This window comes from Octopus sinensis, linkage group LG7 (genome assembly GCF_006345805.1).
Source record: "Octopus sinensis linkage group LG7, ASM634580v1, whole genome shotgun sequence".
Taxonomy (NCBI): Eukaryota; Metazoa; Mollusca; class Cephalopoda; order Octopoda; family Octopodidae; genus Octopus; species Octopus sinensis.
The window spans coordinates 19313307-19457485 of record NC_043003.1 but is presented as its reverse complement, the minus strand read 5'-3'; the positions used below and the strand labels follow the sequence as shown (position 1 = coordinate 19457485).

At 38.7% G+C, this 144179-nt stretch overlaps 4 protein-coding genes and 1 non-coding gene across 10 annotated transcripts in view; 2 read left to right on the top strand and 3 right to left on the bottom strand.

Moving 5' to 3' along the window:
• The window catches only part of LOC115214189, a 57104-nt gene extending 23886 nt beyond the window's left edge, over positions 1 to 33218 (top strand). Inside the window, exons 2-3 of the mRNA XM_029783289.2 lie at positions 9858 to 9951; positions 32108 to 33218. Of these exons, the coding sequence (XP_029639149.1) occupies positions 9858 to 9951; positions 32108 to 32313 (300 nt within the window). The 3' untranslated portion in view covers positions 32314 to 33218. The remainder of the gene's footprint in view (positions 1 to 9857; positions 9952 to 32107) is intronic.
• A 2397-nt stretch (positions 33219 to 35615) lies between these two features.
• On the bottom strand, positions 35616 to 35734 carry LOC115214622. The gene has a single exon (XR_003881938.1). It is a non-coding gene; the product is annotated as a 5S ribosomal RNA (ribosomal RNA).
• Positions 35735 to 45212: 9478 nt separating this feature from the next.
• Positions 45213 to 69895, bottom strand: LOC115214153 (RAD51-associated protein 1). Of its 5 annotated transcripts, none has more exons than XR_004999970.1 (9): positions 69831 to 69895; positions 67587 to 67636; positions 66473 to 66593; positions 65221 to 65510; positions 60174 to 60374; positions 58143 to 58268; positions 56438 to 56719; positions 54430 to 54609; positions 45213 to 45245 (listed from the first exon to the last, which is right to left on the bottom strand). XR_004999970.1 is itself a non-coding variant. In XM_036504591.1 (8 exons), the coding sequence occupies exons 1-8, from the start codon at positions 69878 to 69880 to the stop codon at positions 54488 to 54490; spliced, it is 1242 nt and encodes a 413-aa protein (XP_036360484.1). In that variant the 5' UTR covers positions 69881 to 69895; the 3' UTR covers positions 54292 to 54487. The 5 variants fall into 5 exon arrangements, 3 of the variants coding, with proteins under 3 accessions (XP_036360484.1, XP_029639088.1, XP_029639089.1); XR_004999971.1 differs by lacking the exon at positions 45213 to 45245 and adding an exon at positions 45474 to 45493 and having other exon boundaries at positions 54438 to 54609; XM_036504591.1 differs by lacking the exon at positions 45213 to 45245 and having other exon boundaries at positions 54292 to 54609.
• Positions 69896 to 75416: 5521 nt separating this feature from the next.
• LOC115214110 (nucleolar protein of 40 kDa) lies at positions 75417 to 98322 on the top strand. Of its 2 annotated transcripts, none has more exons than XM_036504589.1 (8): positions 75417 to 75611; positions 80754 to 80811; positions 83967 to 84067; positions 84887 to 84969; positions 86930 to 87030; positions 88580 to 88707; positions 93718 to 93812; positions 94204 to 94234. In XM_036504589.1, exons 1-8 carry the CDS (start codon positions 75501 to 75503, stop codon positions 94217 to 94219), a joined length of 693 nt encoding a protein of 230 aa, XP_036360482.1. In that variant the 5' UTR covers positions 75417 to 75500; the 3' UTR covers positions 94220 to 94234. The 2 variants fall into 2 exon arrangements, with proteins under 2 accessions (XP_036360482.1, XP_029639027.1); XM_029783167.2 differs by lacking the exon at positions 94204 to 94234 and adding an exon at positions 97911 to 98322 and having other exon boundaries at positions 75418 to 75611; positions 93718 to 93789.
• A 9650-nt stretch (positions 98323 to 107972) lies between these two features.
• On the bottom strand, positions 107973 to 114588 carry LOC118764186. The gene is made up of 2 exons (XM_036504590.1): positions 113842 to 114588; positions 107973 to 107985 (listed from the first exon to the last, which is right to left on the bottom strand). Exon 1 carries the CDS (start codon positions 114487 to 114489, stop codon positions 113851 to 113853), a length of 639 nt encoding a protein of 212 aa, XP_036360483.1. The 5' UTR covers positions 114490 to 114588; the 3' UTR covers positions 107973 to 107985; positions 113842 to 113850.
• Positions 114589 to 144179: the final 29591 nt, after the last annotated feature.

Here is a 144179-nt window from a genome sequence, read left to right as displayed (position 1 = left end):
CAGGATCAGCATCTTACATTTGTTTTCATGCTTGCATGAAATTTTTCTAGTACAGTATCTCACTACCTATTGCTGTTCCTTGTCATTTACTGAGTGAGGTTCAATATATCTGAAGATAAGCCTTCACCATTTCTTCCCATATCAACATCTGCATGTTTCTTCCACTTGAATCACTTGACCTTTCTTCACAAACTGCTATCGTTCATATGCATCACACATACCAGCACAGACAATCTTCTCTCCTACACACTATATAACTCATTCCACTTAGACTTATTTGTTATCATTCATGCACACTATCATTATGCATCAACTAAAGCATATTTTCTTTTCCTTTCCAACATTCTCCGCTGTGCTCATGTTTAATTATTGAAAATAGCCAGCAGATGTGTGTGTAGGATGTTTACCTTTTGACCGTCGGAGGTATATATATTTTTGAAGGTGGTGCTCCAGCATGGCCGCAGTCAAATGACTGAAACAAGTAAAAGAGTATAAAAGAGTAACTAAACACTTTCAAATTTCAGACACTGGTAGATTGTGTCACATAAAACATCTTTTACTCTTGGCGTTGTTGAGAAAATTCTGTATTTTGGGAGTTATTTTTTGTTATAGTTGTTGTATTTCAGTAATTTCAACCAATCAATGACGTGTATTCAGCTGAATAAAATTACTGCTGTTTTTTGTCAACAACAACTTCCGGTGGTGTATATTTCACTTGTCACTGTTATTTATGACATATTTCATCTCAGTTACGTTTGTATGAATAAATGAGTGTATCTGAAGCATGTTTACTTCATGGCACCACCATAATTGTTCATGCTTCATTTTTCATTTTTTTCCGTAACTCTAGCCCTAACCCTAAAACCAGTACAAATGCACGGACGATGTCATAAATAAGTGACAAACGAAATATACACCGCCGATAGTTGTTGTTGACAAACAACGCCAGTAATTTTATTCAGCTGAAATTGGTTGAAATTACCAAAATACCACAACTTTAACCAAAAAATAATTTCCAAATTACAGAATTTTCTCAACTACGCCAAGAGTAAAAGATGTTTTATGTGACACATTCTACAAGTATACAAGGTTTGAAAGTGTTTAGTTACAAAAAAATTATTTTTTAAAATCTGTCTGTCAAAAGGTAAAGATCCTGTGTGTATCCATATATATATATTATATATATATATATATATATATATATATATGTATATGATGGAATCTCCTGACAAAGACAATGTATGAGTGTTCCGTTTTTTGCTGACCAAATGTTTGAGTTGTACATTAGCTCTTTCTCTCTATGAAATTGACATTGCCTGAACAGGTATACAGTGTACTTGTAGAGTATCATGAGATAGTGCTTTGCTCCAGAACACAAAATACCACCTAGTCCAGGAACTGAAATTGCGATCATGAGTGCAACACCCTGACCACTCCCATGCACCCTCACAATATATTTTTATATATATTGTTGGCATTCTTTTGTCTCGGGAGACAATGGAGTTGGGCATAAACTAATCTAGTCTGGTTTTTACATTTGATGTCCTCTTCAGTTTTGCGCAGGCCTGGGCTAGATATAAGAAAATCTTGGATAGCCCAATCATCAGGATTCCTCTCTCGACCTTGCTGACGTAGTCCAAATGAGTGCAGAGCATTACGTTTGGCACCAGCTTGGTTGCAGGAGCTGCCGGAAGAGTGTCGAGTTGAACACTAAACCGCCTACGGGGGTTCCACTCCGGATTTCTTTGAAGGTTGTCTCCTTTCCGTAATCCTGGATAGGGGCTCATACTAGGTACTGTCAGCCGGAGCCAGCTGAGCCCAGGACTCGTGTCAGGCAAGCTCGTCACTCCCTGAAGTAGTGAAGTAAATCGCTACCCACTACCTATATTTTTATATAAGCCACCTGGTCACCTACCGATCGGGCTGGCATACTAGCCAAATCGACTACATCCTCGCCAGAAAAAGGGAAAGATGGCTGCTTATAAATGCCAAAACCTTCCCAGGCGAAGAATGCACCCCACAACATAGACTGGTAGTTAGTGACTTTAGGATCAGGACTAAGAGGGCGACTAGAAGACGACCAACATGGAGAAGAAGGGTCTGGAAGCTTAAAGACCCTGCGAATGGACAGAGATTTAGAGATATGTTACTTGAAGCCTTTGACGAAGTGGAAGGGGGTATAGCTACACATGGGGTAGAAGACAACTGGACGTTTCTGAGGGACAACCTGCTGAAAGCCGCTGACCAGATCTGTGGCTGGTGCAAAGTCCCCTTAAGACCAAAATAACATGGTGGTGGAACAATATTGTTGATAGGGCTATTAGACAAAAGAAACAGGCTTGGAAGGCCTGGAAGAACGGTGGTAGCAGGGAAGTGTATCAGACTGCCAGAAGGGAAGCTAGGAGACAGGTCTATCTAGCCAGAGGGGAAGCAGATAAAAGAAAATTTGCCAATGTCCTGCGCCGTGAGGATGAAAGACTTGAGGTATTTCGTGTTGCAAGACAGTGTGTGAGAGAGAATCGAGATGTGGTAGGAGAGAAATGTGTTCGCATGGAGGATGGTTCACTTGCGCTAAATGAGGATGCAAAGAGAGAAGCTTGGAGACGCCACTATGAAAGGTTGCTGAATGAGGAAAATGAATGGGATAAAGAGAGTCTGCCGAATGTTGACCCAACAGAGGGACCAGCTATCCGAGTTGATAGTTCCGTGGTAGCTAAGGCAATTAGAAGCATGAAGACAGGGAAAGCCCCAGGCCCATCAGGAATTACTGCAGAGATGCTCAAAATATCTGGTAGTGTCGGCTATAGCATAGTCACCCGTATAGTCAACCAGGTGATACACGAAGGAGTCATACCCAATGACTGGTGTAGCAGCATAATAGTCAACTGCTACAAAGGTAAAGGCGATGCCCTAGATACAAATAACTACAGGGGCATCAAGCTGTTGGATCAGGTAATGAAGGTTACGGAGAGGGTTATAGCCCAGTTAATTAGAGAGAGAGTTAGCTTAGATGATATGCAGTTTGGGTTCATGCCAGGGAAAAGTACTACTGATGCTATATTCCTGGTAAGACAGCTGCAGGAGAAATACCTAGCCAAAGGTAAGCCCTTGTACCTGGCTTTTGTTGACTTAGAGAAAGCCTTTGACAGGGTCCCCCGATCCCTTATCTGGTGGTCAATGAGGAAACTAGGGATAGATGAATGGTTAGTGAGAGCTGTGCGAGCCATGTACAGAGACGCAGCTAGTAAGGTGAGGGTTGGCAACGAGTACAGTGAAGAATTCCGGGTAGAGGTTGGGGTCCACCAAGGTTCAGTCCTCAGCCCCCTCCTATTTATCATAGTCCTCCAGGCAATAACGGAAGAATTTAAGACAGGATGCCCCTGGGAGCTCCTATATGCTGATGACCTTGCTCTAATTGCTGAGTCACTATCAGAACTGGAGGAGAAGTTTCAGGTGTGGAAACAAGGATTAGAATCGAAGGCCTTAGAATCACCTAGCCAAAACCAAAGTCCTAATAAGTAGGAAGGTGGACCAACCACAACGACTTCAGGTAGATGGCCGTGCTCGATCTGTAAAAAAGGTGTAGGTAGAAACTCTATAAGGTGCACCAAGTGTAAGCTATGGACACATAAGAGGTGCAGCAATGTCAAAGGAAGGCTAACTAAGAAAATAGTTTTTGTCTGTGGCAGATGCTCAGGAGAAATAAACACTGGAAATGTGCAGAGACCAACTTCTACCACGTTCCAGGGAGACAAACTAGAAGTAGTTGATAGCTTCCGCTACCTAGGAGACCAAGTCAGTAGCAGGGGTGGGTGTAACTGCTAGAGTAAGAATAGCCTGGGCAAGGTTTAGAGAGCTCTTACCCCTGCTGGTGACAAAAGGCCTCTCGCTAAGAGTAAAAGGCAGACTATATGATGCGTGTGTACGTACAGCCATGCTACATGGTAGTGAAACATGGGCCGTGACAGCTGAGGATATGCGTAAGCTTGCAAGAAATGAAGCCAGTATGCTCCGATGGATGTGTAATGTCAGTGTTCATAATCGTCAGAGTGTAAGTACTTTGAGAGAAAAGTTGAACCTAAGAAGTGTCAGTTGTGGTGTGCAAGAGAGACGGCTGCGCTGGTATCGTCATGTGACGAGAATGGCTGAAGATAGTTGTGTGCAAAAGTGCTACACCCTAGCAGTTGAGGGAACCTGTGGAAGAGGTAGACCCAGGAAAACCTGGGATGAGGTGGTGAAGCACGACCTTCGAACTTTAGGTCTCACCAAGGAAATGACTGAAGACCGAGTCCTATGGAAGTGTGCTGTGCATGAGAGGACCCGGCAGGACTAGTCAGGCCATATCCCGTGGCCCCTACCTGGGACGTAGTCGATCCACCTGTGCATACCTTCCTTCTTGTGACACTTGAGAAGACCTGCTGAGGCAAGTGAAAATCAATCAAAATAGATGAACATCAATGGAATTTGTATCTTTGTGGTACCAGTGCCTGTGGCACACAAGAAAACCATCCGAACGTGGCCGTAGCCAGTACCGCATCGACTGGCCTCCGTGCTGTGGGAACATGGTGGCACATAAAAACACCATCCGAAGACCCGGCAAGACTAGTCAGGTCATAACCCGTGGGCCCTACCTGGGACGTAGTCAGTCCACCTGTACATACCTTCCTTCTTGTGACACTTGTGAAGACCTGCTGAGGCAAGTGAAAATCAAATCAAATCAAAACAAATCAAAATAGATGAACATCAATGGAATTTATATCCTTGTGGTACCAGTGCCGGTGGCACACAAGAATCCATCCGAACGTGGCCGTAGTCAGTACCGCTTGTGGTACCAGTGCCGGTGGCACACAAGAATCCATCCGAACGTGGCCGTAGTCAGTACCGCATCACTGGCCATCGTGCTGTGGGCACATAACAAACACCATCCGGTCGTGGCCGTTCGCCAGCCTCATCTAGCACCTGTGTCGGTGGCACATAAAAAGTAGTCAGTACCGCTTGTGGTACCAGTGCCGGTGGCACACAAGAATCCATCCGAACATGGCCGTAGTCAGTACCGCATCACTGGCCATCGTGCTGTGGGCACATAACAAACACCATCCGGTCGTGGCCGTTCGCGAGTCTCATCTAGCACCTGTGTCGGTGGCACATAAAAACACCTTCCGAAGACCCGGCAAGACTAGTCAGGCCATAAACCATGGCCCCTACCTGGGACGTAGTCAGTCCACCTGTGCATACCTTCCTCCTTGTGATACTTGTGAAGGCCTGTTGAGGCAAGTGAAAATCAAAATCAAAATCAAATCAAATCGAAACAAATCAAAATAGATGAACATCAATGGAATTGTATCTTGTGGTACCAGTGTCGGTGGCACACAAGAGAAAACCATCGAAAGTGGCCGTAGCCAGTACCGCATCGACTGGCCTCCGTGCTGTGGGCACATGACAAACACCATCCAATCGTGGCCGTTCGCCAGCCTCATCTAGCACCTGTGTCGGTGGCACATAAAAACACCATCCGAAGACCCGGCAAGACTAGTCAGGCCATAACCCATGGCCCCTACCTGGGACGTAGTCAGTCCACCTGTGCATACCTTCCTTCTTGTGACACTTGTGAAGACCTGTTGAGGCAAGTGAAAATCAAAATCAAAACAAATCAAAATAGATGAACATCAATGGAATCTGTATCTTTGTGGTACCAGTGCCGGTGGCACACACTTTGTGGTACCAGTGCCGGTGGCACACAAGAGAACCATCCGAACGTGGCCGTAGCCAGTTCCGCATCGACCGGCCTCCGTGCTGTGGGCACGTAACAAACACCATCCGATCATGGCCGTTCGCCAGCCTCATCTGGCACCTGTGTCGGTGGCACATAAAAACACCTTCCGAAGACCCGGCAAGACTAGTCAGTCCACCTGTGCATACCTTCTTCTTGTGACACTTGTGAAGACCGGTTGAGGCAAGTGAAAATCAAATCAAATCAAAATAGACAAAATAGATGAACATCAATGGAATTTGTATCTTGTGGTACCAGTGCCTGTGGCACACAAGAAATCCATCAGTGCTGTAGTCAGTGCGGTGGGCACATGACAACACCATCCGATCATGGCCGTTCGCCAGCCTCATCTAGCACCTGTGTCGGTGGCACATAAAAAACCATCCGAAGACCCGGCAAGACTAGTCAGGCCATAACCCATGGCCCCTACCTGGGACGTAGTCAGTCCACCTGTGCATACCTTCCTTCTTGTGACACTTGTGAAGACCTGTTGAGGCAAGTGAAAATCAAAACAAATCAAAATAGATGAACATCAATGGAATTTGTATCTTTGTGGTACCAGTGCCGGTGGCACGTGGCACATAAGAAAACCATCTGAACGTGGCCGTAGCCAGTACCGCATCGACTGGCCTCCGTGCTGTGGGCACGTAACAAGCACCATCCGATCGTGGCCGTTTGCCAGCCTCATCTGGCACCTGTGTCGGTGGCACATAAAAACACCATCCGAGCGTGGCCGTCTGCCAGCCTCGTCTGGCACCTGTGTCGGTGGCACATAAAAACACCATCCGAGCGTGGCCGTCTGCCAGCCTCGTCTGGCACCTGTGTCGGTGGCACATAAAAACACCATCCGAGCGTGGCCGTCTGCCAGCCTCGTCTGGCACCTGTGTCGGTGGCACATAAAAACACCATCCGAGCGTGGCCGTCTGCCAGCCTCGTCTGGCACCTGTGTCGGTGGCACATAAAAAACACCATCCGAGCGTGGCCGTTTGCCAGCCTCGTCTGGCACTGTGTCGGTGGCACATAAAATCACCCACTACACTCTCGGAGTGGTTGGCGTTAGGAAGGGCATCCAGCTGTAGAAACACTGCCAGATCTGACTGGACTGGTGCAGCTTTCGGGCTCCCCAGACCCCAGTTGAACCGTCCAACCCATGCTAGCATGGAAAGCGGACGTTAAATGATGATGATGATGATGATATATATATATGATTTTTTTGTTTTTATTCTATACTTGCTGAATGGCTAAGCTACACAACACTTATTTTGATACTGGTTTTATGCACACATATACATATTACATAATAATGGATTTCTGTACAGTTTCCACATATCAAACTCAGCTCACAAGACATCGGTTAACCAGAGGCTGTAGTAGAACATATTTACTATATAAGGGCATTGAATCCTATATTACATGGCCATATTCTCATAGTAAAATAAAATTCTGTTTATTTATGACCAAATATCTTATTTATTTCTTTGTTCTTCGAAAAGAATAATTTTCTTATCAAATACTAAACTTTCTATTTTAGTTTCAAACACATTTCAATAGTTTTGTTTTCATTCTTTTTTGTATTCTGACACAATCTCCACTCTTTTAGAGCTTTTTTTTTCTATTTCCGGAAATGTTGTTTAGCTCCAGAATGGGTTTTGACCCTTTAGTCTTCAGATGACTCTGTTAAATGTAATAATTTTTCACTCAAATTGTTTTGAATTAATCATACATTATCTTATAGCTTTGAGGTTTCAATGATGTGATTATTTGTTTTTAGAATATCAATTTGGGTTAGGTGTGAGAGGCTAGATATTGCCCGTTTGAATGTAAAACATGTAGAATATCTGGGCCAGATATGGCCGGTTTAAACACTAAAGGGTTAAGGAAGATTTAACTGCTTTTTCTCTCACAGTATGTGACACTTAGAAGCTCTCTTATTAGGAAATGTTGATGCAGCTGGTGTCTCACATCTCTGTCTTCCCGTTGAAGTGGTCATTAGCTACACACTAATGCTACTGATGCAATAGAGTTTTATGATGTAGATCCAAATGGAAGTTTTAGATATATTTTTCTACTAGATGTTGTGGAGCACATTGGTAGATACTGAAAAAAAAAACCCCAAACCACAGTTACTAAAAAGAAATCATTGAATGCAATGTTCATATAATATAGGAAATATGTTAAAATATGTTATTGTCAATAATAAACAAAAATTATAGAATTCACTTTCATGGGTATAGGAGTGGCTGTGTGGTAAGTAGCTTGCTTATGAACCACATAGTTCCGGGTTCAGTCCCACTGCGTGGCACCTTGGGCAAGTGTCTTCTACTATAGCCTTGGGCTGACCAAAGCTTTGTGAGTGGGTTTGGTAGACGGAATCGTATATATGTGTGTGTATATGTTTGTGTGTCGGTGTTTGTTCCCCCAACATTGCTCGACAACTGATGCTGGTGTGTTTACGTCCCCGTAACTTAGCAGTTCGGCAAAAGAGACTGATAGAATAAGTACTAGGCTTACAAAGAATAAGTCCTGGGGTCGATTTGCTCGACTAAAGGCGGTGCTCCAGCATGGCCACAGTCACATGACTGAAACAAGTAAAAGAGAATAAAGAGTATAGTGTTGAGTTTGAAAAAAAAATGTACAGATAATTTTGTATTACTTCAGATATTGAGTTTTGTAATTCTTTAAATTGTTCAATAAGTTTAGGGTTACAGTAACAAAATGTGAAGACTGCCATCAACTGTGGTTGATTAATCTGCACACTCAATGAGTAAGAAGGAGATTAATGCAGCTGAAGACCAGTTACTGTATTAACACAGCATTGCTGAAGTTCATAAAACTAATGTTTTTAACTTACAACACTGACTTAAATTTTTCTCAAAGGTATAAATTGAGAAATGAACATATGTTAGACAGACTACATGATAGTGAAGCTATCAGTTGCTCCTTTATAAACATTTGAGAGCTATGGAACTTGACATTACTTATAAAAACCCGAAACTATACTTGTTAGAATATAAAATATAATCCTAACCCATCTGTCTAAATAAACTGAAATCTCACCTGACTATTGTGGAAAAACAACTGTCTGGCTTCTTTATCCACAGAAATGCATTAATAATTCAGATGGTAGGTATGTAGAATTTCAGTCCATTGATGTTTTTCATTGGTTGGTGAATGACAGAATATATGTCAGCTGTAATTTCTTTAAATATGTTTTTCTTCCATGAAATAGTATAAAAAATTACATAATCTAAAACCAATTGTTCTGTCTCACACACTCAGAATTATATTTGTTTTAAAAAAATCTACCTTAGATAAATGACACCCAAATTGAGTCTGTTTTGAGATTTTCAAATGTGACAAATCTTTCTCATGTATTGTTACTTATTCTTAATATGGCTGGAACAAGTAAAAGTAATGTATGTCTGATGATGTAGCTTTTCCTTGCAAGAAAGTTAGTTCCTGAAGCTTATTTAACATATTGTTATAGAAACACAAGCAAAGAAGAATGAAATCTTACAGAATTGAATAGTGATATAAATCTAGTCAGATTTTGAACTTTAATCACGAAATGCTTCTATACTTGTAGAGAGATTTTTCATTACATTTACATTAAAATTTTCACTCCCTATGGAGCATAGGCCATCAATGACTTCACTTCACTGTTCTCAACTCTAAGCTTTGGTATTTTGCATATTTTCTTGCATCTGTACACACTCACACACACAGAGTTTAGCTTTCCTTCTCTGTCTCTCTAAGTTACAAAGTGCATAGAAGGCACTGACTGAAATGGCTGGATGAATGACTCCAATAAGATTTAACATTTCCAGGTCTTGATGTTGACTCAACAAGGTAAAAAAATTAAAAAGACCCTGAATAAACAATAGGTTCCACCAGGTTATAAAAACACACTAGAGACACGTTTTACCGGCATTAAACTTCCCTCCCCTCCTCCAGTTATTTAAAAGGTAACAATATGTACATAAAAATGCCATCACCTAAAGCAATTTACTTGGTTATTTGTCTTGCTACCGGTGTCATTTAAACAATTAACTAATTAAATTCTTTATACAATGTGTTCTTTCCACAGGAATCACCAGAAGCAGTTGACACAAGATCAAATACAAATAGTGAAACAAACATCCAAGGAACCAACGCCAATAAAAAGACAGATGTAGAAACTGGTATGTTTTTTTTTATATTTAAAATTTTTTAATTTCAAACTAATTTTACATCTCATATTTTGCATATGTATACATTCATATGCATTCCTGTATGTTATATATTTTAATAAACAACCACATTGAAATCTCAAAGCTATGAGATAATGCATGATTAACTCAAAACAATGTGAATAAATAAGCATTACATTTGACAGAGTAATCTGAATGCTAAAGGGTGAATGCAGATACATTGTGAAAAAGCAAATATATTGCAGTATTCGTTTGGGGATAATATCTCTTATGGATACAGTGTTTAAAAGCACAAACATATACCAGGAGGAGACAAAAATTGTTTGGCAGTAGTGATGACAATTCTAGATACATTTCTGCCTTGTTGGGCTTTGTCAGTAGCACATACTCAATCTAATACTGTTTCTGTTACATATAGTGGATATAGACATGTGCTTGTGTACATCCTTGTCTTGACCATCATTTGATGGTTGTAAATGAACATCACCATCATACGAGTTATGTTGTTCATTTTCAGTATTCCATGAAAAACATGTCTAGCTATAGGGGAAGTCTTACCTCAGTTGGAAATAGGTCAGGGTTGATAATAGGAAGAGCACCTGGCCATAGAAAAATTTACCTCAACTAATTTTGTATGATACATGCAAACATGGAAATGTGGATGTTAAATGATGATTTCTGTGGTTGCATTGGCAGGGAATAGCTTTTTCAAATCTGGATTTTGCATTGTTGGATTGATATTTTCTTCGTAAGTTTGATCCCTTTGCTACAGGTAATTACATTAACTCTTGAGGGGGTGGCCTTATTTATCAGCTAAACCTTCTGAGCAAAAATGTACCGCCTGATTGGCCCTCATGCTGGAGGGATGTAAAAGCACCCACTACACTCTTGGAGTGGTTGGCATTAGGAAGAGCATCCAGCTGTAGAAACTCTGCCAGATCAGATTGGAGCCTGGTGCAGCCATCTGGTTCACCAGACCTCAGTCAAATCGTCCAACCCATGCTAGCATGGAAAGCAGACATTAAATGATGATGATGATGATGATGGTGATGTACCTTACCAAGGAAGTACAACACAATGGTTTTGGTAATGTTTGACCTGTAACTATGTGACCAATATTAACCTAGTATTTTAACTTGTAATTATTCTTGTTAGTAATTACAGTAAGCCAACAGCTGAAATTAGCTACGTTCTACGAACTTTTCTTTGATAATTGGTGAGGTGATGGACGAGCTTACTGAATTAGTGCAAAGGAATTAGTGTATTTTGTTATTGTAATTTGTTAAAATACAAGTGTTACCTGTCACATGACAGGTATCTTTAGAAGTATACTTTTATCACTGTGGATGATATCAAGAAATCCAGGATCCAGGACCCCCTTTGGTCACGACACTGACCATGGGATTGCACCTAGAAAGTTACCCTCCTAGTCACAAGTCTGGGCGAGGTGGTTTATGGAAGACCAGCAGTCGCCCATGCATACCGGCCTCCCCTCTCCACGCCACCAGTGTTATCCAAGGGAAAGGCAAAGGCCAATACAGCTTGGCACCCGTGACGTCGCAACTCATTTCTACAGCTGAGTGAACTGGAGCAATGTGAAATAAAGTGAATTGCTCAAGAACACAACACGCAGCCTGGTCCGGGATTCGAGCTCACAACCTCGCGATCGTAAGCTCGACGCTCTAACCACTGAGCCATGCGCCTTCACCATCAAGAAATATGGTATACATATAATAGTTGAAATTTCAACATTTATCACATTTCTAGTTACCTGTACAAAATTATGAAATGAGTGCTAATTTTCAAAAGAAAAGATTTATTACCTTAAAATGAAATTAAGATTAATTTCTCATTTGTATAACTCCTTCCATAAGTATTGTCATTTATCACTCTGTCCTTCCTCTGTCTTTATAATTATTTTTCACTGTGTTTGTATGTGTGTATAAGTTGCATTCATTTACTCGTTGCCTGTCACCAAACCTAGTGTGTGCAGTCATCTGGCACCTCTTATGTTAACTCTCTCTATATATCTTTTATACTCAATCTCTCTCTTTCTTTCTCTCTCTTTCTTTCTCTCTCTTACCTTCTCTCTATACAATGTAAAATGTGACAGGAAAATAATCAATCAGCCAACATTTCTATCAGCTGCTGTTTAGTAGAGATTTGAATTTGTAGACCATTCTGAGCTAATGAAAGTGATTACATAACTCCTATTCTTTCATCATTCATTAATTGAGATATGTATGTATATGTGTGGATGCACATGCATGCGTGCACATGTGTGTGTGTGTGTGTATACATATATATATAGCCTCGGCTGGCCCCCGTGCCGGTGACACGTAAAAGCACCGTCCGTTCGTGGCCATTTGCCAGCTCTGTCTGGCAACCGTGTCGGTGGCACGTAAAAGCACCATCCGTTCGCGTCCGTTGTCAGCCTCGGCTGGCCCCCGTGCCGGTGACACGTAAAAGCACCGTCCGTTCGTGGCCGTTTGCCAGCTCTGTCTGGCCCCGTGTCGGTGGCACGTAAAAGCACCATCCGTTCGTGTCCGTTGCCAGCATCGCCTGGCCCCGTGCCGGTGACACGTAAAAGCACCATCCGTTCGTGGCCATTCGCCAGCTCTGTCTGGCACCTGTGCAAGTGGCACGTAAAAAACACCCACTACACTCGCGGAGTGGTTGGCGTTAGGAAGGGCATCCAGCCGTAGAAACACTGCCAGATCTGACTGGGCCTGACGAAGCCTTCCAGCTTCACAGACCCCAGTTGACCCGTCCAACCCATGCTAGCATGGAAAGCGGACGCTAAATGATGATGATGATGATGATGATATATATATATACACACACACACACACAACACACACATATGTATATTGAGGTTGCATGGCCTAGTAGTTAAGGTGTTACACTCATGGTTTCAAAATCATGATTTCAATTCCTGAACTGGGTGGTGCTCTTAAGCAAAATACTTCATCCCATATTGTGCTACAATCACTTTGACACCCAATATATAGTACACCATCTATGTCTTTTTCCCTTCTATCATAAGTTTGTCTTTTTTTTCCCTTCTATCATAAGTTTGTCTTTTTTTTCCCTTCTATCATAAGTTTGTCTTTTTTTTTTCCTTCTATCATAAGTTTGTCTTTTTTTCTTTCTATTATACGTTTTTTTTTTTCCTGTTACCATAAATTTGGACTCCAATATATCAGGAAGTATGCATTATCTCTATTGTCTGTAAATGCTTTCCTTCAAAGGATTTGTGGTCATCACATTATTCCAGCGGGATACCCACTCCTAAAATTTAATCAGGACGAGATTTATTCACTTGGACCAGTATATGCATACATATGCTCATTGACTGGGTGTATACATAGAAATAATTATATCCGGATATATGCACACTCACTGGCACACATACAAACATGAATATATGTATATACACATATATCATCATTATCATCATTTGATATACATAACCCATGCTAGCATGTAAAACGGACGTTAAATGATGATGATATATGATCATCATTTAACATCCATTGTCCATGGGTTGGACAATTTGACCAAAGCTGGGGAGCTGCCCCCGACTCCAGTATGATTTGATATTGTTTCTACTGTTGGATGCTCTTCCTAATGCCAACCATTTTACAGTGTGTACTGAGTGTTTTTATGTGACACCACATGGGCACTGTCATTGGTGTATATGTATTTCTTCTTTTATATGCCAACATTCTGTAGACTGATGTAAAGATACATATCTACTCATGTACATACACACATGTATACATACATACATACAAACTATTGGCAATTCCTTTTGCTTTATACTATTAGGTTAAATCAATATTTTTCTTTCCCTTGAAATGCACATTTTGAGATTATAAATGATATACATACATATATATATATATATATATATATATTCAGTTAGAGGTGTTGTGTGTATATATATACACAACATGCAGCCCGGTCCAGGAATCGAACTCACAACCTCACAATCGTAAGCGCGACACTACAAGCACTGAGCCATGCGCCTTCACTATATATGTGTGTGTGTGTGTGTGTGTGTGTATATATATACACACACACACACACATATATAGTGAAGGCGCATGGCTCAGTGCTTGTAGCGTCGCGCTTACGATTGTGAGGTTGTGAGTTCGATTCCTGGACCGGGCTGCATGTTGTGTTCTTAAGCAAGACACTTTATTTCACGTTGCTCCAGTTCACTCAGCTGTAGAAATTAGCTGCGACGTCACTGGTGCCAAGCTGTATTGGCCTTTGCCTTTCCCTTAGATAATACTGGCGGCATGGAGAGGGGACTGCTGGCCTTCCACAAACAACCTTGCCCGGACTTGTGCCTCAGAAGCTAACTTTCAATCCCATGGTCATTCATGACCAAAGGCTATCTCCTCGTATATTTCATCATCATCATCATCATCATCGTTTAACGTCCGTTCTCCATGCTAGCATGGGTTGGACAGTTCGACCGGGGATCTGGGAAGCCAGAAGGCTGCACCAGGCTCCAGTCTTATCTGGCAATGTTTCTACAGCTGGATGCCCTTCCTAACGCCAACCACTCCGTGAGTGTTGTGGGTGCTTTTTACGTGTTCAAATTCATCTACAATGTTTTTAATAGTTTTGTATTTTGCATCACTGTGAAAATATATTCTTTAGATAAACCAAAAAGTTTTAGTAGCCCAAAGTGATGACGGGAGCCATCCAAACTGAACTGATACAGAGTTAGTCATGTCTGGCTGCAAACTGTGTGATTATGTAAATTTTATTGTCACAATGCTGTATGCATCCCTATAAATCCCTTTCTTCTGAACCTCAACGACTTTTAAGGTGATGTGAGTGAGTGATCTCGGTAAATGTTTTTATGAAAGATGAAACACTTCAACTCACTTATCCTGCTGTTTTAGCTAATCCATAGGCTATATTTTCCCAGCAAAACTAACCGTTTGTTAAATATAACATATATGAGGTGTGTGAGTAAATAAAAGTAACTTAGCGGTTCGGCATAAGAGACCGACAGAATAAGTACTAGGCTTACAAAGAATAAGTCCTGGGGTCGATTATCTTGACTAAAGGCGGTGCTCCAGCATGGCTGCAGTCAAATGATGAAAAAGAGTAAGAGAGTATGTAGCATAGGTGCAGACATGGTTGTGTCATTAAGAAGTTTGCTTCCCAACCACATGGTTTCAGGTTCAGTCCTACTGTATAGCACCTTGGGCAAATGACTTCTACATAGTCCTTGGTCATGTATATACATATGTGTGTGTGTGTGCTTGTCCTGATATGTGTTGGTTGTAAATTGGTTGTCACTGTCGTAGAGTCTGTATCGTTCATTTGCAATATTCTGTGAGAACATATCTGACCACGGAGAAACGTTACCTTGCTTGGGAACAAGTGAAGGTTGGCAACAGGAAGGGCATCCAGCAGTAGAAAATCTGCCTCAGTAAACTCTAACTCATGCAAACATTGAAAAGTGGATGTTATGATAACTATACACACACATGACTATGCATAATGTTTTCTTTATGCCTCATTGTTATATAAATACACCAATGTCGTAAACGCTGTTTATCTAACTGTAATCTTTTCATTCTTCTGGCCTTTTGATCTACTATTCTTTTATGTTCTAAATTGTGTGAAAACAAACATGGACCTTTTAATCTGCTCTGTAGATCTTTTATAGCCTTATTTGGGACAGTCTACTTGTGACACTAGCAAAATTATGTCATGCATCATATATTTCTAGTGCAGACAGTATTTATATGAAGTGAAAGCTAATAAATATATGTTGCTCAAGGATTCAGTGTAATATTTTTAATAAAGTTATGAAGCCATGCCCTGGAATCTAGGAAATAGTTATATTAGCAACTTAACTGTAACGTCTACCTTTTGTCTATTCTTACCATATGTATTATATACTGACAGTTGGTGCTCTTGCAGACAAAATATGATACTTCTACTTCCTGACTATCTTAACTTCAGTTCAGGTTACCTTTTTAGGGTTACATTTTACTTGGGTACTACTTCATTCCTCTCTCTCTTATATTCTCCTCACTTGTGCTACATTCTGTGTTAACTTCAGGTTATTGAAAAAGAAAATAAAAAGATAAAAAGAAGCTTAATTAAATAAGTTTTCATTTTCCATTCTTTTTCATGTTTCATCTTATAGGTTGAGAGACAGTATTTTGTATTTTGGTAAATACCAAAAAGAAAAGAAAAAGTTTTAATAAAATAAAATCAGTGTGTCTTGAAAGCAGCTATCACCTGCTCTTCCTACTAACAAACAAATTATCTGTTTCATAACCTATGTATGTGATAGTGATAATGATGCTTCTATATATTTATTTATAGTTTCATAATAGCAGATCACTTTCTGAAATAGACAACTGATTTAAAAAAAAAAAAAAAATTTAATTTATGAAGTTTTGTAAACTTATGAAGATTTAGTATTGAGTAAAAGTGTGATAGTCATCTTTTAAAAAATTTTGTTAAATATTTGGTTATTTAGAAGTAGCAGCAGCAGAAACAAAAGAATTGATGTTACAATTACATGCTGGCAGGTTTCCATGATGGCTGACTTCTTAAAAATATTTTGAAAAGTATAACAACTGACGCACAAATCTTGTAGATATATTTAGATGAATTTTTTTTTAAGTAGATCACCTTTTTGGTGGGTGGGGGTGAAAGGAGTCATTCACCCAAAACTTTTAAAACATCTTTGTAGATACATGCTCATTTGGTTCCCCTTACCACAAACAATATTTCAGTTATGTGGGTCTGATCCACATGTTATTGGTGTACATATTTTATTAAGTTTCAATTGTCTCTGATTAGTTAATTTATTAAAAACAAAAGAATGTGAAAAATGAGAGAAATGAAAAGAATGTTCAACAAACAACTTCACTTGCAAATGTGGTGGGATATTAAGATAAAGAATATGAATGAATTTATTTGAATATTATTACTGCCAAGATCTTTAACTACATCCTGCCAGGGATGATTTGCAGCAGTGAAACATGGGCTCTCAACACTACCACAATGAACACCCTCATTGTAGCCCAATGGAAAATGAAATGGATCGTGCTCGGCATCACATTGCAGGACAAGAAAACCAAGACCCAGATTCAACAGCATGCAAGAGTCAATGACATTATAAGAACCATCAAGGAGAACAAATATAGATGGACTGGCAGCATCGCGTGAATGAAGGACAGCAGATGGACAAATACCTTGAGAACAAATAGCTGTTTTGTGTCAAGTTATTGAAAATCAGTGAGATAAAGGATAAAATAGTTGCACTAATCAATCACTACACCCTGTCCTTCCTTCCCAGAACTTCAGCCTTCTGAAATTCCCTCCTTGCTCATGCCATTATTGCGAGTGCTGACTTGTCAATTTAGAGGAGCTGCAAAAGCTATAGGTACTTCTTCTCTAGACCCTATAGTGTATGGAGGTGGGGGGGCACTGTTTTCTACATCAGCATTTCCAAAACAGGCCACTACAATTTGCCATCTACACCTGTGGTCATTAGTTTTGCTTAAAGCATTCATTAGGAAGCATTTAGTTTATAATTACTTTATTGGAAAATTTTTATATGTATTATTATTACCTGGTATAGTATTGTGAAGGCGCATGGCTCAGTGGTTAGAGCATCAAGCTTACGATCGTGAGGTTGTGACCTCGAATCCCGGACCGGGCTGCATGTTGTGTTCTTGAGCAAGACACTTTATTTCATGTTGCTCCAGTTTACTCAGCTGTAGAAATGAGTTGCAACATCACTGGTGCCAAGCTGTATTGGCCTTTCCCTTGGATAACACTGGTGGCATGGAGAGGGGAAGCCGGGATGCATGGGCGACTGCTGGTCTTCCATAAACAACCTTGCCCGAACTTGTGCCTGGGAGGGTAACTTTCTAGGTGCAATCTCATGGTCAGTGTCATGACTGAAGGGGGTCTCAGATAGTATTGTGAGATCCTCTTGTCAGAACAGTATTACATGTATGTGTGTATATAATGTTATAATTCTGCATGACATAGAATGTAGAAAGAAAGGACAAAAAATATTTAGCAATCAGTGCTAAAAGTCATTATCTTTGAATCATTTTAGAAGTTGTGCATGTCCAGACAACTAACAAGGGTTTTATACTTGGATGGCTCAGATCTTTAAATCATTTGAAAGAGATTTCGGTTCCAGGACAGTGACACGGTGTTGAAAATTTGCAAAATAAAAACATCTTCAGTAATGACTCAATTATAGCATTGATGTTGTTCTTATACCTATTCTGTCATGTCATGTGACTCAAACAGATGTTAATCTGAGCCGACCTTGAGCTAAACAACTGCAGTTTATTCATTGCTTATGTCTTCTCTGTTTGATCAATACTGTTGTATTGTATCTCCCAGACTTTATATGAAACACTTTTGCAATCTTACTGAAGCCATACATCTTCAAATCGTCCTTGACCTACGATACAAAACAGAAGCAATGTAGCATACATATTGAAGACGCTAAAAAAATTGTTCCAAAATAGCAGATTAAAGTGGTATGGCACTACATCATCATCGTTTAACGTCCGTTTTCCATGCTAGCATGGGTTGGATGATTCGACCTGGGTCTGATCTGGCAGTGTTTCTACAGCTGGATGCCCTTCCTAACGCCAACCACTCAGTGAGTGTAGTGGGTGCTTTTTACGTGCCACCGGCACAGGTGCCAGAAGAGGCTGGCAACATCCACGATCGGTTGGTGCTTTTTACGTGCATTCTTATATATTTGGCTGTTTTATTTACAACCAACAGATATTGCAATAGTTGCTGGAAAGAATTGCAAGACAGATTCTTCAAGCCAACCATCAGGAAACTGAGGGTTAAACGAAGAATGAGATGATTGGATAATATTTAAAGTCTTGGTTGGTCGTGCTTGAGAATCCAGCTGAAAAGTTTAATTACAATTACTTCTGATAGGACCCTACAGAGGAGGTACTTGAGGACTCTCAACACCCCACCCCACTCTTATGACCCTCCCATGAATGGTGGATGGATGGATACTCTTTATACTCTTTTACTTGTTTCAGTCATTTGACTTCGGCCATGCTGGGGCACTGCCTTTAGTCAACCAAATCGACCCCAGGACTTATTCTTTGTAAGCCTAGTACTTATTCTATCAGTCTCATTTTGCCAAACCGCTAAGTTACAGGGACGTAAGCACACCAGCATCTGTTGTCAAGCGATGTTGGGGATGGGGGGGGACAAACAGACAGACACACACACACACACACACACACACACACACACACATATATATATATACATATACATATATACGACGGGCTTCTTTCAGTTTCCATCTACTAAATCTACTCACAAGGCTTTGGTCATCCCGAGGCTATAGTAGAAGACACTTGCCCAAGGTGCCACGCAGTGGGACTGAACCCGGAACCATGTGGTTCGTAAGCAAGCTATTTACCACACAGCCACTCCTACACCTGGAAATGTTGTATTATCTACTGGATATTCTCAGGGAGAAAACTATTCGATCTACATTGAGATATATGAAACAACCAAAACAGCTAGTAGCATAAATGTTAATTCTAACCGATGACTAAATGTCAGTTTTCAGGATCAGAACTAGTTATTTCATAAGTTTTTTTTTTTTTTGTGTTATTTCCCTTAATTCAATTTTTAGTGTGGTACATTTCCTGTCTTTTGTTCTGGAGATTAAAGACCTTTTCAATACCTTCATCTTCAGTAAGATTACTGGACACTGTTCTTAATCCTTCTTCCCTTAGAATTCCCAAACTATGAGATGTTTTCCTTTGAATCATTAAGCTGAAGTAGTTTGAATTGAGCCTGAACAACTTTAACCTCAATTGGCCAATTTAGAAAGGCTGCCAACTTTATAAGCATCCTCCTCCACCCGTCCAACAGTGCTAAGTAATAAAAATTAATTTATGGCTTTGGGTGGAATTAATGTCAAAACAGTTAAACAACAGGGAACATAATGTACAAGTTATACCAGTGAAAAAGAAATTATGATTACCTAATTTCTTCGTTCATTATTCAATTACCACGAGGAGTATGAAACTAATGTCAGAGAAAGAGGAGAGGGAAAATCAGAGATGGAGAGAAAGGAACTAGAAGGGGTGTAATTGCTTGGGCTGTGGGGAAACTAAATACCTGCGTAATTTGTTTTGTCTGCCTGCTACATAGTATGTCTTCATTGATCTTGTGTAATTAGGTCTCTAAGGTATGCTATCCTGAGATGTGATTGCACTATTTCACATAAAGTCTAATATAAGTTCTTATGATTCTAACAGCTGTGTCTACAGCAGCAGGTAGGAATTATTTTCAATGCTTCATTGAAGACTTTTTGTTTGTTTAAATCTTAAAACTAATTTGTTATAGTTTATCAATGGAATGAATTTCTTAATGACAATTATGTTGCATCACAATCCAGCTTATTTAACTTTTTTAAAAAGTTCCCTTTCATTAATGGTTTAAAAGTTCTTTTGAAATCATTATAAAAGAATGATAGCAAGTATACAGCAAATATAGTTTTAATTGTTCACAGCATTATTTAAAATAACCATTGAAACTAAAAAAAAAATTATTGAAAACCAAATTGTTATTATATGTAGAGGCATGACTGTGGTTAAGAAGCTTGCTTCTCAACCAGAGTTTTGGATTCTGTCCAACTGTGCAGCATCTTGGGCAAGTGTTTTCTACTGTAGCCCCAGGCTGACTGCAGCATTGTGAGTGAATTTGGTAGATGGAAACTGAAAGAAGCCCTTTGTGTGAGTGTGTATGCGTGTGTGTATGTAAAAAAGATGAAAGCTTGTCTTGTGCAGCCACATATCCTACCATGACTCTTTGTCGAGAAACATCCTTCAGGACATAGTTGAGGGAGGGTAAAAGAGAGGTAAAGAAAATCCTGCTCTTGATTTGATCCTGCAACATCAAGGATTGGACTGGTCGCAACACCATGACCCTGAAATGCGTGGCAGAACTAAGATCGGTGATGACGGCTGACTGCCAAACCATCTAGAGTACCGCAATGACTGGTTGCACCAGTTAAGGGTACTTGATGATGATGTGTGTTTGTGTCAATCATTGTTTAGACATGTGATGGTTGTAACAGGATTACCGTACAAATGAGGTTCATTTCATGTCTAGCCATGGGGAAATGTTACTTTGCTAACAGGTGAGGGTTGGCAACAAGAAAGGCACGTAGCTGTTGAAAATTTGCCTCAACAGATTCCACCTGACCAACACAGCCTGAAAAAATGGATGTTAAATGACTATTTCTATTAAACTACACTGCCTTTATTTCAATTAATTTAGAAAATAATGAAATAAGTTTGGCATAATTAATGTAGTGTTTGGAACTTAACTTTATATAAAACTAGCAAATGCACTCATCCATTGGATGGTTTAAGTTGCTTTGGTGGTATTTTTTTTTTTTACTTTGTTCCAGGTGCCACCTGAGCTCAGCAAGCCGCTTGCTCAGTGGTATCTCCCATGAAGTAAATTTGAAGGAATCGGTGCTCAGCATTGTTGACAGGAAGAATAGAGCCTATCCGATGATAGGGTTGGCCCTGAATTTTGAACGTTGGCATATAGGAATCTTCATGAATGGGTTTGTGACTGAAACTTGTCATCTGGAAGGCAGTTATAAGCACAAATTTTCTGCATAGATTGCTGCAAATCAGGGTGTTGACTAAGGAGTAAAGAGGAGGAAAGGCTTAGGAGTGTTTTGCAGGTCAGGCAAGCAAACCTTTTCATTTGAGCAGCATAGGGCCTAGCAAAATGGACGTATTACAGACATATCCCCTGGAACAGTCTCTCAGTGACTGGCATAATCCTCAGCAGGATTATAGTTGAGCTCCTTTGATGTCCATCGACTACTCAATGGCTTCCAATAGCCACAGGCATGAGCCTTCCATTGAACATTAGACTGAAGTCTCATCATCTGATGGTTATCGTCATCTGCCAGCCTTGTGGCAGAAGTGGATGCAGTGTTGCATTCCTGATGAATAGCACTCTCTTCTGGGACTTCTTAAGCCCTTGTCGCAGAAGTGGATGCAGCATTGTATGCCTGACAGATAACACTGTTTTGTGGGGTTTCTGTGGCCCTTGCATCAGCAGCATGTACTTGGTAGGTTTCATGCTGCTCCGGAGTAGTTGCAGCTCTAGCAACAGCAGCCGTCTACCAAATCCACTCACAAGGCTTTGGTTGGCCCGAGGCTATAGTAGAAGACACTAGCCCAAGGTGCCATACAGTGGGACTGAACCCAGAACCATGTAGTTGTGCTCTAAAAACATTTCATCTATCTTTACAGTCTGAGTTCAAATTCTGCCGAAGCTGACTTTGCCTTTTATCCTTTTGAGGTCAGTAGAATAAGTACCAGTTGAATACTGAGGTTGATGTAACCGGCTTATCCTCTTCCCTGAAATAGCTGGCCTTGTGCCAAAATTTGAAATCAATATTTAAAAACAAACACAAACTGAAAAGTATATATGTAATTAAAGTAAAGGAAAAAAAAGACCATGTGTGTGAAACTAAGAATTGAAATAAGTTGGAAAAGTTACAAAAATGGATGGATTACATTTTTGGCAGATTTTAATCTATTAGATTGCATAACCTTGAACTGTAATTTCAATATTAAAAACAGTGGGATCTTAAGAAAATTAATAGTAAGACCTTTGGTACCTTCAAAAAACATCTTGCTTTCTCTTTTCCTTTCTTTTTTTTCTTTCTCTCTTTTTCTCTCTTCCTTTTTTCTCTTTTTTTCTCTTTCTTTTTTCTCTCTTTCTTTTTTCTCTCTTTCTTTTTTCTCTCTTTTTTCTCTTTCTTTTTTCTCTCTTCCTTTTTTCTCTCTTTTTCTCTCTCTTCCTTTTTTCTCTCTTTTCTTTCTCTTTTCCTTTTTTCTTTTCTCTCTTCCTTTTTTTCTCTCTTCCTTTTTTCTCTTTTTTTTCTCTTTCTTTTTTCTCTCTTTCTTTTTTCTCTCTTCCTTTTTTCTCTTTTTTCTCTCTTCCTTTTTTCTCTCTTTTCTTTCTTCCATTTTTCTTTCTTCCTTTTTTCTCTTTTCCTTTTTTCTTTTCTCTCTTCCTTTTTTTCTCTTTTTCTTTTTTCTCCTTTTTTTTTCTCTTTTTTCTCTTTTCTCTCTTTTTTTCTCTTTTCCTTTTTTTCTCCATTTTTTCTCTTTTCCTTTTTTCTCTTTTTTCCTCTTTTCCTTTTTTCTCCATTTTTTCTCTTTTTTCCTCTTTTCTCCGTTTTTTTCTCTCTCTCCATTTTTTCTCTCTCCATTTTTTCTTTTTTTCTTTCTCTCTCTCTTCCCCTCTCCTCCTCCTCCCTCTTTCTCTTTGACAAGGGTCTGGCCTATTTATTCCTCTTATAAAATGTTTATGGATGGAGGCTATCAAATCACTAGTTTCCTCAGATCCTTCTATTCTATCTGATTTAATAACATTGTATTATAGTTCAAAACCCACAAAGACCAACTTTGCCTTTCATTCTTTCAGGCCGTACTCCTCACAATTGCTGGCCTTGTGCCAAAATTTTGAACAATTATTATTATTATTATTATTATTATTATTATTATTATTATTATTATTATTCTGCTCCTGCCGCCAGGGCTGATTTTGCCTTTTATCTTTTTGAGGGTCAGTAAAATAAGTACCAATTGAGCACTGGAGTTGATGTAATTGGCTAGATCCACCCACCCCCAAAATTTCAGGCCTTGCGCCTATAGTAGAAAGGATTATTATTAGAATAATCAGTTGAAAAAAATTGCTTTGCAGTAAATTGTTCTGACCCCTTATATTCTGAGTGCAAATGAAATAAAAGTACCTGTTGTGCACTGGGGTTAATGAAACCAACTTATCCCTCCACCTAAACCAGCTGGCCTTGTACCAATATTTTAAAGAATTATTATTACCTTTGATAAAGCAGACAGCTAATTTGAGGAAGGGAATATGACTGAAATTAAACTCAGTTTATTAATAGTATGTATTCAGTCAAATGAAAATTTAGAAAAAAAAAGGAGGGGGGGCTCATATTGCCTGCTAGAAATACCAGCTGAGTCTTCTGTACCATATCACATTCAAGTTAGGAAAGATATGGTTAATAACCTACTCTTAGTAGTGACTGAACAAAAAAAAAATTGAATTATCACAGCTGGAATGCCTATGATCCTATATCTGTTCAATAAAGGTTGACTTGGGACTGAACAATTGTTGTAGTAGTAGTAGTAGTAGTGGTAGTAGTAGTAGTTGTAATTTTTGATTGATTATGAGATGTGTTTATATGTCTTGTATTGTGGTTATTTCTAAAAGTACAATTTTGAAGGCGGCACTCTAAATTAATAAGAGATACTTTAAAGTGGCAAAGTCATGAACTTAATACATTGATACTGGAATAATAATAATTCCCGCTTCAAATTTTGGCACAAGACCAAGAAGTTCAGGGTAGGGTATTAGTTGACTGCATCGACCCCACTGTTCAAGTGATACTTATTTTATCGATCCTGAAAGACTGATTGAAATTGGGAATTGAGCCTCTGTTAGAGACTTGGCTACTGAAAGATCACCATAACTCTGTGATGGCAACAGGAAGAGCATTCAGCCATCAAAAATCTGTCTCAACAACATTCCATCTGACCCATGCAAGCATGCAAAAGTCAACATTAAATGATGATGATGATGTTTAGTCGAGAGGGAAAGGTAATACATGTGATGCTTTACAGGGCCACTGAGACCAGGAGGAAGTGAGGGATCCTTAAACCAGAGAGCTGGCTTGACTGCTTACAATGGAGTGGATTCTGTTGACTCCTACAGAGTAGATGATGGTATTAATTAAACCAGGTGCTGGTTTAAGTCTACCAGTCAATTGAGCCATGGTGAGATTTGAACTCAGAATGCAAAGAGCCTGAACAGTTCTGCTAGTCCACTACCTTTGACTGGCCCTTTATTTTTTAAACCTGGAATGATAAAAACCAAATTTGATCTTTGTAGAATTTGAACTCAAAACACAAGAATCCAGAATAGATAACACATGCTCTAACAACTCATCCAATTAGGTCCAACAGGAATTAGATCTTAATTGCCAATTAAGCTCAAACATGAATTAGGGCTTAATTGCTAATTATGCCCAAATGAGCAATTTGGGATTAATTGGCAATTAAGCCCAAATGGGAATTTGACAATACATTATCAATACAATCCAATGTGTGGGGCTTTATGTAATTGACTGTCATCAGTTACAAATGACTGCCAAATACACCGCAAATCACATTCATTGTCTTAAAAATGGGAAGCACATATTGGTCAATTGACTCCTTAGTCCACACTGTCTCAAGAAAAGATGAGTCGGTCATGGTTTTTATCAGAGGCCTGCTCAATCAAGGTTGACCTTATTGACCACCACAGACACACACAATGTATAAACATGAAAATGGTGTTATTCTCTATTTTATCAAAACATGTGTCTGATACTGAAAGCATGAATTTAATAATTACTTTACCTTGGGGGATAAATTTAAATTAGTATTGTTGCAATTTAATATCTTCAATCTAATTAAGATATATATAAAAGACGGCGAGCTGGCAGAAACGTTAGCATGCCAGGCGAAATGCATTACCGTATTTCGTCTGCCGTTACGTTCCGAGTTCAAATTCCGCCGAGGTCGACTTTGCCTTTCATCCTTCCGGGGTCGATAAATTAAGTACCAGTTACGCACTGGGGTCGATGTAATCGACTTAATCCGTTTGTCTGTCCTTGTTTGTCTCCTCTGTGTTTAGCCCCTTGTGGGTAGTAAAGAAATATATATATATATATAATTTATGGTATCTAAGAGATACCACCACGCTTGAAATAGCAGCCAAAACTTGACTCTAAGACCACATTAAAAGTTCATACAGCACTAGGAGAGAAGACAAAAGACAAAATAAACTTGCTAGTTTATTTTGTCTTTTTGTCTTCTCTCCTGGTGCTGTATGAACTTTTAATGTGGTTTTAGAGCCAAGTTTTGGCTGCTATTTCAAGCATGGTGGTATCTCTTAGATTCCCTAAATTATGATTTTAACAATAATTATTACCTTTGAAGGTTTTATTCCCCTACTAGCCACTTGATAAGTTTGATATTTAAATAACAATCTTATCCTCATTTATATATATTTATCTATATATATTTACATATATATATATATTGGGATTAATTATATATATATTGGGATTGACTGGCCTCGTGCCGGTGGCACGTAAAAAGCATCATCGGATTGTGGACGTTGCCAGCCTCACCTGGCCCCCGTGTCGGTGGCACGTAAAAAGCACCATCTGATCGTGGCCGTTTGCCAGCCTCCCCTGGCACCTGTGCCGGTGGCACATAAAAAGCACCCACTACACTCACGGAGTGGTTGGCGTTAGGAAGGGCATCCAGCCGTAGAAACATTGCCAGATCAGACTGGGCCTGGTGCAGCCTTCTGGCTTCCCAGACCCCAGTTGAACCATCCAACCCATGCTAGCATGGAAAGCGGATGCTAAACGAAGATGATGATGATGAGAATGAATAAAATTGTCAACAAGGAGTATGGTTAGACAGCTATTTAATAAACACTACACATGTTTTGATACAACATATATCCACATATATACACAGGAAATATAATGTAATACTACCAGCTATTTGTTAATTCTAAGGGTGAATGAGCTCTGTTTTGTACTCTACTATGTTCCTAAAGGAATACACCTTAAATACACATACATACACACATTATTATATTATTTTCATTAAGGTAGTGATCTGAAGGTCAATGCAATCAACTGACCCCAGTACCCCAAAATTTGAGGCCTTGTGTCTATAGTAGAAATTATTATTCTTATGACAGGGAGCTGGCAGAATCAACACTGCATCAGATAAAATAAGTATCACTTGAACAGAATCAACACTGCATCAGATAAAATAAGTATCACTTGAACAGTGGGGTCAATGCAGTCAACTTAACCCCTACCCTTAGCAGCATTTCTTCTGGTTTTGTTCTGAGCTCAAATTCCACTGAGGTTTACTTTGTCTTTCATCCTTTTGGTGGGGGGTCAATAAAATAAGTGCCTGTTAAGTACTGAGATCATTGTAATCATTTTGCTCCTACCCCTAAAATTGCTGGCCTTGTGCCAAAATTTGAAGACATTATTATCATTCTTTTAAGGCAGTGTCTGTGTTTTTCCTCCTAACATCGCTTGACAACTGATGCTGGTGTGTACCCGTAACTTAGTGGTTCGGCAAAAGAGACCGATAGAATAAGTACTAGGCTTACAAAAAATAAGTCCTGGGGTCGATTTGCTCAACTAAAGGCGGTGCTCCAGCTTGGCCACAGTCAAATGACTGAAACAAGTAGAGAAAGAGAGTTAAGATGTGTGTGCATGCATACACACCCAATAGAAAATTAGTATATTTCATGAAATGATAAAGGTCATTGATTTATTTTTTAAAGCAACAGATATATTATAATCAAATGATTATTTCAAAAATAAACATCTGTTTTCATGTACAACAATAATTCTTCCTTGACTCGTATTATTTCTGAGAAGTGAAGGATCTCATTTAATCCTTTTAGTATCCAGTTTAATCTGTCAAATGATGTATTCATGTTGTTTTGAATTAATCGTGCATTATTTTTTCATAGCTTTGAGGTTTCAATGATGTGATTGTTTATTTTTAGAATGACATTGTAGGGAAGGTGTGAGAGGCTGGATCTGACTGGTTTGAACATAAAACATATAGAACATTTGGGTTGAATAAGACTGGTTTAAATGCAAGGTAGAAATATAGTTATTTGAACAAAGACCACTGCATTACTGCTGCTTGATTTATGGGCTTTAGAAGAGATGAGTCAAAACTGATCACAGAGACAAACTCTGAATGTAGAGAGATGAAATTAAATACTCTAGTGTATTTAGTCAAATACTTGACTCCTATTCACTTACCTTTTAGCACAGCCTCTGAGAGAAATTTTGCAAGGCCTAAAGCGACTGCTTTTGGGCCTCCTCTAAGAAGGGGTGCAAACTCATCACTGTCAGAAATTTAACCACCCTCTCTTTGATTTCCAGGCCCCACACCAATACGTTATTTGAAGCTCCTTACATAGACCCTGCCTTAAATTTTGTCATTATTGATCACTTCACTCATTTGCCTACTTCCCTTTCTGCTGTATTGTAGTAATAAGCTTTTTGATACTTACATGGGTCGGATGGAATTTATTGAAACAGATTTTCTACAGCTTGATGCCCTTCTTGTTGCCAACCTTTCCCTGTTGTTGAGCAAGGAAATGTTTCCCCATGGCCAGACATGTTTTCACAGAATACCTGAAATGAACAACACTCATTTACCAACAACCATGTAATGCCAAGACAAAGAGATACAAACACCCACACATATATCTATACATATAAAGCTGAAGTTGTGTGTGTGTGGCAGGTTTGGTAGCTTTCAACTAACACTATCTCCTCTGAGACCCTGCGGCACAAGTTGACCAAAATTAAGGGTATGATAGAAGAAGGCTTACTCTTCATTCTGTAGAAGAAAAAATTCAAATCGGACCATGTTAAGACCAAAAATTATTTACATCAAAAAGGTGCTTCTTTTTTATGAAAATCCCTATTTTTTACGATTTTTTTTACTGCTATGTCGCCATTTTCAGTGTATTTCAACCAGAAATAATGTTCACTTAAAGAGAATAACAAGCTACATAATGCAAAATTTTTACTTTTCAAAAAAGATTGAAACTATGTCAAAACCTTGTTAACGTGACATCAAAGTCTGCCTTTTTAAGTGCAACTAAAAAACAAACCCAAGCAATGCCAGGCTATACTGCTAGTTCATATATCAAGACAGACAGACAGACACACACGCATACTTATGTATATGAGGGTGAGTCAGAAAGTAATGCAATTTATAATTGCATTACTTTTTGATTCACTCCAGGAGCGGACTGAGAGTATTAAGGGCCCTCAGGCATAACTATTTACCAGGCCCTCAGGCAGTGCCTGATTGACCAACAGCTCAGTCCACCTCTGATTCACTCTCATATAATATCCAACTGGTTTCTTTTCAGTTTCCACCAAATCCACTCTCAAGGTTTTGGTTGACCCTGGGGCTACAGTTGAAGATACCTATCCAAGGTACCACACAATTGAACTGGATCCACAATCCATGTTGTTGGAAAGCAAACTCCTTAATCACACAACTACATTTATATAAAATACATTAGGCAGTTTTCTTTGTGGGTGGAAGGTTGGTGAATAATAATAAATGTCACATAATTCCCATTAACACTATCAACACATAATTGCTTTCTTTTCATGTTAATTACTTCATATATGATTTGCCAATTTCATAGTTAATCCTATAATGGAATGTACGTGGTTATTTTCAACACATAGTCAAGTTTAGTTCTTTCCTTTCCCATAAAAAAACAATGCAGCCATCCCCAGAATCGCAAATATTAACTGCAACGAGTTTTCTTTTTAGATATTTCTCTATAATTTTCATGAATTTTGAAATGGGATGCCACCCTACCATGTCCCCACACCTTACCAAATTCTGTTCAGTCATTTACATATTTTTGAACTCTCTCTCTTTTTACTCTGTTTTACTTGTTTCAGTCATTTGACTGTGGCCATACTGGAGCACTGCCTTTAGTCGAGCAAATCGCCTCCAGGACTTATTCTTTGGAAGCCTAGTACTTATTCTATCGGTCTCTTTTGCCAAACTGCTAAGTTATGGGGTCGCAAACACACCAGCATCGGTTGTCAAGCGATGTTGAGGAGACAAACACAGACACACAAACATATATACATATATATGACGGGCTTCTTTCAGTTTCCGTCTACCAAATCCACTCACAAGGCTTTGGTCGTCCTGAGGGTTGATTTGATAGATGGAAACTGAAAGAAGCCTGTCATTTGTATATCTATGAGTGTGTGTGCCTTTGTGTTTGTCTTCCACTGCCACTTGACAACCAACGTTGACATGTTTATATCCCTGTAGCCTAGCAGTTCGGCAAAAAAGACTGATAGAATAAGTACCAGGCTTTAAAAAATAAGTCCTGGGTTCAATTCATTTGACAAAAAATTCTTCAAGGCAGTGCCCCAGCATGGCCACGTCTAATGACTGAAAGTAGTAAAAGATAAAAGATATAACTGCTTCCAACAATTGGCACAAGGCTTAAAATTTGAGGGAGAGGATTAGTATGGAGTATTGGTACCCAGTACACAACTAGTGCCTTATTTTATCAGTTCCTTCTGGATGAAAGGCAAAGTCAACCTGAGTGGGTTTGAACTCAGAATGTAAAGAGCCAAAATAAATACGACACAGAAATATTTGATATTCCTACAATTCTGCTGATCCACTGCCCTGAATTTCAGTTTTATAAAATTAAGTTATATAACAGGAATTCTAATTTAAGTTCAAATTAGAATTTTAAATTTTGTTTCATTCAGACTGAAATTTCAAACTGGAGAAGGAGAAAAAAAAAGAAGCTAAATTAAGGAAAAAATAAATAAAATTACCCTTAAATTGAATTTCTCATCTTTACATTATACGTATGAATGTGCTGTCTCAAATTTTCTATCGGTTGCATCTTCTTGCTCATTCAATTTTAAGACTTAATTCAATTACCAGCTTGCAGGGATGTACATGTTTTTTTTATTTTTCTTTAACAGTTATGTAACTTTTACAAAGTTAGTTACGTTTTTCTTTCTTTTTGTTGTTGCTGTATGTGGTGTTTTGCAGTTGGATGCTATAATTTAATTGTGATTACTGAACCATGAAATCACAGTGACACTAGTAGCCAGAATTGAAGATACAGCTACTAGCAGGATGTTAACTTAATAGTTGTCTAGCTCAATCATTGAACTACCAGAGAATTCTGTTTTGTCATTTTAAATTGAAAACTTTATTTTTCCTTTTTTATATCAGAATTTTCATCTTTTATTGTTTTAGTCTGTACTTTCTTAACGTCTTTTTGGTTTAAATTTCCTCTGATTAGTGGGTAGATCTAATCACTGAAAAACTTGGTCTTTGGGTCTTATTTATATATTTGAGATGAAAGGGCTATAGCTATAGGTTTCTCATGCCTTCATAAACTGGTGGTGTGGACTGGGAGGGGAGGCCAGTAAGCTTAATTTAAAGTGTTTGAAGATGATTGGTTAAAGAAGAAAACACAAGTTGAAAGAAAATTCTACTTGGATGCAGTTTAGGGTGAGGAAAATTGCCATCATGGGATTCATTGGTTGAGAAATATAAGTGGACAAATGTAATACATGCACCTTGGGCAAGTGTCTTCTACTATAGCCTCGGGCTGACCAAAGCCTTGTGAGTGGATTTGGTAGATGGAAACTGAAAGAAGCCTGTCATATATATATGTGTGTGGGTGTTTGTGTTTTCTGTGTTTGGTCCCCCCCCCCAACATGGCTTGACAACCGATGCTGGTGTGCTTACGTCCCTGTAACTTAGCGGTTCGGCAAAAGAGACTGATAGAATAAGTACTAGGCTTACAAAGAATAAGTCCTGGTGTTGATTTGCTTGACTAAAGGCGGTGCTCCAGCATGGCCGCAGTCAAATGACTGAAACAAGTAAAAGAGTATACCTCATTCACCACTTACGTCGGTGCTACTTAAAAGGAAGACAGGGTCACTACAAGAAAAGGTTAAGAACCACTGATCTAAACCATAGAACTGACTTTGCCTATGGGTCTTCCTCTAACTTCAATGTGTGTGTGTTGACGGCATTGTGATTTAAGTATTTCAATTGTCTCCACCAAACCAAGATACCCTTGCTTAACCCTTTAGCATTTAATCCTGTCACATTAAACCAAAATATTCTACCAGCTTCACACCCACTCCACAGTATCATTCTAAACATAAACTTCCACATCATCAAAATCTTGAAGCTACAAGATAGATGTATGATTAATTCAAAACAATATGAATAAATAAGCTTTACATTTGACAGAAAAATCTAAATGCTAAAGGCTTAAATACAATGTCAGTTGATTTTCTTATGTATTTATCTTAATATATTATTCTAAATATTTGGTAAATGTATGAACATTTTTATGGATTTTTTTTTTGTTTCAATCTCAGATCCAAGCAAACAACCCAGTATGATCTGGCGGGTTTCAAGTGGTTTGTATAGTACAGCAACTGGTGCAGCGACAGGAGCTGTGAGCCTTGGGGTTGGAAGCGTTAAGTGGGTGGCAGGGAAAGGATATGATGTCGGCCATGCCGTTGTAACCAAAGTGCCAATACCAGGTGTATCAAGATGGAAAACCAAAGACAAGAGTGAATAAAGGACAGCGAAATCTACAATCGATTCATCTATCATCACTACCACCACAACAACAACACTGACAACAGCAACCATCACCACCACCAGCAATAACAATCACTTAAACATGATTGGATTAACAATGAACACAATACTCTTTTTTTTTTTGCCTTGTAATTTTTTTCTTCCCCCTGACTCCCCACTTGATCTTGCCTTTTTTATCTTAATCAAACGTGGCCAACAGCATGACACACTTGATAATTTCCATTAAGGGGTTTTAAAAAGACCAAAAAATTAAAAAAATGTTTTATATACCTAATGCTAAGAAGTAGAGAGCATAGCTATGAAGCGATTCTCAAAACAATCCATCCTAGTCTATTGCTTTTCAGATGATCTGAGGCAAATTAATGTTGGAATAGTGAGAAAGAAATCCTAGCAGTCAGTATTATAGCAAGAAGATCTGGATGTGCTCAAGGTGAAGTTTCCACATTTGTACAGCTTTACTAAGTTTGTTCATAACAAAAATGTTGGGATACATATATATATTTTATTTGCCCACCATTAAAAAATGAAAAAAAAAATTTTTTTTTTAATCTCCACATCCTATCTCATTGCAGCATCTCTTCATACTTGACAATATAAAGTGGAGATAGTCTGCTGGTCAGTTTCAATAGATACAGCTTCATCATGACATATTTCCAGGAAGTAATTTTTCCGTTTATGTTCAATTATAATCAAAGTTTGATTTCTCTTCTCTTGTCCTCAAGAAATACAGGAGAAATTGTGGATCTGCCCTTACATAATTTCTCCAATAGATTTTATGTTTTTCTTTCTATTTTTTTTTGACTCCCTTACTGATAAAAAGAAAAAAATAACTGCATATCATATGAGAATTCTGGGAGTTCAATAAAGTATTTTATAAATAAATTTTTTTCTTTATTTTAATTTTTTTTTAAACTTTTTTTTTTTTTTGCATTACTTCAAACCTTTTGAAATTGGAGATTAAAACAAAAACGAAAAATGTTAACGAGGTAATTTTATAAATATTTGTACTACCTCCCAAATTCATCTTTATCATACAGGTGTCTTCTGAAAGAGATTTTCTAGGTGATAGCTTACTTTCAGCTCATATCTGGATCACAAATGCTAATGTTTTTTTTAAAAATAAATTGTTATAAAGTAAGATATACATTTTTTTAACAGAGAATTTTTTCAGAGTATTATTTTAGCAACTGAATTCACAGCTACACCTCAACTATTTTTCATGGAGGATTTTTAATAAAGTCCTATATATTATATATATATATTTTATTTATACACTTCTCCCTCCAAACTGTTAAGGTATTGATTTTATATTTTCAATTGATCTTTTATTGTTAAATCTTATTGAGAATAATGTAAATTAGTTGGTATTATTATTATTATTATTTTTTCTTTTTTAAGAATTATTTTCAATAAACTCAGCAGTATCATACATTTGGTGAACGGCAACTGTTGATATTGTAAAAAAAAAAATAATGCAAATAATTTGTGTAATTTTGTATTTCCTCATTTAGAAATATATTTTCTTACATGTTGTTTATGAATGTGGTCTCAGCACAATATTAAAATATGAATTACCTTTAAGCTCTATTCAATGTTAACATGAAGCATTTAATATTGGGTTGATTCATAATTATTGTGGCTTTTTTTTCAAATTAAATTCTACAAAACAATAACATGTAACAAGAACATCTTTAAAGGATTATTCCAGAGCATATTCACCATCTACTTCAATTACTGTTTGCCATTTGCTTGGCAGACAGTCTGACCATCATTTAAAGATGTTTTTGTTAAATATTGTTATTTTTACTCTTTTACTTGTTTCAGTCATTTGACTGTGGCCATGCTGCAGCATGGCCTTTAGTCAAGCAAATTGACCCCAGGACTTATTCTTTGTAAGCCTAGTGCTTATTCTATCGGTATCTTTTGCTGAACCACTAAGTTACGGGGACGTAAACACACCAATATCAGTTGTCAAGCGATGTTGGGGGAACATACACAGACATACAAACACACACACACACACATTCATACACACACACACACACACACACACATATACATATATACGATGTGCTTCTTTCAGTTTCCATCTACCACATCCACTCACAAGGCTTTGGTCAGCCTGAGACTATAGTAGAAGACACTTACCCAAGGTGCCACGCAGTGGGACTGAACCCGGTACCATATGGGTGGTAAGCAAGTTACTTACCACACAGCCACTCCGAAAAAAAGCTGCAATAATTATGCACCAACCCAATACAACTACATGATTTGGGCATAAATGGATAATGTATTTAAGAAATGTCAACTAATGTAAATTGAATGAAGAAAGAATATTTTCAGTTTGTATTGGAGGACAGTAATTTAGTCAAAGTTTTAAAATTTTTTTATTCTTACTCATTCTTCTAACAAAGTCTCCACCCAACTCCTTGGGTTTCATAGTCTTGCAAATTGCATGACAATCTCACTAGTGTTGGTGGCATGAAAAGTGCACCCACTATATGCTACAGTGGTTGACATTAGGAAGAGCATCTGGTTGTCAAAACCATGCTAAAGCAGATATTGGAACATGATGCAGTACTTGGGATCATTGGATTCTGTAAAACTGTCCAACCTATGGCAGCATGGAACATGGATGTTTGATGATGATGAATTTAAAGTGGGTCAAAAAAATATTTTAAGTTTGTATTGGAAAGTACCAATGGTGAAAGAATACCTTTGAAGAAAAGTAGTTGAACAGAGTTTTCTTACATCTGTTCCAAAAAGAAATCATGCTGAATTGAGAAGCAGATGATGTTCTGTTTGAAGATCTTTTTTGCCATACTAACCTAAAAGATGAGCATTGGACTAATGGTAACTGTTATATGATAAATGGACTGATAGAAATGTTTTTAAATTTTTAGAAAAAAAGAAATACTAAGATGTTCACTGTGCAACCATATGATTCTGGGTCTAACTTCACAATGTGACACTTTGGTTGAGTGTCCTGCTATATCTTCAGGTTGAACAATGCTTTGAGTGAAATTTGAAAGATGGAAACTGCAGAGACTTATTGAGTAAATGTGCATGCATGTTGTGTGTGTGTGCTGACATGGCAATATGGTTAAGAAGTTCAATTTCCTACCATTTGGTTTCAGGTTCAGTTCCACTGCATGGCACCTTGGGCAAGTATCTTCTATTGTATCCCCAGGCTGTCCAAATACTTGTGAGTGGTTTTGGTTGGAAGCATTTCACCCGGTATGCTAACGTTTCTGCCAGCTCACCACCCTAAATGTGTGATGCTTACAGCACCTAGGTTTCCCAAGCAGTCGCCCATCTAAGTACTAACTAGGCTCGACGTTGCTTAACTTCGGTGATCAGACAAGAACCGGTGCTTTCAATGTGATATGGCCGTAAGCAAAAATGTTTTGTGGCAGCCCCCGGATGCCGAAACCCAGGAATGAACCGGGGACCTTTAGATCTTCAGTCGAACGCTCTCCCAACTAAGTTATTTCAGGTGCCTGTATCAGTTGAAATGCACTACCTTTGTTTCAGCTAATTTTGAAAATAACAAAAGAACTTTGCAAAATAACTTTGTCACTATTAAACTTGGTGTCTGGTACATAAACATATTTTGATAGTTTTTAATTTCAATAATTTTTAAACACAGACACAAACATATACACACACATACATATATATATATTTATATATATATATACGACGGGCTTCTTTGACTTTCCATCTACCAAATCCACTCACGAGGTTTTGGTTGGCCCAAGGCTATAGTAGAAGACACTTGCCCAAGGTGCCACGCAGTGGGACTGAACCTGTTCACAGTTGTTTGACCTCATGGTCAGTTGAGCAAAACAGACTATTGTTCAAAATCTTGAAGAAAGACCACTTTTTCAAATTAAAATCGGTGGTGAACTAGTTGAAAAGTTTTCATCCTTCACCTATTCTGTCCTACTCTTGCTTCTTTGATGTTATCAATTGATTACCAGCAGCCTACAGAGCCTTTTGGCACCAATTTTACCATGTCTTTCACAATTACATCTTGTGAATCAAAAGTCATGATGTACGAAGCTATTGTACTCTCCTCACCATTCTATGGTTGTGAAACATGAGCAGCGTATCAACATCCAATCAAATGCATTGGCTTCGACACTTTCATCAAACAAAGCCAATATTGATTTTGAATGTCAAAGGATGACCATTGCAAAGAAACAAATACTGATCAGAACAAAAACCATAAGAATCCAAATCATTGTAAAATATCAATTCTAATAGTTGGGACATGAAAAAAGGATTTCGGACATGAATTTACTCAAACAGATCCTATACTCTGAGCTTGTAGACAATCACTGCCAAAAGTATGTACCTAAGAAATTATTCTTCTGAAACTCAAGACAACCATGTGATTGTTCAATATTCTCTTTGATGACTGGAAAATATTTTAGACCTTAAAGAACTGTATGGAAGCATACGAAGAGGCAACTGTTGCTGCAGATTAAAGACAAACATACCAGAAGGAAAGTAAGAGCCTGGCGGTGACTTCTTTGACATGGATTAGCTGCACAACTTCAGTGTAGGCCCTATGGACAAAAGTTCAACTTCAGCATCAGAAGATACAATCATGGAAAATTGAAATATAACCAACAATGATACTGGTAGAACAGAACAACCTTAAAAATAACCTCTTCAAGACAAAAAAGCAATTTAGGTTGAAGAAAATTAGTTATTGTCTCCAACTATATTTTGGAAATTTCTGTGGCAGTGTTTTGTTGGTTTTATAACCACTGTTGAGATGCATCATAGCAATTACATAAGTACGTCTATACTATCATCCAATGTAATGTGAAATATTTGTCATATTTTCATCAAAAGAAATATAATTGCATGTGCCCAGAAGATTCAGATTCAATGTTTTAGAGGAAGTATTGAATGGATTTCACATACTTTTTCTCTTTTTATTACAAGCTTGAGCTTGGCTGTGTGAAGATTTTGGGTTCAGTTCCATTGCACAGCATTGTGGAGAAGTGTCTACTACTATAGTCTTGCGATGACAAAAGCTTTGTTAGTAGATTTGGTAGACAGAAACTATAAGGTTGTCCGGAAAGTTCATGCCGATTTATAGTAGCTTACTTTTCAACTTATTTTAGAACATGGTTGAGTCCATAAAATAGGATTTGACTACACCTCTATTTAGAGCGCAGTTTAAGCTATCTTTGGAAGAAGGTTTATGTTCCTTATAACCTGTGTTAATTCTGTAACCCTTTAAAATGGAAGATAAGAAAGTTCATTTTCGGCACTTGATGCTTTGGAAACCAAACAAAAATTGCTGCGGCTCGGCTGGGATGTGTTACCCCACCCTCCATATTCACCAGATATTGCTCCTTCGGATTTCCACTTATTCAGGTCTTTGCAGAATAGTCTTAATGGTAAAAATTTCAATTCCTTGAATGACATAGAAAGATACCTTGATGAATTCTTTGCCATGAAACCACCTCAATTCTAGGAAGAGGGTATTTTCAAGTTAAAGAAAAGATGGAGACGCATTGTGCAACAAAATGGTTCATATTTGGTTGATTAAAAATGTAATGGCAAGTATTTATTGACCTATTTCTTTCCTTTAAAAATCAGCACAAACTTTCCAAACAACCCAATAAATAAGCCTGTTGTGTGTGAGAGAGTTTGTGTGTACCCTTGTCTTTGACATCAGGTGATGGTTGTAAACAAGCATCACTGTCATACAAGCAGTGTTGGCTGGTTCTAGTTTTCCATGAAAAACATATCTGACCATGAGGAAATATTACGTTGCATGGAAACAGATGAGTGTTAGCAACAGGAAGGGCATCCAGTTTTAGAAAATCTGCCTCAGCAATTTCTGCCCGACTCATTTAAACATGGAAAAGTGGCACACGAATGATTCTGCCAGCTTGCTGCCTTATATTATGGTGATGATGATGATGAAATAATTGTAATGTTTTAGCAAGTTTTCTGTGGCTTTTTAAAAACTATGTTGTGTAACAAATATTTAATTTATTTGTCTAACAGTTAAGATTCTTCAAAGAACAGATTTATACTGAATGTAAACAAAGACATTTGAGAAGCAACACGTAAGCAAAGAAAAAAAAAATTTGAATAAATTGTGTTTAGCTTTAAATTAACAGATACAGGAGACATAAAACATGCTGGGTTTATATTAGAAAATGCACTAAACTACTACATTATATCACACCACACTGTACTATATACCAGTCCTCTGCAACTAAAAACATAATATAAAAGTATAAGGGAAAAAATAATGTTCAGGCACACTTAGCATCATCTCATGGCACACCAGTATTCCACAACATGCCACTTGTGGAGCACTGCTATATACTATACTACAAAAGAATGGTGTTTTGATTTCAGAACAGCTGACAAGGCCACAGTCCAGTCAGTGAAATCAGTAAAAAGAAAATGACACCTGCGTATATACACTCTTTTTATAAGTACAAAGCTCACATCCTATCACAGATACACACACACATTGATTCACAATATAGTATAAACTTGTATATATATATATTTATATTGATTTCCAGTTGGGGTTTTGAAAGTTTAGTAAAGACACCAAAGCTACAGAAAAGAACTCTAGTGAGAAACTTTACATTGGACTTAGTAACAATTCTTTATGACTTTATCATCCCACGCAATTATTTCTCTGTCCTGCTTCTGTTATTTCAATGTAAAGTTTTCATGTATTTTATCAATCTCTCTATTATCAATTTAAACTTTTAGTGTGTGGTTTCCTTTCGAAGTATTGATTTTCATGGATTAGTAACAGCAGGTTGGGGTTGTTTCCCACGCACTTACCTCATTTATGAGCAGCAATATTAATACTGACAATAATTCTAAACAGTGTTGGAAAGGAGGACTAAACTCAAATGAAAATAAGCAAATCTTAGCATCATTGTACTTGGTAATATTGGTTTCAAATTTTGAAACAAAGCCAGTGGTTCTGGGGCAGGAGATAAAGTCATTTGCATCAGCTCCAGGATTCAACTGGTACTTGCTTTATCAACCCTGAAAGGATAAAGTCAACCTTGTTGGAATTTGAACTGAAGAACATAAAGACAGATGAAATGCCACTAAGCATTTTGCCTGGCACACTAATGATTCCATCAGCTTGCTGCCTTATTGTATTTGGTAATATTTTAAATTTTATTTATGCATCCTTTTCAAGCCTAGCCAGGTTCATGGCCCCAGTTTCCCGGTTTCTATGGCGTATGTGTTTCCCCCAGCTGGACAGGTTGCAAGTCCATCACAGCGTTCCTCAAGAAACAGGAAGAAAGAGTGAGAGAAAGTTGGAGCGAAATAGTACAACAGGGGTCGCCACCACCCCCTGGCAGAGCCTCGTGGAGCTTTAGATGTTTTTGCTCAATAAACACACACAATGCCCAGTCTGGGAATTGAAACCGCGATCCTCTGACTGCGAGTCCACTGCCCAAACCACTGGGCCATTGCACCTCTACATTTGGTAATATTAGATGAAATATTTGGCTAAATCTGTTTCTTGAGCTTTAAATTAAATGCTAACAGGAGACATGAACATACCAGAGTTATGTCTTGTCTTTTCTATTTTATTTTGTTTCAGTCATTGGACTGCGGCCATGCTGGAGCACCACCATGAAGGGTTTAGTCAAACTAATCAATTTCAGTACTTATTTTTGAAATCTAGTGTTTATTCTATCAGTCTCTATCGCCAAACTGCCAAGTTACAAAGAATGTAAACAAACCAACACCAGTTGTCAAACAGTGGAAGGGACACAATGCATATATATATATATATATATATATATATTATAGGTGCAGAAGTGGCTGTGTGGTAAGTAGCTTGCTTACCAACCACATGATTCCAGGTTCAGTCCCACTGCAAGTGTCTTCTACTATAGCCGCGGGCCGACCGAAGCCTTGTGAGAGGATTTGGTAGATGGAAACTGAAAGAAGCCCATCGATATATATATATATATATATATATATGTGTGTATGTGTATGTATATGTTTGTGTGTCTGTATTTGTCCCCCCCCCCAACATCGCTGGTGTATTTACATCCCCGTCACTTAGTGGTTTGGCAAGAGAGACTGATAGAATGAGCACTAGGCTTCCAAAGAATAAGGCCCTGGGGTCGATTTGCTCGACTAAAGGCAGTGCTCCAGCATGGCCGCAGTCAAATGACTGAAACAAATAAAAGAATATTGGGTGAGTGCATAATTAACATCCGTTTTATTATACTAAATTTATTCAAAAATAAAACCCCAAAATAAAATAAATCAGTCATTAATAATGTGCCAACCCAATATATAAATGTATATAATAGATATGATGGGCTTCCGCATAGTTTCTATCTACCAAATTCACTTACTGGGGCTAATATAGAAGGCACTCGCCCAAGGTACCATACAGTGGGACTGAACTCCAAACCATGTGGTTTCAAAGCAAGCTCCTTAACCACACAGTCATGTCTGTATTAGAAAACACACTAAACTACTACATTGCACCATACTGTGTACCACACTATATACTGTACAAAATTAGTGTTTTAATTGTATTTGTATATTTTGGAAAAGACCCTTTTAGTAGATTTTCTTTTACTTACAGTTACTGCTTACTGACATCTCCCCCCACTTTCACTACATGCATTTGTGGGCTGATTTTATATCATTCAACCTATAGTCTCTCTCCCTCTCTCTCTCAGTGTGTCTTTATATATCCAGAGCTACTTTGTCAAGTGTATTCATTGGAGTAAAATTTGAAGGAGATTTGGCTAATTTATTAATCAGACAAAAGCATTTAATCAAACAAAGACTATATATGACATTGTATTTCTAATCACTAATGTGTTCAGAGAGAGAGAGAGAGAAAAAGAGAGAGAGAGAGAGAGATTAATATATTTTGCAGGACATTGCTGGAGAGCTAACTAAGACCTCATTAATTACACCACCACCACTACCACTACAATGGACATCCTGACATGGATACACAGGGGTCAACCAATACAGCAAAATCCTTCAGTGACCGGTTTTATATGAATACAGGACATTATCCTCTTGACTTCCTAAATGATTTGTCTTATGATGGATGGTGTGATCGTGTCAGGCAAATCTAAACAAGCTTCACTTCTACTCTCTCTCTCTCTCTCTCTCTCTCTCTCTCTCTCTCTCACCCGCTCACACATACACATGGTATGTCCAAATCTCTCCAAGGTTAACTTTGCTTCTTATTACTAAGTACTGCTACCAAGCACTAATTGAAATTCACTCAGTCATTATTCTTTAGAAATGCATAACCTTGTACTGAGGTCAGAAATCAATATTAAATTTTCAAACTCAGTGCAATGTCATTTTTAAAGCAGAAACAATGCCAGGATTTAAATGGTTCTAGGTCTAATCAGAGTTTCAAGTGTCAACTTTTAAATCATTTGTTTGGTATTTTAATCCTAAACAATAGCAATCTTTACAATAATTTCAAATGGAAAGCTTAGTGACATACCAAAAAATTATAAAGTGAATAATTATTAATCCAACAACAATACATTTTCATTAAAAAAAACTTGCTTGTTTTGACCGGATCTTTTTTAATCTTCTCTATCTGTCTGAAAAATTCTTCATGTTTTTGGAAGGTTTTTTTTAACGTTTTATTGAAATGTTTCAATTTGTTTACATTATATTTTCTTATTTATTTATTGTCCACCAGGGGCTAAACATAGCGGGGACAAACAAGGACAGACAAAGGAATTAAGTCGATTATATCGACTCCAGTGTGTAACTGGTACTTTATTTATTGACCCCGAAAGGATGAAAGGCAAAGTCGACCTCGGCGGAATTTGAACTCAAAACGTAGCAGCAGATGAAATATCTATTTCTTTACTACCCACAAGGGGCTAAATACAGAGAGGACAAACAAGGACAGACAAACGGATTAAGTCGATTATATTGACCCCAGTGCGTAACTGGTATCTATTTAATCGACCCCGAAAGGATGAAAGGCAAAGTCGACCTCGGCAGAATTTGAACTCAGAACGTAGCGGCAGACGAAATACTGCTAAGCATTTCGCCCGGCGTGCTAACATTTCTATCTCCATGATCACCATATTGACATTTTGTCACACTTATTTCTAAGTTTTACAGCCAAAAATGGTGGTTGTATCACAGCACGTTTTAACCATTTAAACAGAAACCAAAGAAAATAACTGGAATTTTCATTAGCACAAGATGGCTGTGTAGTTGGAAGGTTGGCTTTGCAGCTGTGTGGTTTCAGATTCAGTCCCGTTGTATGACACTCTGGGAAAGTGTCTTCTACAATGGTCCCAGACCAACAAATGCATTGTAAGTGAATTTGATAGCTTGAAACTGTGTGGAAGCCCATAGTGTGTGTGTAACTTGGTAAAGTCCTCTAGCTCCCGTCAAACTACCCAACCTATGCCAATATGGAAAACAGATATTAAGTGATGTAGACAATGTATGTGCGTCTTTGTGTTTGTTCCAGAGCATCTGACAACCATTGTTAGTTTGTTTACATCCCTGTGTGACTTAGCAGTTTGGTAAAAGAGACCAATAGAATATGTACCAGATTTAAATACTGAGTACTGGAGTTGATTTGATTAATTAAACTCTTCAAAATGGTGCCCCAGTATGACCATAGTCGCATGACTGAAATGAGTAGTAACTTCAAGCACCAAAAATTATGTGCCCCTGTTTAGAATCGGTTTGTGATCTGTACCAGTCATGGACAAACTGTAGCCCGCCAGACTTTCTGAATAGTATGCCTATGAAAAATAACCCTGAAAGTTTTTAGTCATGTGTCTCACTTGATGAGGTGCCAAGTCTCATATGGCCTGTTTCTTGGAAAAGGTTGCTCATGCCTAATCTATACTGTACATTCTTATTTCTTTATTGCCCACAAGAGGCTAAACATAGAGGGGACAAACAAGGACAGACAAAGAGATTAAGTCGATTACATTGACCCCAGTGCGTAACTCATATTTAATTTATCGACCCCGAAAGGATGAAAGGCAAAGTTGACCTCAGAACGTAACGGCAGATGAAATACCTATTTCTTTACTACCCACAGGAGGCTAAACACAGAAAGGACAAACAAGGACAGACAAACGGATTAAGCCGATTATATCAACCCCAGCGTGTAACTGGTACTTAATTTATCGACCCTGAAAGGATGAAAGGCAAAGTCGACCTCGGCGGAATTTGAACTCAGAACATAACTGCAGACGAAATACCGCTAAGCATTTCGCCCAGCGTGCTAACGAATCTGCCAGCTCGCCGCCTTCTATACTGTACATTCTGGCATGCAGAATGTACAGTAAGGACCATGCATTTGGCCATAGTGCAGAATAGGATCCAGTGTATATTTATGTGTGTACAGGTCTTTGTATACAGCCTTCTCTTGAATAATTAAAGGCTCTAATGAAGAATCTGTCCCTGCAAGATTGGGGTTGATTAGTGATAGATGGCGCTTTGAGATAGTTTCTTTTTCATTTAGCTTGACAGATGGGACAGTGTCTATAGCTCTTGATGTTACTTCAGGACTGGTGGGAAGGGGAAAGGTGCTCTTAATGTTCGTCTTGAACTATTGCAACGTCAACATCTGAAGGAAAGACATGATGTTCTATAAAGAAAGAACTGGACATACAAGTTAGTTTGGACCTGGGGTATTGGACACAACAGAAGAAGAAATGAGTGAGCCTGAAATACTTGATTAAAAATGGCACAAGCCCTGCCAGCTCCACAGAGCAGAGGCCATTATATTAGTAGTAGAAAAGAAAGGGAGAGGAGACAAAATACTTGTGGGTTAGAAGCTGAATGACTTTATATACCAATGAATGACTTGACTTTATACCAATCAGTTTGGTGGTTCTTTCAGGATGCTGACAAATAATAAGGATAAAGATCCTTACCAATATAATTGGGCTGGTTTCCAAGTTTCTATGGCCCATATACTTCCCCATTGGACGAGACTCTGGTACATCACACAATTACTCATTTTGCCAGCTGTGTGGACTAGAGTAATGTAAAATGAAGTGTTTTGCTCAAGAATGCAATGCATCGCCCGGTCCAGGAATTGAAACCACAATCTTATAATCATGAGTCCAACACCTTAACCACTAAGCCATGTGCTTCCACAAAATACTTGTGGACCAGAAGCTGAAGCATGTCTGTGAGTGACATTATACCAATCAGTCAGGTGGCCCTTTACAGGATGATGACAAATAATAAGGGACTGGACAGAAGTAGGTGTTTCTTTCAAATGGTAATTACTACAATATAGAAGTCAGAGACAGAGTCAGATAATTAATCAATTAAAAAGAGAGAGATCAATATGCAAATTGATCAGGGAGACTCAAGTACAGCAGATAGTTTCTATTTTTGATTTTATCCCGTATCTTCAAGCAGTACGACAAGGTTTCATACCAAATATTTTCTATAATCCCATCATTATTTGTCTCTAGTCTCAACCTGTTTATAGCACAAAGACAGTTAACTTGTGACCACCATCAAAATCCTCTTGGAATTAACACAATTAGACATGTCAGTTACAAACATGATTTATCAACGAAAATAATTATCTCTTCCTATATACAGATATATATTTACACGCTCACACATGTATATACACACACACACATATATATATATATATATAGGCATAGGAGTGGCTGTGTGGTAAGCAGCTTGCTTACAAACCACATGGTCCTGGGTTCAGTCCCACTGCATGGCACCTTGGGCAAGTCTCTTCTACTATAGCCTCGGGCCGACCAAAGCCTTGTGAGTGGATTTGGTAGACAGAAACTGAAAGAAGCCCATCGTATATATGTGTGTGTGTGTGTGTATGTGTATGTGTGTGTGTGTGTGTGTGTATGTTTGTGTCTGTGTTTTTCCCCCCAACATCACTTGACAACTGATGCTGGTGTGTTTATGTCCCAGTAACTTAGCAGTTCGGCAAAAGCGAACCGATAGAATAAGTACTAGGGTGACAAAGAATAAGTCCTGGGGTTGATTTGCTCGACTAAAGGCGGTGCTCCAGCATGGCCACAGTCAAATGACGGAAACAACTAAAAGAGTAAGAGTATATATATATATCCTCATTTTGGATAAGTATGTATGTATGCATGTATGTATGAAGGAAATGAATGATGGGGGATCTTAAGTGGTTATCATCAGTCTATGAAGTTGGTAACTGTTTTTTTTTTTTTAATATTTATTACCTGCCAAAACAGAATACAGCTTTTTTTTCACCTATCCTTTTCTTGTTATTGTTTTGACTGAAAATCATCAAGAGATATTAAGCCTGTTTAAAAGGAGAGAGAAAATAGAATTTAATAAAAATCCAAACAAAACTGCTGCAAGTTTTAATATTACGATACTAATCTCAAATCAATGAAAGCTTGTTGGCTGAAGGCGCTTGTTACCATAGCTACACTTCAGGCACTACATTTTCTTTACATTGAGTCGACAGCTGTTGACAAAGCACCATACTTCAATCAACATCTGAATTCAATATTTGTAAGACAATTTGTAAAGTCTAAATCTTTACATACTATTTCGTTAGATGTTTCAGATTATACAAAAATAAAGACAAAAACTTTTTCTCTCTTTCATGTTCCTAGACAATGTTATCTTTAAATTAACCATAAGTGTTACACCTGAACTTTATTATATTGTTAAACACTACTTTATGCGATAATGAATACATACATACATAGATACATACATATATATATATATATATATATATAGATCATCATCATCATCGTTTAATGTCCGCTTTCCATGCTAGCATGGGTTGGACGATTTAACCGAGGTCTGGCGAACCAGATGGCTGCACCAGACTCCAATCTGATCTGGCAGAGTTTCTACAGCTGGATGCCCTTCCTAACGCCAACCACTCCAAGAGTGTAGTGGGTGCTTTTATGTGCCACCGGCACGAGGGCCAGTCAGGCGGTACTGGCAACAGCCATGCTCGAAATGGTGCTTTTTATGTGCCACCTGCACAGGAGCCAGTCCAGCAGTACTGGCAACAACCTCGCTTGAATGTTTTTTTCACATGCCACCAGCACAAGTGCTAGTAAGGCGATGCAGGTAACGTTCATGCTCGAATGGTGTTTTTAACGTGCCATCGGCACGGAAGCCAGCTTGTTGCTCTGACCATGATCTCACTCGTCTGGTAATCTTAGCACTCCACTAGCACGGATGCCAGTCATCGAATTTGATTTCGATTTCACTTGCCTCAACAAGTCTTATGTGTGTATAGCTAATCCCCCCCACAAAAAAAAATGAAGATAAAAACAACAATGCGAGGACGTGGTACATGCAAAGTTTTAAAAGATGCTCAGGGAAAGAAAGAAAGGGTGTTTTACATTTCGAGCAAAGCTCTTCTTCAGAAACAGAGGACGGGAAAATCCAAGAGAAAAGCAAGACGGAGGGAAAAAAATCACCAGCAACCCACATGTAAGTTAGATTTTGATCTATAAAAATATGGGCATGGCTGTCTTGTTAAGAAGGCACAAGAGTGGCTGTGTGGTAAGTAGCTTGCTTACCAACCACATGGTTCTTGGTTCAGTCCCACTACGTGGCACCTTGGGCAAGTGTCTTCAAACTATAGCCTCGCGCCGACCAAAGCCTTGTGAGTAGATTTGGTAGACGGAAACTGAAAGAAGCCTGTCGTATATATTTATATATATATGTATGTGTGTGTATATGTGTGTGTCGGTGTTTGTCCCCCCAGCATCGCTTGACAACCGATGCTGGTGTGTTTACGTCCCTGTAACTTAGCAGTTCGGCAAAAAGAGACTGATAGAATAAGTACTAGGTTTTCAAAGAATAAGTCCTGGGGTCGATTTGCTCGACTAAAGGTGGTGCTCCAGCATGGCCACAGTCAAATGACTGAAAGTAAAGAGAGTTCCCAACCACATGGTCTTGGGTTCAGTCCCACTGTGTGGCATCTTGAGCAATAGTCTTCTAATAGAGCCCTAGTTTGACCAAAGCCTCGTGAGATATAAACTGAAACAAGCTTTTGTGTGTGTATTTTGTGTAAATGGAACCTGTGAAATAGTAGTCATGACCCTTACCGATATCATGTAAATGGTACCCAAAACCATAGGCATGACTGGTGCTAATGTTACGTAAATGGTACCCATGAAATCATAGTTGTGGCTGTTACTGGTGTCGGGTAAAGGGCACCGATGCCGGTGGCATGCAAGAAGCATCCATTATACTCCCAGAGTGCTTGGCATTTAGAAGGGCATCCAGCCATAGAAACCATGCCAGACTAAACTGGAACTTGGTGCTGCTCTTGGGCTTATCAGTTCTAGTCAACTGTCTAACCATTGCTAGCATGGAAAATGGACATTAAATGATGATGATGATGATGGTAATATATGTGCGTGTGTGTGTGTGTGTTTAAATGTACCCTATTTTATACTGAGAATATGTTTTCTATTGACTTTTTATACATGTTAGGCCACTGGTACTCTCTTTTACTTGTTTCAGTCATTTGACTGCGGCCATGCTGGAGCACTGCCTTTAGTCAAGCAAATCACCCCCAGGACTTATTCTTTGTAAGCCTAGTACAAGTGTCTTCTACTATAGCCTTGGGCCAACCAAAGCCATGTGGGTGGATTTGGTAGACGGGAACTGAAAGAAGCCCGTTGTATATATGTATGTATATATATGTATGTATGTGTGTGTATATGTTTGTATGTCTGTGTTTTCCCCCAACATCACTTGACAACTGGTGCTTGTGTTTATGTCCCCCGTAACTTAGCAGTTTGGTAAAAGAGACCGATAGAATAAGTACTAGGCTTACAAAGACTAAGTCCTGGAGTCGATTTGCTTGACTAAAGGTGGTGCTCCAGCATGGCCACAGTCAAATGACTGAAACAAGTAAAAGAGTATATATATATATATATATATATATACACACACACGTCATAAAAATCATTACCTAACATCCATTTTCCATGCTGGCATGGATTAGATGGTTTACCAGAGTTCCAGTCTGATTTAGTTTGGTTTCTACAGCTGGATGCTCTTCCTAACACCAACCACTTTACAGAATATGCTGAATGCCATCCATGTGGCACCGGCACAAGTGCTCTTACATGGCACTGGCACAGGGTCCTTGCAAGTCAATCCTCTTCAGTAGGGAGAGCAGCATTATAACTTCTGCTGAGGAGGACAGGTCTTTCTGGGTACAGTGGCATTAGCACTTCTGCTATGGAGAGATGTGTATATCTGTTTGTGTGTCTTTGTCTTGGAATTTGTTGAGGCAGAATTTCGTGAATTGGATGCCTTTTCTGTTGCTTTCAAGTAAAGTTGTATTTCCCGATGGTCAGGCATATTTTCATGGAGGACTGAGAATGAAGGACATTGCTGTACAACAGTGACACTTACTCTTTCACTTGTTTCAGTCATTTGACTGTGGTCATGCTGGAGCACCGCCTTTAGTCGAGCAAATCGACCTCAGGACTTATTCTTTGTAAGCCTAGTACTTATTCTATCGGTCTCGTTTGCTGAATCGCTAAATTACGGGGACATAAACACACCAGCATCAGTTGTCAAGCGATGTTGGGGGGACAAATACAGACACACCAACACATACATATATATGATGGGCTTCTTTCAGTTTCCATCTACCAAATCCACTCACAAGGCTTTGGTCAGCCTGAAGCTATAGTAGAAGTCACTTGCCCATGGTGTCACGCAGTGGGACTGAACCTGGATCCATGTGGTTCGTAAGCAAGCTACTTACCACACAGCCACTCCTACATCAAGACAAAGAGAAACCAATTCTCTTTCTCTCTAGCACACACATACAAACATGGCTGTATGACAAGTTTGCTTTCGAACCATATGGTTCTAGGTTCAGTCCCACTGCATGGCACCTCAGGCAAGTGTCTTCTACTATAGCCTCGGGCTTTACAGCAGAAAGATAGAATAAGTACCAGGCTTTACAAAAAATAATTAGTACTGGGGTTGATAAGTTGAACTAGAATTTTTCAAAGCAGTGCTTCAGTATGGCTGCAGACTAATGACTGAAACAAGTAGAAAATGAAGATGTGTGTGTGTGTGTGTGTTTGCATACAAACATGTGACTAATGTTATTGACAAGCTGTCTGTTGTGGTCATTGACCTGAATACTCTTTTACTTGTTTCAGTCATTTGACTGTGGCCATGCTGGAGCACTGCTTTTAGTCGAGCAAATTGACCCCAGGACTTATTCTTTGTCAGCCTAGTACTTATTCTATCGGTTCTCTTTTGCCGAACTGCTATGTTACAGGGACGTAAGCACACTAGCATCAGTTGTCAAGCAATGCTGGGGGACAAACACAGACACACACAAACATATATACAACGGGCTTCTCTCAGTTTCCATCTACCAAATCCACTCACAAGGCTTTGGTCAGCCTGAGGCTATAGTAGAAGACACTTGCCCAAGGTGCCACGCAGTGGGACTGAGCCCAGAACCATGTGGTTTGTAAGAAAGCTATTTACCACACAGCCACTCCTAACAAAACAATCATCCCTACCTTAAACTGACCAATATACTTTCTCCATCATTGTTTTATAATTCTAACTACTTTGTTCCAATTCTTATTCACTGTCCATTTCTAAGCTTCCTATCCCAAATTCCCAAATTCTCTCTTTCCTTTCAGCATATGTACGACAACTAATCATTCTCTACTGTCTTTGCTTTCATTGACCAAAGACAGAAAAACTTTCTCTCACCCAAAAGAACTAATTTACCTGAAATTTTGGAATCCCTTCTCTCAACAGCTTACTTACTTAAAAACTCAACACTTTACCTTATAATTGATTATCTCAAATGTCTCCATGCTTTTTATTATTATTATGAGTGGTAAGTAGCTTGCTTACCAACCACATGGTTCCGGGTTCAGTCCCACTACGTCGCACCGTGGGCAAGTGTCTTCTACTATAGCCCCAGCTAGCACGGAAATCGGACGTTAAACGATGATGATGATGCTTTTGTTACTGTATTTCTGTGGAAACACATTACCTTTGTTTCAGTAAATTTTGAAAATAATAAAGAATTCATAAAAATAACTTTGTCATTATTATTAAGTTGATGTTTGGAATATAAATTAACACGAAATTTTGATGGGAAGTTTTAATTCAGATCACTTTGCAGCAGGGAATTTGCGTCACTGAATCCAGAGGGCCAGTATCAAAAGGGTTGAAGATGGAGAGATAAACAAGCTCTGGTGAGCTGTAAATACAGGGGAATTAGTAGTTTCAAAAGGAAGCTCTTCAGGGACCTAATTTCAAAGTGAGACTAAATACAGTTGGATGTAACTCAACATGTTAATTTATTTCTAATATTTTTTTCTGCTTGAAATTTGTGGGGAAGAAGCTAGTCAATGACACAAAGCCTTGTGAGTGGATTTGGTAGACGGAAACTGAAAGAAGTCCATCATATATATGTATGTGTGTGTCTGTGTTTGTCCCCCCAACATTGCTTGACAACCGATTGGTGGTGCGTTTACGTTCTTGTAATTTAGCAGTTCCTTTGGCCAAACCGCTAGGTTACAGGGATGTAAACACACGAACATTGGTTGTCAAGTGTTGGTGGGTGGAACAAACACAGACACACATATACATGATTGTCTTCCTTCAGTTTCCATCTACCAAATCTACTCACAAGGCTTTGGTCGGCCCGAGGCTATAGTAGAAGACACTTGCCCAAACAGGACTGAACCTTGAGCCATGTGGTTGGTAAGCAAGCTGCTTACCACACAGCCATGCCTGCGCCTAACGATAAACGTTGCCCTTTTCAAGCCTAGCCAGGCTCATGGGCCTGGTTTCCCAGTTTCTGTGGCGTATGTGTTCCCCCCAGCTGGAAGGGATGCCAGTCCATTGCAACATTACTCAAGAAACAGGAAGAGAGAGTGAGAGAAAGTTGTGGCGAAAGAGTACAACAGAAGTCGCCACCCCCACACCCCCACCTTCTCCGGAGCCTTGTGGAGCTTTTAGGTGTTTTCACTCAATAAACACACACAACACCTGGTCTGGGAATCGAAACCACGAGTCCACTGCCCTAACCAGTGGGCCATTGCGCCTCCACATGCCTGTGCCTAACTGAACAAAAATAACATACAAGTAAATTGTATTTTATGCTTTTGTTACTGTATTTCTGTGAAAACACATTACCTTTGTTTCAGTGAATTTTGAAAATAATAAAGAATTCATAAAAATAACTTTTTCATTATTATTAAGTTGATGTTTGGAATATAAATTAATACGAAATTTTGAAGGGAAGTTTTAATTCAGATCACTTTGCAGCAGGGAATTTGCATCACTGAATCCAGGGGGCCAGTATCAAAAGGGTTGAAGATGGAGAGATAAACAAGCTCTGGTGAGCTGTAAATACAGGAGAATTAGTAGTTTCAAAAGGAAGCTCTTCAGTGAGACTAAATACAGTTGGATATCTGAACGTGGCCGATGACTGGCACGTAAAAAGCACCCACTACACTCACAGTGTTTGGCGTTAGGAAGGGCATCCAGCTGTAGAAACACTGTCAGATCAGACTGGAGCCTGGTGCAGCCTCCTGGCTCCCCAGACCCTGGTCGAACCGTCCAACCCGTGCTAGCACGGAAAACGGACGTTAAACGATGATGATGATGTAACTCAACAAATTAATTTATTTCTAATATTTTTTTCTGCTACAGGCACAAGGCTTGAAATTTGTGGGGAAGAAGCTAATCAATGACATAGCCCCCAGTGCTCAACTGGTATTTATTTTATCAGTCCCAAAAGGATAAGCAGCAAAGTCAGCTTCAGCAGAATTTGAACTCAGAATGTTACAGCTAAAACACATACTGCTAAGCAGTTTTCTGGTGTGCTAATGATTTTTATTTCTTTATTGGCCACAAGGGGCTAAACATAGAGGGGACAAACAAGAACAGACAAAGGGATTAAGTCAATTACATCGATGCCAGTGTGTAACTGGTACTTAATTTATCGACCCCGAAAGGATGAAAGGCAAAGTTGACCTCAGCAGAATTTGAACTCAGAACATAGTGGCAGATGAAATACCGCAAAGCATTTCACCTGGCATGCTAACGTTTCTGCCAGCTCGCCACCTTTGGTGTGCTAATGATTCTGCTAGTTCACTTCCATTTTCTAATCAAATATTGATAGTCCAGTAATCATTATTGTCAGGTCATCAACCTTGTGCCATCAAGTAAATATGTTGAACAGTCACACATTTGCATTTAAATAAGAAGCTTTACAGCTACTCTACCTTGGCATCATGGAAAGAAGTGAACTAGCTCTGATGAGCTGATGACCATACACGATTACAAACAACTGACAGATTTTAGATGGTTTTTTTTTTACAGAACATCTGCTACTTGTCAATGCAAAACAGGAATTGAGGTTAGAAAACAACAGTGGGGTAATCTCAAACAACAGAAAGCTAGACTACATGTTTTATGTGTATAAACATATGACTAATTTTATTGACAAGCTATGTATTATGGCCACTGACCTCATCAACAACATTAAACTGACCAATAAACCTTCTTTTTCATTCAAAACTTCTTTGGTCTCTAAAGTAACTAAGTAAATGGTTCAGTGATTGGAGCATCAGGCTAACAATCATGAGGTAGTGAGTTCAATCCCCAGACTGGGTTCTGTGTTGTGTTCTTGAACAAAATACTTTATTTCATGTTGTTTCAGTTAAATGCTAACAATGATGATGATAATGATGATGACATGATTCCACATCAAGAATCTTGCAAAACCAAATACAAAAACAAAATAAGGTTGTAGAAAAGATTGTTTGCCAACATAACATGGCAGTCCTGGTTTAGGACTAATGTTACTGTAATTTAGCCCCAGGAGACAGCGTCTCTAGTTGGCTATACAACACGATCTTTGTCTTTACATATGGACACAGATCATGTTGTATGGCCAGTTGGAGACGATGCCTCCTGGGGCTAAATTACAGTAACATTAGTCCTAAATCAGGACTGCCATGTTATGTTGGCAAACAATCTTTATGACAAAGTACTGTTGCTGAATATCTCACGTTGTGAGATTTAAAAATAGTAATTTTCTAAAATAAGGTTGATTACTTCATATCAAGTCAGTGAGATGATAGAAGTCTTATAAGACCAACAATTTTTAGGTGAGTGGGTTAGGCAATACCATTAACCCCAATATGTGACTGGTATCTACCATATTTTAATGTGTATAAGGAACCCTTTTCTGTCAAAAATTAGGTTAAAAAAATATGGGAGTTTCTTAGATATGCACAGTATTATAATCCCTTACAAAACCTTTTGTCCAAATTTTAAGCCCCCAAACCTAGGGGGTTCCGTATACACGTTAAAATACAGTATTTTATCGACCCTGAAAGGATGAAAGGTAAAAATTGACTCTGATGGGATTTGAACACAGAACATAGAGCCTCAGCATATATCACAGGGCATTGTGTCCAAAGCTCCAGCAATTTTGCCAATCAATAAGTTTTTGATGTTTTACAGCCATTTTTATATGAGTGGGTAGTGGGAAGTGAAGGAGATGGCTTTCATTGAAGCAATTGTTTCCTGCGGCCATTCAACAGTATCGTTTTTCACGTCACCCAGGCAAACTGGAACAAGCAGAGTTATGTACCTTGATGGAGATGAGGTTTTTTTTTTCCCTCTCTCACATACACACACACAAACACACAGTAACACACACTCACTCACTCACGCACGCACGCACACAAACGCAATGGTTTGGCTGCAGTAGTAAGGTTTGAACTTAAGATCACAGGATTCAGTACCTTAATAAATAATTAGCGTAGACGTTTATATGTGCATGTGAGTTATATCTATTCTGCAATACTTAAAGGAGGCAAGATGGGGAATTATAACATTTAAGAAGAAAAAAAATGAACAAAACACGTCATTATATAACAATATATTACTGTATATTTACAAAATATAAACAGCTCTGTTGAATAATCAACAAAGAAAACTTCTCACTGAACTGCAATATAGTGGAAGTACGTATGTACACACAAACACATACATATGTACATACGTACATATGTATGTATGTATATATTCACACACACATGTGTATGTGTGTACATATTCCATCAATGCTGTGCTTTCACTGTTGGATGTAGGGATTTTACTTTTTGGTTACGAGAAAGACCAATACGGATTCCACCAGACGGAGAGGTGACTTTCAGAGAGGAAGTGCTGCTAGTGGCTTTACCTGAAAGATTCAATAAAATGAAAACATTAGAAAATACAATAAAATACAAATGAATATTTTTAAATATTGGTCTCACATTTTGGCACATCATCATCATCATCATCGTTTAACGTCCGCTTTCCATGCTAGCATGGGTTGGACAATTTGACTGAGGACTGGTGAACCAGATGGCCGCACCAGTCTCCAATCTGATCTGGCAGAGTTTCTACTGCTGGATGCCCTTCCTAACGCCAACCACTTCAAGAGTGTAGTGGGTGCTTTTACGTGCCACCGGCACGGGGCCGGGAAAGGCGGTAAGTCAATTACATTGACCGCAGCGTTCAACTGGTACTTATTTTATTGGCCCCCAAAGGATGAAAGGCAAAGTCAACCACAGTGGAATTTGAACTCAGAATGTAAAGAGAGATGAAATGCTGCTAAGCATTATGTCCAGCATGCTAACAATTCTGCCAGCTCGCCATTTTATAGATATTTAAAATATTGAAGACAAAAACATAGAATGATAATAATAATGATATTGCTGTTGTTTAGCTCCAGAATGGGGATCTTTTCGGTTTGAATGGCAGTTTTAAAAAATAATTTTTACATAAATAAACACTTTTAAACTTCGTATACTGGTAGAATGTGTTTATAAAACATCTTTTTCTCTTGGTTTTATTGAGAAAATTCTATAGTTTGTAACATATTTGTTGTTTTTTTTCTTCAATTTCTGCAATTTCAACCAATCAGTGATGTCTATTGAGGTAAAAAAACATTCTGTGCCATGGTTTATTTACATTTGTGAAGAAAAAAAATACCCATCCCCCTAACCCTAACCCTAAAACAGATTGAAATGCAATAGATCGATACTAGGGTCATAATTATGGGTGACAATTTCATATGACACCGCTAGAAAAAACTGCCGTTCAAACCGAAAAGATTCCAGAATGGCTCTGATCAAACAGAACTAAAAGCAAGTGTTCTAGCTGTGACCATCCTGTCTCTCTTTTTCTTTTCCCAGACAAAGTGTATCTAAGATTCTATGATCCAAAATGTCTTTTCTTTTTGAAAATGGGAAGGCAGGATTTGAAAGAAATCTCGTTACTACTTGTAGAAAGTCAAGCAACTTCAGGGGCAGACCTGGCTGTGTGGGTAAGAAGCTCATGTGGCAACTATGTGGAAAGCGAACTTCTTTAGCACACAATTATGAGTTTGCTGTTTTAGACCAGTGGTTCAATTCTTAACCATTTTTTACATATGGACCCCTATAGGGTCGATTTGCTGGACTGAAAGAAGCCCGTCGTGTGTGTGTGTCTGTGTTTCTACCCCCAACATCGCTTGACAACCGATGTTGGTGTGTTTACGTCCCCATAACTTAGCGGTTTGGCAAAAGAGGCCTATAGAATAAGTACTAGGCTTACAAAGAATAAGTCCTGGGGTCGATTTGCTCAACTAAAGGCGATGCTCCAGCATGGCCAGTCAAATGAGTGAAACAAGTAAAAGAGTAAATAAATGAGTGGAAATCAGACCAGTGAGTGGGTTAAAGTAACAAGGTACTAAAAGAGAACGACTCTCCCCAGACACAATAAAATATGCTTCAACACACGAATTCACATAAAGAATCTTGCAAACAAAATAAATATCAAGAATTGTATTAAAAAGTTACAATGATTTGTGCTGTAGAAGTACAATCAATTCATTGCACATTGATTTTAACAGAAAACTTTCGTATGGACCCCCAAAAGTCACACGGACCCTAGTTGGGAACCACTGTAATTAGATCCATTATTAGATGCTGCCAGCCGCTCTGATCTTCATTAAATTACATAGAATAAAACTGGAGACTTACCAGGAGGATTCCATATCGGTTGTTTAATGGGTAACTTTGATGATAAGGATGGACTCAAATTACATATTTGAGATTGTGTCACTAAAGGCTTTTTAACTGAAATAAGTGAAGGCACTGAGGGTTGAGATTTCCCAGATGTAGTTGCTACTTTGGTCGTATCTGTGTTCGTACTCTTATGGGACTCTACTGAACTTGAAGGTTCCGAAGGTGTACTTTTACTATTGTCTGGATTTCCTCTTTTGGACGACGATGGAGATTTATTGACAGTTTGTTTTCGTTTTGCTGAAACAGAAATGAAACAAATTTTATATAATTCAACTGACCTCAATCAATGATAATAAGCAGTGATAATTACCATCATTTATACAAGGGGCAGTGGTGAATCTGGCTGAAATAGTAGAGTAAAGGATTAGATCACCACCATCATCACCATCACAGGAAGGAGAAGTACACATTCCCTTCACAGGTCCATCTAGAATGGTGAAAATTGATGTTATTGATTTTCATTTTTCTGTGCTTGCAAGTGTCAAATGGAATTCATTGAGGCAGATTTTCTACTGCTGGATAATCTTCTTGTCACCAATTCTCACCTGTTTCCAAGCAAGGTAATATTTCCTTATGGTCAGACATGTTGTCACAGAAGATTGGGAATGAATAAAACCATTTGTATAATGCTCATTTACAACTAACATGTGATGTCAAAACAAGAAGACACAAACACACGCCTAAAACAGGATCCTGTCAGTTTCCTATACACACACATAAAACAGGCTCCTTTCGGGTTCCATCTGCTAAATCCACTCAAAAAGCTTTGGTTGGCCAGAGGTTAGAGAAGACACTTGCCCAAGGTACTGTATAGTACCTGAGGCAAGTGTCCGTATTACTATCCACTCATATAAATATGAAAAAGAAATGGTTGTAAAACATCTAAAACTTATTGATTGGCAAAATTGTTGGAACTTTAGCTAAGCAGTTTCTCCTGTGCAGTAACATTTCTACCAACTTGCTGACTTAGCAGCAGCAACCATTGCAGTAGTGGCAGCAACAACACCATCGTTGTCGTCATCATCATCATTGTTTAACGTCCGCTTTCTATAAGACAATGACAACAACAATAATTATCCTTTCTACTATAGGCACAAGGCCTGAAATTTGGAGCAAGGGGATAGTCGATTACATCGACCCCAGTGCATAACTGGTACTTTATTTATCAACCCCACAAAAGGACGAAAGACAAAGTTGTCCCCAGTGGCATTTGAACTCAGAACGTGAGGACAGATGAAATACCTATTTCTTTACTACCCACAAGGGGCTAAACACAGAGAGGGCAAACAAGGACAGACAAACAGATTAAGTCGATTATATCAACCCCAGTGCATAACTGGTACTTAATTTATCGACCCCAAAAGGACGAAAGGTAAAGTTGACCCCAGTGGCATTTGAACTCAGAACGTGAAGACAGATGAAATACCTATTTCTTTACTACCCACAAGGGGCTAAACACAGAGAGGGCAAACAAGGACAGACAAAGAGATTAAGTCGATTATATCGACCCCAGTGCATTTGAACTCAGAACGTAAAGACAGACAAAATACCGCTAAGCATTTCGCCCAGCATGCTAACGTTTGTGCCAGCTTGCCGCCTTAATAATAATAATAATGATGATAGCAGTGGTGTTAATATATAACAGCCATGAAACTCATACCTGTTGTTGACTTCTTATTTACACTATTTATATCTTTTTTTGTCTTTGTATTTTTTGCTGTTTTCTTATTTCTTTTCGTAGATTTCTTGCCATAGTCACAGTCTTCTTCGAATTCTTCATCACTTTCTGGAGAGGCACAAATAAAAGAAAAAGGAAAAACAGGGAATAAATTTGGACATGTAAATAAACTAAAGTCTTAAAAAAGAAAGAGAAAATGTGTATTGTGTCTGTAGGAATAGCTGTGTGGATAGGCACAGATGTGGCTGTGTTGTTAAGAAGCTTGCTTCCCAACCATGTGGTCTTGGGTTCAGTTCCATTGTACAGCACCTTAGGAAGTGTCTTTAGCAACAGCCCAGACTGAACAAAACCTTGTGAGTAAATCTGATAGATGGAAACCGACAGAAGTTATTGTGTGTATATGTATATATATATAAATGGTGAAGGCCCCATTCATCATGTATAACCATGTGTTTGCATCTAGAAAGTTACCCTCCGAGGCACAAAGTCCAGACAAGGTTGTTTATGGAAAACCAGCAGTCGCCCATGCATACCAGCCTCCCCTCTCCACTCCACTGATGTTATCCAAGGGAAAGACAAACGTCGATACAGCTTGACACCAGTGGCATCACAACTCATTTCTACAGCTGAGTGAACTGGAGCAATGTGAAATAAACTGTCTTTTATAATTTGTATATATCTAGTTTATCATAAATGCAAAACAACACCATGGAGGAATAGATGCAAGCTTGAATAATAAACTGCAATATGGTAAAGGACTACTGTATATACTATATATATATATATAGCTGGTGGCATGTAAAAAGCACCATTCAAGCGTGATCATTACCAGCGTCGCCTTACTGGCACTTGTGCTGGTGGCACATGAAAAAACATTCGAGCGAGGTCCTTGCCAATGGCATTGGATCGGCTCATGTGCAGGTGGCACGTAAAAAACACCTTTTGAGCATGGCCATTGCCAGTACCGACTGACTGGCCCTCGTGCCAGTGGCACGTAAAAGCACCCACTAAACTCTCGGAGTGGTTGGTGTTAGGAAGGGCATCCAGTTGTAGAAATTCTGCCAGATCAAATTGGAGCCTGGTGCAGCCATCTGGTTCGCCAGTCCTCAGTCAAATCATCCAACCCATGCTAGCATGGAAAGCGGACGTTAAACGATGATGATGATGATATATATATATATATATAAAATGATGGAATTCTTTTAGTTTCTATCAATCAAATCCATTCACAAAGGTTAGAGGTCAAGCAATGGCTTTAGTAGATAACACTCTGGGTGGTGCACAGCAGGACTGAATCCAAAACTGTTGTTGGTATGTAAGCTTCTTAACTTGGGCAAATGTCTTCTACTACAGCCCTGGGGCTGACTCCTACCTTGTGAGCAAATTTGTTAGCTGGAAACTGTGTGGAAGCCCATCATGTGTGTGTGTGTGTGTTTGTGTGTGTGTGTGTGCATGTGTCTTAATTAAGTACTAGGGTTGATTTGTTCAACTAAACCATGCAAGATGGCGCCCAAGCACAGCAGCGGTCCCATGACTGAAATAAGGGAAACAGAAAACAAAAGATAATATATTTCTTTAGTCATCCATCTATGTTTCCAGCTAACAAATTTGCTCACAAGGTAGGAGTCAGCCCCAGGGCTGTAGTAGAAGACATTTGCCCAAGTTAAGAAGCTTACATACCAACCACAGTTTTGGATTCAGTCCTACTGTGCACCACCCAGAGTGTTATCTACTAAAGCCATTGCTTGACCTCTAAGCTTTGTGAATGAATTTGATTGATCGAAACTAAAAGAATCCCATCATTTTTTATATATATATATATATATATATTATATATATATCATCATCATCATCGTTTAACGTCCGCTTTCCATGCTAGCATGGGTTGGATGATTTGACTGAGGACTAGCGAACCAGATGGCTGCACCAGGCTCCATGTTGCAAGAGTAATATAGAAATTGTGATGTAAACATATTGAAAAAGGAGACTGAGAAACATTAATGTTAAATTTACCATCTTCTTCTTCCTCTTCTTGAAAATCAGAATTTGCTTCGTCTTCACTGGAGTCTGGTTCTATCTGAATTTTTTTCCGCGCTGTTCGACCTGATGTTCTCCGAAGCCGGACACTGTTTTTTGATTCTTCTTCATCAGTAACTGTACCTAGATATTCTATTTCATCAGATGGACCCCTCATAGCTGGGGCACGAGGAAGAGCTGCAGAAAAAAAAAAGATAAAGAAGAAAATGATGAGTAAAGACAAATGAAAGGGAACAAAACATTTTTAAGTGTGTATTGTAAATGAGATGAAATACAAGGAACACGAAATTTAAGGTGCTGAATTATTGGTTCCAAATTCTGGCACAAGACCAGCAGGTTCAGGGGAGGGGGTAAGTCAATTACATCGAATCAAGTGCTTATTTTATTGACCCCGAAGGGGTGAAAGGCGTGGAAGGTGGATGTTAAACGATGATGATGATATATATATAAATTATAATTTAGGGTATTTAAGAGATACCACCATGCTGGAAGTAGCAGTCAAAACTTGACTCTAAAAAACCACATTTAATGTGGTTTTAGAGTCAAGTTTTGACTGCTAATTCCAGCGTGGTGCTATCTCTTAGATACCCCAAATTATAATTTTAAATAACTATTACCTTTGAAGGTTTTTATTTCCATGCTGGCCACCTGATAAGATTGGTATTTAAATATCGATCTTATCCTTATTTATATATATATATATGACAGGCTTCTATCAGTTTCTGTTGACCAAATCCATTCCCAAGGCTTTGGTTGGTGCAGGCCACACATACAATGGGCTTCTTCCAGTTTTTATTTAGCAAATCTACTCCTGAGGCTTTGGTTAGCTTGGGGCTGTAGTAGAAAACACTTGCCTAAGCTGCTACACAGTGGGATTGAACACGAAACTATGAGGTTGGAAAGTGAAACATTTGCACCCACTAGTATCAAAAGTCATCATCACCATCATTTAACATCCGTTTTCTATGCTGGCATGGGTTGGACAGTTTGACTAAGGTCTTGAGAGCAGGTGGCTGCACCAAGCTACAATCTGATCTGGCAATGTTTCTACAGCTGGATGCCCTTCCTAACGACAACCATTCCAAGAATGTAGTGGATGCTTTTTATGTGCCACCAGCACAGGAGCCAGTAAGACAGGCCTGGCATCAATCACGTCCGAATAGTGCTTTTTACATGCCACCAGCACGGGGACCAGTCAGGGGTTACTGGCATCGGCCATGTTTGGATGGTGCTTTTTACGTGCCACCAGCACAGGTGCCAGTCTGGCAGTCCTGGCATCGATCATGTTCGGATAGTGCCACCAACATTGGGAGCCAGTCAGAGGGTACTGGTATCAGGGGATACTGATATATATGTATATGCATATATATATATATATATAATATATATATATATATATATAATATATATATATATAGACACACACACACATATATCATCATCATCATCATCATCGTTTAACGTCCGCTTTCCATGCTAGCATGGGTTGGACGGTTCAACTGGGGTCTGGCAAGACCGAACGCTGCACCAGGCCAGTCAGATCTGGCAGTGTTTCTACAGCTGGATGCCCTTCCTAACGCCAACCACTCTGAGAGTGTAGTGGGTGATTTTATGTGCCACCGACACAAGTGCCAGACGAGGCTGGCAGACGGCCACGCTCGGATGGTGTTTTTTATGTGCCACCGACACAGGTGCCAGACGAGGCTGGCAGACGACCACGCTCGGATGGTGTTTTCTTATGTGTCACCGACACAGGTGCCAGACGAGGCTGGCGAACGGCCACGCTCGGATGGTGTTTGTTACGTGCCCTCAGCACGGAGGCCAGTCGATGCGGTACTGGCTACGGTCACGTTCGGATGGTTTTCTTATGTGCCACCGGCACTGGTACCACAAGGATACAAATTCCATTGATGTTCATCTATTTTGATTTGGTTTGATTTGATTTTCACTTGCCTCAACAGGTCTTCACAAGTGTCACAAGAAGGAAGGTATGCACAGGTGGACTGACTACGTGCCAGGTAGGGGCCACGGGTTATGGCTTCACTAGTCTTGCCGGGTCTTCTCACGCACAGCATACTTCCATAGGTCTCGGTCTCTAGTCATTTCCATGGTGAGACCTAACGTCCGAAGGTCGTGCTTCACCACCTCGTCCCAGGTTTTCCTGGGTCTACCTCTTCCACGGGTTCCCTCAACTGCTAGGGATTGGCACTTTCTCACACACCTATCTTCATCCATTCTCGCCACATGACCATACCAGCGCAATCGTCTCTCTTGCACACCACAACTGATGCTTCTTAGGTACAACATTTCTCTCAAGGTACTAACGCTCTGTCGAGTAAGTACACTGACATTACACATCCATCGGAGCATACTGGCTTCATTCCTCACGAGCTTACGCATGTCCTCAGCAGTCACGGCCCATGTTTCACTGCCATGTAGCATAGCTGTTCGTACACATGCATCATACAGTCTGCCTTTTACTCTGAGCGAGAGGCCTTTAGTCACCAGCAGAGGTAAGAGCTCCCTAAACTTTGCCCAGGCTATTCTTATTCTAGCAGTTACACTTTCAGCGCACCCAGCCCTACTACTGACTTGGTCACCTAGATAGCGGAAGCTATCAACTACTTCTAGTTTTTCCCCCCGGAAAGTGATGGAAGTTGTTTTCTGCAGATTTTCGGAGGTCAATGCTCCCGAGCATCTGCCACATACAAAAACTATCTTCCCAGTTAGCCTACCTTTGACATTGCTGCACCTCTTATGTGTCCATAGCTTACACTGGGTACATCTTATAGAGTTCTACCTACACCTTTTCTACAGATCGAGCAGGGCCATCTTCCTGAGGATATTTGTGGATTGTCTACCTTTCTACTTATTAGTACTTTGGTTTTAGCTAGGTTGACTCTAAGGCCCCTCGATTCTAGACCCTCCTTCCACACCTGGAACTTCTCCTCCAGTTCTGATAGTGACTCAGCAATTAGAGCGAGGTCGTCGCATAGAGGAGCTCCCAGGGGCAACCTGTCTGAATTCCTCCACAATTGCCTGGAGGACTATGATAAATAGGAGGGGGCTGAGAACTGAACCCTGGTGGACCCCAACCTCTACTTTGAATTCTTCTGTGTACATGTTGCCAACCCTAACCTTACTTACAGCATCTCTGTACATGGCTTGCACAGCCCTCACCAGCCATTCATCTATCCTAGTTTCCTCATTGACCACCAGATGAGGGATCAGGGGACCCTATCAAAGGCTTTCTCCATGTCAACGAAAGCCAGGTACAGGGGCTTATCTTTGGCTAGGTATTTCTCCTGCAGCTGCCTTACCAGGAATATAGCATCAGTGGTGCTTTTCCCTGGCACGAACCCAAACTGCATCTCATCTAAACTAACTCTCTCTCTAATTAGTTGGGCTATGACCCTCTCCGTAACCTTCATTACCTGATCCAACAGCTTGATACCTCTGTAATTATTTGTATCTAGGGCATCACCTTTACCTTTGTAGCAGTTGACTAGTATGCTGCTACACCAGTCATTGGGTATGACTCCTTCGTGTATCACCTGGTTGACTATACGGGTGACTAGGTTATAGCCGACACTGCCAGATATTTTGAGCATCTCTGCAGTAATTCCTGATGGGCCTGGGGCTTCCCTGTCTTCATGCTTCTAATTGCCTTAGCGACCACGGAGCTATCAACTCGGATAGCTGGTCCCTCTGTTGGGTCAACATTCGGCAGACTCTCTTATCCATTCATTTTCTTTATTCAGCAACCTTTCATAGTGGCATCTCCAAACCTCTCTCTTTGCATCCTCATTTAGCGCAAGTGAACCATCATCCATGCGAACACACTTCTCTCCTACCACATCACGATTCTCTCTCACACACTGTCTTGCAACACGAAATACCTCAAGTCTTTCATCCTCACGGCTCAGAACATTGGCAAATTTTTTCTTATCCGCTTCCCCTCTGGCTAAATAAACCTGTCTCCTAGCTTCCCTTCTGACTGTCTGATACAATTCCCTGCTACCACCGTTCTTCCAGTCCTTCCAAGCCTGTCTCTTTTGTCTAATAGCCCTGTCAACCACAGTGTTCCACCACCATGTTACTCTGGGTCGAGATGGTACTTTGCTCCATCCACAGATCTGGTCAGTGGCTGTCAGCAGATTGTCCCGTAGGAATCTCCAGCTGTCTTCCACATTAAGTGAAGCTATATCCCCTTCTATTTCGTCAAAGGCTTCGAGTAGTATGTCTCTAAATCTCTGTCCATTTGCAGGATCTTTAAGCTTCCAGACCCTTCTCCTCCAAGCAGGTCTTCTTCTGGGCAACCATTTAGCTCTGATCCTGAAGTCGCTAACTACTAATCTATGTTGAGGAGTACATTCTTCGCCTGGAAAGGTTTTGGCATTTATAAGCAGCCCTCTTTCCCTTTTTCTGGCAAGGATGTAGTCAATCTGGCTAGTGTGTCTGCCAGAACGGTAGGTGACTAGGTGAGAGGTGGGTTTCCTGAAGTTGGTATTGCAGACCATAAGGTCATTTGCATCGCAGAACTCCAGCAGCCTGGTTCCCTCCTCATTACGAGAGCCAAAACCGTAGCCTCCATGAACGCCATGGAAGCCCCCGACATGCCGTCCAACATGTCCATTGAAATCACCTGCCACGAAGAGAAGGTCACTGTCATTTGTCAATGAGGTAGTCCGCAATAGGGTGTCATAGAATTGGTCTTTTTGTCCTTCCGGTAGCCCTGGTTGAGGGGCATATGCCGAGATGATGGTAGCTGTCCTATGGTGAAGGACTAATCTAATTTTAATTACTCTGTCACTTACTCTGACTACCTCGATTACCTTACCTACCCATTTCTCCGCGAGAAGTATACCCACGCCCCCGACCCCGTCAGTGTTCCCTGCCCAGAAAATCTTGTACCTGTGTTCCTTGCCTGTGAGGAGCCTAGCGGAACCTATACACATATGTGTGTATATATATATATATATATATATATATATATAAAGTGTTAAATAGAAATTATACTTACAAGGCATGGCAGATTGTTTAACAGAATTCTTAGGGATGCATTCTTCAATTTCTTTGTGCAATAATGGAGGAGCCACGTGGGAAGGAGATTTTGGTGGTGAATGGATGTCATGTCGAGATAATTTCAAAGACTCAACTCGCTCTGATGCAGAATTCTTCACTGGGGTGTCTTGAAAATCGCTAGCATCCTTGTTCTGAGGTTCTTCTTTCAAGCCGGTACCAATTTCCTGCATAGACATCTCCATTGCCAACTTAAGTTCTCGTTCAAACAGTTTGTCATCCAATTTCTTCCTAAGATTTATGACATAAAAAAAAAACTTCATATAATTGAAGAGTTACCATTTATCTCATTGGACTGTGTCCATGCTGGAGCACCACCTTTAAGGGTTTAGATGAACAAGTACTTACTTTTTTTTTTAGAGTCTGGTACTTATTCTATTGATCTCTTTTGTTGAATCACAAAGTTATAGAGATGTTAGGAGTGGCTGTGTGGTAAGTAGCTTGCTTACGAACTACATGGTTACGGGTTCAGTCCCACTGCGTGGCACCTTGGGCAAGTGTCTTCTACTATAGCCTCGGGTCGACCAAAGCCTTGTGAGTGGATTTGGTAGACGGAAATTGAAAAAAAGCCTGTCGTATGTATATATATATAAATATATGTATGTGTGTGTATATATATTTGTGTGTCTGTGTATGTCCCCACTCCCAACATCGCTTGACAACCGATGCTGGTGTGTTTACATCCCCGTAACTTAGCGGTTTGGTAAAAGAGACCAATAAATTAAGTACTAGGCTTCCAAAGAATAAGTCCTGGGGTCGATTTGCTCGACTAAAGGCGGTGCTCCAGCATGGCCACAGTCAAATGACTGAAACAAGTAAAAGAGTAAACCAGCAGCAGTTGTCAAGCAGTAAGGTGGGGCATGGACAAACACAAAGACACACACACACACATATATGATGAGCTTCTTTCAGTTTCCATCTACCAAATTCATTCACAAGATATTGGCAAGCCAGGGGCTATAGTAGAAGATACTTGCCCAAGGTGCCATGCAGTGGGATCAAACCTGAAACCACATGTTAAAGACCATGTTTTTATCAATCCCCAGAAGGATGAAAAGCAAATGGTGGGATTTGAACTTAGAATGTAAAGAATCAGAACAAAGATAGCAAGGCATTTAGTCCAACTCTACCATGTCTATATATCTACCAACTTTTTACAATATTATTAATATCAATGAGAAATCAATACAAACCTTTTTTGTTTGGATTTTCCTTCCCCAGAAGAACTGGATTGTGAATTAGATTTTTTAGATTTCTCTTCAGCAGTAGGTTTAGATCTTTTAGAAGGAGGAGCCTTGGTCTGTCTAAAATCTTCTGGAAAATAGAATTGTATTAAAGTATAAAATTAATTCAACCCATTTTATTACAAAAGTAAAAATAGTAATAAAATTAATAATAATCCTTGCAGGGTAGCCATGTATCTTCTATACAACAATGAACCTGTTTCTGTCCCTTTTATTAATACCCAGCATAAAGCCACTGCCCTTGCTTGAGTTAATGCCACAAAAAGAAAAGAAGAAACACAGCCAGTACACACTGTTAAGTGGTTGGTGTTAGAAAGGACATCCTGCAATAGACACCAAGCTAAAGCAGACAGTTGAACACAAAGCAATCCTTGAACTTGGTGAACCATTCAACCCATCCATGCCAGCACGGAAGACAGATGTTAAAGGATAATGATAACGATGGTCTGAATGCTTATTCTATCATCAATCATTCAATTATTTAGTGAAAGTGTAGTAATACTCAATCACATTCTGTTATCTTGAAAAAGGATAAGGCAGCGAGCTGGCAGAAACGTTAGTACGCCGGGCGAAATGCTTAGCGGTATTTCGTCTGCCGTTATGTTCTGAGTTCAAATTCCGCTGAGGTCGACTTTGCCTTTCATCCTTTCGGGGTCGATAAATTAAGTACCAGTTACGCACTGGGGTCGATGTAATCGACTTAATCCGTTTGTCTGTCCTTGTTTGTCCCCTCTGTGTTTAGCCTCTTGTGGGCAATAAAGAAATAAGAAAGTGTCAGTAATGCATTTCCTCCAAGAACACAGAAGGCAGACAAACATATATCGCATTCTGTGAAGCACAACAGAATGGCATGAAAAAAGATTTTGAAATCATTACCACATAGTTAATTATCTTGTCTAGTACTTTATCCTTGTAGACGTTTATGTTTAACCAATAAGGCAGTTAGAAAACAAAGATATTCTACAGGAGCACAAGGACAATATAACACCATATTAATGCTAGAAACACACAAAAGCAAAAATATGTGGTAGGGTCAAATAGAAAGACATAATTTCAAGCTTACCATCACCACTATCTTCATTTCCAAATGCTGATGCATAACTAATATTCTTCCTTCAAAAAATAAAAAAAAATACCATATGTATATAAATATATATATATATATATCCTTTAAGTTTATTTATGGGAAAGGTTTTGAATTTGCATATAAGAGCCCCTATTTTATTATGCCAGCTATTGAAAGGCAAATTTACTGCAGGGTTCATCCCAAGATAACATTCTTTATAGATTTGTTATGTTTAGAAACACAATATATCTCAGAAGGAATTGAAAATCAGCCCAGCAACAGCTAATGAAAATGCCAGATGCTTCTTGGTCTCACTGGGCCTTGTCAATAGCATGCACTCTAGCCAGCTATATGCCTAAACAAGATTTGTCATGTCCAATATATAAGAAATGGGACAAAACATTTATTTGTATTGCAATAAATAAAAATCAATATAAACAAAGCAATATTAAGTTAAAATAGCCATATGCATATCATATTTAATGTAAATACATCGTTAAAAGGCAATTTACTGCAATATTCATCCAGTATCTTGTTATTATGTTAACCACAGCTCCTCCACTGTTTGTTTTTTTTTTAAAAAAGCAGCATTCAGATCTGGGAACTTCTGCATTAATTAAGGATTTTGAAAGCATGAATAAATAATATCTCGACATAGGCCCTTTTGTACAAACTTCTTCATACCCTTAGAAAAAATATTTTCAGTTGAAAGATGAACCAAGCCCTTTTTACAAACTTCTTTATGCCCTTAGGAAAAATATTTTCAGTTGAAAGATAATCCACATATGCACTGTTTCTTTCACTTGCTGATCCCTACAAATTAACCAAATTAAGGCATCTTTGAATGGAGCTAACAAGTGATAGACATTGAGTGAAGTCTGAACTACATGTCCAAACCCATCAGCCCAGCACTAATCATTGCATCCAGCCCTATCCACCAAGAACGTCAGCCCCCCAGGATTTCCCTCACAGGTCTGGAGGGGTCTGTCAAGGGCATGAAGTACTTACACTTCATTCGGACCCAGCGAGTAAGAAAATGGCATTCCTTCGGTATTGGTCTAGAGCAGTGGTTCTCAACTGAGGTCCATATGGCCCTTGAGGGTCCAGGCAAGAAAAATAATTAGGGCTACACAATAGTATTTTAAGGGGCCTCTGAAAAAATGTTGCTTTAGATGTATGTATTGCAAAATACAACTCGGGTTCTTTCTCTAATGTTTTACATGGTTAAACCTAGACTAGTTTTTAGACATCGAGTAGATTTGGGGGTCTACTAGAATAAAATAGCAATCAAAGGGGTCTAAAAATGGTTGAGAACCCCTAGTCTAGAGTGTCGGTATGAAGAGACGACGTTATTCACCCGGTATTTCAGCCTAGCCTCTTTATCTATGTTATAAGGGGAGGTTTTGTGAGTGAATGACGTCATATACCAATATCGAAGGATCGCAAGAGAAATAAGTACAAGGCTAATTATTTGGAGAGGAAAAGTTATCTGTTCTATATTCATTTGTTACCCTGTCGCACGGCAACAACTTTAACCAAATCCTTGGCAGGAACGTAAGACAAAAGTCGATCTCAACTGGATTTGAACTCTTATTATAAAACAGGAATATAAAATGATTTAATTCGGCGCGCGGTCGTTTCTGTCATACTACGATATTTGTTTAATGATTCCTGGCAAGTGCCGAGGACATCGGAAACTACCAAAGCAGACACTACTGCATATAAACATCCATCTCTAAGTTCGAATATTTTGGTTAATTATTTATCAAATCATTAACATCTCATCTTCACTTCATTTTTGTCATAAAATAAGACAACAAAAAAAGCAAACTATGTTTAAAACACAAAAAATGAAAACTATATATTATGTATAGGCCTGTTTGAAAACAATATATATATGTATAATATTAAATTTCCGATGCTACATTTGAGGAAATGTTGATAAGAGATAGTTAATAATATTCTTCTTAATTATAAAATAAAAAGGAACACGTTACTTTGAAAGATAATTATAACCAAATTAAAACAAAATACGCACACACATGCTAAAATATAATACACATAGTGGACAAACAACATATATTCATTTTTATAAGATCCCAAAATTTGTGTGAGAACAACACCACGCTTCTTTAATTTCGAATAAAATTAATCCTTAATGTTGCTTACCGACTCGATCGCTTCTCTAACATAGTTTAAAATACATAAAGGAGGGTAAAATTCATAAAAATATATCTTTACAATCGTCCGGATGTTTCCCTTAAAATCAAAACATTAAGTTTTCCCTCCATTTCCTCTCTGACAAACAGAGCTAATCTGTTTCAGTAAATTATTTTCGAATTCATTCACAGAATTTTATATTTTAATTACTTCCGTTAGAATACAATTTTATATATGCTCCTTCTTCCCCACATTTATTCTAATATAAATGGAGTTATTGGTATGCACACTTCAGATATACGATACTAAATCTTACTTATGCCTAACTTTGTACATATTGTCTATAGTTTTACTGAGAGCAGACGAATGTTCATTTTTTTTTATCCACGATTAGATCTTTTACATTGATATACGTGACATACATACATAAATATGTATGTTTGTGTGTGTGTGGGTATTAGTATGTATGTATGTATATATATATATATATATATATATATATTATATATATATATATATATATATATATATATGCTTATATATATATATATATATATATATATATATGCTTTATATATATATATATATGCTTTATATATATATATATATATATATACTTTTTATTAAAACTGCAAAATTATCACAGACCTATTACTCAGAGTTTTACGTTCCTGTTCGTCGGACAGTTGTAATCACAGCTGTCTGACGAACGGGATTGTGAAACTCCGAGTAACAGTTCCGTGATAACTTTGCAGCTTTCGTAAAAAGCATATTACTCAACTTTTGGTATTCCAGTACTACTTTTTCCACCTTGTTTTGCACTTATGTGCTCACCTGTGTGTGACAGACTGGGTCAAAAAATATTGGTTGCCAGGAGACTAAGGGGCCCACCCGCAACTACAATGCTATCATTGAATTTATTTGTTTTATTTGTTTATTTATTTATTTTTGGTTAAAAGTATTCTTTTCAACTGTACGAACGCAGCCAGGCTGAAATAATTAATGCATTCTTTCCGCCACTGTATATATTCTTTTACCTCTTTTCAGTCATTTGACTGCGGCCAATAGAATAAGTACTAGGCTTACAAAGAATAAGTCTGGGTTCAGTCCCACTGCGTGGCACATGGGAAGTGTCTTCTACTATAGCCTCGGGCCGACCGAAGCCTTGTGAGTGGATTTGGTAGACAGAAACAGAAAGAAGCCCGTTGTATATATGTATATATATATATATATATAATATATATATATATATATATATATATATATATATATATATAATATATATATATATATGTGTGTGTGTGTGTGTGTGTGTGTGTGTGTGTGTGTGTGTATGTTTGTGTGTCTGTGTTTGTCTCACCAACATCGCTGGATAACCGATGCTGGTGTGTTTACGCCCCCGTAACTTAGCAGTTTGGCGAAAGAGACCGATAGAATAAGTACTAGGCTTACAAAGAATAAGTCGTGGGGTCGAGTTGCTCGACTAAAGGCGGTACTCCAGCATGGCCACAGTCAAATGACTGAAACAAGTAAAAGAGTAAAGAGTCATACACAGCAACCCCAGCTGCTAACCGTGAACTATAAAATAACTTTTTTTCAGCTTGTCGAACTTCGATATGGGAAACATTTACAACCGTCTACGTCTATAAACCACTATTGCTCCAGAAAGTTTTTATACCTTCTCCGGTCTATTTATTAACTTCCTACACCTTGATCGTTGAATCTTACCTTCACACTCACACACACACACACACACACAACACACACACACACACACACACACACTCACTCATATATTGAGTGGACAAACGAAAGAAGAGCATTTAACACATTTATTGGGAGTTACATGTATGGGTCAAAATAGTTTGATTCAAATTCGTTGGTACTCCGAGTTTCAAAGCGTGATGGTAATCTTCAGCCATTGGAAATTTGAATCCGATGGCTGAGGATTAGCATCACGCTTTGAAATTCGTTGGGGAACCAATTAATTTGAATCAAACTGTGCATTGATTGTTAAACACCAACAATTATCTAGATATTTTTTTAGCAACCTCAATTACAATCGGCTCAAAATTGAAGGAAAATATCTTGAAAAAAAATTTAAAAAACGACATGCCACCTATGTTTTGGACTCTCTCAACCTCAACACTACGCTGACCAATTTTTACTCCTAAATATAATGAAGTAATACAAAATGATGATGCAATACTTGCATTGTAATGATTTCAAACAAGCAGGGGAAAACAAACGAGAAGTTACCCATTTTGCCCCGGTTACTAATTTTGTCCCCCCCCCCCACACACACACCATATACATAGAAAAATTATACAGGAAGACGGCGGGTTATTAGAATCGCCAGAGTAACGGTTTGTTTCATTTCATTGCGTCCTAGGTTAAAATTCTGTTAAGGTCAGCTTTGCCATTCATTCCTCCGGGTTTGCTAAAACAAAGTACCAAGCTAATACTAGAGCCGATGGTATCGGCTAACATCCTTCTTTCAAAATTGCTTCTCTTGTGTCCAGTGGTGGCTCGTATATAGGTGCTGAGGAACTGCAGCACCCCCTATTTCCACTCAATATTATCAATAACATTCAATATAATGAGTCCTTTTTTCTTTAATTCTTTCTTTATACTTGTACATTATATAATCCTTAAACTTAAAGTCAGTAGCCATCCCCTACTTTATGAAAAATAATCCTTGTATAGAACTGTGCGCTTCACAGTTCCAGCAATGCGATGTTTGGTTGTTGCTCACATGTCTGAGATAGGAAACTTCACGCTAGGGAGAGACAGCACTGTCGTTCATGCAGTGTTGGTGAAAGGTAGCGTTTCTTTTTGACTCCATGTGTGTTGTGCTTAAAAGCATGTTTATATTCTTGAATGTGATCAAGTGTAGAATTAAATAATTATCCTGCTTCCAGCTTCATTGATACTGCTAGGATTTGAAAAATAGGGCAGATTCCACCCCCCTTATTTTGTGATTTAGGTGGGATTTTTAAAAATCAAGGGGGAATTTGCGGCGGTGTTCAGTGAACAAATTAAACACACTACCCGGCAGTGGCTAAAATGCGAACCGATCGAGTTTATGTATAAATTTTATATTTATATGTTTGTTTCCTTTTACACAATATTAAAACAACAGCTGAAAATTTTCTGAAGCAGCACCCAAACTAATTTTATCCACGAGCCGCCACCGCATGTGACTAAATTAGAAATCATTCTTAACATTCCCAGAAACTATGGTTCATCATGTATATCATTAATGACTAGTTTTTCCTAAATTTCATCCCGACAATGTATTAATACCAAGATGTCCTCAAATTTTCTACTGATAAGTTCAAGGCGTTATTAACTTTGGTCAGCACACCTGCTTCTGCTGTAGACAAAGTGTGGGTAGGAATTTGAACTCAGAACGTAACGGCAGACGAAATATCTATTTCTTTACTACCCACAAGGGGCTAAACACAGAGGGGGACAAACAAGGGCAGACAAACGGATAAAGCCGATTACATCGACCCTAGTGCGTAACTGGTACTTAATCTATCGACCCCAAAAGGATGAAAGGTAAAGTCGACCTCGGCGGAATTTGAACTCAGAACGTAACGGCAGACGAAATACAGCTACGCATTTCGCTCGGCGTGCTAACGTTTCTGCCAGCTCACCGCCTTCTTTAGTGCGAGATATTGGTGCATCTCAGGCAACATGGTCGTAGTCTAGTTCAGAGAGATGTAACAGGGTGATGTTGTACTAGGATGGTGAGAGGCTACACACAGCCCACACGCCAACAGTAGGTTCTCTCTCTCTCAATCTACCTACCTACTACCCATCCATCTACTTATTTAATCTACCTCTCAAAAACCGCTAAGCTTCTTTCAACTTCTGATCTATCTATCTATCTATCTATCTATCTATCTATCTATCTATCTATCTATCTATCTATCTATCTATTTATCTTCCTCTCTCTCTCTCTCTCTCTCTCTATATATATATATATATATATATATATATCTGAAGATCTATCTATCTATCTTGTTATCTACCGCTAGACCTTTTAAACTTTTTCTAAACTCTCTAAACTTTTGAAACTTCTGAACCTTTGAACTTTGAAAATTCGAAAACACAAAAAAAAAAAGAAAAGAAAAGAAAAAGAACTTTCTGTATTTTCTCAAATGAAGATTTCTAAAGACCTCCTCACTGTTCACTGTTCATATAAAAAATTTGGAAAAAATTTTATATTAAATTTTTTTTTCTGGTTTTTCTTTCTTCATTCTGCAATTTCCCAATTTTCTATTTTATCAGTCCTCCCCGGTTTTCTCTCTATCACTCTACTCAACCATCTTTCACCCTTAGGTCCTTGGTGTTCCCCCATCGATAAACCCCTACATCCCTCTCCCAAGTATAACCTTCCCCTTCTGCCTATTCATTCTTTCCTCCTTGCTCAACTTTACTTCTCTTAGCAGAGCAACCCCATTCTCACCATCCTACTATGGCGTCACCCTGTCACATCTTCCTGTACTAGATCTCTTTAGTGCACTAGATAATTCCCGACTCAATTTCGGATCTTTTCACTTGCCTGACAGATTTTTAAAATAATTTCTTTGTAACTAAACACTTTCAAACTTCGTATACTGGTAGAATGTGTTTATAAAACATCTTTTTCTCTTAGCTTTCTTGAGACAATTCTGTAGTTTGTAAGCTATTTGTTGTTTAATTTCTTGCATTTCGGCAATTTCAACCAGTCAGTGACGTCTATTGAGGTGAATACAATATCTCCGAATCTTTGTCAACAACAATCATCTTTTGTGATGATTCCACATCTTATGGTATCCCACATTTCTAATTGTTGTGTTTTTTTGGTGGGGCAGGTGGGACGTTCAGATTTCTTTGTTTTAAATTTATGTTTTCCAAATGTTTTCCCCTAGCTTCGTGCCTACGGAACAGCAACCACCACTAAAATGATTTTGTGTTTGTTCTGTTTCATTATTTATCCTAATTTTATTGCAGCGGGGAAGGTGTTTGTAAGCCATTTAAGAAACACACAAAAGCCGTTCGATTCACTTCAACATTTAAGTTTAATTTGTCAAAATATTTTCGTCGCTTTAAGACAACAGGTCGCGGTCTTAAAGCGACGAAAATATTTTGACAAATTAAACTTAAATGTTGAAGTGAATCGAACGGCTTTTGTGTGTTTCTTAAATGGCTTACAAACACCTTCCACGCTGCAATTGTTTTCGTTTCAGCACACGATCTCAGATCAAATCACTTGCAATGCAAGTACATCTACCTAATTTTATTGTATTTCACATTCTGAAATACTTGTAATTCTCATTTAATCCGAAAGAATATCATTGGTTAAAATTCCAATTTTTAAACAACGTTGAACTTAAAAATTACAATTCCGTTTTCATTTTGGTTTACAATTATGTTTTCTTTTGACACATTCTACCAGTATACGAAGTTTCAAATTGTTTAGTTAACTAGGAAAATCTGGCTTTCAAAAGGAAAAGATCCAAGTCTGCCCAGTTTTTTTTTCCTCCTTATAGTAACCGACCTTACTAACAACACCTGATATTACCATTATTGTAGACGAAGGTCATAATTTTTCTTAGATTGAGATTTTACACGTAGTCAATAAAGAGTTAATGCCCCTTAATTCGTTCTTCTTAGTTTGAAACAAATTTTAACCAGCTTCTGGTAAGAATTAGTTGATTTGTCACGTTGGTTTGTTTATCCATTTACAACCTGAAAATCATGTCGAAGCGCTCGAGTTTCGACCGTGATTCTTCTGAAGCTTCATCATCAAAACGTTACAGAAGAGACGATGAAGAGCCACCGAAAATAAATACAATATTCCGCGGAGAAGTATAAAACAGTTATTCACCTTTTTCTAATTACATGTAATCGAATATACGTATATATATATATCGTCAAAGCGGGAGCTTCCTGTATGTATAAAGTACACTTTATTGGTGTGCACAATAGACATAATAACAACGAAATGACAGTTGATGTTTGTAGGTCAAAGAAGGCTGCGACTCGGTTTCGAGTCTCAATTGTTGCCATCTAACTTCGCTTACGTCGTTAGTATCATATCTATCTCGCACAATATTATTCCCGCCTCTCTTATAAAACATTAGACCCTTTATTAAAATTTATCGTCTCTCTGTCTTTGTTATCTGGTAGAATTTTGATTACGTTTGCAACCTACCTGAGTTAACGTGTTATTTAATCACGTTTCTTTATGCTAAAAAAAACAAAGTTATCTAAATTCTGTTGAAGGGATAACGGTAAATTCATTTCTCTGCGTAACACGATTTATGTCGCCGTTCTAGATGTTTTGATTTTTCTCTAGCAACATTTTGGCTTTGATACAGCTTGTCACTAATTGCATTCACCTATACATACACTGATGACATTTGTATACATAATATATAATATATGATGACATTTAACGAACATGCCGTACCTATTTATAAATACGAGCAATGCATATTGTAATTATTTCGAATACATTTTTAACAGCTCTTTATGCTTTGAGTTCAAATACTATCAATGTCATTTTAGCCTTTTATTATTCCAGGATCGATACAATACGTACCAATGATCAATTAGGTCTATGTAATCAACTTAATCTATTCCACCGCCCCCCAAACTGTGGCCAAGTTCCATTCCCTCCTTATATGGATACATGTTAGATGACAATATTAAATGTCTGTTATTGCTGTTACGACGATAATTTTCCTGCTGTCTTAGCCTCATCTTCTAAGTGTATATATACATTTATGCCGTGTTTTGATTTAATTTGGTACCCCGTCGTCATTAGATATCTCATGCCAGAATATATATATTTTTTTGGGGGGGGGGTAAGCTTGATTTTGAACCAGGAATCTTTATTTCTAAACGTAAAATCGACTAAATCTACGCAGCTACATGACTAGTACTTATTTCCAACCAACACAGAAGCCCCTACTTGGTCGCTCCACCTACTAGAAATAACTATTAAATCACTCTCAAATCACATTTTAAAAAGAACGCATTGAATATTATGGCAGTACTGACTTAAGGCATTGGTACACTGGACAGTTGTCAAGGGCCCTTACGGGTCCAGGAGCTCAAATCTGATCAGTGTATACTGTGGCTTGTTGTTTGTAAATAAATACTATAGGGTCCAAGGCGTTGATTTGTTCAGAGCCTATAATACTACTAAGATGACCCTGGTACTGGGATCCTGTACACGGGAGAAAAAAGACGTGTTAGTCACCACTGAAATGTCTTTGCTCACAGGTATAATCGGTCGGGGTTGACCGGGGGTTAGACAAAAACAAGAACAAATACTTATTTTATCGTTAATGCGCGTCTAATATTCGCCATTTGATCGTCGTTCCAGCAGTGATAATCATCTCTTGTTTTCTAGTATATTAAGGCTTATTTTATCCATATTTCCTTATGTACGGTTTTAAGACATTACGGTGAAAACTGAAGTAGATTTGACGGCAAAGTGCAGCAGATCAACCAAATTAGCGTTACTCATTTTTGCCAGCTGAGTGGACTGGAGTAATGTGAAATGAAGTGTTTTGCTCAAGAACACAACGTGTCGCCTGGTCCAGGATTCGAAACCACAATCTTACGATCATGATACTGACATTCTAACCATTAAGCCACGTGCCTCCACACCTAGGTAGCATACAAAAATGATACTCCTAGAATTTTTGGATTTGTAATTTTCCTCAATGTAGGACTACAATGCTCTTTCTTTTCGCCTACTCTTTTAAACTATGTCTATGCACAGACATGGTTGTGTGGTTAAGAAGTTTCCTTCTTAACAATGTGGTCTTGGGTTTAGTTCCATTGCATGGCACCTTGAGAAGTGTTTCCTACTCTAGCTAACCCCAGGCTGACCAAAGCTTTATGGGTGGATTTGGTAGACAGAAACTGAAAGAAGCACAAGGCGGTAAGCTGGCAGAAATGTTAGAATGCCGGGCAAAATGCCTAGCAATATTTCGTCTGCCGTTACGTTCTGAGTTCAAATTCCGCCGAGGTCGACTTTCCTTTCATCCTTTCGGGGTTGATAAATTAAGTACCAGTGATGCACTGCGGTTGATACAGTCAACTTAATCCATTTGTCCTTGTTTGTCCCCTCTGTGTGTAGCCCCTTGTGAGCAGTAAAGAAATAAGTATTTCGCCTGCACGTTCTGAGTTCAAATTCCGCTGAGGTCGACTTTGCCTTTCATCCTTTCGGGGGTCGATAGATTAAGTACCAGTTACGCACTGGGGGTCAATGTAATTGACTTAATCCCTTTGTCTGCCCTTGTTTGTCCCCTCTATGTTTAGCCCCTTGTGGGCAATAAAGAAATAAGAAACTGAAAGAAGCCTGTTGTGTATTTATAAATATATGTGAATGTGAGTGTTTGTGTGAAACCTTGCTACATCATGTGATGATTGTAAATGAATATCACGTTAAAAAAAATTTTTTCACAGACCCTAACCCATGAAATCAAACTACTTCTCCCCTCTGCTCTTCATCACATTTCCTCTTTTTTTCTGCACACTTTACTTATTTTTCCCTCCCCACTCCTGCAGTCCAATTCTGTCCTCACTGCCCTGCCCACTCTATCATTACTGTCCTGTTGTTCCCCACCCCACTTCTATATATATATATCCAAGTTTCACCATCACTGCATTCTCTCCCTTCCCCATTTTTTTTGCATTCACATGAACTCCCTATTCATTCACCCTTTGCAATGCTCTATCATCCAATTTATATTCTTATCTGTACCTTGAGAGTATGTCCTGGCCACATTGCCACCATCTCTCTTACTCATTCTCTTCCACTCTTGCTTTCTCTCATTCATGATCACTCTCTTTCTCTCCCTTCCTCCCTCTCTCGCTTTCTCTCTCCCCCTCTCTCTTTCTCTCTCTCTGCAGCTGTGGTAACCATGTGTCTCCTTTACAGCAAACACCTGCTTCCGTCATACTCTATTTCTATCATCACCAAGCAGAAAGCAACTTCCTCTAGTGCTCTTCCCTCTCAAAGGATATTTGGAAGTTATATTGTTGACAAACAACAGCAGTAATTTTATTCAGCTGAATACATGTCATTGATTGGTTGAAATTACCGAAATACAACAACTTTAACAAGAAATAACTTCCAAAATACAACACCAAGAGTAAAAAATGTTTTATGTGACACACTCTACCAGTATACGAAGTTTGAAAGTGTTTAGCTACAAAAAATTATTTTTTAAATCTATCAGTCAAAAGGTAAAGATCCGCATCTAGTCCACTCTGTAAAGTAGTTGACATTAGGAAGGGTATCTTGTTGTAAAAGAGCTGTCTATACAATCTGTAAAGTGGTTGGCACTAGGAAGGGCATTGAACCATAAAAAGAAACATGTCAAAGCAGACAGTGAATCTTAGTGCTGTCTGCTGGCTTTCCAACTCCTGTCAAGCTGGCCAACCCATGCTAGCATGGAAAACCGACGTTAAATGATGATGACTATCATACAATTCATATTGGTCCTTCCATAAAAAATATGTCTGGCTATGGAGAAATATTAACTTGCTTGGAAACAAGTGAGAGTTAGCAATAGGAAAGCTGTCTGACTGTAGAAAACCTGCTTCAGCAAATTGATGCAAATTTTCTACAGCTGGATGCCTTGTCTGTTGCCAAATCTCACCTATCTTCAAGTAAATTAAGATTTCCCCATAACCAGACATGTTTTCATGGAAGATTAGAAATGAATAAGGAATTGGGAAAAGGAAGGGCATCTGGCCATAAAGCAGTGCCTCAGTAAAAAGAACCATAATAAATTCAGTTTGTCTGTTATGGAATCTGCAAGGCTAACCTCTGCTTTAGCAGGGAACTCGGACTTAAAACATTTCTTGTTTTTTTGTTTTTTCTTGTACTCCTTTGGGTACTCCTTCTAAGTCATCATTGTTTACTTCCGGGACAGTGCTGATCAAACAGAACTTTAATCAAAGGTATTCCTATCAGGATCGTCTTGCCTGTACATTTAAAAAATTTTTTGTTTGAAAAATACCTTAGGAATGAGAACATTGAAAAATACTTTAGGAATGAGAACCCAGGTTCAAAATTTCCCCAAGACACCTGAAGAAGGCTGGAGGGTATATCAGCCGAAAGTTGTGTTAACAACAAACAAGATGAGGACAAATATCTGTCTAATGTAAATAATGTACATAATTCCTCATCTCGTCCATCTTCATGTTCTGAGTTCAAATTCCACCACGGTCAACTTCGCCTTTCATCCTTTCAGGTATCAATAGATTGAGTACCAGTGAAACACTGACATTGATGTAATCAACTAGTCCCCTCCCCCACCATATTTCAGGCCTTGTGCCTATAGTAGAAATTATTATTAAGGCAGTGAGCTGGCAGAATCATTAGCACATGGGGCAAAATGCTTAGTGGCACTTCGCCTGTCTTTGTGTTCTGAGGTCAACTTTGCCTTTCATCCTTTTGGAGTCAATAAAATATTTACCAGTTGAGCACTGGGGTCGATGTAATTGACTTACTCCCTCCCTAAGCTGATAGAACCATTAGCAAGCTGGACAAAATGCTTAACAGCATTCCATCTATCAAATTCCACCAAGGTCAACTTTGCCTTTCATCCGTTCAGGGTCAATGAAATAAGTACCTATTTCTTTACTACCCACAAGGGGCTAAACACAGAGCGGACAGACATAGGTATTAAGTCGATTACATCGACCCCAGTGCGTAACTGGTACTTAATTTATCGACCCCGAAAGGATTAAAGGCAAAGTCGACCTCGGCGGAATTTGAACTCACAACGTAACGCAGACGAAATACCGCTAAGCATTCCGCCCGGCGTGCTAACGTTTCTGCCAGCTCGCCGCCTTATGAAATAAGTACCGGTCAAGTACTGGGGTCAATGTAATCAACTAACTCTCCTCCACTCCTTCAAAATTTCAGGCCTTGTGCCTATAATAGAAAGGATTATTATTTAACAATTTCTGTCTTCACAGGTTGCGAGTGTTACAAATTATGGAGCATTTATCCAGTTACCTGGATACAGAAAGCAAGGTAATAACATTTTTTAACGCAAATTTGTTACAGACTGTTATTCATAAATTCATTTTTTCCCCCCCTTTTTTCTTAAGCATTTCTTATGGCTGTGTTTTAATAAAAATAAGTTCCTCCAGCACAAGCGAGCGTGATCTTGTGGTTAAAGAAGCTTGTCTGTCTTACATCTATTATGCTAGACCTAACATGCCAGTCTGTTTATTATTACTACCAGGTCCTTAAATAAATGCACGAACTGTTTCCTTCTTCACTCATGTTTTCCTTGTAGATATTTCACCAACTTCATCTTTCTGGGTGACCCTAGATCATGTGCACCACTCATTCTCTAACTAAATTATAAAATAAAATAGAGAAACGGTAACAAGCAATCTAAAAAGAACTTGATCAATTTTTGTTTGGGGTTTCATTACTTCGTCTTCAATAAGGGAGACAACTGCTGTGGACTAAGTTCAAACTAAAATTACAATAAAAAGTTAACTCCCTTGGTCCATACTTTCCGTTTACGCATTCAATATTTCACTGATGCAGACGATTTACTTTCGATGTTTTTTTTTTCTTGGTCTGGAGGAAGAGGGTGCGAGCATAGCCTTTGCATTCCTTCCAAATTCATTGGAATAGGTGCAGTTAATGTTACTCTTGAATGCATAGCTGTAGAACGTCTGTCGTGTTTACAGAAGATATGGGTTCAAGTCCCACAGACAGCATTTGACTTTTTCCATCCAAGGAGTTTTTTTTTTTTACCCAATATTCTGCTTCTGCTGCTGCTTCAAGCTCTTGCTTGATGGGACTGGGGGTCACCCCAGGTTAGTGGCTCCAGAGACATTACGTGTAAAGCCGACCAGGTCGTCCAGTGCTCTCCACCACTGGTGGTCCCATGCCAGCCCCTCTGCATCCTCCAAGGTGATGTCAAGCCTCTGGAGATCTTCCCCAATCACGGCCAGTCATCTGGTGCAGGGCCTGCCACGAGGCATAACATTCTACACGCCATTATTTATAGTCATATCTTCTTCGAGTTCCAACATTAAAAACGACCTTGTTAGTTTGAAGCAACTGGGATGCTTTCACATTTAATGTATATTGAGTGGATTGTAAAGGGATGGTCTTGTCAGTGATTTATCCCACAGATGCAGTGTAGACTTAGATAAAAATCATTTAAAAATACCTACTAATTTTGAAATAGAGTATAAGGTTTCTTCAGACTTAAATGTCTAAGAAGTACATACCGTAAATCCACAAGTATAGTCTGCCCTTGAGTATAATATGCAGAGGATTTTTAGGGGGCTGTACCTAAACCTTGTGTATAATACACACCCCTTCTCTAACTTGAGTCAAGGACGTCTATATAACGTCCTTGGTTTGTAAAAATGTATACGGTAATGTCCTTTATTATTATTGTATATATAACATAATGCAAACATGTAGCCTTTTTGTGCATTTTGTTTGCAGAAAATAAAGAAATAACAGTAATAACGTTTAATAAATGTTGCTTACTGCAAGTTATGGATGATTCTTTTATGACTTCATTGCTTTCAGGTTTAGCTTAAGGTATTTTTGCGCCCGACATCACAAAATGCATCTGAATAAACATTGCCGGACAGCAAATAGAGACTTGGATATTGCTTAGAAAATAATTTTTTTATTTTTAACCTCGTATATATCACGCACAAGGGATTTTAATCGTTAAATTTTGGGAAAAAAATGCGGATTACACTCGGATTTACGGTTGTTAAATTGACATACTAAGTAAGAGTTACAATTTGCTACAATCCTGCAACAGGTTCAAACAATTAGGAAAAGGAAATCAATTTTTTTTTCCCTGTTATTTAGGAAAAGCACTGTGTCTTTTTTCTCATCATCGTCATCATTTTCGTCACTTAACATCAATTCTCTCTACTGGCATGGGGTGGATGGTTTGACTGGAGCTGGCCAGCCAGAGACCTGCCTAGGCTCCATTTTGTCTAGAACTTGATAGATTCCTGAAAATCATCCTTTTTTTTTTTCCATTAAGCAAGCATCACTCATATATTGGGATCAATTCAATATACCATCACACACAAACACATTTTATACACTCCTAATGATATAATCATTATCAATTGGATTTCAACTGCATTACAGTTTTGTTTTGGTTTACTATGTGCTTTGTAGCCTGACCCATTAAAGGAGCTTTTTTTTTTATAGGTACTACAGGGTTGGTTAAATCCATATATTGTACATTAGATATATTTATGTATTTATGTATATAGTCTAGTGGTTAGGATTCCTGGCTTTCACCCAGGCAACCCAGGTTCGATTCCCGGCATGGGAACTTGTTTTTTCTGCTGTGTGTGAGGAGACCTATTGAGTCAAGTACATCAACATCAAAATAAATATCAAATAGAAATTGTAGTTGTGATACCTGTGCCGGTGGCATGTAAAAAGCACCATCCGAACGTGGCCGATGACAGTGCCGCCATGACTGGCTTCTATGCCGGTGGCACGTAAAAAGCACCAACCGATTGTGGCTGCTGCCAGCATCTCCTGGTACGTAAAAACCACCCACTACACTCACGGAGTGGTTGGCATTAGGAAGGGCATCCAGCTGTAGAAACACTGCCAGGTCAGACTGGAGCCTGGTGCAGCCTCCTGGCTTCCCAGACCCCGGAAAATGGACGTTAAACGATGATGATGATGATGAATATTTGCATGTGGTTGTGTCTCTTTGTCTTGGCATCGCATGATAGTTGTAAATGAGTGTTACCATCATCCAAGCATTTCCAATCTTCCATGGAAACATGTCAGGCCTTGGGGAAAAATATTACCCTGTATGGAAACGAGTGAATATTGGTAACTGGAAGGACACCCAGCCATAGAAAATCAACCTCAATGAATTCTGTCTGACTCATGCAGCCATGGAAAAGCAAACATTAAATTGTATGATGATGATGATGGTGATGGTGATGATTTAAAACTTCCTCACACTCTTTCACCATATATGTTCTTCAAGCAAAGATACATTGAGACTACAAAAAATGTTACTTACAATGTTAAAAGTCTGAAAATTTTTCAACATGGTAATTACTAAACAAAACTCAGTTAGGTATTTGAACTTGAATAATATTTGCATGTTGGGTTTTACAACAGACTTTGATACATTTCTCTGTTTATTATGACAGGTTTGGTCCATAAATCCCAAATGTCCAACTCTCATGTGGATGATCCTTCTGAAGTGCTTAGTGTTCGTGAGAGAGTATACTGTAAAGTCATTGCAATCACAGTAAGTAAAAAAAAACCAATTTATTCTCTGTTGTATCTTTGGAGAGTCCTTTTGCTAATTTCTAGTCTATATGCTATGTTATTTTATCCCTATTATAAAACTGGTGGAGGCGCAATGGCCCAGTGGTTAGGGCAGCGGACTTGCGGTCGTAGGATCGCAGTTTCGATTCCCAGACCGGGTGTTGTGAGTGTTTATTGAGCGAAAACACCTAAAGCTCCACAAGGATCTGGCAGGGGTGGTGGTGAACCCTGCTGTACACTTTCACCACAACTTTCTCTCACTCTTTCTTTGTTTCTCTTGTACCTGTATTTCAAAGGGCCAGCCTTGTCACACTCTGTGTCACACTGAATCTCCCCGAGAAGTACGTTAAGGGTACACATGTCTGTGGAGTGCTCAGCCACTTGCATGTTAGTAAATGAGCTGCGACGTCACTGGTGCCAAGCTGTATCGGTGGCGTGGAGAGAAGAGGCTGGTATGCTTGGGTGACTGCTGGCCTTCCATAAACAACCTTGCCCAGACTTGTGCCTAGGAAGGTAACGTTCTAGGTGCAATCCCATGGTCATTCATGACCGAAGGGGGTCACACAATTATAAAACTGAAAATTTTTAAAGTTATGTATCTTCTTGGAGAATGTAACAGAAGATTATTCCAGTGAACTGAGAGATTATGACTAAGAAAAAAAAAGATGCTGAGTCTGAAAATGGATAAGCTCATAAAGAAATGCTAAACTCACCTTGAAGCTTATATATTAAATATATAAAATAATCTTTCTGTAGTTTGTTATTTTATTTTGATAGTTTGTTATTGGATATTTTGCAGGATGAAGGCAAAATTAGTCTTTCAATGAAATGTGTGGATCAAACCAGTGGAAAAGATATGGATCCAAACAATATACAAGTGAGGTAAGAGGATTTCTTAAATGTAAATGATTCATTTGTTTTTATTTTCAGAAATGCTTCAGTGTTGTTTTTGTCATAAAGCACATTGCATGATGAGTGGTTTCTGTATTTGATGGCATATAAGATACACTTATCCTCAAAAAAAAAAAAAACCCCTCAGAAAATCACCCCTGGCCCTATATGCAAAGTTGCTTTAAATATTACATGACCCACCCACTGCACCAGAATTGAGACCCTAAAGCCAAGGTACCACATAAAAAGCAATGGTGCTGGTGCCATGTAAAAAGCACCCAGTACATCTGTAAAGTGGTTGGTTATAGGAAGGGCATCCAGTTGTGGAAATCAAGGCAAAACAGACTATGGAATCTGGTGCAACCCTGAACTGAAGGGCTGATAGTTCATCTCCCAGCATCATCACTGTGTTCATAAAGAAGACATTTAATCACCTCTGAATGTGTTGACCTACCTGTAAATAGGTACCATAAGGATACTAGTTTACAGTTGGAAAAAAAGTGAGAGCAGTGTATAAATAAATATTTTGTTAGCTTGCAGTATTGATCCTGGATGATGTAGTAATAAACAAGCAGCTGCAGTATTTTAACATCAAACCAGGGTCTCCCTTATTCTCTGTTGGTCATGCTGGTGCATTTAGCTCCTGGTTCTAATTATTGAGGTCCCATATTAAAACTCATCATTCGCAAGAATCTACCATCAGGTGACTGGATATTTTTTATAAAAAGCACCATCCGATCGTGGCCGTTGCCAGCCTCGTCTGGCCTCTGTGCCAGTGGCATGTAAAAAGCACTATCCGATCGGCCGTTTGCCAGCCTCGTCTGGCACCTGTGCCGGTGGCACGTAAAAAGCACCCACCACACTCATGGAGTAGTTGGCGTTAGGAAGGGCATCCAGCTGTAAAAACACTGCCAGATCAGACTGGGCCTGGTGCAGCTTTCTGGCTTCCCAGACCCCAGTTGAACCGTCCAACCCATGCTAGCATGGAGAGCGGACATTAAACGATGATGATGATGATGACTATAAGAGATTTTGTAACAATATTCTTAATGAATAGTTACTTCTTACTTTTATGTTATCCATTTTGAAATGTCCATCTTAGGTCCAGTCCTTGTTGCAGTGTCTCACCGACCCTGAGAACTTCACCTTGCTGGACAGGTGAAAGGGCAGAGACCAGACTAATGTGGACCATCTCTTCCCAGAAGAAAATTGGGTTTGTATAAAGCTAACACCCCCTACCTTGAAAAAAAGTAAAGTTTCAGGAGCATTGATGACAATTCAAAACCAACAAGACCTGGGAGAGGAAGGCCAACCCTCAGGGAAACACATGATGCAGTGCTGCAAAATCTGAAAGGCAACTGTAAAAGCAGGGATCCGACTGATCCTAGAGTCAGGAACAGGGGAGAAAAGTCATCAGTGGCCAACACTCTATAGGAAGCAAAATGCCATTTTCAAATGTGGAACTACTGACAGAATTAGCTAACTTTAATATTCTTTTACTTGTTTCAGTCGTTTGACTGTGGCCATGCTGGAGCACCGCCTTTAGTCAAACAAATCGACCCCAAGACTTATTCTTTGTAAGCCTAGTACTTATTCTATCGATCTCTTTTGCCGAACCGCTAAGTTATGGGGACGTAAACACACCAGCATCGGTTGTCAAGTGATCCTGGGGGGACAAACACAGACACAAACATATACACACACATACATATATACGACGGGCTTCTTTCGGTTTCCGTCTACTAAATCCATTCACAAGGCTTTGGTCGGCCCAAGTCTATAGTAGAAGACACTTGCCCAAGGTGCCACACAGTGGGACTGAACCCAGAACCATGTAGTTTGTAAGCAAGCTACTTGCCATATAGCCACTCCTACGCCTAATTTACTTTTTTTTTTTTTAAATTTTATTTTAACTAATATCTATATTTCTGTGTATATTTTTTATTTCCAGCATTGATCAACGGAAACAAAAGAAGGGTTTCAAGCGAGAGATTCAGAAAATTGAACTCGGTGCAGTCTATGATACAACATGTAAAAAATGTGGTGCATATGGTAAGTTATAATTACACAATAGTATCATGTTCTTTTTAACTACATTTCTTTCAGGTAGGTTTCTTTCATGAGTATAAATCGTATAAAGTCAGTGCCACCGGACTGGCTCCTGTACAGATGGCACGTAAAAACACCATTTGAGCATGGCCATTGCCAGTACCGCCTGACTGGCCATCGTGCCGGTGGCATGTAAAAGCACCCACTACACTCTTGGAGTGGTTGGCGTTAGGAGAGGCATCCAGCTGTAGAAACTCTGCTAGATCAGATTGGAACCTGGTGCAGCCATCTGATTCGCCAGACCTCAGTCAAATCGTCCAACCCATGCTAGTATGGAAAGATGACGTTAAATGATGATGATGATGATGTGGTGTGTATACCTCTTTCAATGGTGTTAATGGTGACAAATAAAGAGGAACGACATTCAAAGCTCTTAAAATTACTCTTTTGTCCTTATCTTTTATTAATTTCATTCATTAGACTATGGCCATGCTGGGGCACAGCCCTGAAGAATTTTTAGTTGATTGAATCAACCCTCAAACTATTTTTTTAAGCCTGGTACTTATTTTATTGTTCTCTTTTGCCAAACCACTAAGTTACGGAGATGTTAACACACCAACACTGGCTGTCAAGCAGTGGGTGGGGGAGCAAATACAAAGACACACACACACGCACACACACACACACACTCATATATAGTGGGCTTCTTTTAGTTTCTGTTCACTAAATCTACACACCAACAGTAGTTGTCAAGCAGTAGTGTGGGGTCAAACACGAACACACACGATGGGCTTTTTCAGTTTCTATCTACCAAATTCACTCACAAGGCTTTGGTCAGCCTGAGGCTATAGTAGAAGACACTTGTCCAGGATATCATGCAGTGGGATTGAACCTGGAACCATGTGGTTGGGAAGCAAACTTCTTACCACACAGTCATGTGTGCAGCTACTTTGTTTATAATACTAATGAGCTCATTGTATAAAGTGCTCAGGTCCACAATTACTTGTTTAAAAAAAAAAGAGATCAAAGGCCCTTTCTGAGCCATAAGCTCATAAGGCCAGTTTCCCAGAGTCTGTGGCATACATATTCTCTCCTGGAATGGTGTGCCAGTCCATCTCAGGATTACTTATTTTTGCCAGCTGCGTGGATTGGCTAGACATGGTCAGTTGCTGGATATTGGCATCTCAGTGTGTCAGTAACCAATAAATACTGGACTAAAATAAGTTCTGGGATTGATTTGTTTGACTAAACCCTTCAACTGAAATGAGTAAAAGGTAAAAAAAATAGAGTCCTAGGACAGTCATGATCAAGCAGACCTAGGGTTAAATATATTTCAGCCATTCCTACACTAATTTTTTGTATATCTACGACTATAATGTTTAATTGGTCTTTTCCTTTTTGAAGATGGTATAGTGTAATTAAAGGGACATTTGGTTGCTGTTTCTAGCAAGTTGAGCAACCACATAGAGAGTTCTGTCTGTCCTCTCACTGGCTTGTAAATCTTCATGTTATTAAGAGATTAATGTAGTTAATTTGTAAATTCTTTTTGCAGGTCATTTTTCCAAAGACTGTTTCAGTGTGAATGGCAAATCTTACAGCCTTATTCCAGATGCAGATGAAGGCAAACAGGGTTCAGAAAAATCTCACCTATCGCATGAAGAAAAGAAACTTAGAAAGAAGGTATATTATTATTATTATTATTATTATGATTATTATTATTATTATTATTATTATAATTATTATTATTGAGAGAGAGCAGCGCATGCCATCAAAGTGACACTGGGGTACAACTATACAAAGCCCAATATACCCATCATGACTACCTGTCTGATAAGGGTACACCAGGCACATGCATCACAACCATATGTGCGCGACATGGTGATTTCATATCAAGATAAACAGCGCATGACCTTGCAGGTAGGGCCCAGTTAGAATTTTCTTCAGGTCCGGTTGCCCATCCCACTCAAAAGGTCCCTGAATAAGGTTTGTTTAAGGATGATGAACAAAACGCCCATGTTTCCAGAGGTGAATTATTCAAACCCCAAAGAATTCCTCTCAACACGTGGGTGTGATGCCCCCCCCCCACTACTTCTGCTTGTGATCAGAGATGTACATATCATCAGCCACCAAGGGACATGCTCAACTGCTTAAAGTCAAACAACTGACAAGTAAATCTGTGCTATTGAGCAGAATATTTGCTGTAGCCCATCTTTTATACCAAGACAAAACAATGTACATGATAACACTTCCAATCAGTTAAGATCAGAAGCCACGAGAGCCACTGCCTGGTACTGCATTAGGGTATTTATTATTATCATTGTTATTATTATTATTATTATTCAGTAGCCTTATTTTTATCACGTGCTTTCACAGGGAACCTGTGGAAAAAGGTAGACCCAGGAAGACCTGGGATGAGGTAGTGAAGCACAACCTTCGAACATTAGGCCTCACCAAGGCAATGACTAGTGACTGAGACCTTTGGAAATATGCAGTGCATGAGAAGACCCAGCAAGCCAAGTGAGACCATAACCCGTGGCCTATGCCAGGGGTGTAAGCAGCCCACTTATGCTTACCTTTCCTTCATTGGACACTAAACTCTGCTTATGAAGACCTGTTGAGGCAAGTGAAATCAAAATTGAATCAAATTCGATGACTGGCACTCGTACCAGTAGAGCGCTAAGAGCACCATCCGAGCATGATTGTTGCCAGAGCAGCTGACTGGCTTCTGTGCCGGTGGCACATGAAAAAACATTCGAACGTTGCAGGTGACACGTAAAAAACACCATTTGAGCATATAGGCGCAGGAATGGCTGTGTGGAAAGTAGCTTGCTTCCCAACCACAAGGTTCTGGGTTCCGTCCCATTGTGTAGCACTTTGGGCAAGTGTCTTCTACTATAGCCTCAGGCTGACCAAAGCCTTGTGACTGGATTTGGTCAACAGAAACTGAAATAAGCCTGTCAGACATATATATATATATGAGCAAAATGTCCCCACCTTCAATGGACGGTGCTGAGTTGTCAAACATTTAAACCAAATTTTCTCAAAACAACTTGTCCGACTGTCCCATAGGCCTCCTCTTTGAGAAACACTGATTTAACCTAAATTTGAGACACCAGCAAAAGAAGAAATAACGATAGACTTTTTTTCTATTCCAAAGAAAAACGATTTCCCATGGTTTTATCGATCGCGTTCTCACCTGGAATCGATATTTTTGTAATTTTTTCAAGACTTATACATGCCCTGATACCGTCGGTATCTACATATCAAATTTAAGCACAATTGGATGGAGGAAGCCCGAGATCCTAGAAGCCACACACACACACACACAGACAGACAGAACAGATTTTATATAAGAGATATATATATATATGTGACCACGTGTGTATCGTTGGCGATTTTCTTTCTCCGTCTTCCTTTCCTTGGGCCTTTCCTTTTTCTATGTTTCTGACGAAGAGCTCCACTCGAAACGTTAAATCCTCCTTCTTTCTTTCCTTTCATGAGCGTCCAATAACACTATACTTGTTCCACGTCCTCGCGATGTTGTATTTTCTCTTTGTTCCTGTTTGGATTAACTATATATATATATATATATATATATATATATATATATATATATTATATATATATATATACACACACACACATACATACATACATACATACATACATACATGCATATTTATATACATATATATATATGTATGTATGTGTGTATATGTTTGTGTGTCTGTGTTTGTCCCCACCAACATCGCTTGGCAACCGATCCTGGTGTATTTACGTCCCTGTAATTTAGTGATTCAGCAAAACAGACCTATAGAATAAGTACTAGGCTTAGAAAGAATAAGTCCTGGGGTCGATTTGCTCAACTAAAAGCGGTGCTCCAGCATGGCCACAGTCAAATGACTGATACAAGTAAAATAGTAGAAGAATGTGTGTGTGTATATATATATATATATATATATATATATATATATATATATATATATATGACTGGTTCCTTTCAGTTTCTGTCTGCCAAATTTATTCACAAGGATTTGGTTGGCCTGAGGCTTTAGTAGAAGACACTTGCTCAAGATGCCACATGGTGGGATTGAACCTGAAACCATGTGGTTGTCAACCAAACTTCTTACCACACAGCCACACCTACTCACAAAATTAATGTTTGGTGACATGTCCACTGACACATTTTTTTTTATGATAGGTTTTTGCTGAAATATTTGTAATTGATAGTTCTTTTAATAGCTGTCCTCCCAACCTCTCTCTCTGTATATATATCAACGTTTAGGTGCTTTTTACAACTTCCTTGTTGACTGTGAACTATAAATAACAGAATGTAGTTTGAATAGTTTGTGTCAGATTGATCTGTTACCAAGTTAATCCTTCTTTCCTTGAGCCTTCTAATGGTTAAGTTGTAGGAATGTTGTCATGAAATTCATCATGTCTTTAGCATTCAGATTACTCTGTCAAATTTAACACTTATTTATTCACAATGTTTTGAATTAATCATGCATTATCTCATATCTTTGAGATTTTAATGTTGTAATTGTTTCCTTTTAGCAGGACATTGTAGGTAGGCTTGAGTGGCTGCATTTGGCCTGTTGAATGTATAAAAAAGATAGGTTGAATATTTGAGCCAGATGTAGTCAGTTTAAGTTCTAAAAGGTTAAAGCTGTTAGTGCCCATTCCTCTCCAGATCTAACTGTAACTGATTTCTACAAGAGAATGTGTGTGTGTGTGTGAGAGAGAGAAAGAGAGAGAGAGAAAGAAAGAAGCAACCTCAGTACTGGACTAGCCCTTGAATGGATGAAAGGAAAATTTGACCTCAGCAGGATTTGAACTCAGAGCCAGGATGAATACTGCAAAGGATTCTATTTGATGCTATAAGGATTTCCATTTCACCACTTTACAAAATTAGGGACTGGAGGGGGAAAATAGGTGATCAATAGTTCAGAGGAAGAAGGATTTACCAAAAAGGTTGTAAGACGCAATGAAAATTTTAGGAAAATAAAAATAAGAAATAAGTGGAAATTTTACCAATGAGTGTGTTAAATTATAAGGCACAAAGAGAAAATGACTCTCCCCAGACACAACAGGATTTGCCAAAAGGTTTCTATGTAGTCTAGACCATAAGATAGGCACAGGTACATTTTAATGTCATTCGTTTCTAAATCGTGTCCATGTGTCACTGTCACTGTGTTAGCCCATCCCTTGCTCTGACCCATGAGGTAATTCACTTTGTGTCACCACACCTAAATGTGTGGAAAAAACCAACTTGTCATTTAGCATGGTACTTTTGCTATCAGTGTGTATGGATTTCGTGGAAAATCCAATAAGCTGTTTACTTAGCTGAATACTTCATCATCATCATCATTTAACATATGTTTTCCATGCTGGCATGGGTTGGATGGTTTGACCGGGGACTGGCTAGCCAGTAGGCTGCACCAAGCTCCAATCTGATCTTGTACAAAGAAAACTAATTACCCATCTATAAACTGTAGGCAGTTTTATATATGTGTGTGTGTGTGATTCATTGAATGTAATTATACATAAAATAAAATATTTCACCAGAATGTCTGTTATTTCCATTTTGTATGAATAATAAGTTTAGGTGATCTTAAACTTTTGGATAGTGGTGTATATGTGTGTGTAAGTATAAATACATATATGTTTGTATATGTGTGTGTTTATGTATTTATTTGTATATATATATATATATATATATATATGCATGTAGAAACAGTGTTGTTCACAAATCTCTCAACGAGAGATATTCAATAGCAGCACTTTAAAGTAATAGTTAATTATCAAACTAATGTGGCAGCCCTATTTAGAGCAAATGTTACTGTTGTTTGGCTTTGTGCTGGGTGGGGGTTCTAATCTCCCCTGTTTGAAAATATAAGGACACAGATCATGTGTCATATAGCCAGCTGGAGATGATGTCTCCTGGAGCTAAACAACAGTAGCATTTACCCCAAACAGGACTACCACATTAAGTTGGCAAATAATCATTGTTTTATATGCATGTATATATATACATATATGTATATATATGTATGTGTATATATATATATATATATATATATATATACATATATGTATATAGTATATATATATTATTATTGTGGAGGCGCAATGGCCCAGTGGTTAGGGCAGTGAACTCACGGTCGGAGGATCGTGGTTTCGATTCCCAGACCAGGCGTTGTGTGTTTATTGAGCGAAAACACCTAAAAAGCTCCACAAGGTTCCAGCAGGGGATGGTGGTAACCCCTGTTGTACTCTTTCACCCCAACTTTCTCTCTTTCTTCCTGTTTCTTGAGTAACGCTGCAATGGACTGGCATCCCATCCAGCTGGGGGGAACATATATGCCATAGAAACCGGGAAACTGGGCCCATGAGCCTGGCTAGGCTTGAAAAGGGTGCATAAAAAAAAAAAATTATTATTAAGATACTGAGCTAGTAGAGTCATTAGCATACCTGAGAAAATGTTTAGTAGCATCTCTTTTGGTTCTTTAAATTCTAAGTTCAAATTCTGCCAAGGCCAACTTTGCCTTTCTTCTTTTCAGGAGGCAGTAAACTAAAGTATCAGTCAAGGACTGAGGAGTCAATGTAATTGTCTAACCCCTCCTCCTTAAAATTGTTGTGTAACAAATTATTAGAATGTAATTTCCTTAATTCAATTTCTTTCATCAGGAGAAAAAAGCCAAAAAGGCACACAAAAAGAAGAAAAAGAAACATAAGAAAGAATCCAAGAGTTCTTCAGATGTAAGTAGTCAACTTTATTCATTACTAGCATTATCACCCGGCATTGCTCGGGTTTGTTTCGACCCTTTAGAATTGGAATTTTTGAAAAGTAAAAATATTGCATTATGTAGCTTGTTATTCTCTTTAAGTGAACATTTTTCTGGTTGAAATACACCAAAAATTGGCGACACAGCAGTCAAAAAATCGTAAAAAGTAGGGATTTTCATAGAAAAAAAAGCACCTTTTTGATGTAAATAATTTTTGGTGTTAACATGGTCCGATTTGAATTTTTTCTTCTACGGAAGGAAGAGCAAGCCTTCTTCTATCATACTCTGAATTTTGGTCAACTTGCACCGCAGGGTCTTGGAGGAGAAAGTGTTAGTTGAAAGCTACCAAACCTGTCATACAGACAACTTCAGCTTTATATATAGAGAGATTAGCTACTGAGTGAAGTATGGCATGGTACGGCGTAATGTAGTGTAGTGTTAAGATGCTTAACCAGTGAATCTTTCTTTATTCCATAATCTGTGGCTGGCTTTGTTGCAGTCATTGTTGTTGTCAGTATCATTGTCATAATCTTCATAATAATCATCATACTATAATGGGTATTATGTCAGTCTGTCTGTCTGTACCCTCTTCATGGTGAAACGTCTGGATCAATGGTCACAATTTTTTTCAGGATTACCAAGGAGGTAATCAGGCAGGTTTTTAGCGGAAAATATTTGAAAAAGTATGATTATTTAGTGGCTATTGAGCGCAGTTGTTCAGTTTATGGGCATACAAAAAAGTAAATAAAAATTACGGTCGTAAAAAAGTAAACAAAAATTAAAGGAAGATAACTCCTAATAAAAGAAGCAAAGGAAAGTAAATCAACTTACTTTTCCATATAAGAAAGTTAGTTTTGGATAGCTTTATTAACAAATGATTGTGATGGCTTTGGTTCATTTTTAATCGGTGTATGACTACTACAAGGTTTGTCAATAATGATTGTATGCAAAATGCTGTGTAATGCTTTATTAAATTTTCCTTCATTCCATGCCAATATGACCTGGAAATGGAAATCAGGAATCAGTAGGACTATCAGGAAAGCTGCCGCTATAAAATGTAAGAGAGAATCTAACAGTTAATAGAGACAAGCCCAACAGAATAAGGATATGGAAACTCATAGAATTCACTGTGATACAGAAGTGACAACGTCGGAACAGAGCAGGGATACACTAGCTCACCAAATAACAGAGAAATCAAATTTGATGACTGGCATCTGTGCTAGTGGAACACTAAGAGCACCATCCAAGTGTGATTGTTGCCAGAGCGGCTAACTGGCGTCCGTGCCGGTGGCATGTAAAAAGCACCTTTCGAGCATGTTTGTTACCAGTGTCGCCTTACTGGCACTTGTGCCAGTGTGCATGTGGCACGTAAAAAAAAAACACCATTTGGGCATAGCCATTGCCAGTATAGCCTGACTGGCCCTCATGCTGGTGGCACTTAAAAGCACCCACTACACTCTCGGAGTGGTTGGCATTAAGAAGGGCATCCGGCTGTAGAATCTCTACCAAGATTGGAGCCTGGTGCAATCGATCAAGATTGGAGCCTGGTGCAGCCATCTTGTTCACCAGTCCTCAGTCAAATCATCCAACCCATGCTAGCATGGAGGGCGGATGTTAAACGATGATGAATTCCTCAAGTGAGAGCTTTGGAACAGAGCTGGGACACTTTAGCTCGCCAAGTACCACGCAAAAATCCTCAAGTGAGAGCTTCAGAACAGATAAGGAACACTCTAGCTCGCCAAAATCAGGACAAGTGCAGTTTCCTATAAAACTGGTATTCTCATTCAAAGCAAACAAAGCACAGGTCCAGACTTTAGATCATGTAGGTATAGTTTTATCCACTCCGAATTTTACACATGGCCAGTTATATGTTGCTATGAGTAGAGCAACGGACCCCAGCGATTTGAAAATTAGTGTCGACCACACACAAAATATCGTCTACAAAGAAGTTTTATTTTATTGACCCCAAAAGGATGAAAGGTAAAGTCGATTACATTGACCCCAGTGCACAACTGGTACTTATTTAATTGACACTGAAAGGATGAAAGGCAAAGTCGACTTCAGCTGAATTTGAACTCAGAACGTGAAAACTGACAAAATGCCACTAAGCATTTAGTCCAGTCTGATTAACAATTCTGCCAGCTCGCAGCCTCAATAATAATAATAATAGTAATAATAATAATAATAATAATAATAATAAATACCCAAAGAGAGCGAATAATGCAGATGTTGACAAAGCCCTGACCCATCAATGGCTAATGGCCTCTGGCTTTAAATCTGAAACAGAAGGGTTTATCATAGCAGCTCAAGATCAATGCCTACCAACAAGGAACTACCAGGCCAACATATTAAAGAACGGCAGTAACCCAACATGTCGTGTATGTCAACAACAAAATGAAACCATTGATCATGTTGTTTCCAAGTGCAGTCTTCTAGCGCCTACAGAGTATCTCAACAGGCATGATAAAGCTGCACAATATATTCACTGGGTAATCTGCAAAAACCTGGATTTGCCCCATGAAAAAAACTGGTGGGAACACAAACCACCTCCAGTGCTTGAAAATGACCACATCTCACTCCTCTGGAACTTCCCCATTCAAACTAACAGAAAGATAGATGCAAATAGGCCAGACATCATATTGAAAGACTTCAAACAAAGAACATTCCTACTCATTGTCCCAAAATCGATATAAATGTATCTGTCAAGACCTACCAAAAAATGAGCAAATATAAAGATCTTGAAATAGAAATCAGCAAAATGTGGAACCTGAAGACTAAAACAATACCTGCTGTCATAGGTGCCCTGGGAATGATAGCAAAAGGGGCTGATCGCTACCTAACTCAGATACCAGGAAACCCCAAAATGGCAGAAATTCAAAAGATAGGGCTCATGGGAACTGCTCATATCCTTTGCAACATACTTTCTATGTAACCTCAAGTTTTAAAACAAACATAACTTTTGGTTTTTTTTTGGTTTTTTTTAGGCATTCACTAGTACAACACTAAATACAAAACCAAATATATGGCACACTAGGCATAACAACAATACAAACTTCCAACCTGTTGCCTCTTGAGGTCTCTGGGTGAGACTTGGAGCCAACTTGTACAAATATAAAGCAAAAGTCAAACATATAATAATAATAATAATAATAATAATAATAATAATAATAATTTCAAATTTTGCAACAAGAGCAGCTTGGGAGGTGGGAGATTAAGTTGATTACATTGACCCCAGTGCACAACTGGTTCTTATTTAATCGACCCTGAAAGGATGAAAGGCAAAATCGACCTGGATTTTGAACTCAGAATATAGCGGCAGATGAAATACAGTTAAGCATTTTGTGCAGCGTGCTAACGATTCTATTAGCTCACCGCCTTAATAATAATATTAATAACGATAATGAACTTATTGTATATAGTGCTCAGGTGCATTACAACACATCGGAAAAAGTAGCTAAAAGTGCATCAACAGTATGGAGAATAATGTGAAGAAAGTGAACAGTGAATGAGTCATTAAAAACAAACACCATGTCATATATATATATATATATATATATATATATATATATATATATATATGTGTGTGTATGTATGTACATAAATAATTATTAAGGGATTATTAATCCAGGTAAAATATTCTTTAAGTTCTCTATTAATACAAGTAGACTAAGCTAACTTGTTGCACTGACTCTGAAGATGATATTTGTTTAGGTTGTTCAATTTTTTCTGTATATATATAGATGTATATATATATGTATGTATGATGACAAAGACAGGTATATATAATGTATGAAATATATTTATTTGTGTCAAGGTGCTGAGCTGCCTGAAGGAACCTGGTGCAGCTCCCTAGCTTACCAGTTTTCAGTCAAATCAGCCTAGCCATACCAGTATGGAAAATGGACATTAAATGATGATGATGTGTATGTCTTACTATCTCCTTGCCTTGACATTGTGGGAAATCTGATGTTGTTGTTGTTGTTGTTGTTGTTGTTGTTGTTGTTGTTGTTGTTGTTGAAGAAATTAAAAGTTTATTTATTCAGTAAACATATTCAGCTAATTGTTTCTCTTTTTATTTATTTTAATTATTGTTAGAAACACAAGAAATCCAAGCACAAGAAAAAGAAGAAGCATCACCACCATAAATCCAGCAGTGGCAGCAGCAGTGGTTCCTCATCTTCCTCTTCATATTCTCCATAAATTTTAGGGGAGAAATGTCACAGAAGAATCCTCTAACAAAAGAATTAACCCCAAATTTTATCTCTCCCTATTTGTGTGGTGTGTGTATAAATATTTATATCTATATCTACCTGTATATATATATAAATTCTTGTATAAGAATAAACATGCACACACACACACATGCACACACACACACACACATGCACACACACACACACATGCACACACACACACACACACACACACAGATATACACATATATACATAAGTAAATGTAGGGATAAACAAGTTAGATCAGTATATAAAATATATTAGATATATGAGATACAAAAAATGTATGTATGTTTATATACATAAAAGGGCCAACTTACACAGAATAGAAATGATATCTAGAATGAAAGGGGTTGAATTTGTAATACTTTTCTTCAACCCCTTTAATTCTCAATATCACTTCTATTCTGTGTAAGTTGGACCTTTTTTGTATCATCATCATCATCATCATCGTTGTTTAACGTCCGCTTTTCATGCTAGCATGGGTTAGACGATTTGACTGAGGACTGGCGAACCAGATGGTTGCATGCACCAGGCTCCAATCTGATCTGGCAGAGTTTCTACAACTGGAGACATATACATTTTTTCGTATTTCATGTATTTAATATACTTTATATATTGACCAGTCTAACTAGCTTATCCCCACATTTACTTCTATACCTGCTCAGGTGTAAATCTCTTGAGCACTACTAAGTATATTCTATACTGAGAATATCTGATTCTCATCTAAGAACTATATATGTGTATGTATATATATATATATAAATTAGAAAAAAACACCTTTTATCAATTCAATAATGAAAAATTAAATTATACCATTTAGAAAAATTACATATTATAGAAAGATTAACTATAAGATAAAAAATATAACAATGATTAAGTAATGTGCAAAATAATAAATAAAACGTATATATTTGGTATATATATATATATTTGTTTATATATATATTGTGTATATATACAAAATATATACATTTTATTTATTATTTTGCACATTACTTAATCAATGTTATATTTTTTATCTTATAGTTAATCTTTCTATAATATGTAATTTTTCTAAATGGTATAATTTAATTTTTCATTATTGAATCGATAAAAGGTAGTTTTTTTTAAATTTATATAAATATATATATTTTGTGAAATTTGATTTAGTATTTCTAAATTGAATTTTTCCCTATAAGTTTGGAATAATATTCCCTCATATTATTATTATTATTATATTATTATTATATATATATATATATATATATATATATATATGTACACACACATGCATACATATATATATATTTACATGTATATGTAAATTCTTAATCCATAATCATCTGATTATCTTTCTGAAGAGTCAAAGGCAGAAAAAAGAAATGAAATATATTTTGTCAAACTAACAATTATGGATTAAATATTTATTCCTCCCAGACTCAGCTTTTGAGTTCTTTATTCTAAGTGGTTGGACACAGCTTCTTTGGACTCATCATCTGCTGGAATAAATGTATATGTATTTTTGTTTATTTGAAGTTGAGGCTTCACCCAATTCCAACTCTGAGTTTCTCATTTACATCTGTAATACTGACACAGAAATGAGAAACTCAGAGTAGCAATAGAACGAAGCCTTTGTTATGAATATATAAATAAATTCTACAAGATGTATTAAGTACTTTTCATTGCATTTGTGAATCCAAGATGTGTGTGTGTGCGTGTGTGTGGCTAATAGCAAGGGATTATCAATAAGGGATTATCCAGGTAAAATACTTCATAAGCTCTGTGTTGGCACACCAGGCTAATGATATTGTTTAGATTAGTGAAGAACTCCTAGTATTCTTATGGTTATTGTTCATCACAATTCTATACTGTAAATCCATGGTTGGGCTCCAGTCAAACTGGTTTTTACAGAGTGATATATAAGGCAATGTATAAATAATGGTCGTTAAATGTATTTCCTTTATTAGAACAAATTGGCTTACAGCTGTACCCAGTAGTCATTACAAATAAATTACCGATAGATTTACTCAGTCATCTATTGATAAATTTTTCTCAACTGATCATTAGACCAACTGAGTAAACCTATCAATAACATACCTATAATGACTATTGGAAACGGCTGTAAGCCAAATTTGTTCTAATAAAGGAAAAATATGTAATGACCATCATTTATAATTTGTCTTATGTTACATACATACATACATCATACATCATACATACATACATACATACATGTGGAGGCGCAATGGCCCAGTGGTTAGGGCAGTGGACTCGCGGTTTCGATTCCCAGACCGGGCGTTGTGTGTGTTTATTGAGTGAAAACAACTAAAAGCTCCACGAGGCTCCGGCAGGGGTTGGTGATCCCTGCTGTACTCTTTCACCACTCTTTCTCTCACTCTTCTGTTGGCCTGCTTGCTTAGCCAGCGAGGTGGCATCATTCAAAGGCTAAAACAATGCGAACGCATTGTGGCCAGTGATGTGTAGCAACATCTAATGGTCTGGTCGGTCACGTGATCACGTGATATATATATGTTGGTCAAAATAGGAAAAATAGAACTCAAAATATGAGTATATGTATATTTTTATTATTAGCAAAAGCTATTGAATGATTCAAGGTCCAAGCGTTTGATAAGTGCCAGTGCACGAAACTCTTGAACCTTGCGTCACTCTTTTGCTACTGCTAACTGTATGTATATATATATATATATATCATCATTATCATCATTTAACGTCCATTATCCATGCTGGCATGGGTTGGATGGTTTGACTGGGTTGGCAAGCTGGGAGGCTGTACCAGACCCCAGTCTGATTTGGCATGGTTTTCTACTGCTGGATGCCCTTCCTTACACCAACCACTCCGAGAGTGTAATGGATGCTTTTTAGTGCCACCAGCACAGGTACCATTTGCATGCTACAGGCATGGGTGCCAATTTGTGTGGCACTAGTATCTACCATGACTGCAATTTTGCTCGGCTTGATGGGTCTTCTTCTCAAGCATGACATAATGCCAAAGGTCTTGGTTATTGGCTCTGTGAGGCCCAACACTTGAAAGGGACTCAGTCACTTTGCTTCCGTCAGACCCAACGCTATTCTTTTATCTTTTATCTTTGACTTGTTCCAATCTCTAGACTGACGCCATGCCAAGGCACTGCTTTAAGAAACTTTAGTCGAATAAATTGAACTCAGTACCTGTTTTTAATGCGTGGTACTTACTCTATCAATCTCTTCGGCCGAACCGCCAAGTCATGGGAGACGTAAACAAACCAACGCTGGTTGTCAAGCAGTGGTGGTGGTGGTGGTGAGGGGGCAAACACAGATAAACACATACATATTTATAGGATGGGCTTCTTTCTGTTTCCGTCAACCAAATCCACTCTCAAGGCTTCGATCAGCCTGAGGCTACAGTGGAAGACACTTGCTCAAAGGTGACTCACAGTGGTTTAGGAAGCAAACATCTTACCACACAGCCATGTGTCTCTATAACTAGGACATTGTATTTTTGGGAAGAAACTGGAGCAACGATAGCAACAGTGAAAGTCCCAGACAATTCAATCTTCACAAAAACTTGACTCTACTTTCAGTTTAGAGTCATGCTATCAGTAAATGCTCAGTCGTTACCATTAAAAGTGCTTTATATAATTACATTCACCGTAGCATTATTATAAACTTGAAGTTGTACTCCAGAGCATACATGAAAAAAAAAATCGATTAGTAATATACTGGAACTCTGTAAATAATGATGATTGCTCCAGTTGAGCCAATCAATGGAACAGCTTGCTCATGAAATTAATGTGTAAGTGACAGGCATGAGCACCCTTAACATAGTTCTCAGGGCGATCCAGCTTGACATAGAATGCAACAAGGCTGAATTACAGGTATGATTCAGTTTTGCTGGCTGAGTAGACTGGAGCAACAAGTAATAAAGTGTCTTGCTTAAGGACATAACATGCCACCGAGAATTGAACTCATGCTCTTGAGCCGAACACCTAACAACTAAGCCATGCACATTCTGGAAAGCACCATATAGTGGATGAGAAGATAAAATGAAGGAATGCAACGGTATTTATCCATTTCTAGTTTTAAAAATACAACCAGTGCCGGTGGCACATAAAGAAAACCATCCGTACGTGGCCGTAGCCAGTACCGCATTGACTGGCCTCCGTGCTGGTGGCACGTAACAAACACCATCCAATCGTGGCTGTGCCAGCCTCGCCTGGCACCTGTGTCGGTGGCACATAAAAAGCACCCACTACACTCACGGAGTGGTTGGTGTTAGGAAGGGCATCCAGCTGTAGAAACACTGCCAGATCTGACTGGCCTGGTGCAGCCTTCGGGCTTCCCAGACCCCAGTTGAACCGTCCAACCCATGCTAGCATGGAAAGCGGATGTTAAACGATGATGATGAACAGATTTAAATAAATTGTGTTAATTTGCGTTTGAGAACACAACATCTACTCGTGGGTCAGTAGGAATATATCGCCTCCAAACCAATTAGAGAAGCGTAAATATTCCAAGACATTCTTTTTCCATTCTTCTTAAGCTTAACCCTTTAACATTTAAACTGGTCATATCCAGCCCAAATATTCAACCTGTTTCATGTTCAAACCCTTTAGCATTTCGACCAACCAAATCCATCCAAAATATTCTGCCTCTTACACTTACTCTACCATGTCATTCTAAAAATAAACAATCACATTATAGAAATCTTGTAACTATGAGAATTCTCAAAGCATGATGAATTCTGTGGGATGACATCAGCAGCTGGGGAACTGACTGGAATTTGGGGCTGCCCGAAAGAGGAAGGGGCAGGAGTGATGCACACGCAGGCAGGGCAGCATTGGGCCTTTTTTTCCATCGAGGTAGGCGAGTTAGTCGGATGTGTGAGCTCGTAGCTAAGGTAGGGGAAAAGCAGCTGCTATTTCTAGTGTTTGGGTCGGGCTGCGTGGAAGGGTGCATTACCACTGCAGAGGTCTCCGTCGACGAAGAGAAGGTAGGTGTCCTTATTTCAAATTTCACTCATACACCACAAATTCAAAACAATGTGAATAAATAAGCATCAAAATTCACAAAGTAAAATGAATGCTAAAGGGTTAAATACTATAGAAAGACATTTTGAAAATGCCTGTAGCTTCTCACTTTGCCCTAATTGATTGACTTAGTGATTGAATAGACTAAACGTGATAACTGTTTGATCTCAAATGAAGCATAGAAAAGCATTACATTTAAAAGTAGAAGCAATTTAGCCCCTCTCACAAAAATCCTCTGTCAATCGGATTAATTTTGTTCAACTACTATAACAAAAGTTTTGTTGGTCAAAAGTGACAAATCATAAGGTAAACACCATGATTTACTTTCTTTTTGATATCTAATGTGCAAAAAGAATACAGTGTTACATTTTTTTCATTGTTATCATTAATCCTTGTTGATTTACTGAGGCTATCTTCTGTTTTATTGAAATTGACTTTCGATTCCTTCTATACATAAACATGTGCAGGATTTATTTTTTAAGTATATTTTGAGCTTTCAAAATATTAGTCCAACTGATTGAAATATTTGTTATAGAAGAACTTTAAGTAGTTCCCCCACCCACCCCCAAAAAATAAATAAAATTGAAGAGTAACAATTATAAATGATGGCAGACCAATGTCAAAATAACTAATTTGTGAAGTTCCAACAAAAAATGTTTTAGACATTTTCAGATTAATCTATATGAAAGAAAAGATGGTTAACTGGAAGTGCTAAGCTAAATAAGTTAGTTAGTTAGTTAGTTAGTTAATTTGGCTCAAAAGCAAATAGCAAGGCCATGTAGGGGGACATGGAGTTAAGTACAGGGTGGTGTTCATGTAAAGAGTTCAGGCCACTTGAGGTCAAGGGAGGCTTTGAACAAAGCAGTCGTTGGCATCTTCACCATCTCGTCTGGCAGCTTGTTCCACGGATCCGCAACCCGGACGGAGAAAGCTCCTCTCCTTCGATTGAGATGAAATCGTCGCAGGTAAAGCTTTTCGGAATGACCCCGCAGCCGACGCTCTGGAGCAGGAGTGAAGAACAGCTCTTTCGAGAGGTTACACTTTCCGCTTATGATGTTGTGGGCGAGAATGAGATCACCACGGCGGCGGCGTTTTTCAAGAGAATAAAGGTCGAGCGTCCTCAGCCTTTCTTCATAGGACAAATTTTTGAGACTATGAACTATGCGGGTAGCCAGCTTCTGGACTCTTTCGAGATGCTGTATGTCTTTGAGGAGATAAGGAGAAGAGGCTTGAATCCCGTACTCCAATATGGGTCTCACCAGCGTGACATAGAGTGGTAGGAATATGGCTGCTGTGAGCATTCCGAACGACCGTCGAATCAAGAACAGAATTCCGCGTGCTTTGTTGGCAGCATGGACGCACTGGGCCGAAGGCGAAAAGGAGGAATCCACCAAGATACCCAGGTCCTTTACCTGATCGGTCCTCTCCAGCAGCAGACGACCCGGATCAAAATCAAGTTGAGTTGCAGGAGGAGAGCCAACAGGCAGATGACAGCACTTTGACACGTTCAGACACAGGTCCCATTCGTTAGACCACCTCCAAATTTGGTGGAGGCATCGACGAAGATCCTCTATATCACCGCGAGGAGCGACCAGTTTGATATCATCGGCAAATAGAAGGGTGTGTTGCGTGAGGTCGTCGGGCAAGTCATTTATGAAGACTAAGAACAATAAGGGCCCAAGCACTGAACCTTGAGGCACGCCACTGCTCGCACTGGAGACGTCGGACCGCGAACCATTAACTTGGACTTGGAAGGAGCGATCTGAGAGGAAGGCGCCAACCCATCATACAATATCCGGATGGAAACTATATGCTTGAAGCTTGATAAGTAATAGGTGGTGGTTTACCGAGTCAAAAGCTTTGGCAAAGTCCAATAAAATGATGCCAACAGCATCACTATCATCGAGGATGCGCGTCACCAATTCTTCCATTACCAGTAAGTTGGTCAAGCATGATAAGTTGTTTTGTTGGTCATGTTTGTTATTTAGTTTAGAAAAAAAAAAACTTTGGAGTGATAAAGATTATGATCTACATATGACCATGCTAAAACATGAACTTCTTGATAGATCTTAAAACATTTGGGAATATTTGCATAAACTTACTATTTGATGCACTTAAAAGACAGAGCACACAGCAGCATAATGTAGAAGTGAAATGAAACAGCTATTCTATGATGATTGATGCAGTTATTTTTTAGGTCACCAAGAATTATCATTTCAGGATCGTTTTGAATCTGAAGAATCCAATAATTGTAGGAATTACAGAGAACTCATATTTAATCAGTAAGTATGATGAAAACTAAGCAAGCCAACTAGATACAGCTCCTGCTTTCTCAAGTCTTTCAGACAGAATTCAGAATGATTTAAAAGGTTATGTTGAATGAAATATAAAACGAACTTAATCTGGCTAAATTTGTAACTATCCTTGTAGATGAAACTTCAGATGTATCGAACTATTCACAGCTGTCAACTGCTTTGTGTTATGTTTACAAAAGATTGTGTTACTTACAAACAATTTATCAGTTTTAACAGTTTTAGTGCAGATTGTTCAGCAAATATTTTGTGTGAACATGCTTCTAAATGTACTGTAACACGGGAGTGTGAAAGCAGATTATATTCACAAACCTGTGATGGTGCAACTACAGTAGCAAGATAATTAAATGGGTTGCCATGAAAGGTGAGGTGAAAATATGAATGTGCAATCTTTGTTCATTGTTGCCCTCATGTACTAAATTCAGCTCTTTCTTTCTGCAATAAATGGAGTGAGTTTATTTTCTTTACAAAATCATCCAAAAAAGCCAGTGCACTAAAGATTTCCCAAAACAACAGCAACAAGATGGAATTGCTCCTTGCATCTCATTACTACTACAAAAGAAATAGTTTTTTGGAGACATCATTGAAAATCCTGAAGCATAGGATGAGATCACAATAAATTCTGCAATTGGATTCTTAGAGAATTTGAAAGCCCTGATTTCTTATTTCTATTAGAGTCTTATTTAATATTCTTCAGATAAAAAGTTTTGACAAAGTGTATCGTTAACAACAAATATATAAAACTTGAACTGCATTAAAAAATTAACTAGATGGTTTTTCAATATTCTATAAAATGTCAAAGGAAAAATATGGGACCAATGCAGCAATCCAAATTAAGAGATGCAGGAATAAATCTATTAACCTACAACATTATAGAATACTCTACAACAAAATTACTGGGACAAAGTTGACCAATTAAAAGCAAGATATTCATTCTTAGAATGGTCTTATTGTCTAGACATAAGACAGTCATGAAGCCATGGACATGTGTTTCTACATCAATAAGCATCATCTACCCTATCTCCATCAGCCAAGAGACATACATGTGTACAAAAAGGGAAGGACATACTTATGGCTTAGTTAATTGCATTAATTCAACAAAAATCAGTGTCCATTAGCATGTATATGTGCAACATAGACAAATGCACATATACCAAATAGCATACAAGTTCTTGATTTATTAAAATTATCTCTTAGAAGATGTCACATATATATATATACACGAGCAAAACGCCCCCCCCCCCGCCCAATGAACAGTGCTGAGTTGTCAAACATTTAAACCAAATTTTCTCAAAACAACTTGTCTGACCGTCCCATAGGCCTCCCCTTTGAGAAACACTGATTTAACCTAAATTTGAGACACCAGCAAAAGAAGAAATAAAGATAGACTTTTTTTCTATTCCAAAGAAAAACGATTTTATTCACACAAATATGCAACCGAAGACTTTAAAGTACCAGTAATGATAAGGCTGTTGACTGGGAGAACACAAACATGGTTTAAACAGTAAGCTTGACAGGAAAGAAACGTGCCTTTAAGCAGTACAAAAACAAAAAAAAAATGGAAGGTGCAGTTATGTACAAGTTGATGGAAAAAAAGCAGGACAAAAACGGCTTTACTGATCGCATTCTCACCTGGAATCGATTTTTGTAATTTTTTCAAGACATACACGCCCTGATACCGTCGGTATCTACATATCAAATTTGAGCGCAATCAGATGGAGGATGCCCAAGATCCTAGAAGACACACACACACAGAACGAATTTTATATATATATATATATATATATATATATATATCATCATCATCATCATCATCGTTTAACGTCCGCCTTCCATGCTAGCATGGGTTAGACGATTTTGACTGAGGGCTGGTGAATCAAATGGCTGCACCAGGCTCCAATCTTGATTATATATATATTGTTACACAGCAGAATTGATAACAATGCTGGTGCCATGTAAAAAGCACTGGTGCTAGTGCTACATAAAAAGCATTGGTGCTGGTACCACATAAAAAGCATTGATGATGGTGTCACATAAAAAGTACTGGTGATGGTGTCACATAAAAAGTACTGGTGATGGTGTCATGTAAAAAGCACTGGTGCTGGTTCCACATAAGAAGCACTGGTGTTTGTATCACATAAAAAAGCACTGGTGATCTTCTAATTAAAAAGCACTGGTGCTGGTGTCACATGAAAAGCACTGGTGACACTACCACATAGAAAGCAGTGGTGATGATGTGACATGAAAAGCACTGGTGCTGGTGCCAGTAAAAAGGCACTGGTGATGGTGCCATGTAAAAAAACATTGGCAATGGTGCCATGTAAAAACACTGGTGTTATAGTGCTACATAAAAAGCACTGGTGCTGGTGTCACGTAAAAGGCACTGGTGATTGTTCCACATAAAAAGCACTGGTGCTGATGCCTTGTAAAAATCACCCTGTGTACTCTGTAAGGTGGTTGACTTTAAGGAGGGCATCCAGCTGTAAAAACCATGGCAGAACTGACAATGGAGCCTGATGTACCCTCCACCACCAGCCTTACCAACTCTTGTCAAATCATCCAAATCTTGCCAGTATGGAAAACAGAGGTTAAATGATATATATATATATATTGTTGCTATTATGCAAAAGTGTCATAAGTCCAAAGCGTTGATTTTTCAGAAATCGAAAAAATAGTTTCACCATTCTATAGCAAAACCGTTGTACAACACTTTAACAATTTTTTATATCTTGGCATCTGAAGCAGTTGGAGATATGATAGTTTGACCAAAAGAATCAGCTATTGCAAGCAAACATAAATATTGAAAATAAAAACGCATTTGGCCAAATTTGGACATACGACAGTTTAACAAAATAGCAACGAGATATATATCATAACTAAAATTCTGAGAAGTGAGAGATGAAATATTCCATTTGTTGACAGCTTTTTCATAATGTGTATCCAGTTATATCAGCAGAGCTGAAACATTTTATGCAAATATATATGTACATATAAAAGCACATACATAGTTATGCTGTAACATAATGAATAAGATTTCTCGCCTGAAAATTTTATGGACTAATTATTTAGTCCCAAGAGTTTGATATTCTCAACAGCTGTCTTGATAGCCAGACACTTTGGCAAGACCTTACTGTGAGCTGTTTGAGTCTTTGAATCCCTATTTATGTTTGATATAGATCTTAATCATCATCATCATCATCATCATCATCATTTAAGACTATTTTCCATCATTTTTTTTTTTATTAATCGTAATCCACACCATCTGAAAGGTATTTATAGAAAATTTTATTTAAAAGTATCCACTTTTTGAAAGTTATGAGGAAACAAATCCAATGCTAGTGAATTGTCCAAAACTCTTCTCCCCTCCACCAGAAAAAACTTTTACACAAAAAATTCTAGTATAATCGAATCTACACCGCCTGAACTATATTTGTACAAACATTTCATTAAAAAAAAATCCATTTTTCTGGAAGTTATGAGGAAACTAAGTTGGGATCTTTGCTGTTTGGCTTTCACTTTTCAATTCCTTTAATTTTGTTCCGATTGATTTCAAATTAGATGTATTACTCTTTTACTCCTTTACTTGTTTCAGTCATTTGACTGTGGCCATGCTGGAGCACCGCCTTTAGTCGAGCAAATCGATCCCAGGACTTATTCTTTGGAAGCCTAGTACTTATTCTATCAGTCTCTTTTGCGGAACCGCTAAGTTATGGGGACGTAAACACACCAGCATCAGTTGTCAAGCGATGTTGGGGAGACTAACACAGACACACAAACACACACATACATACATATATATACATATACATATATACGATGGGCTTCTTTCAGTTTCCGTCTACCAAATCCACTCACAAGGCTTTGGTCGACCCGAGGCTATAGCAGAAGGCACTTACCCAAGGTGCCACGCAGTGGGACTGTATCTAGAACCATGTGGTTGGTAAGCAAGCTACTTACCACACAGCCACTCCTGCCCCTATTGATGAAGTTTTATATGCTAATTAGAGAAGTGAAATTCATTTTGCTGTAGATTAATAAACAGAAAGTTAATAGCTTTTAAAGTTTGCAAATTTGGGTTTATTTTAGCCATTCGTAAGCCACAGACACACTGGTACCTGTTTCCATAGTAACGAGCCAAGCTATCGTCTGCTTTACAACACAACGTACATATACTCTGAACATCGTTTTTGAATTTTTGCTGCAAAAAATATTAGTAATTCTTTACAGGATTTGAACTATTTCTACAACATAACGTAGTTTTTTGGGGTTTTTTTAAAATTTGTGGCTAAAATATTTCGTTGAAGATTTTTCCTTTTTAAATTGTTTACATGCATGTTCGAACGTTTGCTTTGCACTATTTTATCTGACAGAAAAACGACTGAATCTTTTCAGTTGCTGTCACAGGTTTTGAAATTTCAAAATTAAGTGAAAAATTTTAAATTTGAAATATTGAAGTAATTTTTCATCCTGAATCTGATTTGTTCAATAAAAAATATGTTATTAATTGATTAATCCCAGATCATCCGCTCGTCGGATTGCCCCTGAACGTCAACACTAAATGTTAACTCTAACCTTAAACCCCAATTCTATCTCTAAATCATAAACCCTAAATCTAACTCCAGTGTATCTCAAACAGCAGTATAAATAACAGTGTGTTTTCTTTTTGGTATTTTAACGAAGAGTTTTTTGGGGTTTTTTGTAATTTTCCACAAAAAAAAATTCATTGAGAAATTTTTCGTTATATATTCCTGTTCCACCATTTCAGATGGTTTTATTCATTTAAACTTATTAAAACTTCAACTCGTCGTAATATATTGCTTTCATTGATAAAAGTTATCACATAGAAAATGCCATCTTCCAAATCATGTTCTCTGATTGGGGTAAAAATAACCAAACTTTAAGGCCCTGTAACATTGTTCTAAAATTTTTCTGGAACAAGTAAATAACATCAGATTGAGCGTGAATGCCCATATATGCACTCACACACACCGATGCAAACAAACCATCCATACACGGTCACGCACGCCAACACACACACACACACACACACACACACACACACACACACACACACACACACACACACACACACACTCACACTTTTTTGTCTTACGTCCTCACTGAGAACTCTAGAAATATAGATACCAGAATCCGTAAATTAGGAGACAGAAAGACAGACCTGCAGTAGAGGGAATGTCAATGATGAGATTGCGATCGGCAAACGGTAGGATTCTGACCAACTTTACTAACTGACTGATTGATGGAACGATTGATTAATCACACAACCAATTTGTTACCTGATTAAGCTGTTAACTTAATAAGAGACGTGAAAGAGAGCCAGTACGTGACTTTATAATTGGCCTAACACACACATACATTCAGTTCAAATAAACAAACCACACACACACACCACACACACACACACACATTCAGTTCAAATAAACAAACACACACACACACACACACACACACACACACACACACACACATTCAGTTCAAATAAACAAACCACACACACACACACACACACAAACAAACAAAAAACGAACGTAAGGAGGTGCAGGAGTAATATATTAATTTGACGCTCGATGAAGGGAGAGGATTGTTGTTAAAGTTTCGAGCATACCTCATCGTCAGAAACAGCGAAGTCCAAAGAGAAAGAAGGAAAAAAATATAAGCACAGGCGTAGCTGTGTGGTAGGAAGCTTGCTTCCCAATCACATAGCTCAGGGTTCAGCCCTACTGCTTGGCACCTTGGGCAAGTGTCTTCAACTATAGCCTCGGGCCGACCAAAGTCTTATGAGTGGATTTTGTAAATATATATGTATATATATGCATATATATATACATATATATACATACATATATGCGTACACACACACACACATAAAGTCTATTCTTAGCTACAATAGTGACAACATGAATTTCATCCATTTTCTTGCTTTGTTAAAATATTTAAGAAAATATATTATATATATATATATAGGGTCATTTCATAAATAATGCGGTTATTTTATGCTTCTTTTACTTTTCAAAATTAAGGTAAGCAAAGTTCTTTTTTAAATCTAAAATATACGCTCGTTCATTTTCTACAATGCTCTTCCATCTATCTGGTAGACTTGCAAGGCCCCTCTTCCAAAATTCACTTGTTCGTGACGAAAAATACTTCTCCACTACAGTTCTGCCCTCGTCTACAGAATTCATATTTTCCCATCTAAATGATTTTGAAGAGTGCGAAATAAAAGTGATCTATTCAATCTCAATTGAGATGGAATAGATCCAAAATGTTAATCAGATGGGGCAATGTGCGGCGAATATGGTGGGTGGGTATCGTTTCCCATTCGAATTGCTCCAACGTTTGGAATGTCATCCTCGCTGTATGTGGCCAAACATTATCCTCATGGAATAACACCTTTCATCCTGAAACTTAAGATGGTCGTTTTTATTCTAGCGCTCTTTGGATAATTACCAAAAGTCCATGGTCTGGCAATGTTAAAGAGGAGCTTTACCGGTTCGAGATAAGCTCTTTAGACATGCGTCTTCGCCGGTTTGTGCAAGATGCGAGCAGGACAGTGAAACTGTCCTGCACGCGATTGTGCAATGCCCCAAGGTGACTGAGCTCTGGGCTTATGTCGAACACCTGCTGTCGCATTCGAGAAGAGTACAACAGTCAAGCGAATCTGTAATTAAGATCGTTCCGCCGACCTCTCTGAATAGGGAGTAGCGATCCTGTTTTCTTTCGGTAGTTGCTGTTGCGAAAGAGGTAGTATGGAAGACGAGAGTGAAAGGAATTGCAACAGGCATGTTCATCTCCAGTTTCGAGCTAATCGACTTTTTCGTTTTTCACATGAAACGGAAAATAAGGCTGGAGAAGAAATGCCTGTCGCAAAGTGTGTTTCGTAAAAGATGGAAGTCTATAGCAAATATGTTGCGAGTGAAAGAACCTGTTTAATCGAGAATGTAAAAAAATGGAGTAAGCAAAGTCTTCAGTGTGAGTATGTGGTTTGTGGGGTCGACCGCGTCCTCTGCTTCATTTTTTGTAAATCACTCATTCTCATTTAATTGTATATATTTTAATTGTTTATTTATTCATACATTTCGTCTCATTCGATACCCTGACCCCAATGTTTGCTTTGTCTGTCCTCGTATCGTCCCCTCTTTTTCTCAACCACATGGTTAGTAAAGAAATTGACTTCAATGTCTGGTTGAATGACCAAATCCAATCTTCTCTGCTAGTTCCTCAACAGTTACGATGGGATTTTGTTCCACCAGACTTTGCAGGACGTACTCGTCGAGCTCTACAGATCTTCCAGGACGAGGCTCGCCTTCTAGGCTGTAGTTTCCGGCTCGGAATTTCTGGAACCACAGTTGAAACTGGCTTGCGCTTATTGTCCGATGCCCATATACTGAATTAACATTCCTCGCAATTTCTGTTGTGTTGTTGCCTTTATTGAATTCATAAAGCAGAATATGCCTAATATGCTCCTTTGTCACTTCCATTATAGCTTTGGAAAAAATAACTTGAAATCGAACTGCAGTCTTCGAAACTTGCACTAAGAACAAGGACAAGGTAAAATTACTACCTGATTTTATAGAAAGTTGATGCAGGTAGTTTATCCCGTCCCCCTCCGACTTTTAGTACATGCAATTAAAAAAAGCGGCTTTACTTATGGAATGACCCAATATATATATATATATATATATATATATATACACACACATGAGTGTGTGTCTTTGTGTCTGTGTTTGTCCCCTCTCCGTCACTTGCCAACCGTTGTTGGTGTGTTTACGTCCCCGTAACTTAGCGCTTCGGCAAAAGAGGCCGATAGAATAAGTACCAGGCTTACAAAGAATAAGTCCTGGGATCGAGTTCTTCGACTAAAAGGCGATGTTCCAGCATGGCCGCAGTCAAATGAGTGAAGCAAGTAAAAGAATAAAAGAAGCATTCCTATACAACAGAGTGTCGGAAAGCATGTAGCGTGCCAAAAACTGTAATTTCTTTGCATGTGTATGTTTTAAAGCATCGTATATTACTAATCTGTAAAAACCAATATAAGGAGTGGAGGAGTCATTTTTCAGTTCTAACTTCTTTTTCGGAAATTGTTTTTCAGATTTATAGGAGACGTATTTTTTTTTTTAAATCATCTTATGTTTAAAAATGAAAAAAAAAAAAAAAGATTAAACGAGACTTAAGACATACACATTTGAAGAAATTAAGGTTTTAAAAACATGCATTCATCCAGACTAGTTTCCTGGTACCTTGCACAGAATTAATAAACGGGCATCATTTACACAAATGTACAGGCACCTGCATTTCATTTAATATTGTTTAATTAATAACATGTTGACCAAGATAACCACCCTGGTTCGGAGAAATCGTTATCTTGATAAGGCTTTGGAACCAAAAGTTCCACAAAATCAACGTTGTAGCTGAATATATATTTTTTTTTCCAATGAAGATACTTTGTTTTACCTGTCTTCTTCATAACATGTCACATAATATGGACTCACATCTGTCACACAGTGGCTTTGGAGAATGTTTCACACAAAAATCAGATTCTATTGAAGGCATTTGACACCTATTCTGTAGTACTTTATAATTCCATTCTCTCAAAAAACTGTCTCTGTCACATGGATGCATATTTTTAAACTGTTGATATTTATCTATATGTCCAGTTATCAAATCTGTTCTTTTTTCCTCCACCATCCCTTTGCCATTCATCTCTTTGTCAATTAACACTTCTTGGAAATGGTTCTTAGTATCAGAAATTGCACACACTTTTTCTTTTAAACCTCTTGGCATTTCACATTTCGCTTCACATACTTCAAATTTATCGACTAGGCGACCATTCTCTTTGGCGACGTATTTCAGATCAATCCTTTTGCGATAACCTGGCGAATCGGGTTTACAAACCAAGTGCCTTTCGGGACAATCAAATTTTATACATTCTGTAAGGTGTGGCGTGAGCCTAGGTATGAATCGTTGACAAGGGGGAATGTCACCCAACATATTTCGCCTGTTCCACAGGTTACGTCTTTCAGTTCGGTATTGCGAGATATTGCGTGAAAGGTTTTTACCGTCATCTTTGATTATATCTCGTATGATACCGTTTGCGTACATTTTGTTAATGCTTTGAAGAACAAAATGTCTTACACAAAAAAACCATTCAAGTTCACTTTTTGAAGAACCGAATATCAACTGATTGAGATGACGTTTCAGATTTTGTTTTTATACATCATATGAAGATTCTATTGTCATACATGCAGATGACGTCATGACTGCATATTAATCTCTCTATATATAAAGCTGAAGTTGTCTGTGTATGGCAGGTTTGGTAGCCTTCAACTAACACTATCTCCTCCGAGACCCTGCGGCGCAAGTTGACCAAAATTGAGAGTATGATAGAAGAAGGCTTGCTCTTCCTTCCGTAGAAGAAAAAATTCAAATCGGATTATGTTTAGATCAAAAATTATTTACATCAAAAAGGTGCTTTTTTTCTATGTATGTATGTTTGCATGCATTCACACATATGCACATGTCCGCAGGTATGGATGATACTGCGTATGTGGATCTTATTCATGAATGTTTTACATATTTTGACAGTATCTTTGACAGATTGCTACTGTAATTGTAATCTTCTGATTAGGTCTTCTTTCGGGTTCTGTAAACCCCAGCTCTCAAGATATGCACTGAAGCAGTTAGTCACGTAACCAAGTACTCCAATAATTATTAGTAGAAACCAGAAATTATAGCCCGAATAGAGTACCTGCAGATTTCTCATTAGTTCGATATAAATGTTCTGTTTTACTAAAAACCAATTAACAGGCGTGGCTGTATGTAAGAAGCTTGCTTCCCAACTACATGATTCCAGGTTCAGTCCCACTGCGTGACACCTTGGGCAAGGCAAGTGTCTTTTATTATAGCCTTGGGTCGACCAAAGCCTTGTGAGTGGATTTGGGAGATGGAAACTGAAAGAAGCTTGTCGTATATATGTATGTATATGTATCTTTGTGTCCGTCCCCTACCATCACTTGACAACCGGTTTTAGTGTGTTTACGTACTCGTAACTTAGCGGTTCGGCTAAAAAGGTCAATAAGATAAGTATCAGACTTTAAAAAATAGTACTGGGGTTGATTCCTTTGACTACAGAATCTTCAAAGCAGTGCCCCAGCACAGCCACAGTCTAATGACTGAAAAAAGTAAAACATAGCAGATAAAAGACTGTGTTGGTATATGATGGACAAATGATTTCAACTACTGTGCATAGTGTCTTTTCTCTATCCCATATCATAATGTCTGGCCTGCCGTGCTTGCATTTTGTTGAAGTTTTTGACTAAGACATTCCACCGGCATTTTTCCGAGCTGTGTATGATTATGCCCGCTATGTCTCTGAGGTTTCTGATGCGTGTCTCATCAGGATTAATCTTTAGACGAATTTCTTTGTATAGTGTTCTAGCCACAACACCATGTCTCATTGGTACATAATTCCGTGAGGATATGTTCGGGGAGTTACTTATGAGGTAGGTGACGTCATTGGCATAGCTGGAGTGTGTGCTGCCTGGAGAAGCTCTTGAATTTGTTTCCGCCCTCGGGCCCCACAAAAAGTAAAACATAATGCACAACGCTTTCCTCTTAAAGTTATGTGAATATAATTTGTGGTTTATGATATATTTGGTTTTTTTTTTAGATTTTAACTATGACATTCTAATGTAATTGCATTATCAATGGGAGGTATATATTCAATGAAATAAGGGTTAGTTCAGCAAACTGTTTTATACATATACGCTAAGAGTTGACACTTACCAGTGTTAGTGAAATAATACTCACGCAATGTATTATTCTGTATATCATGTAATAATATTCCAGCAATAATTTGTTTGATAAAGTGTCAAAGAAACAATTGTAGTATTATGCAAGAAAACGTGTTGTTCACTCCATTCTCCTTGTTAATATATAAAATATACGAATATTGATGAATTTTCAGATATATTATCAATTTTTCGCTGTAAAATCTGAGAGCTCATATCTGTGAACTAGCTTTTTAAAGCAAGCTACAAAGTTAATATTTCAAATTAAATATGAGTTTTATATAATCAAATAGTTGGAAAACTGGGAGAATGGCTTCATGACTTTCTGAAGGATAGAAGTCAGGTGGTAGTAGCCAATGGGGCCACCTCCATTAACACACAAATAGTGAGCGGTGTTCCGCAGGGCACTGTTCTGGGACCACTACTGTTCATAATGGCCCTCTCAGACATGCCCTCAGCCACGCAGAGAGCCACGATCACAAGTTATGCAGATGATACAAAAGTTTCACAGGCAATACAGAACCCTGAGGACACTAAACACCTGCAATGTGTGCTGGACGAAATATACAAGTGGGCTGAAAAGAATAGCATGCAGTTCAATGCTGGAAAGTTTCAAGCTTTATACTATCAGCATGCAAAACTGAATGCAATACCCAATGAATACACTGGACCCGGAGGGATTGCAATCCCAGAGGCACAATCAGTGCGTGACCTGGGTATTCACATGAGTGATGACGCGACCTTTCATGTACATGTTGCTAAACTGACAATGAAATGTAGACGGCTGGCTGGATGGATTCTTAGAACCTTTAGAACAAGAGAACAAAAAACCATGATGGTCCTCTGGAAGACACTTGTCCTAAGCCACTTTGACTATTGCTCTCAGCTATGGTCACCATCCAGTGTCAAGTTGATCACAGAACTTGAGGCGATCCAACGAAGCTACACGAAGAAGATAGCCTCTATGCAGAATGTAAGCTACTGGGAAAGACTCAAGAGATTAAAATTATATTCTCTGGAGCGTAGGCGGGAAAGATATGCCATAATATACATCTGGAAGATCCTGGAGGGAAGTGTCCTGAACTTTGGCATCGAGAGTTACGCAAATGCCAGAACTGGGCGCCACTGCGTGGTGCCTAGGACTCCAAACCTGCCATCAAGATGTAGGACAAGATTCTGTGATAACCTGGGCTTCCGAGGCCCACAGCTCTTCAATATCCTCCCGAAGAACCTGAGAGACCTGCATGGGGTGGATACAGATGTCTTTAAAATGAAGCTGGATCTCTTCCTGTCAGGTGTCCCAGATGAACCAACTTCACGGCAGGAGGGGCAGATGAGGGCAGCTGCATCGAACTCTCTCATGCACCAAATAGCAGTTGCTAGAAAGCCTCCATGAAGTGAAACCAAGTAGCAACACCAAATGGCGGTGCCCCAGCATGGCCACAGCTCATAAGCTGAAACTAGAATCAATCAATCAATCAATCAAAAAATATAATATGCCTTAAATACACACTAAACATATTTAAACTTTAAAAGTAACAGTTCAATAAAAAGTAAAAACGGTATGAGGGTGGCGAGCTGGCAGAATCGTTAGCACGCCGGACGAAATGCTTAGCGGTACTTCGTCTGCCGTTACGTTGTAAGTTCAAATTCCGCCGAGGGCGACTTTGCCTTTCATCCTTTCGGGGTCGATAAATTAAGTACCAGTTACGCACTGGGGTCGATGTAATCGACTTAATCTCTATGTATGTCCTTGTTTGTCCACTCTATGTTTAGCCCCTTGTGGGTAGTAAAGAAATGGGAAAATGTTTAAGAAATTAGGACCATTTATAAAATTTTTTCTTGTCTTTTTGTTGGCGAAGACTTTGTCAGAAGCTATTTTACCCGTCAATTGTTGTTCTATAGACAGCTTGGTAAGATTTCTTAACCGCAAGGTACTCGTTGTAGATTTGAAGTAATTCAATTTTAATTTAGGAAAACTCATACACATAGCAACACTAATGGTAATTGTGAAGAAAATCCGCAGCATTATTACCATATTTAGAAGCTAGTTCCTAAGGTTACGCTTTTGAATAAACTGAAAAAATTCAAGGGAACCTTCTTTTCATGTTTCCCATCTTTAACAGCAAGAAAATGCCGAATATTTTTCTCTCCAATGTGGAACTTTCTTTATTGATGTCATCACGATTGGGGTTAAGGAAAGCATATTTCTCAGCAAATTCACGAAACTGTTGAAGTCTCAAAGTTATTTCTTGGATCACTCAATCCAGTGAAGAAAGTATTTCTTTCCTCAATTCAATGTCGTATTACAATTCAACGTCTTGTGATCCTCATCAAGCATTTGTTTCTTTGTTTTGGGTGATGCTGAGGCTCTATGACTATACCTAGAGAAATGCGATTTTCTTCAGCAAAGTTAACTCCATTACTCACTAGCTTATCTTGTGTGCAATTAGAAATGTCTCTAATACAATGAAGGCGGTGAGCTGGCAGAAACGTTAGCACGCCGAGCTAGCAGTATTTCGTCTGCCGTTACGTTCTGAGTTCAAATTTCACCGAGGTCGACTTTGTCTTTCATCCTTTCGGGGTCGATAAATTAAGAACCAGTTACGTACTGGGGTCGATGTAATCGACTTAACCCTTTTGTCTGTCCTTGTTTGTCCCCTCTATGTTTGGCCCCTTGTGGGCAATAAAGAAATAAGAAATGTCTCTAATACAATTAGCTTTATTTTACATTGTTGTATGCTCAATTCTTTGGTTTGGAGGGAAATCTGTATGTCGTTAATTTCTTGAAGGATGAGTCACCACAAGCCAAGAATGCACAAAAAGGAAAATAGTTGCAACACAACAAACAGAACACCATCATCTGCTCAAATAGCTGTATTTTCTTTTTCAACAGTTAACTTTTCTAACTCACCTGAGATTTTCGAGAAAAGTTTCTTTGCAACATTTGCAGCTTTTCCCCTCACATTCCAATGAATCTCTTACTATGCGCTTCATAAGTTGAGCAGCGATTGAAGTTACAACATCCTAACGATGAGTTGATGAAGAAAAAAACGTTCCACGCACCCAAAAACTCAACTAAATTTACAGCAAAATAAGCTGCATGAACACATGCCAAAATTCAACGAATGATTTGTACACGCATCAAATTCTGCCTGTTGGTTAATATCCTCGATACGTTTCTGAATGCCACAGCATTAGCATATGATTCCCCTCTACAATTTTGAAGATCAATTCCTTCTTTCCCTAATTTCTCCAAAATCATTGCTGAAATATTCTTGGCAGTTTTACCTTTTGTCTCAGTGAAATCAACAAATAAGTCAACAAAGATTGCTAACACCTGGTCTGTTCTTTTTCAGTCACTTCGTAAAACAAAATTCTATTTAGCTAATAATCTAATAATATTAAGCAATCTTGAATGGATTTCCTTCCACTTTTTCACTTGGTTTTCACCAACTTCTTGCTTTTTTGTTTTTGTATGAATTGTTGTTGTTCGAACAATCCTAACATCCAACTCTTTCTATTGTATGAAATTCCGAATATGAGCTGCACTAGATTCATGCCCAAATATTCTAAGATTCAGTACCCACTAAATGTTGATACCTCCTCATAATTAAATTTTGAGTAACTTCTGTCTGAAAACAATTCGCGACAAAAAGCAGTAAAGCGCTTTTTTGTACTGGGAGTACACCATCCATAATCACAACATTCTTTCGCCATTTGGAGGACTTTAAAAGTAACAGTCAAGTGTTATTTTTCTAATTTGTTTGGTTGACACTCGTTGACAAATTACTTTACCAAAATCGAAATCTAGATTTTGAACCACATTTGCACCTGGTATCATTGCTAATCTTGCTTGGCTAAAAGCCAACATCTGTGCCTACTCTATCAATAGCACTTTCTGGAATATTTTCTTCCTAATGTTCTTCATCACTTGCATTTGAAAATGAAGTTGACGAATCACCAAAAGTCTAAAATTCTATGGAATTGGATTAGTAAAATTCTCCAGCTTCAGGAGCAGTAGTTTCCATACGACTGATATATTTCAGTAGTGCTGCTTCTTTAATTTTTAATAATATACCCCCTCTCTCTCTCATATATATATATATATATATATATATATATATATATGAACTACCAGATAAATCACTTTTCGCTTTATCTGAAGATAGTAATAGATGTATAAAAGGTTTTTTGTTTGAAAAATAAGTACGCTCTGATAAAAAAAGAATTATTAAAAACCGTCTTAAATATTATTATCAGAATGAAATGTACGATTTTGAACTGAAAGTTTATTTTACTTTATCTCAACAAAAAGCAATGCAGTTAATCAAAGTACGCACCTAAATTATCAACTCAATTTTGCCATTTTATCGGTAGCTTATTTATGCCGGCAGCGAAGAATTCTGGAGAGCAGGAGGTGATGAAATCACAAAAGGCTGTTTTTGCATCTTCTTCAGATTTGAAGTTTCTTCCTTGCAAAATGTCTAATGCCTGGAAAACGTGATAATCAGTTGGTGCAAGGTCTGGTAAATATGATGGATGACAGAGTACTTCCAAGTTCAGTTCCTCGTTCTTTGTGCAACATGTGGTTGAATATTGTCTTGCAAGAGAATTAGCCTGTCTCTATTCACCAATCTCGGTTATTTAATTGCAAGTTCACTCATCATTTCATCCAATCGGTTGATGTATAATACCTCCACTGTAACTGACTTACCAGGTCTCATGAAGCTGTAGTGGATGACACCAGTGCTGGACCACCAAACAGACACCATTAACTTTCTTTGGTGAATATTCTTTATTGGATTGTGTTTTGGCACTTTGTCTCTATCCAACCACCATGCAAAATGATTGCTATTGTTGAAAAGAATCCTTTTCATCACACGTAACAATATGATGCAAAAGTGGTTCGCTTTTATGCCGTGACAGCAAAGAACAGCAAGTTTCAAGATGATGTCTTATTTGATGCTCGTTCAGTTCGTGTGGTACCCACTTGTTCAGCTTCTTTACCTTGCCGATTTGTTTAAGATGATTCAATACAATTGGAATCGAGACATCAAACCTTGCTGCTAGTTTGAGATGTATCCACTTCCACTGTAGTTTCTAGCCCATCATTATCCACCTTGGTCACAGGTCTACCATGGGGCTGATTTTCAAGAGTAAAGTTACCAGACCCTTCTCAAACCATTGACGTACAGTGCACTCATTCGCCACATTTTCACCAAACACCTCATTGATGTTTCGAGCTGTCTGGGATGCATTGGTTCCACGACGGAACTCATTCATAAACAACACAAATTTTTTATCTATCCATGGGTTCACAAAAATTTATTTACAAGAGAAAACTCACAATATAATCAGACACCATGAATTGCATTTCGAAAAGTGATGGATGATGTATCTCCTCAATGTTGTAGAACAAAGAATTGCCAGGATAAAACGATAAAACATTAGAGTTAATGACTGTCAAACTTGATGCATAAAAAAATCGAACATTTCATTCTTAATGACCTGATAATACAACTTACAATAACCTTTTTATGCATTTACGGTAAAAATATCATAGAAGAAAAGTGTCTTCAAATATTTGGTTAAGATAAGAAAAAACATGAAAATATTGTTGGTGAAACACTATATTTATCCATCGTAAAATACGTGTGATATGTGGTATTGACTAAAATCTACTTCACAATACTTTCAAATCTTGAAGAATGGAACGTTCGGTAGGTGACTCGGTCACAAAGCAAATAATATTTAATGGCAAGGGGCGGCGACCTGGTAGAATCGTTAGCACTCCGGGCGAAATGCTTAGCGGTATTTCGTGTGCCACTACGTTCTGAGTTCAAATTCCGCCGAGGTCGACTTTGCCTTTCATCCTTTCGGGGTCGATTAAATAAGTACCAGTTACGCACTAGGGTCGATATAATTGACTTAATCCGTTTGTCCTTGTTTCTTCCCTCTGTGTTTAGCCCCTTGTGGGTAGTAAGGAAATAGGTATTTCGTCTGCCACTACGTTCTGAGTTCAAATTCCGCCGAGGTCGACTTTGCCTTTCATCCTTTTGGGGATCGATTAAATAAGTACCAGTTACGCACTAGGGTCGATATAATTGACTTAATCCGTTTGTCTGTCCTTGTTTCTTCCCTCTGTGTTTAGCCCCTTGTGGGCAATAGAGAAAAAAGAATCATTAGCACGCTGGATGAAATGCTTAACTGTGTTTCGCCCGTTGGTACGTTCTGAGTTCAAATTCGGCTGAGGTCGACTTTGCCTTTCATCCTTTTAAGGTCGATAAAATAAGTACCAGTTGAGCTCTGGGGTCTTTGTAATGGACTTACCTCTCCCTCAAAACTACTGGCCTTGTGCCAAAATTTGAAATCAATATTTCATGACAAGGAAAGTGAATAAGCAGGAATACACTAACGTAATTTAGAAAAACAAATTTACTTGAAAATCAGAAGAAAATGACTGTTGATCGGTAAGATCTGGCCAGGTGCGACCAAAACAATCAGACAACCTGTGGCATTTGAGACGTCTTGTCATTGCTGGTGGCTCACCTTACCGAGGTGTCGTGCAATTTGTTGACTTTATTGTATTAATCACTTTGTATTGCTTTACGTAATTTATATTTTATTTCAACCCACCCTCGTCCATTTCAAAGCTTTTGTACGAGGAAAAACGTGTTGTAATCCGAAACGGTAGGCCAACACCGAAATGACCTCAGCAGTATTGAACCCATAAAGCCTGCATCATTTGTCGCATCTAGGTGGTTTATCTGCATTCCTATCTCTATTGTACATCAAGTATTTCGGGACTATTTTCTGCAAAACCATATACTGAAAGTGGGAGCTAGTATCTCACTGTTTAATCCAAGTTAGACTACTCTGGTTGCCACTGTTGCAGTCACTTTGAAGTCTTCAAGGAATATTAGCTGATATTTGTCCAGCCTCTCTTCTCGTGACCTGTTGTAGTAGAGTTTTGCAGATTCTCTGGGTGTACATCCTAGGTCATCAGTTAAGGAATACTTTCAAAGAAGCTCCTCCCCAACTCTCATGAGGTTATCAGCCCCATGTATGCAAACTTGATCCATGAGAGGACTTCGATGTTTGGTGGTTAGTAGATGTTGTAGAGGAGATATGATGCAACATTCAAAGGCTGTTTGGATGGATATTAAGTCCTCATCATGAAGGCCCAGCTCCGGTGGGTCGGACATGTAGTCCGAATGGACGATGCGCGTCTACCAAAGATGATCTTCTTCTCTGAGCTGGCTTCTGGAGCAATAAACCCCGGAAGGCCACCAAGGTGATACAAGGACAGCCTGAAGGCTTCCCTTGAGGCCTGCGACATTTCAGCCCGTGGCTGGGAATCACTTGCCTCTGCATCCAGCTGTCCAAAAGGGTATTAGGCAGTTCGAGGAAAAGCGCCTCAAGAGCCTGGATCAGAAGCGACAAGCCCGAAAAGAGAGGACCCTAACCCTACTTCTGCTGTTATGTGCCCAACATGTGACCGTGCCTGACTTTGGGTTACATTCCCACCCCCGGCGTCACTGACGTCATTGTCGAACCCCGACAGAGCCTGGATCAGAAGCAACAAGCCCGAAAAATGAGGATCCTGACCCTACTTCTGCTGTTATGTGCCCAACATGTGGCCGCGTCTGCGTGTCTGCTTTTTGGTTACGCTCCCACCTCCGGCGGCACTGACGTCATTGTCGAACCCCGACAGACTTCCATTAAGTCTCAGCCGCCTTGTTTTCTGTTGATGTGGAAATTCTTTGTACACGTTAAAAATTTGGGGGTTTAAATCAATAACCTGGATATCATCTGAGCTTAATTGAGTAGCCCAAATGTCGGAATGAGGGCACTGATATGGCAAACACATTGTGGGCCATCAGTTTTTTGCATTCAGAAAGTTCTAGCATACAACTGACTAGTAGTTGTTTGCCAGGTGAGCAGCATTGTTTTATGGGTATCGATTTTGTTTCTGCCAGTGCTAACCAGCATGGTACTTTTGTCTTCATTGAGAATTTATTGATAAAGTCAATAAGATACCATTAAAAAAAAAAGCTTCAGTAACACCAGCTGAAGCTGTCTGTAGTTGATGAGGAAGTTTAGGTAAATTGCCTTTAAGATGAGAACCATAATGTGATTCAGCAAGAGTCATATGACATCGGGATCGAAGATTATAAAACCAAGTGCACAGGTTCTAACGGTTCTGCCAGTTCATCACTTAATAGTCATAATCGTATTTTTTGCACAAGGCCAGCAATTTTAGTGGGAGGGTGTTAGTCAATTACGTCGACTCCAATGCTCAACTGGTAATTATTTTATCGACTCTGAAAAACATGAACGGCAAAGTCAAGCTCGGCGGAATTTTAACTCAGAATGTAAAAAGGTGCAGGAGTGGCTGTATGGTAAGAAGCTTGCTTCCCAATTACATAGCTCCGGGTTCAGTACCACTGTGTGGCACCTTGGGCAAATGACTTCTACTATAGCCTCAGGCTAACCAAAGCTTTGTAAGTGGATTTGGTAGACGGAAACTTAAAGGAGCCCGTCGTATACATATATGTGTGTGTGTGTGTGTGTATTTGTGTGCGTGTCAGTGTTTATCCCCCCCATCCCTCACCGTCGCTTGACAACTGATGCTGGTGTGTTTACGTCCCCATAACTTAACGGCTCAGCAAAAGAGACCGATAGAATAAATACTAAGTTTACAAAGAATAAGTTCTGAGGCTGATTTCTTCAATTAAAGACGATGCACCAGCATGGCCATAGTCAAATGACTGAAACAAGTAAAATAGCCATTAATACCTTAACAATTCTACCAGCTTGCCACCTTGAATGGCTTCAAATTTTGGCTCAAGGGCAGCTATTTTATGGAAAATGGTAAATCAATTACATCTACCCAACTGTTCAACTCGTACTTTATTTTATCGACCCCAAAAAGTCGAAAGGCAAAGATGACTTTGCTGGAATTTGAACTCAGAGCTAAAAAGCCGGAAGAAATGCCGCTAAGCATTCTGCTCGTTTGCATCCTTAGAGTTGGAATATAATAATAAAACTAATAAATGTTTCTACTTCAAGCACATGGCCAGAAATTTGCGGAGGTGATGTTAAACGATTAATATCGCTTCAATACTTAAGTGGTATGTGGAGGCGCAATGGCCCAGTGGTTAGGGCAGTGGACTCGCGGTCGAAGGATCATCGTTTCGAATCCCAGGCCGGGCGTTGTGTGTGTTTATTGAGCGAAAATACCTAAAGCTCCACAAGAGTAGTGGCGACCCCTGTTGTACTCTTTCGACCCAACTTTCTCTCACTCTCTCTCTCTTCCTGTTTCTTGAGTAACGCTGCGATGGACTGGCGTCCCGTCCAGCTGGGGGGAACACATACGCCACAGAAACCGGGAAACCGGGCCCATGAGCCTGGCTAGGCTTGAAAAGGGTGCATAAATAAAATAAAACTTAAGTGGTACTCCATTTTATCGAATCTGGAAGGATGAAAGGTAAAGTTGACCTCGGTGAGATTTGAACTCAGAACACAAAGAACCAGAATATATCAAAACTAATAATTGTTTCTGTGGAGGTGTGTGGCTTAATTGTTAGAGGTGTTGCACTCATGATCGTAAGATAGTGGTTTCGATTCCTCGGCCGAGCAATATGTTGTTTTCTTGAGCAAAGCAATTCGTTTCATGTTGCTCTAGTTCACTCAGTAAGCAAAAGTGAGTAAATCCTGCAACGGACCAGCTTCCCGTCCACGAGGTGAATATATACGCCGCAAAAACCGAGAAGCCGGCCCTATGAATTTTATACGAATCGGAAAGGATCTTTATCCCTAATAATTGTTTCTAACATAAGCACAAGGCCAGAAATTTACGGGGAGGGGTTTGTTGCTTACCATAATTCCAGTACGTAACTGGTATTTTATTTTTATCGATTCTAGAAACTTGAAAGTCAAAGCTGACCTCGGCGAGATTTGAACTTGGAACGTAAAGGACCGAAATATAGTAAAAAAAATAATGTTCAGAATAATTTGTTTGTGTTCTATTTGTGTCACTAGGTTTGGAAGTTTTAGAACAATAATATCCAGAGTTGTAACATCGTAAATTTCTTTCTGTATCTTTGATGACAGCCGTGTGCCAGACAAGCGTGGACAATTGAATGAATAGATGTTCTTGCTGATACGACCCAGTAAAGCTTTCAGAAAGAGTATGTACTCATAACAACGACACACTTGAACTGTTGAAAGGACCGTGACATAAAACACGTTGACCATAAATTGCAACAGACCACATTGCAGATAACAAGACACTTAATAAACAGACAGGCGGAAATAGGGGTACGAGTTACTTGCTTAAAGAAAATTTATTTTCTCTCAATGGCTAGCGTATATTTCATTTTGCGGTTACAAGATTTTGTCAGTCTCCAGTAGGGGCGACGATAAAGCTATAAATCTATCTATCTATCTATCTATCTATCTATCTATCTGTCTGTCTGTCTGTCTGTCTGTCTGTCTATTTATCTTCTATCTTTCTTCTGTGTTAGTAAAATTGGTTTGGTAAGACTGACATGCCAGTCTGCTATAGTCGCTATAATCACCCTCCTTCCCTCGACTAGCCCTATAAAGATTTTAGCTTTCCAATAAATAATAAATAAATGAAGAATATGATGCTGATTGTCGTCTGCTGGTATCTGTGTGTGTGTAACTGTATGAGACTGTGTTTGTGTGTGTGCGTAACTGTACGAGACTACATGAATGCCTGTGTGTATGTGTGTACGAGTACCTCTGTTTGTGTGTGTATGCGTGTGCGCGCGCACGCGTACCTTATGGGACTGTGTGTGTGCGCATAACTGTATGAGACTGTGCGTGTGTTTGTGTGTGTGCGCGTAACTGTATAAGATTGTGTGTGTGTTGGTATCTGTATGTTTAAGGCAGACTGTGTGGAATGTCTGCTAATGTGTGTGTGTGTGTGTGTGTGTGAGAGAGAGAGAGAATTGTTATCTGTATACCTTTGTGTAACAATATAAGACTATAATTTTCTGCTGATATCTGTGTATATGGGTGTGTTTATATATGTATGCATGTGTGTATGCATAAAATGAATAAACTGTGTGTGTACGTAACAATATGTGGGCCCGTTTTCCCGGTTTCTATGGCGTGTGTTTTCCCCCCAGCTGGACAGGACGCCAGTCCATCGCAGCGTTATTCAAGAAACAGGAAGAGAAAGTTGGGACGAAAGAGTACAACAGAGGTCGCCACCACCCCCTGCCGGATCCTCGTGGAGCTTTTTAGGCGTTTTCGCGCAATAAGTACACACAACGCCCGATCCAGGAATCGAAAGTACATAGTTGATTCTAAGAAAAATGAGTCACGCTTGTTTAATCAAGAACATTTGAACGATTTAGCAAGAGACCTAGCATTGTCAAAGGAGAGGGCAGAAGTTTTGGGATCCAAACTACAACAACGGAATCTCCTACAGCAACGTATGAAAATTTCCATTTTCCGTTCTTGCCATAAAGAATTATCTGTCTTTTTCAAGAAAGAAAATAATGCTTGTTTCTGTACTGATGCTAATGCACTCATACAAAAACTAGGACACATGCATGTGGCTAACGAATGGAGAATGTTTATAAACTCGAGTAAGGTTATCCTCAAAGCTGTGTTGTTACATAATGGTAATGAAAAACCTTCTATTCCTGTGGATCATGTTGTCGGTATAGAAGAAACTTATGAATCGATGGAACTCATTCTGAAAGGAGTCAATTACTCATTTCATAAGTGTAATATTTGTGGTGATTTAAAGGTGATTTCTCTCCTCCTAGGACTGCAGCTGGGATGTACCAAAAATATGTGCTTCTTGTGTGTTTGGAGCGGCCGCGATGGCAGCAACCATTACACTGTAAAAGACTGGCCTAAAAGAGATGAGCGCATGGTTGGTCGGTACAATGTGCAGCATATGCCACTGGTAGACCCGCAAAAGATCTTCCTTCCACCCCTTCACATCAAACTCGGCCTCATGAAAAACTTTGTAAAAGCAATGTCACACGATGGTTATGACATCCAGTACCTAAAAGTAAAATTTGGTGCAGAGAAAAGTGACGCAAAACTGAAAGCAGGCATTTTCATTGGACCCGAGATCAGTGAATTGGCATCTGATAGCAAATTCAGAGGTAAACAGAATCCAGTTGAGCTGACGGCTTAGGATTCATTCGTATTAGTTGTACAGAACTTTCTTATAAATCATAGAGCTGAAAACTATGCTAATTTAATAAGCAACATACTAACAGCGTATGAAAGAATGGGATGCCGAATGTCCCTTAAAAAGCATTTCTTGCATTCTCGTCTCGATTTTTTCGAACGAATCACGGTGTCGTTAATGACGAGCATGGTGAGAGGTACCACTAGGACATAATCTGAAATGGAAACGAGGTATCAAGGCCAGTTCAATCCACACATGATTGGTGACTACTGCTGGTTCCTACAACGGGAGACCAGCACTACGCATAAACGCAAGAGCAAGTATCTCAAACATTTCTGAGCTGAGCATATCAAAAATAAAGTGAGCATTTCCTTAACATAAATATACTATGTACCATTATATCATAATACTATTTGCCTTGAACATAAATTTACAATATATACAGTACTAATATACTATTATAATAATTATTTACCTTGAACTTAACTATTCCTGATTCTAATATGGTATTAGTATATAATTATGCGCATAACTCAAAATCCTGACGTGCTATAACAATTCTGAGTTCAGATTCGGAATCAACGTACTCGATTTAGTTTGGTACTGCACCATTTGTCTGGGTAGCAGACAATGAATCTTCTTTTGTTGTCCAGTGTTATGTTATTGATTGATTGATTGATTGATTCTAGTTTCAGCTCATGAGCTGTGGCCATGCTGGGGCACATCTTTTTATTCAAATCACTTTTTAAATCAGTTGAAACGGGGGTGTTTATATCGGTTTTAGATTTTGGCACAAGGCCAGCAATTTCGGAGGAGGGAGTAAATCGATTATTTCTACTCCAGTGCTCAACTTTTACTTATTTTATGGACCCCAAAAGGACGAAAGGCAAAATCGACCTCGGCGGAATTTGAACTCAGAACGTAAGGATGGATGAAATACGGCAAAGCATTTTGTCTGACGTGCTAACGATTCTGCCAGCTCGCCGCCTTAATAGTTATAATAATCCTTTCTGCTATAGGCACAAGGTCTGAACGTTTGTGGGGAGTGGGCTGGTCGATTACATCGACCCCGAAAGAATGAAAGGCAAGTCGACCTTGGTGGAATTTGCTAACGATTCTGCAAGCTCGCCGCCTTAAGCAAAATATATAATAAAAAAGAAATCACTTAAAGTAACGATTGGCGCAGGCGTGGCATTGTGGTAAAATGTTTATTTCCTAACTACATGGTTCCAGGTTCAGTCCCACTGTGTGGCACCTTGGGTCGACCCAAAGCCTTGTGAGTGGATTTGGTTGGCGGAAACTGAAAGAAGCAGCGAGCTGGCAGAAACGTTACCAAGCCGGCCGAAATGCTTAGTGGTATTTCGTCTGTCTTTACGTTCTGAGTTCAAATTCCGCCGAGGTCGATTTTGCCTTTCATCCTTTCGGGGTTGATAAATTAAGTACCAGTTACGCAATGGGGTCGATGTAATCGACTTAATCCCTTTGTCTGTCCTTGTTTGTCCCCTCTATGTTTAGCACCTTGTGGGTAATAAAGAAATAGAAAACTGAAAGAAGCCCATCTTTTGTGTGTGTGTGTGTGTGTGTGTGCACCACCACTGTTTGACAGTGTTGATGGGTTTACGTCCTCGTAACTTAGCGGCTCGGCAAAAGGCACAGATACAATAAGTACTAGACTTTACAAAAAGTAAGTACTGGAGTCGATTCGCGCTTCAAGGCGATGCCCCAGGATGGTCACAGTTTAATGACTGAAACAAGTAAAAGATAAAAAAACAAAAAAAAAAACAAGTGGTAATGAGGTAACTATTTAACAACCAGTATACGAAATAAATTCACAGATAAAAGAGAAAAGAAAAAAAAACAGTGAAAATAGTAACTTCTTGTAACATTTGTTGTACCGGCAGATCACTGCTGATCGTTTCATCTAATTGTTTTTTTTTTTGGGGGGGGGGGGGCTCAGTTTCTCTCTTTTCCCGCTCTTTGCTTTTCTATCTATTCCTCCTCTGTCTTTTTCTATTTCCTTCTCACTTTCTGTCTCTCACCCTTATCTTTTTTTCCCTCTCTTCCCCGTCTCTCCTGATATATTTGCCCTTAACTTACTGTTACATGACCCAATCGGCTTATGTAATATGTTTAAGAGCAAGTAACCTCGGAGCAAGTCATTTTCTTTTTTTCTTACATACATACATACGTACATACGTACGTACATACATACATACGTACGTACGTCCATGATTGCGGTGTTGAACTATGCAGATGACATCAAGCTGTACCTTGAGATAAAAAGAACAGATCCTATACAGTGTAGATCCTTCCTGCAATCAGAACTGGACACAATGCAGCAATGGATTACTGATTGATGCGCTTAGACATCAACTTCAACTTGTTATCAGTGCCCAAGTGATATTAATGAAGATAGTTATGACTCATGTGACAATGATGAAGATGACATCGACTTTGTTCCTGGCAATGAACTGAGAGAAAACCAACCAAACTTACGAGAATCTAGCCATCACAGCAGACAGATATCGGGTAAGTTGCAGAGCTGCTTCTGCCATTGTTAATGCAGCTTTCAGAGACATGGGAATTTTAAATGATACAAATATGCTAGATAATAAAAAAAGTTGAAAGAAAAAGAAAAAGCGTTGGAAAAAAACAATATCATAAAATTGAAAACGGAAAATACAAAGCTTGACTGCATCGGTTTTGATGGCAGAAAGGATGAAATTAAAACAGCAAGAGGGGTGGAAAGTGAAGAGCACTATGTTATTGTGAAAGAGTCCGGTGATGAGTATTTAGATCCCGTTTCTCCAGGTAATCATCATCATCATTGTTCGACCGTGGTCGAGACAATGGAATTTACTGTGTAACGCCAGACTTCACGGTCCATCAAAGCATTACGGAGGTCCTGTTGCTGGATTCTTGTATCCCTGGAGATTACATCAGGGTAGGAGAGTGTGCGCCCTCTGGTATCGCGAGCAGATGGCTTCCAGAGGAGAAGAGTAGAAATTACCTAGTTTTCAGCTCTACAACAATGTCCAGCAAACTGGACTCTTCTACCTTTCACAAGAGGTAATGGAACAGCATTGCAGAAGAAATCACTTTTTTAATTGATTCTGACAGTCAAGAAAGATTAAAAGCTGTATCTATTATGTGATGGCACTCCAGTAAACACTGGTCATTTCGGAAGAGTAATTAAAATAATTGAATTATATTTAAATAAACCACTTCAGTGGCTGATATGCCGGCTACATACAAATGAGCTTCCATTTCGACGCGTATTTGAATCCACAGATGGGAAAACAACAGGGTCACGAACATAAAAATGCTTAATTGGCAATCAAATTAAAGAAGATGCAATAATCACATTTTCTCCAGTAAAAATTGAAGGGAAGCAATTGCCATTAGAAGTCGTTGATACTTTAAGCTCAGATCAAAAATATCTGTATGAAATGTGCTCAAAATTGAGACAAGGTTTGTTTCTGAGCAGTTAGCAGCAAGCTCGCCTGGTAAAATCCATTATGCAAGGTTGTTAACACGTGCAAACAGATTGTTCATTTATATGTTTCGGAAAAATATCCCCAAAAGAATATTATGAATTTTGCTAAAATCATAACGCAAGTTTATGCTCCAAGCTGGTTCTGGATTAAATCTCACCCAAAGTTACGTGAGGGAGCAAGTAATTTTTGGTATATGGGACTCTAACGGAAGATAGGAACCAAGATCACAAAGAAGCTACTCTTTACTTGTTTCAGTCATTTGACTGCGGCCATGCTGGAGCACCGCCTTTAGTCGAGCAAATCGACCCCAAGACTTATTCTTTGTAAGCCTAGTACTTATTCTATCAGCGTCTTTTGCTGAACAGCTAAGTTACGGAGACGTAAACACACCACCATCGGTTGTCAAGCAATGGTGGGGAGACACACACACACACACACACATGTATATATACGACGGGTTTCTTTCAGTTTCCGTCTACCAAATCCACTCACAAGGCTTTGGTTGGCCCGAGGCTATAGTAGAAGACACTTGCCCAAGGTGCCACGCAGTGAGAATGAACCCGGAACAATGTGGTTGTTAAGCAAGCCTATGGAGAAATCGTTAAAAACAAATTCGTATTTTGCCTATCCGGAGAATATTTTACTGACTATGCTAAATGATGGAAGAAGACAAATTAGGGAAGGAGCAATTCAGCGAATTATTAAAGCATGAACTTTTTCCCGAATGACCCGTGAAGAATTAAGAAATTTCAAACTGCCAAGCAAAATTAATTCTGAAGCACAGGATTATGTTGATTTGATTAACTGGGAAAAGTAAGTTATAACATCCCTCCAGTTTTACGGACCTTTACAAGTGTTGATCTTTTTAAAGCTCGTTCAGAAACATTAACAGCAGAAGTGGAGGCGCAATGGCCCAATGGTTAGGGTAGCGGACTCGCGGTCGGAGGATCGTGGTTTCGATTCCCAGACCGGGCGTTGTGTGTGTTTATTGAGCGAAAACACCTAAAGCTCCACGAGGCTCCGGCAGAGGGTGGTGGCGACAACTGTTGTACTCTTTCGCTCCAACTTTCCCTCACTCTTTCTTCCTGTTTCTTGTCCCCGACTTCCTACGCAACCGCTGAGCCTCGATGCGCATTCATCCATTCGTGGATGCTCTCGGTTTCGGGGGTTGACCTGCTTTCTCTTCTGTGGGTCTTACGAATAGCAAAGGTGCACGTTTCGGACTTCTCCCACGAAGACCGCTTCGCTCAACAGCATTAACAGCAATACCTCTTCCCTGTCATAGCCAAGGAGTCGAGCATGCTATCAATTTAGTGACAAAAGCTTCTGCAGTCAGAAAAGGCGACGAAAATAGACACAAATTCATATTAAATGTACAGAAATCAAGACAAAGTTTACCACGCTTTGACTGCAAAAGACAATGGTCATTTAACTAAATAGTAAATACTATTAATGCGTATTTTATGGTGTTCACTGTTCATGTATTTCGTTTGAGGTTCGCGCATAGTTTTTTTTTATTGCATATCATAATAGTCATTAAAAATTTACATTTTTTTTTAACGTTGAAAGTGCTTTTCGTAATTTAGGCTTTTTTAATAAAAAAAAATTGATACAAATTATATAAGTAAATAAAGATTCCAATAATTGTTTTTTTCAGGTGGGGGAGGGAGGGGTTGCATATAATTTATAAAAAAGTTATATACCGTAAATCTTCGAGTATAATCCGCATCCCCCCCCCCAAAAAAAAATTTAATGGTCAAAACCCCTAGCGCGTATTATATACGAGGTTAAAAATGAAAAAATATTTTCTAAGCAATGTCCGAGTCTCTATTTTCTGCCCGGCAATGTTTATTCAGACGCATTTTGTGATGTCGGGAGCGAAAATACCTTAAGCTAAGCCTGAAAGCAATGAAGTCATAAAAGAATCATCCATAACTTGTAGTAAGCAACATTTATTAAAATAAAAGTATTCAGAACACAGAATAACATGTAACAAAAACAATTTGCAAACATATTTACATTCCCATGTAACAGGTAAGAACATCACCATTATTGTATTACGCATGCACGGAAGTGTTTCTCCTCGACTAGGTGCTGCTGGCTTAATTACGCACGACTCAAGTTAGAGAAGGGGTGCGTATTATACACAAGGTTTAGGTTTTTCAGAGGTACAGCCACCTAAAAATCCCCTGCGTGTTATACTCAAAGACGGACTATACTCGACTATACGGTGGGTAATATTTAACCAGTACAAAGTTAAATACCTTAAAACAAGTTTACAGTTCCTTACATTTTCTGTATTCAAAACGCAGAATTAGATGTATGGGTGAGGTTAGGGGTGGTCGCGTACTTTTTAAAATTTGTTATTTTCTTTCTCACACCAAGCAGTATGTGGAATCAGGATATAACATTTCGAACACCCTTAATACACATGTACAAGAACATGCATGCTGTAAGCATAAATACGCCCATACATTTGTATATGTATGTTCACACGCGTACATATATATATACAAGCACAGAAACACACACATAGGGTGACCTGGAGTTTGGATTCATGGAAAGAGAACTTTAAAAAAGAATTGATTTAAATATCGTAAATGACAGCAAATACTTAAACCGGTGACCTTTAACCTCTCAATAATATAACTGTTTCGACTGCACGATCTTTGAACCTGCTTTAGATGTTATCACAAATGAATTTGATTTTCCCTTTCAGTGTATTGATAACTGGATTGAATTGTGTGAACTACTTATTCAGATAGCCCCAGGGAAAAAAAAAATCAAAAGAAAAAATCAAGGGGGTGTCACGTCTGGAGACCTAGGGTTTCATTCGACTTGACCTTGTCTCTTGGAAAGGTTTCATCGAAAACTTTTCTCGCTTTAATAACACCATCTCCTTAAGACCGCATTTTAGCTCGTTCTGAAAAAGCGATATAGCAGTCCTGTGTACAGAATGCCTGAGGAAAGAGAAGAAAAGGTGGAGGTTGTTCATGTTTACCTTTGAGCATATGTCTTCGTTCAGAACTGACCCGGGGCTAAATAACAGAGAAAGCGAGATCGTTAAAGGCTTAGAAATGTGGTCGAGGAATTTGAGATCTTCATTGTCACCGTTCTAGATGAACTACAGGAGACTTATAAGAAAGTATGAGAAAACTTTGAAAAAAAAAATAGAATTCAAATATAATTTTCATACAATACAAAGATAAGGCTGCGAAATAGCAGAATCGTTAGCATGTCGGGCAAAATGCTAAGCGGTATTTCGTCCGCCGTTACGTTCTGAGTTCAAATTCCGCCGAGGTCGACTTTGCCTTTCATCCTTTCGGGGTCGATTAAATAAGTACCAGTTACGCACTGGGGTCGATATAATCGACTTAATCCGTTTGTCTGTCCTTGTTTGTCCTCTCTGTGTTTAGTCCCTTGTGGGTAGTAAAGAAATAGGTATTTCGTTCGTCTATATGTTCTGAGTTCAAATGTCACCAGGTCGACTTTGCCTTTCATCCTTTCGAGGTCGATAAAATGTAGTAGTTGATCACTGGGGTCGATATAATCGGATAGTCCCCCTCCCCCGAAATTTCTGGCCTTTTGCCAAAATTTGAAACCAATATAGACACCACACACACAAGTCAGTGAATGAACAAACGAAAGACAGTAGCACTCAGTATATTTGGTAGGAACTACATATGTTAAATATTTGACTCAATTCTACGACTTAATATTTTGTGGGCGCGTAGCAGCATATCCGTCTCATCAAAGCTGAATCAAACTGCTACACTCACACACACACACAACGTGTTGTAGTAAAGCCAGATAGTGATTGAAGTATTGGGTTGTCCGGAAAGTTCGTGCCGATTTATAGTAGCTTACCTTTCAACTTACCCTCCCAGGCACCTCAGTTCTGGGAAGAGAGTATTTTCAAGTTAAAGGAAAGATGGAAACGCATTGTGCAACAAAATGGTCCATATTTGGTTGATTAAAAATGTAATGGCAAGTATTTATTGACCTTTTTCTTTCCTTTAAAAATCGGTACGAACTTTCCAGACAACCCAATAGTTACAGCTGCATGTGATTTATGACGTCGGTATCGATAAAGGCATCGCGGAACATATTATAAAGTGGGCCAAGGGATTCTCTGGAAGCCTAAATGTTGTTTCGGAACCAGAGGAAGGAGCAGTTCTATCGGAAGGTACGGAAATCGCAGTGATCACTAGCCGATGGCTGATGATAGGATTGTCCCGCAGTGCAAAATACGTAAAATAATAATTTCTGATAAAGGTTAGTAATTTGAAGATAAAGGTTAGTCAATTTCATCGACCCTATCATTTGACAGATACTTAATTTTATCGAGCCCCCGAAAGGACCAAAAAAAGAAAAGTCGATCTCAGCGGCATTTGCCCTCAGAAAAACGTAATGAGCAAAATCAAATACCGCAAAACAAGTTTACCAAGACTCTACCGATTCTGAGAGCTCGGCGTTTTATAACTTGTACAGGATGGGGAAGCAAAATTTACAATGAACGTTAAGTTGTTTTTTCCTCAGCAGCCACTAAGTCAATTGTTTTGAAACCTAGCATATATACATTTTGTAATCATACCTAACACTATTATCCTTACCTTTTCAGAAACTTTTGCCCAGATAAGTAATCAGGAAAGCAAATGCCAAAGAGTGTGTGATTTGCTGAATGCACTCGTTACACCAAAGGAGATTTCAAGAATAGTTGGAGTGTCCATAAAGACTTTATAATGTAAAGAATAGAATGACTATGAGCAAAACTATTATGAGGAGGTCTGGAAGTGGAGGAATCAACAAAAATGTACCAAAGCTTTTATTAAAGCTCTCAAATCCAAAATCCTAAAGGATCCAGCCAAATCCATGAGAAAAATGGTAATTGAACTTGATGTAGTCAACAAGACCATTAGAAATGCAGTAAAATATGATTTGAGGTTAACATCTTACACAAGAACACCAAAACACTTGTTGACAACAGCTATGAAGGAAAAGAGATTGGAAAAGTGCAAGAAAATTATTACATGGTTCAAGAAAAAGTCCTCCATTGTAACGATCTTTTCAGATGAAAAGATCTTCAGTGTCGATGCTGTTCTGAACCGCAGAAATGACAGATTTATTGCAAAATCAACAGCTGATGTTAAGGGGACATTCAAAACAAAACATCCTGCTCAAGTTATGGCTTTTGGTGTTGTGGCGTCCGATAGAAAGAAAGTGCGTATAAAATTCTACAAAGCTGATGAAAAGATCAATGTTAATATTTACTACAAGACTCTGAGATACCAGGTATTGCCATGGCTTAAAGCAAACTACCCAGATGGAAATTAATATGGACACAGGATGGTGCTCCAGCCCACACAGCTAGAAGAATACAAGATTTCTGCAAATCCAACTTTAGCAATTTTTTGGAATCATGTTTTTGGCCACCTTCTAGCCCAGATCTAAACCCTCTGGACTATGCTATTTGGGGCGTTTTAGAACATGCTACCAATTGAACATCACACAGTAATGTTGACTCTCTTAAAGATACTATTAAATAAGAATGGGAGACTTTGTCTCCCGAATATTTGAGGAACACTTGCGCAAGTTTCAGGAAGCGTGTGAAGGCAGATATTGAGAAAGAAGGACACATAGAATAAAAACATTTTCTGTTATGTAAATTTTCTTGTGGCAAATAATTCTCATGACTTTCAATAAACTAATTGGTCATACAATGTCTTTCAATCCCTGTCTCAAAATATTGTAAATTTTGCTTCCCCACCCTGTATATAAAACAATAAATAAAGGGGAAGTGGAGTTAATTATCGTGTGATCACGTGACCGACCAGGCTATCAGATGTTGTTACACATCGCTGGTCACAATGCGCTTCACATTGTTTTAGCCTTCAAATGAGGCCACCCCGCTGGCTAAGCGAGCAGGCCAACAGAAGAAAGAGTGAGAGAAAGTTGTGGCGAAACAGTATAGAAGGGATCACCACCACCCCCTGCCGGAGCCTCGTGGAGCTTTTTGGTGTTTTCGCTGAATAAACACTCACAACGCCCGGTCTGGAAATCGAAACCGCGATCCTACGACCGCGAGTCGGCTGCCCTAACAACTGGGCCATTGCCCCTCCACGGAGTTAATTATAATGTGAGAGAAATTGAAAATTTTCTTCTTTCTTATGCAGAAACTAAGAACGCGTTGAGGACTTAGTTGCTATCATATGAGAGCCTCATATATTTCAGCCATATAAGTAACAAATGCTTTTGAAGCGTACAGAGAGATTTCTGTATTTTTCACATCTTGAAATAATAAAATTTTCACTCATTAGCAATATTTATGTAGACATGGATGACTGCTTTCCTGTGTTGATTTTTTAATAGAAAGTCGTTGGAATGGGACAGCAATTAATTTATCTGTTCCTATTTGTGTTGTGTATTGTGCTTATATTGAGGTCATTTACTGCATAGGGTCAACTGAGATGTGATAAGAAGAGTCAGCCGGAATATAGAACATTTTCCCACAAACCCCGAACCTCACTCTCGCAGATATAGGGATACATGTACTGACACTTAAAACTCAAAAATGACGCCTGGAGTTTGACATTTGAATATTCGAATCGACTTAACCTGAATCAGAAACATGAGAATGCAGAGACTGTACAAATGCATGAGTAAGAGGATTATATGGCGATCCTTCGGTATAGGTACCGGAAGTGGCTTTGTTTACATTTCTGAAGATAACAGAAACCCTTTTCTCCCAACCCTAACCCTAACCCCCCATATATATATATATAAAACACTTTCTTGAAATGTATCCGGTCCTTCCGGTACCTATACCGAAGTTACGCCGGATTATATTTTTGTGCATTTAGCGAGGAAGAAGAAAAAAAGAACCCACAGAGTTATGTTGCAATGGTTGGGGAAATGAACGAAAATGATGAAGTAACAAACAAAACGAAGTGTGTTTCCGAGCAAAGATTTTGTGTATTTCCTAAGTTTACAATGCTGGATGAGGCTGAAATATGCGCACAACGTAAAGACACTGTTTCTGCCTACTCCATTTATCAGTGAAAGAACAAGATGTCGTTTTCAGAAACATGTGATTACTATAGATATATCGGCTTGCAAGCCAGAGTGAATACAAGGACATGTTGTGGAACCAATAAACTTTATTTTCAGCAACAAACCAAAATGACAAACAATTTATGTTACCTTATAAAATACATCGATGGAACTGAAATGAATCCGATGCCAACATAATTCTTGAATTGTCCAATAATTAATGGCATATTTCAAAATGTCCTGTCGAATGTTCGAATTTACCTCTCTGGGACAAATAGGATCTATATTAACTTTGTTGAACCTTCCTTCTATATTAAACTCCACCTTACGAGTCCTGGGGCGCATTAAACATCTTACCTACTTTGTTAAGTTGATGTGATCAAAGTTGCTGTAGTTTAACCTAGGTCAACCCTGTGATTAAAAATACTCCAACGTGGCCACCTCAGTTGTTGATTCTAGATTTTGACATACAACACAAGTGTATTCTCGACTTTGTTTCCTCATAACTTCAGAAAATTGGATAAGTTTCAATGAAATTTTCTACAAATACGCTCCAGATGGTTTAGATTCCGATTATATCAGAATTATATCAAATGTGAAAAAAAAAAAAAAAATCAGCAGGTGGGGTTTCAGAAAATTCACTCGAATTGGCTTTGTTTCCCTATAACTTTTAGAAAATTTGGTATTTTTTAATGAAATTTTAAACAAATACCTTTCAAAGTGAGTAGACTACGATTATATCGAAATTTGATATGGAAAAAAATTTTGATGTGCTCGTACACATATATACTGACACGAGTCACTTATATATACAAAGTGAAACTTGAAATTTCGAAAAAAATTGTGTACTAGTCCACTAAAAATCGAGGAAATAAATTCGACGGTGGGTGGCGTGGAGTGAAGGCATGTCCTGGATTTGTACATTTCTTTCTTTTTTTTTTTCTCCATTTATAATTTTTTAGAAGTCTGAATTTGAAGAATGTCTATTTTGTGAAAAAAATATTTACAATGCTAACCTTATAGGCGAAGGAGTGGATGTGTGCTAAGTAGCTTGATTACCAACCACATGGTTCCGGGTTTAGTCCCACTGCGTGGCATCTTGGGCGAATGTCTTCTACTATAGCCTCGGGCTATAGTAGGCTCAGTGGTTAGAGCGTTGAGCTTACGATCGTGAGGTTGTGAGCTCGAATCCCGGACCGGGCTGCGTGTTGTGTTCTTGAGCAAGACACTTTATTTCACGTTGCTCCAGTTCACTCAGCTGTAGAAATGAGTTGCGACGTCACTGGTGCCAAGCTGTATTGGCCCCTTTGCTTTTCCCTCGGATAACACTGGTGGCGTGGAGAGGGGAGGCCGGTATGCATGGGCGACTGCTGGTCTTCCATAAAACAACCTTGCCCAGACTTGTGCCTCAGAGGGTAACACTCTAGATGCAAACCCATGGTCAGTGTCTGACCGAAGGGGGTCATCATCATAGCCTCGGGCCGACCAAAGCCTTGTGAGTGGATTTGGTAGACGGAAACTGAAAAAAGCCCGTCGTATATATGTATATATATATTTGTGTGTGTGTGTGTGTGTATATATGTTTGTGTGTCTGTGTTTGTCCCTCCAACATCGCTTGACAACCGATGCTGGTGTGTTTACGCCCCCGTAACTTGGCGGTTCAGCAAAAGAGACCGATAGAATAAGTACTAGGCTTCCAAAGAATAAGTCCTGGGGTCGATTTGCTCGACTAAAGGCGGTGCTCCAGCATGGTCGCAGTCAAATGACTGAAACAAGTAAAAGAGAATGCTGATGAATGAGACAAGCGACGGGGAAAATGCTTAGCAGCCTTCTTCCAGTTTTATGTTCTAAGTTCAATTTCACAAAATACTCATTTTTTTTTACCAGCTGAATGAACTGGAGTAGGGAGAAATGAAGTGTTTTGATCAAGAACACAACGCATCACCCGGTTCATGAATCGAAACCACAATTTTACGATCATGAGTCCAACACCTAATCCCTAAGCCATGCGCTTCCCATTAAAAAATAATAATAATAAATAAAAAATGAACGATAGTGAAGTATAATTTCCTGTTCATGCATCGAAAATATCACCAAAGTAAATGATATAAAGGGAAATGGGTGAGTGTTTGGTACAGTAGAAAGGGATACAGAAAAAAATGCTGCCTGGTTAAGACCCTCGAAATGAATAATACCAAGAATGCGTTTGATGTCCGACGAGTAGGCTTCTTATGTCAGTTTAGGTCAAATATATACTCTTTTAGTCTTTTACTTGATTCAGTCATTTGACTGCGGCCATGCTGGAGCACCGCCTTTAGTCGAAGAAATCGACCCCAGGACTTATTATTTGTAAGCCTAGTACTTATTCTATCGGTTTCTTTTGCTGAATCGCTAAATTACGGGGACGTAAACACACCAGCATCGGTACGTTCCATATATCATTTACAGGCAATATTTCGGTAATGATAGATATCATTTACCTTCTTTTTCAGTCTAACTTCTATTTAGACATTTCCAGCCCTTTCATCTTCTACTACTTTCATCATTCTTATTGTGTGTTTTCCCCACACCACCACCACCACCAACAACAACAACAACAGCAGCAGCCGTTCAAGAATTTGGACCTGGAGATCTCCATTTCCAGCGACTTCGAGGACCACCTCCCAGTGGTGTCGGACGTCAACGAAGAGCCCTCGACTACAACAAGACGACCAACATTTTTTCTTCAAGGTCTAGGATCTCCCGCCCCTAAGCCCTAGACCATCACCTAATTACCCTTACCCGTCTTGTTGCTTAACAACAACAACAACAACCACCAACAGCAGCCCTTCCCTAAATAACTTACGTTCAGACCTCCCCTCCTTTCTTCCCAGATCGTTGGCCCACAAAAATCCTCTTTTTGTTTTTATCTTTCCCACAGATGTTAACTTACAGGAGTTCAAGAGGAACAACAGTGGCATCACATCAATGTCATTGGTTTAGGAGAACCTACAAAAGCTATGAACACTGTCCCCTCTTTCACGCCCAGCATATAAATAAAAAGCAAAAGAAAAAAACAAGACATAACTCTCTCGTTGTTACAAATTTAATTGGAGCTCTACAATATCTGATGATCTCTTATGGCAACCTCCCATATATATATATATATATAACATAGATATTTAAAAAATGCTCCTGAAGTCGTCTTTCTCTTCAGGGCTAGAAAACAAAACGGTATAAACAGTAGTTTACTCTTTCTACGTATCTAAAGAGCAATGTATAATATTAAACGCGAAATTCTATCTGTCCGTTCGTCCGGGACCCCTGTATCTCAAGTCTACATGTGCTCTCCAGAAATATTATACCTTCTTGGAATCAAGATGATCCCGGGGTCGAAAATCTGCTCTTCATTTGGTTCTTGAACATCCAGCATTGGGATCAGGTCCGGATGAGGATTTGTTACATGCTAACAGTTGAAAATTCAAACTTTCAAAGAACTCCAAAAGTTTGTGAATTTAAAAGTTTTTCATTTAAACTAAATTTAAAGTAATACCATATTGGTAAGGTACCAATAAATGTTTTATTATCATTGCTGTCTTTAGTTTTGGGTCACAGGCCCAATTAGCCCTCCGCAGGAACTAGCTTAAAAGCTGCACTCCGTCTGTATTAAGACGAAGCTGCTGCTATACTGCTCCTCACACAAATATCCCTAGAGAGCAAAATCTTACCGATATGCTCCAATCACTGACTTACAGTTTCTTCTCTTTGTTTGTCTTGACTGCGGCAACGGCTTTTATTCTTCTAAACAAGGAGGCTACATACCATCTCTTCTCTGATCCACTCTGTGCACCCGCCTTTTCTCTTTTCACATTGATTCACCCCCGCACACTCTCGCACAAAACGTTTCTGTTCAATTTTCATTCCATTTTTAAAACTGAAATCTTCTGTAACTGCCTCTGCATCCCACATTTATTCAACAAATACCAACTTACAGACGTTCAAATTGAACGTCAACCGCAGTTTGCGTATTAATCAGTTCGAAAGGAGTTACTAAAGGCACTCTTTCCCCTCTTCCATTAGTAATAAATAAATAAATAGATAAAAAGGTGGGCTGTCCCCGTTGCAAGATGCTTTCGAGTTTCTGTTTAAAGAAGTTGTACAAGCCATATACGAAGTATTAATGTTGTGAGGAAGTCTCCTGAGTCCCGGGGCTAGGACAAATCACATACACAGGCAGAGGGAGAGAGAAAGAGAGGGGGAGGGAGAAGGAAATAAGGGAGAAAGAGAAAGAGGGGAGGGGATGAGGGAGAGAAAGAAGGAACAGAGAGAGAAATACTTGAAGATAGACATAGATATACTGTAATAAGAAAGCAATGATATTCTATAAAAACAATCTGCAAATAAGAGTTCTACGACAAAAACCAATTAATATGTGAAATGTTTGACAGGGAAACGTTTTGCTTTTGGCATACCTGCACAAGTGTGTCCATCTCAACTTTGCTTCTTCATAACTTTCAGAAAAATGTATATTTTTCAAATGAAAGTGCTTACAAATACTTTTCAGATGATGTAGATTCCGATTATTTAGGAATTTGCGAAACATTTTTTTGCGGGAGAGGAGGAATTTTGGATAATTTATATCGGCTTTGTCTCCTTGCAATTTTCAGAAAAATAGATATTTTTTAAAGGAAATTTTCTACAAATACCTTCCAAAGTGGTGGTCCGCGGACCAGTGCCGGTCTGCGAGCCATCAGCTGCCAGTACGGGACGAGTTTCCAGAAAAGAAAGAAACATTATAAAATGCTTATGCAATATTGTATTATTTGTTTACAAAATAAATATAAGATAAAAAAAATTGTCAACTTTTATCATATTCATTATATATATTAATATAAGCGGGATCAGCCATCTGAATGTGGCTAGGGACAGGGCGGGGTGGTGGGGGTGTTACTGATGCATTTAGCCCCAGGCGACTATAGATGTCACTAGAAGAGCCGACACCACCACGGTGTCCTTGCTGGCCTGCAAAGGGAGATCAGCCTCCCCGAAGATACGGATGCTACACACGGACCGGTTTCGAGGTAATCGCCTCTCGTCAGCGCATGGCAAGCACCGTTCTTCGTTGAGGGACTTCCTGTACAGGCCAGATATATATAGATTTTTACAGTAACCACAGGCACTGGCGTAGAAATCTGTTCGAAAACAATAATAAATCTCTGAGCGAGGTATAAACAGTAACTGCTCTTTAATATAAGCGGGATCAGCCATCTGAATGTGGCTAGGGACAGG

Coding starts and splice junctions, on each gene's coding strand:
- LOC115214153 (XM_036504591.1), bottom strand. CDS start 69,880: ATGGAGGGAAAACTTAATGTTTTGATTTTAAGGGAAACATCCGGACGA. Junction 67,637..69,830: donor AGGGAAACATCCGGACGATT/GTAAAGATATAT, acceptor TATTTTTTGAAG/GAAGAATATTAGTTATGCAT. Junction 60,375..65,220: donor TAAACAATCTGCCATGCCTT/GTAAGTATAATT, acceptor TTTTTTCTGCAG/CTCTTCCTCGTGCCCCAGCT.
- LOC115214110 (XM_029783167.2), top strand. CDS start 75,501: ATGTCGAAGCGCTCGAGTTTCGACCGTGATTCTTCTGAAGCTTCATCA. Junction 75,612..80,753: donor ATACAATATTCCGCGGAGAA/GTATAAAACAGT, acceptor CTGTCTTCACAG/GTTGCGAGTGTTACAAATTA. Junction 87,031..88,579: donor TAAAAAATGTGGTGCATATG/GTAAGTTATAAT, acceptor TTCTTTTTGCAG/GTCATTTTTCCAAAGACTGT.
- LOC118764186 (XM_036504590.1), bottom strand. CDS start 114,489: ATGTACGCAAACGGTATCATACGAGATATAATCAAAGATGACGGTAAA.